The sequence below is a fragment of the Esox lucius genome, chromosome 23, assembly GCF_011004845.1.
Source record: "Esox lucius isolate fEsoLuc1 chromosome 23, fEsoLuc1.pri, whole genome shotgun sequence".
In the NCBI taxonomy this organism is placed as follows: domain Eukaryota; kingdom Metazoa; phylum Chordata; class Actinopteri; order Esociformes; family Esocidae; genus Esox; species Esox lucius.
In genome coordinates, this window is record NC_047591.1 from 16,229,286 (window position 1) to 16,351,088 (window position 121,803).

General features: G+C 41.4%; 1 protein-coding gene across 2 annotated transcripts; it reads right to left on the minus strand.

Moving 5' to 3' along the window:
• Window positions 1-6,447: 6,447 nt before the first annotated feature.
• LOC105020378 (voltage-dependent calcium channel subunit alpha-2/delta-1) lies at window positions 6,448-108,433 on the minus strand. Of its 2 annotated transcripts, XM_010887361.4 has the most exons (39): window positions 107,945-108,433; window positions 83,952-84,033; window positions 81,889-82,005; window positions 64,869-64,928; window positions 61,166-61,201; window positions 59,105-59,237; window positions 44,955-45,086; window positions 43,989-44,058; window positions 43,640-43,690; window positions 42,249-42,348; window positions 40,588-40,749; window positions 39,771-39,881; window positions 38,877-38,955; window positions 38,128-38,177; window positions 37,819-37,908; window positions 35,999-36,079; window positions 35,132-35,215; window positions 34,971-35,045; window positions 33,867-33,938; window positions 33,680-33,751; window positions 33,532-33,593; window positions 32,437-32,513; window positions 31,478-31,486; window positions 26,145-26,205; window positions 25,960-26,057; window positions 22,751-22,832; window positions 22,395-22,457; window positions 22,007-22,122; window positions 21,835-21,906; window positions 21,561-21,628; window positions 21,446-21,484; window positions 21,225-21,296; window positions 19,370-19,525; window positions 18,280-18,332; window positions 16,588-16,643; window positions 16,253-16,370; window positions 13,927-14,039; window positions 12,311-12,393; window positions 6,448-10,984 (listed from the first exon to the last, which is right to left on the minus strand). In XM_010887361.4, the coding sequence occupies exons 1-39, from the start codon at window positions 108,031-108,033 to the stop codon at window positions 10,862-10,864; spliced, it is 3,267 nt and encodes a 1,088-aa protein (XP_010885663.1). In that variant the 5' UTR covers window positions 108,034-108,433; the 3' UTR covers window positions 6,448-10,861. The 2 variants fall into 2 exon arrangements, with proteins under 2 accessions (XP_010885663.1, XP_010885664.1); XM_010887362.3 differs by lacking the exon at window positions 31,478-31,486 and having other exon boundaries at window positions 107,945-108,432.
• Between the last annotated feature and the right edge of the window lie 13,370 nt (window positions 108,434-121,803).

Genomic DNA, 121,803 nt, shown 5'->3' on the forward strand with positions numbered 1-121,803 from the left:
AAGAGTTCCTGGAAAGCATTCAGATAATTAAGCAATAAGGTAGTGGGGGGGGGGGGGTGTGATGTCATACCTGTGGTATACAGTGTCTTTAATACCAAGAGAGTTGAACGTCATGGTATATGACAGCGTATGGCATGACATCACTTTTCACTGCTCTAATTGCACTGGTAAGCAGTTTATAAGAGAAAAAAGCCATCAAGGGGGTTTGTGATATATTGCCAATTTATCACTTACTATATCACCTACTATAGCCTTACTATATACGCCATAACTATCAGCCAATCAGCCTTCAGGATTCGAAACACCCCAGTTTATAAAATGCTTTTTTACATTGAATAAGCATGTTTGTACCTGTATTATTATACATGCTGCATTGTTGCATAGATATACACACACCCGAGGCAGGATGGCCAGAGACGCCATTACATTTTCACTTGCCTCAAACTAAGATCAAAAAGGATCAAATAAACCAATTCACAGGTCCCAAGTAAAGAGTAAAAATAAGAGTGGGAAAGAACAGGTATCCAACTTGTCAGTCAACGAAGAGAAAGACGTATCAATCTGCAACACAACAGACATTTCAGGTTAAAAGGAAATACTGAGAATGCAGTCTAGTTAGAAATATATAAGCCAAGGGATTGGATTGTCACTGGTCAGAATGTCAGCCAAAATGTGAAGGGATATCAGACGTTTGCCTGCCAACAAACATTATGGGACACCAAATACCATTTGCTGCTGAAAGCTATGGCATTTCACTGCAGTTTGACCTTCACTGCGCACACATTGTATTCATTTGGTTTCTTACCAAGAGATAGTAAGGGAATGGCTGAGCTGATCCATAACACTTTGGTCGTAATTGTTATGGTCAATTTCCTGCCGGGTGTCTGTAAAATATGTAATTTTATATTATTGCCCTCGCTTAGTCGTTTCCACAGCTGTGCTACCAATAATAAAGACTGTTTTTATTAAACATAAATACTAAAGACGTTGTAATTGAAATCATAAAAAATTTACTTTAGCACCAGATTGACTGAAGTATTCCTTCAAGGGACTTGCATTATAGCATACAGTACAAGGGACGCTTTTTATGCACATCATAAAGTGTAAAATGAGCCCGTAGTCCGTCTTCAGGGGGGCTGTGAGGGCGTTGAGACTAGGATGTGGACCTGACGCCAGCTGGTTTCAGGTTGAAGACAGAGAATGACCTCTGCTACCGACTAAGTCAATTTTACATTGGATAAACACAGTTTCAGAGACAGAGGATTATACTGTACATGAAGAAGCTGGAGTCCTCACGGGCCATTTTTCAGAACGTGTCTACTAGACAAATTCAATGTCATAACAATTAGAGAAAGATATAGATACTCCTCTTGTTTTTCACTTCCTGGATTTAGTTGATGTTGGCCCCTTTTCAATTCTCTTCACTGATTAGCCGGTGGCAGGCAAGGAGGCACACTGGGATAGCAGCCTGCAGCTTCCTATAAGTCCTCACACATATTTTGGCAGGAAAAGTTGGAATTGTATTCTGGTATTTGTGACAAAGTATCTTGGATGATCCTTCACACTGGATGACCCTTCACATTGAACCTGGGATGACCCTTCACATTGGATGACCCTTCACATTGAAACTGGGATGATCCTTCACATTGGATGACCCTTCACATTGAACCTGGGATGACCCTTCACATTGCATGACCCTTTACAGTGGATGACCCTTCACATTGAAACTGGGATGACCCTTCACATTGGATGACCCTTCACATTGAAACTGGGATGATCCTTCACATTGGATGACCTTTCACATTGGATGACCCTTCACACTGAAACTGGGATGACCCTTCACATTGAAACTGGGATGACCCTTCACATTGGATGACCCTTCACATTGAATGTTCTACAGTAATTCTATATGGAGTGGAGAGAATAATAACTTTTAGAAGATATAAGGTCCCCATCTGTAAAAAGGACACTTTGCAACTGATAATAATGATTTTATCCTGAATATACTGTATTTGCACAATAAAAAACACATTTTCCATGATTATGAACATTACTGTTTATTTCTTTCCGTCCAAGAATAGCAACAGTGATGTATACACTTATACATGACTGATTTGGGGCGAGTCAAGTTTTACAAGTGTAACATGTCAAAGAACAATCAAAGGAGATTGACAGAGGCCCACCCATAGCCTGCCAAAAGGGTGTATGAATCAACCAATGGCCTGACATTAAACTGTGGTCAGAAAGATACTGATGGGTGGGCCAAAAAGTCTGCAATAGATCGGCAGGAATTGAACACTTAACAACACACACTGAGCATTCTCAATAAAGTAGTATAGAAAAGCATGAACCCCACACAATCCACACAGAATACAGACAGCATCCAAAACACTTCAAATCACTTTGCTAACATGTTATTCCTGAGGTGACAGCATCTGATTTTAGCACTGAAAAAGTGGCATGGAATAACCCAACATTTTCTAAAGATCCAGTCTGGTCTTGAATGTAATAACCTGTTACAGAGAGGGGCACTGCAGTTTTCTTTTTACTGTTTTGATAACAACATGATACACAGCTACTGTAACATTGAATTGGCTAAAAGAAGATGATGGATTGACAAAAGGTTTAATTCAATCGGATGCCTTAGCGCTGCATTTTAGACACTCCAACTGCCAGGTCAGACCTGGGCGGTAACAAATGCTGTCTCCCCAAGAGAAAGGCAGTAAAAGCTGTATGGTTATCATATCATTAACAAATGCCACAGACCCAGGGAACTAAGCTTCCCAACGTTAAACAAAGAAGCAGGAGCACACAAGATATTTTGTCTCACTGACCCTACTGATATCCGGGCATCATCATGCAGCACAGGTAAAATAGATACTTGATTAGCATTTATTCAAATCTAGGTTGCATAAACGTTAATAGGTTTCCCTGCAAACAGAGAAGAAGAGTCCTATGGCACTTGATATTCTTGAGTGTTAGTAGATATTACAATTATTAAAATCTGGAACTTAACATCTCCCCACAACCTTATTGTCCCCCACAGATATCCAGACAGTATCGTGCAGCACTTGGAAAATAGACAGGAGACAAGCAGTTATTTAATTTTCTAAGTTGCATAAACGTTAGTAATAGGTTTCCCTGCAAACAGAGAAAGATAGTCCTATGGCACTTGATATTCTTGAGTGTAGATATTACAAATCTTTAAAACCAGTATGTAACATAGTTTGACCACATTAGTATTTTTTTTGCCAGAGTAAAAAACTACATTAAAGCAACCAACACAGGAGGGACCCAAAATGGCAGACAGTTCAACCATATAACAACCTATTGGCAAATAATCATAGCTTAAGACTGGGGTCAGATGTGTTGGGTGGGATGTGAAAACGCTTTTTAATTATAATATATGCAGTTATAATGATCACTACAGAGGCAGAAGAGTGAAATTCGGTGACAGTGAAGACCACACAGCATAATCATGAGGTTTCCACACTGAATTGACTATGTGGTCATATACCTCTCTGTTTAAAGGGCCAGTGAATCAAATTTCGCAATTCTCTTAAAAATCTGTTTCAGGACTTTGATGGGTCAATTATGGCTACAAAGTATCTTGGATGATCCTGCACACTGAAGCTGCGGGGGACCCTTCAGGTTTCAAGGAAAATGCCCAAAAGTATTTCAGGGAACTCCTTTTAATAGTTCCTCATCAACTCAAAAACGTTGTTCAAAAAGTTATTTGAGGAACCATTAAAAATAATATTTAAAACCTTTGTATATTTGTATGGATTCACTTGGATTTTACTTGTATTTACTTTTGAAACAACAAGACATCTATTAATTTTATCTAGTTAATTTTTTGTTGAAATTTCAGGGCAAAGAAAAAGAGCTGATATTGACTCTGCTCATCTTTAGATGAATCATTGAATTTAGACACGAATACAGCAATAAAATGCAACAACAGTGATATGTTCATAGTTGTTGTGAAGGATGAATTGGACATAAAAAAAACTTTGAGAAATCCCGTCAGAACTAGTAACTGAAGAAAATGACTGAGTTGTTAAATGTACTTCACTTGAATGAGTGTTCTAAAGTCTTCAAGGACATTACCCGCACCCAGGAAGCTTTAGAAACAATTTTGACCGGACAACACGACTGTATCAGGATGGGCTGTTCAATGCTGCAAACAGAGGACCCCCCCCAATGTTGGCGGTGACACAGAGCACTTTCCGCATTTTGTGCCTCTGGTGTCTCAGGTTTATTCAGCTTTACTCGCAACATCAGCTATGGATGTTGCGGCCCTGCGTCGTAGGGGAAGTGCTATAAAGTTATCATAAATTTACAAAGAGGGAGTCGGATTATTGTTCCTTCTCAATAGCAGCTAAAGCTTACCGACGGGTTTGCACCTATCTCGCCGTCGTCGTCACCAAAACACGTGCCACGTTCCAGAACTTCAGGGGAGGGAAGGCCTTGCTCAAACCTAGATGAGGAAATGTGGAGTCAAGTCCATCTCCGGCCATTTTTTATGCAGTAGCATTGTTAGAAAAATCTCTGTGCACTGTGCTAAAAAAGGAAATTATTGCATTGATCCCTGACGTTCTACACAAACACTCACAAACTGATTCTACTGCCATCCACGTGGAATCAAAAAACATCATGAAAGGCAACTCAGAACTGGTTAAAGCATAATTCTATGGAACTGACTCAGTCGCAAATTTCCTTTTATATGGTATCCACCCAAATCACCTGGGTGCCTGGATTTGATCTAAACACTAAGAGGCAGCCTTAAGGAAGTGCCTGGTCTAAGCAACCTCTGCTAAGGTTGCCAATGACTTCAACTTGCAGTCCCATTGCTCTACCTCTGCCTTGAGAGGGATTATGTAAATGAAGTAATCTTATTTTGTACAAATAATTATGTTAGCTTATACTATCAGTAGTATTATATCTGACTATCGTGTTAATACATGCTAGCATAAACAGAGGTTTTGAAAGCAATAATCTAGTCCCCATACAGTTGAGTCACACAAGTTGCATAATAAATATAAACTCTATTAGCAATCTTGCTTATGATGACAGTTCACATACTTTCAAAAACTCCAAGGGTTTTGGGTTTTTACACCTAAATGTAAAGAGTTTGTAGTTGAAGATGGACTTCATTAATATTTTAATATCTCAATCTAATCCAGAATAATTGATCTGAAACTGTTATTTAAGAATACAAACGTTGCAGATATTGCACTAGATGGGTAAAATGTATTTATAGGTTGGGAAAAGGTGGAAAAAAATTATATCCCCTTAAGTCTGTCTGTATTCATAAGGAAGATGAATTTCTAGCTTTAACTACTTTATTAGGAAACAATTGTAATATTACAAGTATATCGCCCACCATATGCTAAGAAAGGAATGCTAAATCACCTAAGGGACCAATTGGCTATATTTTTATCAAATGAAGTGATTATCTTTGGTGATTTTAAACAAGACTGGGAATCGCAGGAAGCACAATGTATTTAGGAGTTGTTTTTACCCTAAACTTAACCCAGCTTATCTCCCAGGTACTGCCAAATTTAAAGGAGTTATGATGTCTACATTGACTGATTATATATTGACAAATGTTCCAGAAACATGAAATATGGCAAGCAGTGTATTTCCCCAAGATATCAGCGAACATTGCTGATTGTATGCATTAGAGAATTCCGAAGGAAAAACCATGTTTAATTACTAAACAAAATTCTAGACATTTGAGTAACTTCTCCCAAAGTGATCTTGACTGAATTTCAGCCATTCCAGAGGCATAAGTAGCTCTACAGTTACTGACTAGTGTTTTTACCTCTATAGCAGAAAATAATGCCTCTAGATCCAATCTCTGGTTTAATTCTGAAATATCTGATGCTATTCGTAAAATAAAGGTGCGGAGGGCAACTGCTAGATAAATAAAATATGCTAGCTTGGACTGGCAACATTTTGAAACATTGAGAAACCTGTATATACACAACTTACTAGAGAAGCAAAAGCAGACTACCCTGTAAATACGCTATCTGTCTGTAATGGATGTCCTTCCAAATTCTGGAAAACAGTAAAAACCCTGAACAGTGCCACAACAGATTTTATTGGACTCTACCAATTACTGATCAAAATGCAATTGCTGATGCATATAATGACCACTTTACTGCAGCAGGTGAACTACAGAAAAGAAAAAAAAACTATACCTACCCCAAATAACAGAAGAAAAAAAATTATAGGGTACTATATAGGGAATTATTGATTTTTAGGGTCAAGGGTTTTCACTGGGTCTTTTCACTGAAAAAGAAGTCCTCGATTCCTTGCTAGTTATAAACACTAAGAAAACCATAGGAGCTAACAAGCTAGATACAGGGTTATTGGTTATAGCTGATCAAATTATCTCTGGAGCTTTAATGCATATATCTAATCTTACATGAATTTGTGAATTTGAACCCACTGGATAAGGTTGAGGACACTAGAAGCCTTGACTATCGTCCTAACTTTAAATGGTCATCCCTTGTTAAAATCCAGGAGGCACTGGTAAATTAAAAGTTACATACCTTTTTAGCAGAAAATTGCATTTTGAACAGGTTTCACTCTGGTTTTAGACCAGGACCCACTACTATCAAAACAACTACACTGACTCTCAAAGGCAGAATAAGAAATTAAGACGTGCTGTTCTGTTTGTTGACATGCCGAAAGGCCATTCTTATTGAAAAAGCAGTCTTCATTGGGGTTGACCAAGGGCACCGGCCTCTGGATGCTAAATGACCTTGATAGAACACAGGCTATTGTAGCTAATGGAATTAAATCTACATTTCTTGTAGTCAACAAAAGTGTTTCACAGGGTTCAAATAAAGGTAAATAAATATTGATTTTCGTCACTGAATTTTCCACCCAAAATCTAAATGCAAATGACCTCTTTCTGCATCATGCCGCACTTTCCGTTGACATCTTCCATACCGTCGTAGTCAGATTTGTCCCAAAGCTTATTACAATATACTTTATCATTAATACATTTCCTCAAAAACGTAACGGAAATCCTAACGGATTACATTTGCAGAGAGCCATGGCAAGCATGCAAAAAAACATTTAAATGAGGAGCCGGGTGCACAGCGACCATTTCTCCCCAGACAGTTATATAAATATACCGCCAGACTGTGTTCCAAGCTGTTTGACAGGTAGCTCTGTCTGTTAAACTAACTCTGCAACAGGACCCGCCAGTCATTAGAGCCGCATTATACATTTAAGCAGTTTGTGCAAATCTCAAAGCAAGTTCAGTTTCTTTTTTTGTCTTTTTGCATAGCTGACTAACTAGTATTGTACACTGAAGTTGCTAAGTGCTAGCTAAAGTTGTTGCTATTACCTGCTACATAAGAAGGTAACGCTAGCTTGCATTAGCTACAAATGTAGGTACTTATACAATTAGCACTACATTGGCTGGATGAAAATAAATTTGCTGGTACAGCTCTAATCTGGGGAAAAGGCTACTTAAGGCTTACCCATGTTTTGCCCTGTTCATGGATTCACTGCTGTTGGTAAGATCAGTGGCAACATGTTTTAGTGTTTTACAGTTTCTGTGTGTCATGTTTGTGTGTGACATCTAAGTTTAATGCATATTAATGAGGATAAAGTGCAGTTACCTAGCATCAGCTGAACTACATGAAATGTTAATAAAGCTATCTTGATGGGGGATTAAGATGATAATTGACCAACATATATGAACATAATACAATTTGTCACGTTTACTGGCACTTTAAAGGAACTTATGCATGCATTTCTCTGACATCACCTCATGGCTCCATTAAAATACTGGTTTGGCAGTTGTTTGCGTCTTCATATATAATATTTGTCTTGGTTAGTGATTGTCAATATTAATATGGATCCTCTTTGTAAAATGGTCATTCAGGTAAATTTCATGGCCAAAATACTTCTGTATTCACATTATGAAATAAGACAACACAAGACCATTAAATGAGATCAAGATCCTGATGAACATGCTCAACTGTATGACACACATAATTCAAAATTCAAATGACACAGCATATCCTCCTGTAATAAAAAATAACAAATACAATCACTTTAGAAAGGAATTGTCTATGTTCTTGCATCGCAATAACAAAAGTTTGTCACAATGTTCAATTATTAAACTTTTCCTTTTACTTCAAGTTATTCCACTATTCAATGATTCGATGTGGACTGATGTGGACTAGCTACCGTATAAAATGGTTGACTACATGATGAAACTCACTTGTCGCAATCAATGGCAGAAGATTTTGAATAGATAAAATGACATTGTATACATAATTGTAACAAAAATTATTGAACTTTAGAAGATAATTATTCGGTGAAGCAAGAATGAAGTATTCTCAAATACAGTTCAGTTGAAGAATCATTGCCGTCGTCCTTTACAAGGGTCAACTATTAATGGGGGACTATTTAATATTGCACCTGGAGCGCCAAAACATTTCTGTTTTGTGACATCGAACATCAGTTCAGACCAAATTTGACTCTTCTGGACTGGAGTTGAAGAGCCCTGCTTTATAGTGCAATAGAACATCACATGATTTAGTTTCCTTCTGTAGTTATGGCATTAATTTTATTGGCGGGGGAGGGATCCACAAAATAGGAATCTATTTGGTAATGTCACTTGAAAGAAAAATGTGTAATCAATGTAGATGGACCTAATGTGATTCTATTGGCTTGGATTGGTTTGAGCATATTCTAACAGGTTATTACAGTTTTGTACAAAAAAAGTGTGAAAATAAGGCCACATGCAAAAATGGGTTAACTTTAAGTAGGAACGGAGGATGGTTAGTTGCCACAGAGGAGGCCAATCGAATGCAAGCTTTCCAAATTTTTTAATTACTAGTCCGTGTATTTATCGTTACAGTGTTGACTTGATTATACTTTACCCACTCCGTTTTCCAACATAAAACACCAGAACATTTTGTAAAAAACTGTAGAACCAGCTTAACTGCTTTTACAAAATGATTTGTCAATAACATGGTTTCACCATAATAAAACCAGAATAACAGTATATGTTACACTGTAATAAGGGACAGTTCTTTAAGCTTAAAATGAAAAACTGATAAAATCAAATAAACAACATTTAGGAACTACTTTCGCAATGCAATACAATATGACGGTGTTGAGAACTTAAGCAGATTTTATTCATATATAGAAAAGGTATATATTGTATATAGGGCTATAAGTTAAAGGGCACTTAATTTAATTCCACACAATTTTAAAAATGAACCTTGGGGCACAATCTCTACTTAAAATATCAAAAAGGACTAATTTCATGATTTAACCCAGCTGTTGTTATAGAGGAATGAGTTAGCAGATGTAGATCATAGTGTAATGCTCTCAGACAGACAATATTCCGGATTCAGTCTCTGGATGATGAAAAACGACTAGACACTACATATTGTATATATGTCTGAACAATTCTGGTTCATGTAGTTATTTAGAAACAACCCCAAGGCACACCAAAATGAATAACTAACAACAGGACTGATATCCAAATAGATATGAATGAATTAAGAGTGGAGAGATTTCTTTAGATTTCTCACTAAATCTTGATGTGATTTCTATTTCAAGGGGAAATTCCCTGAAGAATGAGTATTGTATGCAAAAGCCTTCAAATAAATAACAGACACAGTAGCACAAATATACTATCATGTATCACAGCCTACATTTTCTACGTCCCTCCTAGTTCATTTTATTGTATATCCAATGCTATGATCCATTGAAATCAATAAACAAAACAAAAAAAAACAAAAAAAACAACGGGCAATAAAAGAAAGATCACACAGAGCGTGAGTGATGCCCTTGTCAGTTGCCACACAGTAAAGCACATAGCGCAAAAGGGGTTGTCCGGCTCAAATAACATGGCACTAAAGATTTGACCAGTGAGCGCCCACTAGAGGCCAGGGCACTGATTGTCAGCTGAAAATTTTGGCAACAACAGTAAGATCAGATAGGCAGGACAACAAGACGGTAGGACCTGACGTGAAATGTTGTTTTCAGGGTTAGGGGAGAGCAGTTCACCGCAAACAGAATTGAATATATCCATCATGAGTGGAGATTAAAATGGTTAATTTGTTCACATAACATTGATGAATGACAGCAGTGAGAAAATATAGGCGTTGCATAACTATCAATCCTTCAGTCACCTTTCACTGAGGACTGTTGAATAATGCTACTTTTTTAAAGGAGGTTGAAACAAGCAGAGTAATTCCAACAACACACCTGTAAAAAAACTGTTCTTCCTTACAAAAATTTCAGTTTTTTAATACAACCTCAACTAAAATAAACACATTTCAAAAACTAAGTAACAAGCCACCGCAAAACACTTTGAAAATAATAATTTGTGAAGAACACAACAGTATGGTTGTGGAGGGCAGCACTGTATCTTACAGTGTTAAATATAAATCGATGGCGTTCTCTTTCAAAGTGCAAATCACAAATCCCGAAAATAACCTAAAGCAAAAAGCAGTCCATCCACTTTCTCCCTGGCACTGTAAGGTAGTCCAACCTGTAGCCTTCAGAGGGTTGTTGTCATCGAGCCAAACAAAGGTCGAAGTTCACCAATGAATAATTACTGCAATCCCCCTCAGCTCAGATGGTTGGCAGGGAGAAGTCAAGGGTCAGGGGTGAGTTCTCGCTCATCGTTCTTTAAACATCTGGCTGAGGTTCACCTTCTTCAATTTCACCTTCCCCCAGGTAAAGACATTTAACAAAATTCCTTGAAAAAGGCAATTATCAAAAAAGATGAACCGTCAGGATTTCTTTTGGCGATGGGCGTCTTGAATTGCCATTGCATGCTAGTCACTGGGGGGGCAAGTGGAATCATCAGAGGTCACGAGGGGATGGTGTGATGCGTCGAACCGGTCAGGAGCCAGAGTAGGGCTAGTTGGAGCAGCACCAAGGCCAAAACGGAGGGCCTCAGAGCGGACGCCCCGCCACAGTCATATTCATCCTCCTGTTTCCCCGGCAACAAAGTGGGAGGAGAAAGATACGTGACATATGTGTATGGGGTGGGGACAAGTGACAGACACAGCCAAGTTTATGACCACCTAATCCTGATGTAATGACAACTTAAAGGTAATAAGCTAAATAGAGGTGGAACAGCTCCGTCTGTCTTACATGCCCACGGAACGATACAGAACAAAAATAGAAACGCAACGCATGAAAAGTTGATTCCATGTTCCTTAAGGTTGAAATAAAAGCGTACAATTCCAAATTCACAAAAATGTATCTTCTCCAAAATAACCCATCTACCTGACAACATATTTAAAATTCTTGAATGTAATTGGGAACTTCCAAATCTTTATGTATTTCTACCCTTTTAAGTACACACTGATACTTCCATTTTTGAGTGGGTGTAAGCAAGAGTAACGGACTGTGTTACCTAGCATCTAGATTAATAAACAGATCTCTGTAGACCAACATGACAGATAAAGGGAGATGAACAGATAGAAAGAGTACGTCACAAAATAAGAGCATTACAGTCAGAAATGGTATGAGAGATAGATGGGTATAATGAAACAGAAAGAGAAAGTGAGAGAGAAGAGCAAGAGCGAGAGACAGAAAGCAAGACTGCAAGTGCTTGATGGGACTGACCCGAGACAGCACATGAATAGTGGCAGCAGTAACATGAGCGGAGAGGAAGCCAATGGAGAGCCTGCGCTCGTCCGGCACATGTGCTCATCCTAACCATCAACAGCCAATAAAAGAGCAGGAAACAAACAGAGAGAAAACAAGAGAAAGAGAAATTCATGCAGCCAACATTCCACAGTTAGCAGTTAGAAAGTCAATGTGCAAATTGCATGGGCACAATAACGGCGAAAACTCAGAACCTTTTAAGGATTAACTGATAGAAACCGAGAAGAATACAGATAGGATGAAATGTTTGTGTGTGTTTGTGTTTGCGTATTAGAAAGAGAGTATGAGTAAGAAGTTAACATCATTATAAAACTAAGCATGTGTGTTTGTGTGTATGAAGTTAACATCACAGTGAAACAGTAATCCCCAAAAGATTTGTCTCTGTATACAGTTACTGTTGATCCATACAGTGTAGTTTGTCATAGGCAGTACCAGCCAATTGCAATTTATTTTGTTGTACATAAAGTAGTATCCCAAAGACTGGGGGAAGAGAGATGACAGGCAGCCATTTAATGGAATAAAATCAGGCACAAGAGAAAAGCACATGCATTGCAGAAAACTTTTAGTGTTTTTTGTTTGTGTTTGTGAAGTTATATTTGATTAGGTAACATAGAAGATAAGATATAAAACAATGCTGACTTACCCCAGTGTTGTTGTCGAAACACAGTTTTGGACCTTTCCGGTACCTTGGTTTTTTAGCCAACTCACATGGGTCTGGTCCTGAAGCTACATCAACCCATTCAGGAAATTGTTGTGGTAGCTCATCTGGTCAGAATATAGTTCTTGCATCACCACTGTTACGCCTGTGGGTTTCCCACATGAGAGCCTTACACACAGAACCAATGTCACAGTGCGTAGGCTTGGATAAACGTGGATAAAAGCAACTGCTAAATTGCCAATTGCAAATTCAATATTAAGCCATAACATTCATCTCTGAAAGAACAATTGGGAACAGACACTTTCAGAAAACATAGGAATAAAAAAAGTATTTTTGGGAGCAAATCAAAAAGCGTCTTTTCAAGCACATTCAGGGTTGCTTTGTTGGATTGAGGCGGAAATTTAATTAAGCTTCTTCCATAACGTGCCACAGCATTGATTGGTTAAAGGGGATATTCAGGATTTGTATGTAAGCCTTTCAGAGTGCATAAGCCCTTTGCGATCATCTGTCAAACAACAAGCCAGTAGAGGCTGAGGCTGGGTACAAATGTCTACTGTAAGACTTAATTTTGCCAAAGATCAATTTCTCATCCTGCTGGGGATTATGAAAAATACACTATACTCTGACTGTACAGTAGGAATTAAGAACATGGAGAATAACTGTCATTGAAATAGAAAAACCCTGTACAACATACATTTCCAACTTTACAGCTTTGAACAATTGAATGTTAAAATGATAGAGTTATGCGTTATTTTAAGAGTGCACTGGATAAATAGGCAGATAATTGGGAACTTCCACAAGTAGCAATAAAGACCACTAGTCCAGGATTAATATTATCTGCTATCTATATGGTTGCAGGGGTTGTCAAAATGTCAATCTGGACCGTGCTTCCTGCGTAAAATTAAGTATCACACAGGTTTCCCCTTGCTGGATCGTAGCACGCATGTGGGTGATGCTTTGACAGCCATAAGGTATGTGCAGTGCCTGAAAAGACCACCACACATCAGTAGCAGGCAGCAGTCAAACCACAAGACGAGCTGTATCCTCAGACACCCTCGGCCCAATATCACACCGCAGTCCACATTGCAGAAACCCAGGCAGGTGGAACGGAAAGGCTGGTTTGGATACTTCACAGTGCTGTGTGGTTCACTGACCCATCGTCCATGTGATTGCGTGTGGGCTAGCTATCTGGCAAAGCCAAACACACTAACTCCCCACTGAGTGGGTTAAGTCTACAAGATATTTTTTATCTGTCCTAAGCAAAACACCTATTACACCCAACCAAATATTACATACAGCTCTGGAAAAAACACCACTGCACCTTTTACATTCCTTTCCAAAAAAGTTGAAAAGAAAGGTTTTGAGTGAAGAACAGAAGCGTTCAATTTGCAGTGGTCTCTTAATTTCCCCCCTTCTGTTTCTCACTCAAAACCTTCCTTTCTGATTTTTTTGTAAAGGCAAGAAAAAGGTGCAGTGGTCTCTTAATTCTTTCCGGAGCTGTGTGTACAGGAGCCGCCTGCATGGGATTCTTCATGGTGCCTTAGTGACCACATATTACATCAGGCTTTAGTGAGATATTTGACCACGTTCTTAAAGGATACATTCCTGCTCAGCCTGTGTCAGGGGCTCGTCATCACAAGACAAGCAGGAGAGCTTGTTATCGACAATGATGAACACCAGGTTGGTCTTCCCCAGTTTCTCAGCATGAAAAAGCCTGGAGTCAGAAACGAGACACAGAAGAGACAACGTGAGGCACTGCCTCGCAGGTACAGTGCCGTTTGTTGTAGTGAATTATGGCGCTTCCGCACTACGTCGTGTGAGTTGTTGGCTTGATTAGTTAAGGTTCGATTCAATCACATTCAAATGAACTTCTCACAACACCCGTCGGAAACACCCATGTCCAAACAGTTTGAATCACAGCCGGACCAGACTGATACCTGTTTAACGATAAAGTAAGCTTGCGGGATCAGTCGGCTGTGTGAGGCTAGTACATGGCTGCTCACTTTACAAAAGACCTCACCTGAGTCTACTCTAAGCCAAAATTGCACAGACCGGAAAACGTTCAGTTGTGCCTGAAAGGAAGTTAGTGATAACAGAGGCAATAGCACTTGTGTCTGTCTGACTCGCGAGCTGAACAGAATCTGACTGTCCTATAGTGATTCCAGGAGAAAATGTGAAGCATTTGGTCAATGCCAATTATTAGGTTTTTGGCTCGGTACCGACTGAAATATCAGTGCATCCCTAATTTTAGGTAAAACAGTGCCTGAATCAATTAAGAACTGAGTGAGTTGAGTCTATTGACCGAACAGAAGCCGCATTCAACCATGAAGGTTAAGTGTGCAGACAGCATTGTCTGCTTTATATAAGGTTCAAGCTTTAGTCCTAAATTACAACGGCCTGAGACCACAGAAGAACATAGCTGAAACACGTGCCGTCTGTTTAGAGTTTAGACAAAAATGGGCATTGGTTTTTATGGCGGTTGTTAAACGGCGACGTGTGTGAGGCTAACGCGCAGCAACACAGTGCGGCAGGCACCCCATTAGACAGCACGAGGGGGCCTTAAAACAGCAAACACGCACCACCACGACAGCACGAGGGGGCCTTAAAACAGCAAACACGCACCACCAAGATGGTGGTCTGCCTTTCAGCATGGTGACTCTACCTCACCTTAATGGTATGTGCAGTTTTACTACCATTCTCGGTCCCCGGGGAGGCCATTTTGTCCTTTGAGTGCCATTTTTCCCCCTAGTTGAGTGCAATAGTACCAGCAGCATACACCAACACAATGTAGCAAAAGCTCTTAAGAGTTAAACAGCCAATGTGAAGACGCTATCTGGAGTGATTTGTCTATGATGGGGTAGAGAGAATGAAGGAGCCTGTATTGATTTCAGGGATTCCTATACATTTGTTTGCTAACAACTTTCAACCCACTGTGCCTGGCAGCCTGGTCAGAAGTGCACTGCATACAGTCAAGTCCAAATCACCGACAGTGTTGTTAAAGCAAAAATATAATCGGTATAAACACAGCTAATGATCTGTAACAACCAAAATTACACATTTGTCAAATTATACCTTCACCTTCCACAAAAATGTATTAAATAGGGTGCCATTTCACCCAATCCTTAAATAAGCCCTATAAGTGGAAGAAAACTGGCAGAGGTAATGCTGGTCAGGAATTCCATCTGTGGGTCAAGCATTCCACTGCCTTGAATCTGCACAGCTGCTTTGGTGCAGGCTTGCTAGCAATCAGTTAGTTATTCAGCCTTTTACCTTTGAGTCACAAATATTATTTTAGGTATAGTTGTACTTCGCTCTTGGTTTTATCAGGGTCGGTGTCATACATTTTGCTATGACTGATGCTATGTTAACACGATATCTTAGTGTGAAAAACTAACAAAAACCACAGGGGGCCCACTGGAAGTCAGGGACTGCCTGGCTGTAATTATACATTACTACTAATACGAAGTTTAGATATCAGGCTAAATCCACAATATGTACATAAGCCAGTAAGCAAGTGACGGACATAACCTGCGTGAACTGTACAACCATATTTCAACTGGTATATTAAAATGTTCTTACTCTCAGTAGAAAACTGCGACCATAACGGAGTTCGCATTTATTTTAAATTTTTATAATAACAAAAGATTTATTGGGTTTCAGGGGCCCCTTGTGGCCAGCGGTCCTGAGCTGTTGCTAATGTCTTACGGTGACCCGGACAAGAGTTCAGTTCTGGGAAGCTTTTTAGACTACAGGTGTGAAGAGACTTGGAAATATAGACATGCAAGACTAGGTTTAGGAAAGCCATAACAAAATATTATGCAATCTACAATGGGATGTTATGTTCTTCAGGTAGCGCCTACCAAAAAAACCTTTTGTTCCACTAAAGAGGGACGTAAAGTTTTTAAAGGAGTTTGCAGTTACACTCACCTGGAGCAGTTTTCACACTCGAGCGTTCCACTGAAGGACTTGTTGTCGTTGTCAAAAAAGTATTGAGTCTGCTCTGTAATACAGCTCTCCTTGTCGGGTATCTCAACTTCAATGTCGGCTGTTGAACACACATTATGAATGCATTCATGCAAAACACAGAAATTGATCTACTTTGAAAACATATTTGAAAACAATGTAATTTCTCAGTAAATTCCTTAGTAAATTCCTAAGTAAATGTCTAAACACTTGTTTAATGAATAACCTCCCAAACTATAAGAATACCATAATTGTATCAGATTTAGATTTGGGTGTATTGGAAGAGTTCAGAATCTCACCTGCGTGCAGGACATTTGGGAACGTAAAGCTAACCAACAACTGCTGCAGTAACGACCTAAGGAATTAAGGATAAAAAAATGACACAATACCACATTTGACAGAATATCAAACAACTCTTCCATCCCTGACAAAAAAAATACTTACAATATCACTAGCCAAATACATTACAGATTTCCATTCAGATGGCAAGTTCATTGGCCTTTAATTAAGGGAACCGCAAACTTCATAATAAAGTCTTCACTGCCTCAATGTCAACAAAGTAAAGGATAATTCCATTGGACACCCAGCTAATGAAATCAAGACAGAAGGCAAGCCAGCACAAACAAAGTGTGGGTAGAATTTACAATAATCCCAAATAATAAATCATGTATAATTCATGACTATTAATTCTTAATTTATTTTTCCCAAATTGTAAATGGTAGTAGCTTAATTACCTCATGGAGCAGGTGTAAAAAAAGAACCTAATCCCCTAAAAATAGGATGCTTTCAATTTCCAACAATGGTTCCAAGTGTGGGAACCTAATTATTCACACATTCATAAACATAAACTTCTAAATTAATTTGGAATGGTTTCTAAGGTCAAAAACATAAACTTCAAATGGTGCAGCAGTAGAGTTGGAGCCTGGCCGTACATTTAACGCCATGTGTCTGGGTGTCCCATAGGACGGTGCATATTGGCCAGAGTGGGTGTGGACATTCTTAGTAGGGATTCCCCTGACTCATCGTGGTCTAGTAACTCCCTCAAGCCGGTCAAGCTCAGGTACCTGCAAGCTAAACTGAGGTCATTAGCTGAAGGCTAATGGCCTCCCGAGTAAGCAATGTGAAAAGAGTGTCTGCGTGCCACCAGCTCCAGTCATGTCCAGCCCGGTGTGTTTTGCAAGCTGACATTAACACAGCGGAGATGGGGTGAAAGAGACGCGCACGACGCATGGAGAAGGGCATTTTATTCAAGTCAAGGGGTTCAGTCAGCAATCACACCGCTCCTCCAGACAGCCCGATTGTTTTGACAGTTTGCACACGTCCCTGCTAGACAGGTTGACAAAATTAGCAAAACACTCAGGTCCTGGCAACAGTTGTTTCTTGTGAATAGAATGTTTATGATGAACTGGGTAGTTTGAATCCTGAATACTTTTTTGTTGCTATTTTAGTACCTTAAGTAGCATCACATGCTGCTGGTATGCCTAGCGGATCCATGTCAAAACATTTGTTATTTATACAGACCACACTAAAAAAGACTTAACAGAAGCTAAGTGGGGTCTATCCTATTTGGTCTCTGGAAAGGAGACCAGATGCTGCTGGAAGTGGTGTTGGAAGGACCAATAGTGGGCATTCTTCCCTTTAGTCTGAAGATCAAATCCCAGTATACAAGGGGTTATGGTTAGGTGATGTCTTTTACAAGGTGATGTCTTTTGGATGGGACGAAGAAGAAACGCTGTACTGATTCCCTGTGGAATGTCAACAAATGTATTAAATGACTAAATTCTAATGTAAACTACTGCTGAGTTAATGATTCATAAGGACCTGCACTAAGCATCTTTAAAAAGTACTTACAACATAAATGCTTTATTACACATAGTCATTATAAAGTGCTTCCAAAGCGGGATTGCAACAGCTCTGGGACCTGTGGAATGCCTACACAGATGTTTTTCTGAACCGGGAACAGTGTCAGAGAACTAACAGTACGGACTCACCAGGCTGCTGCTGATGCCAACCATCCAACATTCAAAATGTCTGCAATAGTGGGCTGCAAGTGACAAAAAAGTAGTTTTAGAATACGAACTATAAAACAAATGTCCACCAGGCTGAAGACCAAGCGTTTTGGTAACTGAAACACAACCAATAACTAAACATCGCAGTTGAAACAGCCCATTTCAAACCTGATTTTCTAAACATCCTGATTGCGTTGGCAAAGTGAGACTCGAGCCGAGGCATTTGCCAAGCACGCGGATGAAGACCGGCATGATGTGGGAGGAATATAGCGCACATCCCACCACAACAGATGCTAGTGAAAATCTACAAACAAAAAACGCCAAACCAAAAAGGAACAACAAGTGGGTTCTGGCCTGAATTAAAGAAGCCATGTTGTTTTGATTATGATTAGCATGCAATGCTCTGCTGTAATGACTCAGGCCTGCGTCCCTCCTCTCCATGTTGATACACAGTTTAGTCATCAAGAGAGCCTAAATATCCGTGCTAAAAGTCAAATCAAAAGCTGTGATCCGCTTTGATCTAGATATGTCATACAGCTTTGATCTGTTTTGGTGAGTAACAATGAAAAGGCAGGTAGGAGTACAAAAAAATTCTGTATTTTAATTCATAGAAATATCTAAGGACAATCTTGCATCTACATTAACTACATTCATTCTGATTAGGGTTTAAAATCGAAGGGATGGCTCTCTCCAAAACTGAGTTTACATTCTAATATGATGATGTTTTTTCATGAGATGTAGTACTGGCGATGTCCCTTAAACTTCATTATGCTCTTCTTTCTCATTTGCGTAAGTACAATAAGCCAAATATATATATATATATATATATAAAAAAGACTCTGAAATTGACTTTCAACTAGCTAACAAATGTGTTACCCAGAGCGATGACTCTGATTAACACAATATTTTCCAGGAGGATTTAAGTGCTCAAGCTGCTTTAACTCTTCCCTTCGTTAGCCCGCATTTACCCTGCTGTCTGGCTAATCTGGATTTATGGTTATTTATCCTTCTCTGGTAACAGTGAGTGTGTGTGTGTGCATGTGTGTGTGCGTCTCTGGCTTATGTAACTCACCACATAGACTGAGCGTAGACCTGCCGCGGACTCCTTGTTCTTGCTTTTGGGATCGCAGACTGACTGGTAGTCGTATGTCTTCTTGAGCGTGAACAGAGACATGTCGACCAGTTTCTTCATAAGGCTGGGGTCAATCACCCCAAAAAAGCGGCCGATCTGGAGGGGGGTGTGAGTGAGGGCAGGGAGATGTGCAAGTATGAGGCACATGAGAGGGCACACGGATGCAGAACAGACACACAGACGTGTCCGGTGAACAGACAGAAAACCCAAGACACTTTGGATACACACCCTAAACAAACGAAGCAGACCAGGAAATACACACAAATGACTGAGTTGATTTCAAGGTGAACCCAAAATATATAACTCCATTTATTTTCCTAACTCTTAACCACTAACCCTACATTTACTCTAATCTAACCCTTACCTTAACTTCAATATCCAAATGTTTATGCCTACACTTAAACGAACCACTAAACCTTAATGCCTACTTTTAACACTAACCATAATTCATAATGCCCTAATTTGAATAGTGTAAAACTCGAACCGGCCCTCACTTTGATAGCAATAAGAGGACAAAAAGACCAAGTGACAGTAAATCACTACTGTCTCAACCAAGCCAACCAGCTGATTTAATCTGATTAAAACAGTTGACCAGACAGCAGTAAGTGTACATGAAGAAAGTGGTCACGGCATGTCTAGACATCTCAGGTGTGATAACACCATATGGCTATGTGACTGTGCAAGAGAGAGACTTTTGTGTTTGTCTGACGGTGATTACAACTATGTGTATGCATGCATGTATATGAGAACCCAAGAATGCCCTCCATTTCCCCATGCAAAATCATGGTGAACCCCAAAATCACATAGCTCCCCTCATTTTGGACCCAGAAACCCCCAAAATTCAGGGAAACAGTCAGGTTCTGGCTCACCTTGTCTTTCCAAAGGAAATATAAATCAGTGCTTCTATAAAGCGCCGTCTCTCCCCCCCCCCCCCGGTGCAATAACACAAATAATGAATTAACAGTCACAGCACTGTCGGCAGGGCCATGCGGGACCCCCTGGAGAGGCAGAGCCGTACCCCTTGAAGGAAATATGATTTAGGACCGAGCGGCCTTCTCCAAACAAGGCCCCGGGAACCCTCGTTTTTTAGTGCTCCTGCCAAACATCTAAGGGGTCCTGATTTATCCGGCGCACACCCAGCCCGGATTGGGCCCTGAGTCTGGGCAGCATGAAAAGCATTTATTCAAGTGGTAGGTGAGGGGCCCACATTAGGTGTAGAGTGCATCTGTGTGTGTGTGTGTGTGTGTGTGGGGGGGGGGGGGGGGTCAGGTGGGGTTTTATTTGGTCAAGGTGCACATTGGGTTATAACTGTAATTTAGATAGGATCTGGTTGAGTCATGTTGGGTCAACTAAAAATGAGTTTGGGTGCTGGTTCGTTGAATTTACATAGAGTAAGGGTGGGTCTTGATTAGGTCAGGAAATGTAAACTCAGGGTCAGGTTGGGTCTAGTAAAGTTAGGTCATTTAAGATCAGGTTGGGTTTTGGTTCGGTCAAGTTAGGTCATCTTAGATAGTCAGGTTGGGTTATGTTGGGTCAACTTAGGGTCAGGTTGGGTCTTGACTGGGTCAGGAAATGTAAACTCAGGGTCAGGTTGGGTCTAGGTTGAGTAAAGTTAGGTCATTTAAGATCAGGTTGGGTTTTGGTTCGGTCAAGTTAGGTCATCTTAGATAGTCAGGTTGGGTTATGTTGGGTCAACTTAGGGTCAGGTTGGGTCTTGGTTGGGACAGTGTTGGCTATTGAATTGTTTAGGACTGAAACTGATGATTGGGATGAGAGTGGGACCAGAGTGACTCACCTGACTGATGTATTCGTCCTGATTGGCCATGACCAGGAACCCCCCGTCATCCAGGAGAACACAGTTCACATACTAAACACACACAGAATTAGACAACATTACCATATGGCTTATGTAGCTGTAACATTAGTCAATCTTGTTTTAGACGAACAATATATAAATGTAGTCAGAGAATGCTATTTCAAATAATTGTATTGGTCACAGAAGTGTAAGATTTCTACCTTATCGTTTTTCCGACAGCCACAAATCTCGTCTTTGCACTGTAGGGGACCGAAAACAAGTCAATCCTCAGATACACAGACATGAGAAGTAATACATTCATTGCAATATACTCACGTTCATCTTCAACGTGGCATTGATGAAGCTGTTCATCCAGGCATCGATGTCCAGTTTCACGCCCACAACTACAACCAACCACACAACCAGTTCCATAGTGCGATAACATCATTGAATTATTAGCCTGACTGAAAGTCATAGACAGTCATTGACAAAAAAAAGGCTCGGTTGTGTTCATTCGGCAACACCCGCCCCCCCAATCCCCCCCCCCCGAAAGGAGTACTAGATTGACATTGACACACACTCTCAGTTCCTGTTGCAAATGAGTCTGTACCTGCAGGTTTGAGTGTGACTCCCTCTATTTCCAGGTTCACTGCTCTGCTAACCAGGACCGATTGCTCAGTACCTGAGACAAGGGAGGGCAGAGAGCTCATTGGAAAGATTCTTAGTGTGCGCCTGTGTATATAAATGAATGCATTAGCACATGCAGTCATCACGCAACCTACTGTTGTTGTCCTCCTGGTAGGACGTTGGTGTGAAGATGTAGAGGTCATTGTCCAAGCTTCTCTTATAGAAGCCTGACTCATATGTCTCTGGGTCCTCGGTCCAGTCGAGTCCAGCACTAAAAAACACAGCCACACACAGCAACACTAATGCTATGGATTTACTCGTAAAGCAAACGTTCCCCTAGAGCAGATTATACTGGTCATAAAGGTAAAAACAAGGCTTTAACTGTAAGCCTAAAACAGCCGGTGCTAAATTGGAAATCGGAAATGACTGATAGAACAAGATTAGAACAAGTGATTAACTTAAGAAAGTTATAAAGCTACTGGTCACAGAGAGAAAGTGTAGAAGTGTTTTTCCACTAAATACAATCCTAAACTTAAGGAATACCTTTCAGGATAAATGCGAGTGATTCCTCCATCAGTAGCTACAAACCCAGCCAGGACTCCATTTCTGAAAAGGAAAGATTCTAATAATAGTGTGTGTACTAAAGTAGAGCGCAGTTTCCTAGAACACAACCCAGCATTCAATCATACTCCTGCAACAACAATTCATGTGAACATCATGCGTAACAGTGTGTCCTTAGGGTGTGTTTGTGTTGATAACTATCCACGTGAAATACAATTTCAAAAGCCAAAGAAACGTTACGTTTGTGTTTACTGTGGGCTTGGCACTGGCTTTGTGAAATGTATACTAATCAGATATAAGATCTATATGTTTCTTTGTGCATAGTTCCGTCCACTCACGGCATAGGATCTTTACTCTTCTTGACGAGTTCTGCCGTGATCCCAGCATCTAGCAACAATCTGTTCACCAGGTCCACATTACCTAAAAGTAAAGTGGCCAATGTTACTTGATTTACTGGTCTGGTGAACAAATCCATAATTGGATAAATCCATCAGAGGATTGAGAATTCAGACTCAGCCTCAGTTGGGGGACCGGTCATGACATAAGTGCGATAACATATTGTTCGGTTTCTTTTTTGATCTTGAAGCATTATAGACTTTAAAAACATTATGATTAAGAAGGATTAGTGGCCTTCCTAATTCCATTTAACTTTCTAGACTGCTCCAGGGTCAATTATTTGGCATTCAGAGAGTGGCTATGAGTAACGTTAATAAGAAAAGTGTCTTTGAGACGCTGACCCATAGTCCTACTGTGAATCAGACACACACAATCAGACACACGCACCTAACACAAGCTATGAGTCAATCTTTATCACAGCAGCAATCAATGAAACAGAGTGGAAAAAGGAGGAAGGGGAGGTAGATGGAGTGTGGGAGTTGGCAGAGAGAAAGGGGGAGACCAAGAAGAAGGGGGAGGAATGTGTAGAGATTAGAGGAGGAGACAGAGAGTATAATCAAGGTAGAGGTATAGAGATGATGGAAGGATAAATCCTGAATCCAGTGAGAGAGATTATACTGGAGGGGCAAAAACATTCCCATGACGTTTTTTTTTTCCCCAAGTTGTGTGTCCTTTAGCGTAACCCACCATATATATGAGGTAAAGTAATCACCTAGTACTTAATAACGAAGTGTGCCTGGAGTGTGTGGAGCTTGTTTGTGGCAATGTAGCGGTAATTTCCAGAGACATACGACACGACTGACACGACGACGACATGCCAAACTACCTGGCAGCGCGCGACCCGATCAAAGCCGGACTGCTTCGTCCCCCTTTTCGCGTCGCACTTTGAACCCTTGGTCGCAAGCCGCTCCAGTCCATTAACATTGAGACTCGGTACCCTCGCCCTTTACGACAAGCCACACACACATCACAGAAAACAGCTGGTGTAACACTTTATTCTGTCCCCCCAACCCCCCCCGTTCCCCCACCCCCAATTGGTCCCCTCCACCCGCCTCAGTGGTTTTCATTAGGGGCCCCTTATTGAAGGCAGCCTAGGAATCCTAATGTACTTCATAGCCACAGCAGTGGCTTGAACAAGCAGAGCGCGTTAGGCTCCGGTCCGGTCCGCGCTGCCAAACAACACGCACCCCCAGTACACACACACAGCAGCTCACCGTCCTGTGGAGAACACTCATCAATCTCCCAAGCGGAGACGGTGAAACCAAGGCAACTAATACCCCAAAAGGGGCCTTTGTTTTATAAAAAAAAATTATTGGAGAGATCTTTCCAGCTGAGATTTTTTGACGTGACATTTTCGTGTCTAATAATATCACTAGACTACACAGTGGGCCTGTGAATCTGAGTTTTGAGAGAAGCCGCTACATTTCCAGGACAAACGCGAAACGTGAAACGCCATCAACTGAGACCGTTGAGGTATCACTTTTCAAACGAACACATCAGACCAATAAACATTACATTGATAGACACTGCTACGTTTATGAGCGAGGGAATAGAGAAGAACAGGTGGAGTAATTAACATCAACCACTTTCCTGTCCACCCAGAGTGATGCCTCACTAATGCACTGGTCAGATGTCAGAGACTGACTCTCCACTGGTCAGATGTCAGAGACTGACTCTCCACTGGTCAGATGTCAGAGACTGACTCTCCACTGGTCAGATGTCAGAGACTGACTCTCCACTGGTCAGATGTCAGAGACTGACTCTCCATTGGTCAGATGTCAGAGACTGACTCTCCATTGGTCAGATGTCAGACACTGACTCTCCATTGGCCTGACTGCTCCGACGTGTCCAATTTGGCCCTATTTTATTGCTCGGCTCGCGCTTTTGTCTTGACGGGGACCTGGTCTTTCTCACAAACACACGGTAATTGGACAAGTAGGTGGGGTGTTAAGGTATATTGTTAGCTGGAGTGTTTGTGTGTGTCTGTGTGTGTGTGTGCGTGCGCGCGCGCGCGCGCGCGTGTGTGTGCAGCAGTAAAGCCGACGCCTCTAACACATGTGCACTCAGGCATGTGATGGTCAGACTTTCAGAGGATCAAATAGGTGAACACAAGGGAGTGAGGGGCTTAACAAAGTGAGAGACCTAACGTCCTTTCCGCCGTTTACAGTGCGACGCATTGCACTTTGATGTCCCTGCAGACATCCAAACCAAGCGTACAGTTCACTGCAGAGACACCCAAAGGGGCAGGTTTTGTTAGCCCCTCTTCTAATTAAGCCATCAGCATTCAAGACCTATGTGGCTGTATAGCAGAGCCGGCTGAACAATAGTCTAACCGCCAACATGTTTAGTGTCATGCTGATCCTTATTTATGATGTTTAGGGATAATGAAGGATCATCGTAAAAACGGTTTAAATCTCTTTTAGAGGGATTTAATTGGGATGTTAACCGATGTCTCAATCCATTCGCCAGCTGTTCTGAGCAACAGTGTCAGTGGATGTTATAGGGAACACAGGAAAGGACCTGGTTTAAACCTAGTTTTTGTTTGAACGGGAAAACCCGGAGGTTTTTGGTTGTCCATGGGTGTTTTTCTGTGGTGGCTAAAACCCAAATGGACCCCTGCACACCACCCTAAGCCCTCCATTAGCATTAGCACATTCACGAACACCTCTAACCATTTTTCCAAGTGTACCAAAGCTAAATGATCAAGGGTGTAGGGGCTAGTTAAACCCTCCAGTGGTCCCTTCCAGTGAATGTGCAGTGATGCAGCCTCCATGAGCCGAGTGGAATCCAATAAGGCTGTAATGAATAAATAAATATATATATATATATATATAATGTTATTTTTTAGCTTGTACAATTTCACGCATGGATGGGCATGCCTAATTATATGACATGAAAATGCATTTGTTTGTTTGATTTTGAGATGTCACACAAAACAAAATACCTCAATACATTGTTTGATAGTTAAGGAGGTTTATTCCTTCTAAAACTATAGGCCTTTTGCTACTGGCCTTAGCTAATCTTAACGGCCAAGTCTGGAAAAAAAACCCAAGCTAGAGGTCCATCCCCTCTGACCTTCTCCAGCTATGGATTTTCAGAAGGAGGCGACTGAGACATGGTTGGAAATCCAGGGAAGGCGTTAACTACTCACACAGGGGGTCGTTGGGAGTCTTCCTGTCAATGTACTTGTTGAAATCCATCAGGAACTCTGTGTTGTTTTTCGATGGCTTCAAGTCCTTACAGTACTCCCTATAGAGAGAAGAACCACCAAATCAAACCCTATACATATATGCAAATACAAAATAAATATTGTTAATAACAGTAAAATCATCTGACCTTGGTGCAATTAGAGTGTATCCATACTCCTTAAACATGTCTGCCTGCAGGCTTTCAGAGACTGTTGAAGATCAAAAAGCCGTTAGTACTACAAACAACTATGTGTCATTTATATAACCTAAACCTTGGAAGTAAAACAACAATGTCACAAATCAGATTAACAGTTGAGTGGCAAGATGACTGTTGATTAACACAAATGATATTGCTGGTGAGATTAATTAATTTGCTCGATTGTCACAATAGAACCCCTCCCACGACCCATCCCCACCTAAAATGGAGACACCGTTTTGAATTTGTGGCTGAGGCGAACAGCCAATGTAGGAATCGTAGTCAACCGTTGTCTCCAGTCTCCACAATATGTGTAGGGGAGTTTTTATTAAAATGAAACATATCGCCCTTCACCTATATTCCACATACAAATCCTATGTGTAACACCTCTTAGTGTCTCATTGTAATGCATAGGCAGTAGGCTAGTAGGGGAATGCAATGCTCTGTCAGTCATCACACAGTGTCAATACTACTCCGATACAGCCCCCTTCCACTACATCCTAATGCTGCATGACATAAGTATTTGATCACCTACCAACCAGTAAGAATTCCGGCTCTCACAGACCTGTTAGTTTTTCTTTAAGAAGCCCTCCTGTTCTCCACTCATTACCTGTATTAACTGCACCTGTTTGAACTCGTTAACTGTATAAAAGACACCTGTACACACAATCAATCAAACAGACTCCAACCTCTCCACAATGGCCAAGACCAGAGAGCTGTGTAAGGACATCAGGGATAAAATTGTAGACCTGCACAAGGCTGGGATGGGCTATAGGACAATAGGCAAGCAGCTTGGTGAGAAGGCAACAACTGTTGGCACAATTATTAGAAAATGGAAGAAGTTCAAGATGATGGTCAATCTCCCTCGGCCTGTGGCTCCATGCAAGATCTCACCCCGTGGGGCATCAATGATCATGAGGAAGGTGAGGGATCAGCCCAGAACTACACGGCAGGACCTGGTCAATGACCTGAAGTGAGCTGGGACCACAGTCTCAAACAAAACCATTAGTAACACACTACGCCGTCATGGATTAAAATCCTGCAGTGCATGCAAGGTCCCCCTGCTCAAGCCAGTGAATGTCCAGGCCCGTCTGAAGTTTGCCAATTACCATCTGGATGATCCATAGGAGGAATGGGAGAAGGTCATGTGGTCTGATGAGACAAAAATAGAGCTTTTTGGTCTAAACTCCACTTGCCGTGTTTGGAGGAAGAAGAAGGATGAGTACAACCCCAAGAACACCATCCCAACGTGAAGCATGGAGGTGGAAACATCATTCTTTGGAGATGCTTTTCTGCAAAGGGGACAGGACGACTGCACAGTATTGAGGGGAGGATGGATGGGGCCATGTATCGCCAGATCTTGGCCAACAACCTCCTTACCTCAGTAAGAGCATTGAAGATGGGTTGTGGCTGGGTCTTCCAGCATGACAACGACCCAAAACACACAGCCAGGGCAACAAAGGAGTAGCTCCGTAAGAAGCATCTCAAGGTCCTGGAGTGGCCTAGCCAGTCTCCAGACCTGAACCCAATAGAAAATCTTTGGAGGGAGCTGAAAGTCAGTATTGCCCAGCGACAGCCCCGAAACCTGAAGGATCTGGAGAAGGTCTTTATGGAGTAGTGGGCCAAAATCCCTGCTGCAGTGTGTGCAAACCTGGTCAAGAACTACAGGAAACTTATGATCCCTGTAATTGCAAACAAAGCTTTCTGTACCAAATATTAAGTTCTGCTTTTCTGAAGTATCAAATACTTGTCATGCAATAAAATGCAAATTAATTACTTAAAAATCCTGTGATTTTCTGGATTTTTGTAAGTGTAAGTAGGAGAACCTGCAAAATCGGCAGTGTATCAAACAACTTGTTCTCCCCACTGTACATGGGTCTGGGTACTACTCGGCCTACAACAACTACAGACAGTATCAAAGTGTACAGAAGAGAAAAGAAATAGACAATCAGTAATGAACAAATGCAAATCAGGCCCTGCAGGTGACACTGAACCTTGGCATCGACTTCCCTATGCATGCTGGGAAGAATGGTAGACAAGCACAACAGGAGAAGTGAGAAGTGAGACAAAAGGACAGGAGAAGTGAGACAAAAGGAGGGGGGGGGGGACAAAAAAAATGCCCTCTTTCCCTGGAGTGGAAAAAATCCAGTAAGAGTGTGAGAAAGATGAATCCCCATGGGTGAAGGCGGGAAGGAAAGGAGTAAAAAAAACAGGGTAAAACCACAAGGGTCAAAGGGTAACAATATATTTTATTCACAGAGCGAGGTCTTGAATAAAAATATTGTTGAAATACTACCATCAAAAGATTTCTCTTGAGAATGTAAATGGAGACATATCAATCTACAACGAGGAACGCAACGAGGGCTTCAATAAAGCTGGGAATTAGCATTTTCACGTTAGCATTGCATTGCCGTCAGTGTGGTTGAAACTGAGGATGTGTGTGTGTGTTAGCATCCCATTAAAGTCTATGCATTGCATTCAATTGACTTCATCACCACATTGTCAGCACTGCAAAACAGTGGGAACATCCATGGGGTTAGCACTTATAAGTAATGTATTCATATGAAAAAACAACAGAATGGATGAGAAGAGACATAGTCAGGCTACAGTAAATGGAACATAAGCCTGCTATAAGCCTTTATAGTGCTTTGATATTCTCTCAAATACGGCACTCACAAGCACAGTCTCTTATTATCATTTTGTGGTGTGGTCTCTGTCATGAACTCATAGATTTCACTGCAGACTAGTACGTGATTTCTCTGGTATTAATGTTTGGAATATAATTATATTGTGTAGACTTCTGGTACATTGTCATTACTTTCATTACATTGAAGTCTAACTGATTAGACATTTGACAGCCCCTTTTTGGCTAATTTTGTAAAAAAAAAGGGAAAAACTAGGCAAGCATAGTTCGGCCAGGCCGCAAGTAGAAGTGATTGTGGTGAACAAGGGAGAGGGTTTGAACAGCAGCTATTTTTGGGCCAGTGCCATCTTTGTTGTGAGAATTCCTGTGATAATCCGAAACCTAGTGTATGGAACACCAATTGGCTAGCTAATTGCTATACAGTACCTATAATGAAAACAATGACTGTCAACTAGATATTTTCAATTTTCATAATGATTTGGTTTTAGGTAACTATATTCACTTGTTCTACTTTTAAGTTCAAACAGTTAAACACTTAAAAATAAAAAGAAGTGGAACAGGAATGAAAAGACTAATTGTCTGTATACAACTCTAACAACATCAGTGGTGGGAGAAATACGCATGGCAATCAACATTATATACTTTTGTTTTTCGTTTTTTACATAGTTAATGTATTTCTTCACAAAGTTCTATTAAGCACATTAGTTGGGAGAGAGCAATATGTTTCGCTGCCCTCACTCTAACCTGCTCAAATTCCTGAGTGAGAGAACAGCGTTTCAAGACAGTCCAAAACTTCAAGCGATTTATGATGCTAGACATGCCGGTTGCAGTTCGTCCATTGCAACATAACCAAGAAATGTTTTATTTTCAGCTTACTATATTTAGTTACTGATGCGTGTAGCCAGTGAAGTTTCAGTTTGCTTGCTGGCCGGATTCGATACCTGGTGTGCTATTTGGCAGACTGTGTCTCTAACCACTACATGATTTAACTATGGGTAGTCAGTCAGTCAGTCACATTCGTTGTTCTTAGCCTGCTCTGCTTATGCGGTCTGGCAAAAATAAGTGACCATGTTATTGGATTGCCTCCATGTACAGTGTCTTTAAGAACAGCGCAATTTGTACAATAAGGAATGAAAGATGAAAAGTTAAAGTGTCCAGGTTGAGGACAAGCAAATATAATTCATCTAATCCAATGTTGTAAATTATAATGTATTTAGAATTTTATTTATACAGATTTCAGTATAAATAAAAATGTTTATATCACTACCAGACTTGACTGCATTTAAACGGAACTAACCTCAACCAAATGTGTTTTGGATAAAACAACAATGACCAAACTCTTTCCATAGAAGTAGATTATTATTGTGATATGTGACTTTGTGACCACAGGAGACACCCACCCAGACAGCAGAGAATAGCAAAAGGATACTAGAACACACAGACGGACAGACAGACTGCGAGTGAAAGAGAAAGAGTGTGTGTGTGTGTGCGCATGTGTGATAGACAAAAAGAAAGAGAGGTGATGTTCTGTCAGGATCAGGTGGTTTCTGTCTTTCATTAAGACTCTTTTACGAGGCTTTAAACCTAAGAAAGATTGAAACGATTGTGACCCAAGAAAAGAGAAACTGCCCACTCAAGTCATTCAGGCCAAACACTGGTCGCTTTCTATTTTATGGGTTCACCTTAACATAAAGCACATATCTGCCCGGTCGTTCCTGCTAGCTAGACTCTGGGGTGGTGCCAAAACCACATCTGACTGTCACTGAGGCAGGTGGGGTAAACAACACGCATACAGCGGCATGTGTACATACTCACACAAACACACACACACACACACACACAAACACACATACACACACAAACACAAACTATGAGACCGCAGCATCGCATGCAAGGCTCTCCTTGTCTGTGGGCAGACTGAGAGTTGAATCAGTGCTATCAAACAGTACCTAATTATCCATGGTGATGGCGTGGACACTGGAACTGGCTCACTTGTCTTCAGTGCTTATTTAACTGCAGCGTAAAGAGCAAATCTGGTCTGCTAATGTACAGGTAAATATATCCAAATGCCTCCAAATGGGATTCTATTAAATCCAACAGAACCTGCCAATAATTTGCTGTGGACGAGACTACAAACAATTCCTCAAAACAAACAGCAACTGAGCCTTTTCAGTGTTAGGTGCCTGGCAGAGCATCACCACAGAAGACCAGAGTCTGGTTGGGTCAACTGGTCACAGACTTCAGACAGTATTTTCACACATAGATAATAAGATCAAACACTATATTAGTAAAATTAAAATGTGTATTCTATACTTGAGCCTCACAGAAATCGTTTGATACCAAACCCGAATTAAGGCCAGGTTTACTGTTAAAACAGATTTGACATTTTGTAGAAGAGAAAAAACAGAAAAGGGCAGGGTTAATAGGTTTGCGGCTGCGCTAACTCGCGAAGGGCCAGGAGTGATGGAAACCATTGTATCACCTTTAGGGATCCGCTTCCTCAGATAAAACAGAGCATTACAGGTCCTACAGCACACGTATGCTTAATGAGATGCGGGTTACTATCAGTACTGTAGCTGGTCTTGCTACAGGTGTGAGAGCAGGAGGAAAGGGAGGGTGTGAGGCACAGGAGAATACTTGCCCATGTCCACTGATGGAGTTCCGACACACGGTGAAGACAGGGGTGAGGAGGTCGGCAGGAGAGGAAAGAAGGAGGTGGAGCAGGAAAGAGAAGGGGAAAGGAAAGAAGCAAACAGGGTTACACAATATTTTATTCAATCCTCCGTTGAATAAGAATATTGAAGCTTGATCAGGAGGCGGGAGAGTTGAGTTCCTTGTTATAATGCAGAAAGCAGATGATCGTCTCTGGAGCCATTCCCATCAGTTAAGGGATTGGGTCTGTCTGACAGGAATGTAACACAGGGTCTGTTGTGTCTGCTCGTGTGTGTGTGTGTGTGTGTGTGTCCGTCCACATTTGGGGGACAAAACAGACCCACAGGAGGTACCCAGACAAACTGACATTCTGATGGAAGACCAGTGGTGTGTGTGGATTGTGTGTGTGGGACTGTGTGTGGATTGGGGGAAACCCCATTGGTAAGGGACAGTCGAGTGTCAAACAGGGAATAGAACAGACCCGCAGAAGGTTAGCAGACGGTGAAACCAGACAAACCTTGTAGGAAGATGGAGCCGTCATCCTAATAACCCACAGGGACTCATTCCACTGGTGGGAAACCCATTGCTTAAAGGGGACATGACGGGGAATTCATAGGATTCAAAAGGGGAGTGGAGCTGTTGGAAAGCCCCACACACACAACCAGAGGTGTATTAATGGATTGATTTAGTCTGTGTGAAAGGAAGGGGACCCCCGGTCTGATCCAGTGCTCGTCGTTTTGTCTGCCAAAAAAACTCTAAAGAGGACCACAACTGAGGAGCTGTGTTGCTGTAGAGACACTGTGTACGGCCACAGACAGAAACCACAAGCTGCATTGTGAGGCTTCCCATAACCTTTAAATGTTTCAGCGTAAGGCTTATTTTCCAGTGCGTTTTAGCCAAAGCGTTTTTTCGGTCAGGCTGTAGACAGTAATTTAGGATGCTACTTACATTTGGCCTGAGTGATGGTGTCTCCGATGGTTGCATGGATGTAATGTAGACTGTAGTGTGGAAGGACCAAGGCTAGGCTGGAAACAGACAGATAAGCACACACATATACACACACATATATGCAAAAGCACTAACATTAGCATAAGTGCCGACGAAAACAGGCACATTCACAAACACACGCCCTCGGACACATCAGTTTCGCATTTTTCTAACAAGGAACACACTTGCAAGAATAACAGCCTCTCCACACCACATACTTAAAAGTCGACCAAAACAAACATTTCAGAAACGTGTCACGGCAGACACAAAAAGGTCACAGGCACATCCTGCTGAGTATTTCTATGTAAAGTATATCAACTTATTCAATATGCACTTTCAAAAAATTCTAATTGACCTAATTAGAAGGGGCATGATATGTAGCTCAGTAGTTGAACCAGGTGTGCTAGCTCATGAATGCCCATTTAAGGTGGACCCAGAGCAAGAGGTTTGAGAAGCCTGTGGGGTTGGATCAATTCACTAGTTGTCCTATGAAAACCGTGACCCATTTTGTTCTAATAGATAGGGCCCTGGGTTTTTAAGGAATCTAGCAACATGACATGACCAAATAAAACTTAACGCCCACACATTCACAAATGCTTTACTATACTTGTTTTCAGGGACAAAAAAGCATTTAAAAAAAATTCATCCTGACGTCCAACCTTAAAACAAACCCTAACCCATAATCCCAAAATCCTAATCTTAACCCTAAATCTGAACCATAATGTAATGTTAACCCAAAAGTGCAATATAACCCTAACAAATACCTCCACCCAAACCCTAAAATAGCCCTTTTCGCAAGTCAGGAACTGCAAAATGTCCTCACATTGTCTGATTTGCCATGGGTCACTATAAAGATGAGGATTTCTGTCTCTCAAGTATAGTAGGACAAGTAAACGCACTCGCAGCCACAAACACACACTACCAGGAAAACGCTGAGTAGCCCTGAGCTTTAGTTTTCTTGGTCACGTTCCCAAAAAAAACCTCAGGGCCCAAAAACTGAATCCTGTACATGGTATACTCAGGTAGGGGTACAAATACGGAACATGGAACTGTTACCTGTAGTCTGTACCCACAACAGGTGTATATGTGTACAACCGTTGGCCTCTGTCTATGTAACGCTGTGGAGCAGAGCACATATCCAGGTCTTTGTCATTAACGGGACCCAGTCATTGGATAACTTGTTTTCCATCATTTCTCGGTTTACCTCATCCTGGGACTTCACTAGTGTGTGTACTGTGCGGTTGCTGGTTTCTCCATTAATCATGTTTGTTCTTATCTGATGACAAAAAAAATGTAGCTCTTAGGGGCAAGTTTCGCTCACAACAGGATGGAGTGTGGATACAGGGCGAGATCGAAGCATTGTAGGCGAATGTTAATTGTCACTGTCTTACCTCTACTTTAACATCATTTTCCAGCTCAGCATCCAAGAAGTCCAAAGTAACTGGCTCCTGGATATTAGGATTCTATAGTAGGAGGAAGTAATATGAAACAAACCACTGACTGTTGTATCGACACATTTAACACAGGAAACAATTAAGCACAGTGACATGCCAAAAATAGAAGAAAAAAAGAAGCTTGACAATCGATTTCGTATTGCTATTTTCTTACTGCACACTGCCTATTAGTTGGTCAAAATGTCTCCACATAACTTTTTTTATTCAGGTTTTTGCTCAATCTTTGTCTATGTACCCTTCACCATGAGTCTAAACAGATACAGCACCAGAACTCCAAAACAAACATGACTGAAAGATCTTATCCATGGTTAAATGGACAGCAGATAGCCTAGCGGGCAACAGCAAAATCCCTGAGTCTAAAAGCCAAGACAATGTTTTGAGGGGTCCTTGATTAAGGCACCTAACCCAATTTATCCTGTAAATTGCTCTGAATAAAAACATCTACTAAATAACAAAAACTGTAATATTTTAATATTTGTAGAAACACAAAAATACCAACTAGCCATGTGCTACGGTTGTGGTCAGTTCTTTTGAGTTACCATTTTACCATCTAATGTTTTGACATGGGAACAGTAGAGACATATATGAAACCAGACATTGACAGGTTTGTATTTTGGTCAGACATGATTTGTCTTGATTGTAGCCTTTACATCAACAAAAGATGCATTCTCATTAGGAATGTGTTGACACTGAAATGTGCATGGCTCATCTTAAATGAAGAATTGCTGTCTACCCACTCAATATATTTGTTGCAAAACTTCCCTCGACAAACCCATATGTGACCTTTTCCAAGGTTGCACTAGGGGATTGTAGCCAAATATAGCAAGGACTGGCTAGGGAAACGCATGGTTCTGCTATATAAGGTCAATGCTAAGCTATGCTAATGCCATGCTAATGTTAGACTGCTAAATCTCGCTTGCTGACAGTTATATTGGGGCTTTCCTTAACGAGGGCATGCAGCATGCTGCGATTAAAGGTCTAGATGAGTCTTATTGCTGTGTGTGTGTGTGTGTGTGTGTGCGTGCGAGCGAGTGTGTGCACCTTTGGGCAGAGGTTGGGATGCAGCAAGACATAACCGTTGGGGTCGATGGCAAAGTAGTAGCCGTTTGGTCCAAACTACGGAGACAGAAAGAGACAGGAGACACTTAGCATCTGTGTGTGTCTGTTTGCATGTGTGTGTGTGTTCTTGTGTGTACACTTACTGTAAACCGCGGCGTGAGTCTTTTGATGTCATCCAGAGACACATCTATAGCCATCACCCCCAGGATTTGCTGGTTTTGGGGCTTCTGAGAGGACGAAAAGAGGTAGAAGACCAATATTTATTTCAATCAAGTATTTCAATCATACATCATTAAAGATCAATGCTTATTGCTTAATACAAACAGACGAAGGCTTTTCTCAAACACTACTCCGCTCAGATGAGACAAGACACTTTGTGCCTTCAAAACATTTCCAAAGAAAGCAGCAAGGTGAACATCTGGAAGTGGTTTAGAAAACTTTGTTGACTTATTGATGAGGCATTCTCAGCCTGGCTTTGGTTAACTCCAGATCCATCTTCCAATCCAGTCTTGACTAAAGCAGTTAGCTACTGTTATCAGATCTGCTTTAATGTTTAGTTTGATTTAGCTGTGCAACATACTTGTTCATCTTACTCCTTACTGGAGTGCTTCCTCTGATAGAGAATGGCAGGTTTGAAGTGGAAAAACCTGCCCGTTGACACAAAATTGTCAACAATTAACACAAAACACAAAATGACAGAGAAATGAAGGAGCCATATTGTAATGGACAGAGTTTTATAAAAAGTCCTTGGATATGGACGGGAGGCACATCCCACACTGTATCAAAAGAGAAAACTGTTTTGAAAAATGCCAGTGTAATAACTTGGTGGGACTTGCATCTGGGACACTCAGCTATGGGAATCAAAACATCTTGGCATAGCACACTGCAGGAATGAAGTCTGTATGCAATCAGTCAGTCAGTCAAACAGCTTGCTAGTAATTAATGTAATCCATTCAGTCCACTTGCTATCCAACAAGTCAGTCGACAACTACCCAGCCAGTCAGTTATACCTGGGCTCCCCTCTCTTTGTCGGCCTTGGTGTTGGTTTTGTTGAAGACTGGAAGTGTTCCCGTGATCACCAGACCCAGCTCCTATTGATCAAACACAATCTCATTTGGAACAACATAATCAGCATAATACAGTGTAAATAGACTGACAACAGCCACTACACTATGCACAATAAATGTACCTGTGTAAACGGATGTATTGTGTAGAAAGGTAAATAACAGTTCTTGTAATGTAAATGTACTGGAGTTGTTGAGCTTGACTGGACAGTTGATTATCCCCAGTGTCCATAACACAAACTTTTCACCAGGGTCAGAAAGTGCAACAAATGACGCAGATGCACTTTTCAATGCAAGTATTAGATATCGAGTTCAAACAGCAAAAGCAATGTTAGGCTGAATCGGGATAGTATTTGTTGACATAGAAGACACTGACAATGAATGTACAACAGCTTGCATTATAAACTAGCCAAGGGTGACAAAAAGTGCAGCTAGTGACGCAAATACGCTGTCCAGTACTAAACAACAAGCTATCTAGTTCTAAAAATATCACATATCAAGTTCATGTTTTACATGAACGTACACATTTCAGTTCTTAAAACAACTCATATCAAGTTCAAATTGTGTTTCAACATAAACACTGGATAAAGAGTCTCGGTAGGGAAAAGTAGTAGTTTCAGTGCTCCTGACAGTGAACCTGTCTGAGAGGTCAATATTTCATTGTTTACTAGGAAAGTATAAAAATTCATTTTTCCCCAGAAATACGTTTAAAAATAGTCTAATAGACTCACAATGACACATCCTGCAGATACCCAGACACATGGGGCGGGGGGTTGCTGCGCCTTGTTGTTTATGTGTGTATGAGTACAGATTTGCAGCTATTGTGACGCGTGGCGCGAGAAGCATCTGGTTTCAGTAATAAGGGTCTTTAAAGAGCACAGGCCAGAGGTGGACCGCTTCCATGACCTCAACAGGGAAGAGCCCATCTTACCAGTTGGACTCGTCTTCCTTCGACATTAAATTAGGTCTAACGTGACACTTATCTGACAGATGCAACAACAGGACAAGACTGTTTGTAATATACGTGATGATGTATCCTGTGCTTACTGGAAAAAGCACACTGTGCCCTGACCTCTGAATCTGTAATGGGAGCCTGTGTAACCCACAGAAACAAAACCCACAGATACAAAACCCACAGATACAAAGCAGGTCAAATTGCCTTATTGCCATGCGACTGTGCGCTGATGTGAGTTTTCACAATGTACATACAACTTCATTGATTAATTCCTTACCAAACCTCCCACTGTTTGCGCATCATGTTTTCACTGTTGTGTTTCAGTAGTGATTCAATAGGGTGGACCTTTTTGGTACTCCGCTTACATTTTGACCGCTTTTTGGAGTGCAGTCGGTTCCCTCATTATCCACTGTTTAGGTTCAGACATGACTTGAACTTGATACGAGTTGTTTTTAGAACCAGTAAGTGTATGGTCATTTGAATTGTGAACTTGATATGGGCTATTTTTAGACAGAAGATAGCTGATGTTATTAATGGACAGGGTATTTGCGTCACTAGCTGCACTCTCTGACACCCTCTGACAAGCTTGTATTACAGTATTTACACTTACTGTAGCCAACAGTGCCTGAATTAGGGGCAAAGAGGGCATAATTATGCACTGAAATGAATAGAATTCCCCCATCTACCCTGTAATTAATCAGTACAAAACAACCCTGTCCTGCTGCTGTGCTACGACTGCGTGTCCCATCTGTGTGTCCGCGTGATGACGTCGTCATACCCTGGAGGTTTCGCTCAGACAGGCATCACATACCAGTGCGTCCAGGTAGACGTTGGTCCATTGAACAACCTTGGCCTTCTTGTCTGCTTTCACCATAGGCCTGCCCAGCACATCCAGGTACTCCTGTTGGTATGAGTCAGACCAAACTGTTCGTGCACTGAATAGTATACATTTATTGTGTAGTGCATCATAAGGCCACAAGGGGGCCTGAGCAGGACATGAAATCGTAGTGTCGCTGCATGGCATTATTACTTTGAGTAGAAAACATAATGTGGCCAGATTCACTGAGAGTGGGGTTCACACTTTGGTGTACTTAAGAGCCAATATTTAGTGAAAAGGTACCTGAGTGTTGATCCTGATAGCACCAATGGATGGAATTTCATAGTAGTATCCTGAAACACAAGTATTCAGCCTTCACACACCAATAATTCCAGTGTAACGTAACAGGAGACAGGAAGTTACCATGGCTTGGAACAGGTATGATTGAGTATTTTTTTCTTCTTATTTTAATTCACATCATTGGGATCTGAGGTAATCCTGAACTAATAAAGACTGAAAAATAACACTGTAGTTTATCAGCTTGAACTTACATTCAGAAATGAATATGAATTGTTCACTGACCGTAGGATCAAGCATTTGCAATGGCTATCAAAGTACCCTGACCACTCAAAACCTGGGGGTGAGCTGATGACAAGGGTTCACAAGCGAGGAATGAGGACTTCGAAGGATTTGGAGAGTTTCTGCATAGAGGAACGGTTTCGAACCCCTACCTATGCATTAGTCTAAACCTGTTGCTAACGAAGTATGTGACAAATACCTCAAGATTTTAATTGCAATGACAGGCTCTCTTTAAATGTCTGCATTTGAGCGTTGCCCTAATCTGTTCCTGGAAGTTATTACTGACCTATGGGGTTCACACTGTAAAAACACCAGGAAGGACGGCAGATTGCTCTTCCTAATTTAATCATATCAGATGTGATGTGAGGTAAGGATAGAATATCTGTTCAGGACACTACAGTCTGTGTTGGTGCGTGTGTGTGTGTGTGTGTGTGTGCGCACACGTCTGGTGTGAGTCTAGTTCTTTCCAGTACCTTTGTTGGTGCAGGCCATCCACTGTATTGGTTCTTTGTCATAGTTGTGTTGGCCCACTGAGAATGTGAATATCCGTACCTGAGGGGTCAACATAGGGTCAAGGGTCAAATATATATGTTCCATGTATTTGCACAATACGGGTGTAGTACACGTTCATCGTATATCTCTGTACTGTAAATGTTGCCCTGGGATCTAAACAAGGTAAGTATTTCTAGAAAGCGTTATGGAGTCAGTTTACATACACCTGTATCATTTAATCAATTCATTATTGAATTATACCCCCAAAACGTGGTTTTCCAGTGTGATCCTACATTCCACTATGTCTTAAGACAACTTTCCTAAAATGGTCTCCCAATGTATTCCTACAGCCTATCATGTCTGTAGACTATCCCGGCAACGCGGTCTCCCAATGTATTCCTACAGCCTATCATGTCTGTAGACTATCCCGGCAACGCGGTCTCCCAATGTATTCCTACAGCCTATCATGTCTGTAGATTATCCCGGCAACGCGGTCTCCCAATGTATTCCTACAGCCTATCATGTCTGTAGACTATCCCGGCAACGCGGTCTCCCAATGTATTCCTACAGCCTATCATGTCTGTAGACTATCCCGGCAACGCGGTCTCCCAATGTATTCCTACAGCCTATCATGTCTGTAGACTATCCCGGCAACGCGGTCTCCCAATGTATTCCTACAGCCTATCATGTCTGTAGATTATCCCGGCAACGCGGTCTCCCAATGTATTCCTACAGCCTATCATGTCTGTAGACTATCCCGGCAACGCGGTCTCCCAATGTATTCCTACAGCCTATCATGTCTGTAGACTATTCCGGCAAAGCGGTCTTCCTGACTGTTCCTGCCCTCCACTTTGCGGCTGGGTCTGCAAACCAACCTCCTTCTTGGAGTTATATTTCTGGAAGATTTCCTGTGCTCGCTCCTCTCCTCCATCCGTGAACAGCATAATGATCTTGTTACAGAACGCCCTGCCCTCGGTCACGTTGACCTAGGGAGATGGAGACGCGCGCACACACACACAGCGGGTGAGAGAGTTTCTACTAATTAAAGTTGCATTCCGGCCACTGTTCGTGATAGTGAACCAAATCAATTCCTGGAAGATGGTGTACATTGTCATGAGCGTACCAAAATGTGCCACACGTCATCAAAACCACTCAATTTCAAACTTGGAATTTCATGGCTAACTGGAGAATCATAGTGACTCCATTTTAGGATTATGCACACAGAATACACTTTACACATCCAGGCCAATGTTATAAAAATAGCCACAACAACCAGCAGAGGGCGATACAGGACAACAGTAAAACGATCTCATGACCTATGTTCCATTAACATTCTTAGTGCTTAGCCGATCAATAAACATGTCTCAGTTTCATTTAGTTACTTCAACCATGTAGCTGATCGAGGCTAGGAAAACAAATTATGAATGGAAAAGCACAACGTTTTTTAATGTACACTAGCCATATACCTCTGGCCTTTTCCCTTATCTTCACACACACACACACACACACACACACGCACACACTTATTCTTGTTGGTACCCAGAAATTACTCCCAAAAATGATCCTGTTTTCCATAACCCCTAACGTTAACCTAACCCCAAACACCTAACCCCAACCATACCTCATAACCCTAACCCCTACACCTAAACTCTAGCATTATAAAACGAGGACAAACACAAACCCACTCCCTACCGTTGACAGTTGCTTGAAGGCCAACTCGAAGCCTTCCTTGTAGTTTGTAGTGCTCTGGGCAAAAATATTATGGTCCACAGCTTCCTTTAGGTACTTCTTGTTCCTTACATTGGCCTGGACCAGGTTTTCAAAGCAGGCCACATTACCCGCCGTCTTATTGAACTGTACCAGATCAATTTAGGTAGGTAACAGATAAAGAGAAAAGGAGAAAGATTGATGCTGGTTAGAAACACTAATATTAGCACAGTGGTGTTGAAAAGGCCTCCACACAACAAACTCGGACAGAAGAAGGGATGGCACCTTTACACACCTCTGACACCAGTCACTTCATACGCCTCAGCTGCATGCGTTTCAACTGTCTGTCCGTGTGTGTCTGAGCTACCCTTCATTTCCTATGACAGTGGAAACCACCTACACATACAAAGTCTGGTGGCAGCTGTTTGATGAGGAAAGCGTTGTGGTTAATTGGCGTGAGCAATTAGTCATTCTCTTGTAGTGAACATCTGTGAAGGGAGCAGCGTGTGTGACAGACTCTTGGGGGGCTATGGTATCAACCTCGCCATCTGTACAAGCAGTCACACCCATGCGTGTCACAAAACTTGCGAAAACCTTTCAGAAACCTACATTATTTCCCATTAAATAATATTTCCACTAACCCCTCACCCTAAAACACACACTAGGATAAACCCTAATCCCAACCTTAATCCCAACAATTTCAAAGACTAACTCTTAATGCCTAAACCTATTTCTAACTCCCATTCTAACTTAATTTTCAATAGACAGTATAGCCTTAACTTAACCTTAACTCCTTAACCTACTGTTATTAAAAACTCTCGTCACTAGAGACTGATCCTCCCGTTGAGAGACCGATCCTCTCATTTAGGGACCCATCCTCTCGTCACTAAAGACTGATCCTCTCGTCACTGGAGACCGATCCTCTTGTCAGTAAAGACTGATCCTCTTGTCACTAAAGACTGAAACAGTTTGTACTAAAGCTAGTCATTAAAGACCTCTTATAATTAAGGAAAAGTTACATTAAGTTATTAAAAACTCAAATCCACGTCAATAGCAAATACAGTAGAGTTATATTATCAGGCAAGAGAGAACGAACAGAACAAAACACTCATAAAAACACACACACTTCAGAAATCGTTGCCTTTCCATTACCTAATGAATTGGAAGGATACTGAGTAAATCTAGAGATGCAAAGTCTTCATTTATCAGAGCAATGGGGAGTTGTGTTTTTTCTGAGCCAAAAAAGACAAACAGGCCAGGCAGAGGCAGACAAAATAGTAGTTTTCAAATAATGCTTTTCCACATGACATCCCTCTAAATGCCAAGGAAATAGTTTCCCACTGAATTCCCATTAGGTCCAAGAGGGACTTTTCTATTAATCTCCCTCCTTTCAAGTAAGACTAAATAGCCACATCCCTATTTGTATACATTTAATCTGTGATAGACCATATATAGTGGATATCAAAAGTCTACACACAGTTATTGAACATGCAGCTTTTCTTCATGTCAATAATGAAATTCATAGGTTGTCTCCAAAATAACATTAGTCAAACATGCTAAGAACTGGCACAAAGTCACAGCATTCCACCTAAAGTAGGAGTAGCTTTTGGTCCCAGATCACCCCGTAATTTGCCATCAATACTCACAAAGACCACATTGACATAGTCATCGTCCGACAAGGTCTCCAGCATTTCGTTGACAGAGTTGCGGATGAGGTTGTGGGTGAGCCCAGAGACACTGCCACTCCTATGAACACATGTTGTAACCAGTTACTACATATCCGCCCAATTAAGTCGTTGATACTCAGGAGAAAATGGAAAAGCAAGTGGCAGATAATCTGATATTACAAACGTAAAAAGCCAATAGCTAAAACCCAATAGCTAAAATAACATGCTGTCATTCTTCTCCAGTTTATGTGGACAAATTGGAATGATAAAGAAACTACTATACCAGTGACTACACAACTAACTCCACAACTAACTAAACTACTAACTACATTACTACTGTGGTATTAAAGGTGTACTTGGCACCATATTTCTTACACAGTGCACCATTTCAGGCTGGTCAAAAGTAGTGACCTACTGGGAGCAGGGTGCCATTACAGTCAATGCCATAACAGTAACACAAGAACAGACCTCATTACTGTAGGCTTTTAGCTAATCGCTAATAGGTTCTCTAGATATATCAGGAAAACCATGCGGTGGCAAAAAGGCTACAGTGTCATTAGGCTAACCCTACAGGGAGCTTACCAGAGGCACTTAAAGAACCATATAAACATGCCTTATCTAGCCAATTCTAGTCTACGTGAAAGGCTAACATTAGTCAGCCACTTTAAGTCAGACATTTCATGTTGTTGTAAAGGCGCCGAAGATAGAATTTTTTATGATTTGGGCCTACATCTGAAATTGGCGCCCCTCAAGCTAAACCTGGTTGTGAGAGCATGAGAGCATTTTTTCTCATTCCCATTTGGATACTGACACAGCAACTAAATTGGACAAATCTTTTTAACACTGGGCAGACAAACAAATCTCCCTACAGGCTATTTCCCCCTTGAACATAATAATAAGATACCCCATGCACATAATGGATTCTGAAAGGAGTTGCATGACAAACATACAATATATGAAATTTATACCAAAGTCACATTTAATTTAAATAAAAATGTACCCCATAACCACACCTCTAAGTCTTTGCTATTTTCAACAGATAACTGAAATGCGTCTTGTTACTCCGAAAAAAGTTTACTCCCTAGCCTGTTGCCGGCCATCTTGCTAACTGACAGCCCCATGTCATTTTCAGTCAGGTGGGGAACGGGTTTAAAATGTTTGTAGGTGTACAATAGTGTAAACAGGAAAACAAACGAGGTCTGAGGTTCATGACACTACATTTCCTTGGTATCACAGGAGTGCTGCTCCGACCCTGAGCCCGACAAAACAAGGGGGGGGGGGGGGGGGTTGGGTTGTCGACCTTGGGTTCATCAGTGGTTATGAAATGGATTGTGATTGTAAAGGTGAATCATAAAAAGCTAGTCACTCACGCATCCACTAGGATCAGCATGTCCTTAGGCGACGCGGCCCCCTGGATGTACCTGGCAGTCAAACAGATATATAAACACCTAAGCGCACACAGAAAATGTAGTGACTCTGACAAATAAACCAGTACACAAGTGCGGCCTGCCTTTTAAATGTCAATGGGATTGCTTACGCATCGATGTGTGTGTATGTCAGACGTGCGGGAATAACAGCATCTCATGGTGGTTAATATGCAGACCACACAGCTAGGTTTAAGCTGAGCAGAGGGTGCACGTTCCGAGGAACACTTAGAGAGATTGAGGAAGAGGACACGCGGAGCAATCAGACAAATGGCCACTCAGTTTCATGACTCACCACGGTCGCCGGCGAACATCGTAGAGGTCGAGCTTTTTGGGAACTTTTTGGGAGTCCATCCAAGGGGAGGCTGGGAACAAAGCCAATTTACAATCAAATCATTCTTTATTGAAAGTGCATTTAATATGGCATTCCACTTAACAGTCAAAAAGAAACACCTAGTGACCACACAGATAACGGTGTCCTAACAATAACACACTGCATTTAACTCAAACTCACCTGAATCGCAGTTTATTATTATAAAGAGTAAATGAATCACAATAGCTCTCCACTGAAAATGTATTAAATTCACACAGATTCTGTGCATTGGTTTTGTGTTCTGTCCAGGGTCGCTATATCACGTGAGGGCTGTAAAGTAGGTGGGGGCAGAAGGAGGCTATTGATGGCTGTCCCTTTCCCTGTGTGTGTCAACAATCCCACAGCAACACACACCCTGGTGACAAACACAGCGGCCGCCCTGACACACTTTGTCTGAGAGAGAGAGAGGGAGCAGTGTGAGGGAGAAAAAGAGAAAGGAGCGTGTCTGTACGTGTGTCGCGGGGCCGTTGGCAGGAATCCTGGGCCCCCTGAAAAAGATAAATGCCTGGGCCCCCTCACTTAGAAAAGACATTGACATTATTAAGATCAGCGGGGGCCCCCCACCACGCCATGGGCCCTGTGTATCATCCCCACCTTTCCCCGTGCCAGCTACGACCCTGTGTGTGTGTGTGTGTGTGTGAGTGAGAGAGAGAGAGTTATAGTGTGTATGCACGCATGCGAGAGACAAAAGACCCTTTCTAAATGTGTTTATGTGTCTGGCAGACAGCGAGCTCTCACCCCTCATCGTGTGTGTTATTAGTCTGTGGGTGAGCCCTGAGTCAATACGACATGACTAAGAGGCCCTTCGGTGGCATTATGTCCCCATCAACAACCCCTGGAAGGTCAGAGGCTCAGGGTTGCAAGCTGACTGGCTGGCTCTCGGCTCACCTGGGAAGTAGCGGGCCAATCCCGTGGCGCTGCCGAACACCTGCCAGAGGAGACTGGGATCCTCTTCCTTGTTCTTCCTGAACACATCCTCTAAAGCGTCCGTCCAGTTGAGCTCATTCAGCATGATGGTGGCTGCAGCCAAACATAAACAGAGGCATTAGTAACAACACTCTGATTTACACCCAAGATCTAGACTCCCTTGTGTTGTATCATCTGAATTAGTGATTGAATAAAAATTACTTTCATTTCCTGAAAGGAAGAGAACATAAACCGTAAATGACAAGGCATCGGGAACGGAGATCAGCCACGTAAGCTGACTTCTGGAGCTCATTTCCTGACAAGACACATAACAGAAAATGGAAGGAAGACTATATAAAACGTAAATGACAAGACATTGGTAACGGAGATCAGCAGTATGTACGGGGCCAACTGCTTTAGGGAAAACTGTTCGTGTGAGTATGTGTGTAATCCAGGTCTAACAACACAGATCAGGGTCAAACGTGCCCACTAAAACAGTAAAAACAAGGTCTGTTTGGCGGCCCCTATTGGGAGAAGGGCTATTTCCCTCATAGGGGTTAGATTTCTGGCAGGACTATTCAACTCCGGGCCAGCAAGTAAGGGATGAATCCAGACCTGGGAGTGAATAGGGATGAATCCATACCTGTGAGTGAGTAAAGGATGAATCCAGACCTGGGAGTGAGTGCAATTAACTAGGAGAAGCAAAAAACTAATGTTTCTTGGCCCTCCAGGACAGGAATAACCCTTGTCATGAGTTAAACCTACGATTACGATTAGTGCTCGAAGTCAGGTTCATTTTTAGGTTTAGGCATTTAGGTTCCTTTAGGGTTAGAAATTAGGCCCAGGTTAAGTTTATGTACAAAGGTCAGGTTATTGAGGTTTAGGTTCGGGTTAGGGTAGTATTACTTTTGTTTGCTGATTCTTTCTACATCACATGCACTTTAATTTGATTTAATTAGAAGTCTGTGACAGGAGCTACTGTACATACTGCTTCAGAAAACCCCAGAGGTCCAGTTACATCCTCTACAGCTAGTGTGAAGTCAGGTTGCAGTAATGTTGTTTATTTCACAGAGGGTTATGTTATGCACCTTTGGCCCAAGCGAAGCATTTTGATCGGGTTGATGTGTTTAAATGTAAGAATGACAGGCCCGGGTTAGCATGGTCTGGTCCAAGAGCGTAGGGTTAGGGATAGGGAACACATTTTCTGCTTTGCTCATCCCTGCAAAGACAGACAAACAAATGTGTGTGTGTCGCAACTGTACCTAACAGAAAGGACAGATATTACCCTGTGCAGGAGAGAATTCATATTATGGAATATGTTGAAGGTTACAGGGTAAAAATACCTTTATACCTGAACTATGTTTGGAGGATTAACAAGAGACTTCTGGAGCAGTAATGGAGGAGTAGCCAGATGTCTGTGCCTAGTGCACAAAAAACAGACCACAAGACGATCCAGGAGTGACTGCAGACAGCTATCCAAACACCGTATAGAGCTCAGCAAGAGAAATGTTCAGAGATTAATATCAGGAAGTGCGCATGTCTTCGTCGCTCCATTGCACGCCACAGAAAGGATTCAAGTCATTGATCAATGAGGTGATTAAGCGGAAGCAGAATTAAAGACACAGAGAAGGCGGGATGAAGCTGAAGAGACAACATGCTGAACAGGAGAAGCACTGAGCTAGTCCTGCTCTCACACACTGAGGACCACCTGTAGAGATCCAATCCCTGTGCACGTCCAAACTCACCAGAGACTGGTCTGAGATCATTTTTCTGCGTGTGGGGAACGGGAGGAGAGCTCTTTCTCAGCTAGAGGAGACACTTATGATTGAGATGAAGAGGTTGTGTGAGGCGGAGCTGAAGAGCAGGGCAAACTCAAGCCTTTTGGGAGCCCTGAGCAAAATTTTCCCACCACAGAAAAGGCAACTCGTGACGGCAGAGAACTGCTTACAATTCAACACATTTGGCTGTGGCCATTGGATTAAATGTTGCATTTTTAAAGCAATGTCTCTGCAGTTATACTCATTTTACAATCAGATGCAGAAAATGTTTTACAGCTAATTTCTTGTATTTTTACGTTCTTTTCCATGAGAGCAGTTGGGTGTAATATTAGTATTATTGTTACTAATATTACTTCTACTATTATTACGATCACAACTTTACACAACATCTTGGGGTTGTGTAGCCTTTACTCAGAATCGGTTCACAGGCTAAGAAACACTGGGACCCCCTATTGTAACTTTACCACTTTCCTCCCAGACACTGAAACCATCACTAAATATGTTGTTAAACTGTTAAAATTCTTATGAATTTTCATAGCAGCAATGAAACATAGTAGACTGAATAAAGCTAACTCATAACAAGGTATCACTAAGTGAAATTACTGAGGGTACTCTGATTATAGTTAACCAGACAATATCAGAAGTACTTGTTATTGCTTGCCTTGACGTTATACAGCAGGTCTTGGTTGAACCTGACTAGCTGTAATTTTTTACACAGCCCAGTAAAAATCCAGTTCAAAATAAATTCATATTTGGTCTAGTATTCTTATTTACATAACAATTTAGTCGTTTCACAGTCTTCATAATGAATAACAGAAGAAAGGAGCATTAAGTGCTTTACTGCATGTAGTGGTAGATGTAGTTGCCTAACTGTATGGAATATCAGTGGGTTCCAAGCAATTCTGGTTAGGAGTAGAAAGAATACCTTTAAAATACTATCAAATATACTTTCAAACCACATGATATTTGGCTCAGTGAAATGCTTACTTAAATGCTTAATTAAATTGAAAAACAAAACAGGAAACAGGAAAAAAAGGAATACACAGTGATTTTAAATAACAATAATGGATAACAAGGAACAAATCCACAATGATACAATTACAAACAGCAATACAGAAGGAGTTCAAGAACAGAGTACACATGGGTAGTGGTAGTACGGACAGGTTATTAACGTCAGCAGCATATAATAAAAGTGAAAGTGTGTGTTGGAGTGCAAGTGCTATATGTGTATGTAAGTCGAGGTTTTGTGTGCGTGCGTGTGTGTGTGTGTGTGTGTGTGCATACATAGTCAGTAAACAAACAAGGGTGGATAGATGTGGATAGCCAGGTACCCATTTCATAATCATTCTTGATGCCTTGGGGGTAGAAGCTGTGCAAAACTTTCCTCTAGCATCTGTAGGTGAAGACGTCCTGGACAGTTCAGTAGGCGTGTTTCGAAATGCAGAATAGCATTTCACTGCTCAGAAGTCTTACTCTCATCAGCTGTAGGGAGCCTGATAACATACTGATCTGTAACAGCAAGAGCCTCAACTACGGTTCTGTTCTGCTGGCCTGGAAGGGATCACTGGAGGGAATCACTGGAGGTATTTAGATCTCCTGGAAAGTTTGCATCGCTGCTAAGTTCACTGCTGGACATCCCTTTGTAGTCCGTTTGGAGGCCCTGTCACATCTGACCAATGTCACAGCTGGCGTAGTGGGATTCAAACATAGTGCGGTATTGACATTTCCCGGTTGGACGCCTCGCTGGACATCATAGGAGTTCCTGTAAGTGACTGAATCCGTGATCCACTTCTTGAAAGCAGCAGCTTTGCCTTTTAGCTCAGCGTGGACATTGTCTTTAATGTAAGGCTTCTGATTGGGAAACGCATGGATGGTCATGGGGTAGACAATATCATCAATGCACATTTTAATTAAGCCAGTGACCAGTGTGTTGAACTAAATGTCATGGTCATTTTTAGTGGAGTAATACTGATGAATCCTTAAACAACAAACAGCTCCTTCAGTGATGTTTTAATGCCAACAAAAAACAAGTTGAGAACTTTCTTGATAAATAACATGGTCTGCAATGTAATCTAACACATTATCGTCTGTGACCAAATTTGAGGAGACACTTAATTTTCAGGAGCAATCAGAGCGCAACAACAGATTACAAAAACGTTTGTTTACAGGCCCATTAATCTTAACCATAAAGCTATCCACTTGGACTTTTCACATTAGTTCCCGATCCTAGTAATTAATGTTTCTGTGACAACAACGTTACCCATAATACCTATGTAACTAATATGTCGGCCTTCTTAGGGAGTTTTTCCTAGCCACTGAAATTCAACACTACTGGGCTCCTTGGGGATTAAGGCCGGGTGTTTTGTAAAAGCACTTTGTGACAACTGCTGATGTAAAAAGGCTTTATAAATACATTTGATTGATTTAATTTGATTGCTGTTATTACTAGAGTTACTAGGGTTTGTTGCCTGACACCTTAAACACCAATCCAGACACATTCAGATATCGTGTGTATGTACAGTGTATACACTTAGTGTATTCCACTTAGTGTGGAAGAGCATTTCAAAATACATTTCTCGTTTTTTTTCTGCCGGCCTCACCCCTCGGCTTTACAGCGAACCAATCTCTCCAGTCGGACTGGCTATCTCTCCAGTTGATAAAGACACTTAGAAAAGGCCCAACCCTTATTAAGACGCCACCGATGGGATTACATGTAGTGACATAAAGAGCAAGTCCGAAAACGGATGTTGCGATCTCTAATATAACTCTGGTGGAAGAGTTGTCACATCAGATAAATACTGCAACACTGATTTTACACCAAAAAACAGTTAGTTGTGACAGACACATACACTGACACACACACACCAAAATAACACCCAGTGAGATGTGCCACCGTTCACAGAGCCACACACTTGTGCAGACCCATGCATTAGGTTGGTGACATTGATGGGGGAGGATACCGCCTCCTATGTGACATTAATCTGCTCTGATGAGACCTCCTGGTCTCTTTTTACAGCCTCACTGTCCACACACACAAACACACATACACGCACGCGCTTGCACGCATGCACACATGTCAAACATCGATTTTTTGGGTCAGGGATGGCTCTGTGGTGGCAGGCATGGTGTAATTATCATTACCTGATAGCTACTGTAAATGGAAAACGCAAGAACAGAACTCAAACAAACAGCCAAACTACTGAATGATGACTGATAATGTATTCAATAGCATCAGGCTATTGTTTTTACTGGCTGACAAATAAGTTCAAAGAGATTAAATATTTTTTTAAACTAGAGATCATAAAGCTTGCTGTTTTACTGGAGTCACAGAGAACACTGACATTAAAAATATACACAGATATTTGTAGAGGGGCATAACAACAAATGAATGAAGGGACAATGAAGAGAATGACCGAAAATCGGAAAACAAGGAAAGAGAATAAATGCGATTTGTCTGAAATTGGCAATGTTCCCCTTGGAGAGTGGGGCATTGGATGGCGTCATGTCAAACTGATGTTACCCAAGATTCATAGCTCAACGCCGCAGTACCCATTTAACAACACTACAATCATACAGAAGAGGAGAGAAGGGAGACTGGGGGGAAGAGGTGCTAGTGGGAGGAGAGAGAAGAGAAAGAACATGAAGAGGCAGGAGGACAGATAGAAAGAGAGGGGTGACTGACTCATGGCAGAAGTGAGATAGAGCGAGAGACAGACAGAGTGACAACGAGGATTAAGGGGGACAAGTGGAGAAATACTTAAATAATGACCCACTGCATGGCCCCCACAAATGTCAGATCCCATGCAGTCAACCCTACCAGTGCTGTGAGAAAAAACATGCACTGATGCATCTGATCTGTCATGCAGGCCAACCATACGATCACCGCTTCTAACAACTTAGCGTTTTGAACATGATAGCAAAAGAAAAACGGCAAAAGATCAAGCAGAAAACAGGTGGCTATAGAATGAGATACAGGAGAAGGGAAACAGACAGGGACAACTTTGGATTTAATTCGGATACCAACTAGTAACTGCCCAAAACCGCAGAAACTCTTCCTGGGTCCAAAGGAAACTTTAAACATTATCTTCAAGCACAGTACAAGGACATTCTAAAATTAAAATGGGAGTACAAGATAAAAAAAAAAAAACTGATAGCAGAACTGTTCATAACATTCAAGTCTATTGGGAGGTTGAGATGGGCTACAGAGATAGCTCATAATGTATTATAAAGCTTATAAAGCTCGCTGCTATCAATAGGGACTCACTGCTGTCACCAACAGGGTACCAGGAAAGAGAGATGCCTGGACTGGGCCGACTGGAAGTTCTCCGCCCATAGAGGTGGGAAGGCCAGTAGACTGTAGGTGGCAGAACCAAGAACATGGGTACGGATGGAGCGTTTGAGCATAGCCTGGCATGTAGGAATAGTACCCATGCTCCTCTACAGGAAAGCGCCATAGTCTTGTAGTGGCTGCGTACTTCAACCACAAGCCCATAGTGTACAGAGTAGCAGGGTGACAAGGGAAAACTAGGGAAGAGTGAAGATCCGGCAACTTGTGTTGATATTAGTGAGGTAGCTGGCAAGAAGACGCGCCGTGTTCGGATGCCAAAATGGAAAATCAGTACACCCCCTCTCTTTTATCAGTGTCACTAAGACACGCAATAATCTCTCCTCAAACGAGCAATGGCAGACGCAAGCAGAATCCCTCTGTCACTTCCTGGTTGATAAGAATCTACACAGCTCACTCAATTTCTGTTTAGTAGAGTACAGACCTACAGTGCTAAATTGCTTTTTAAAATGTTTCAATATCCCAAAAAACTATTTTGACGGCTAATGGATGCTGGTCATCCAAAAGGGAAAGAACCGTGAGTGAAGGGGAGCGTTGGTTTGGATGTGTGGTTGGTGTAATACAGCAAACCTCCACAAGGTGGGAGCAAATTAGGGCTTTATAAAGCTTTACAATGCCCCGAAGCTATTACAGGGGTCTTATAGGGGCATTGTCTGTGAAGTCATTACATCTTACATTAATGTTAAACAGAATATTGAGTTTTATAAACTCTTACAATTTATCTGTAAGTGTGTTATAGAGCATTACCAAGGGTTTTATAAAGTATGGTACAATGTCCTTCATAGAATGGGTCACCTATCGAGTCAAAAACATTCAGTCTGTGCTTTCTGTGCATGTCCTGAACAGGTATGTATGCCCATAAAGGCCATCTTACAACATCAACATAATTTTCCGCCTTCCTCTCTGTCTTATTGTCTGATTGTAAGAAATGGAAAGCAGGCGGCAGTGGTTTCCTTTAGCTATTAGATGTGTAATAGATGTTGGTTCTCTGTTGGACACAAATATACTTAATCGTTCACACACAGACACTTACTGAAAGACAGTGTTCCACTGACCAGGGCCCACTGACCAGGATTCCACTGACCAGGATCCACTGACCTTTCAAAAAAAGATTTTAATCCTATCGCATTTATCGTAGTGGTTTGGTTGTTTGGTCTCCACACTGATACATAGGACATAAATGTAGCCGTAACCTGTATGTAAACAGGACTATGGTCTGGACAGTTTGGTACTTATGCTCCTTTACTGTACAGAACACAGAGAATGTAGGTTTTCATATACTTATACATATACTTAACAGAGCAACCGCAAGAAAAATATCAATTTACTGTTTGGCCACAGGGAAAAAGACTTTGCCACACACAGATCACAGGCACAAAGCACGCTTTTCTTTTCATATATCTACATATTTATCCATAATAAACACACACACACTCCCTAAAAGGGTCTTCTAGTCTGGGCCAGTGTTCGTACAGAGTTGACAGATGACACAGACAGGGTTGATGTAAACAGGCATCTGGAGAGTCACATATCCCCAACAAGGCTCCAATGCTCCAACCCTCGTCTCCACTCATACTCAACGTGCCAATGATGCAAACGCACATACTTACACACACACACTATCTGTAAATAGACACACAACGAGTCCCTATTCTACACAGCAAATCAGCAGGGAGAAAAGCTCCAATCTGCAGACCCCACTCCGGAGAAGTGACACACGACACCCACCTAATAATAAAATGAACTGGAGAGAATGGAGACGGAGGCAGGGTGGGAGGAACGGAAGAAAAAGCGGAAGTATGGGGACAGAGAACATAGATGGATAAGAAGAGAGACAGAAGGGAGGGAGTCATTGAAGAGTAACCAAAAAAAAGCAGACATGAGTGAGAGGAGGGAGAGAGGGAGAGACAGGTAAAAATAGAAATGAGAAAAACAGAAAACGTTAGAAAGGGAGAGCCAGATTTAAAGAGGAGAGACACCCCACTTTCATTAAACCATGAAGGAAGAATTCCTCACCTGGTCTATAGACAATGTCCCGTAATCAACTTACCGCCCCTTCTAACCACATGACAATCCAACGCCCAGCCCGCTCTGGCGCCCACACCCACACACCCACACACGTCACCATGACAACACTGACAGCGCCCGGCCAGCCTAAGTGGCATTGATGTGGCAGCTCGTCCCCAGAGAGAGGCAGGGACGGAGGGATGACTAATGCCGAAGCTGGCCACCATAAACAATCGGACGAGAAGAGGAAGGGACAGATGGGCTGCGACTCCAGGGTGTGTCACTACATCACCCCATTAGCCTATCTGGAGTGAGAGAACTAGAAAATGGAGGGGGAAATGGAGAGGGAGAGAGAAAGTAGGAAAGTGTAAACACACGGAGAAAGAGTGAGAAAGAGAGAATGACGAGAACTAGGCGAAAGAGAGGGATGAATCATCCCCCCTCCGTGCACGTCCCACACCCTCCTCCCCATCCAGCCCTCTTCATCATTGCTCATTCTTGTTCATAAAAACATCAAGCGGCACTTGTCTATCCTCTGTGCTGTGCATGATAACGTCCGACATTTCTGTACAGACAGACGACAGAGCTATATGCTCATCGTTACTGCCACAATATCCAGGATTCTATACTGGACCACAGACCAAAAAAGTCGAAAAGGAAAGTTCTGAGTGAGGAACAGAAGTGTTCAATTTGCAGCGGTTTCTTAATTTGAACCCTTCTGTTCCCCACTCAAAACCTTCCTTTTCGACTTTTTTGGAAAGGAAAGAAAAAGGTGCGGTGGTCTTTTTTCCGGCGCTGTGTATGAATATATATTTTGGTAGAGCATGGTGCTTGCAACATCAGAGGGTTGTTGGTTCGATTCCCACAGGGGGGCCTGTTGGGAAATGTATGCACTTACTACCATAAGATGCTCTGGATAAGGGCATCAGCAACATGACTAAAACGTGTACATGCAGGGAGATGAGAGGATACTCTATTTAGGTTAAATAGCGGTGACTCGTGTTGAGTCTAGTTAGTCTCTGTTGGACAGGTAGCCGGTTGCCGAGGGCTACAGGGTACACAGGTTAACGTGACCTCTGCCTGCCCCCTGACCTCCGCCTGCCCCCTGACCTCCGCCTGCCGTAGTACAAGGTTTGGAACCTGGATGGTGGGGTGGGTTGGCTCAGCCAGGCTCTTCACATCACACATACTCCACTAGAGGAGGGTAGGTGGCAACCAACAAACCTCTCCAGAGCATACAATGATGAGGAGGTAATCTACAATTGATTACTAAAGCCAGGTCAAGAATTATTATTTTGTTGTGGCCTCAAGTGGGTGAACTACTGATGTGCCTTCTTGATCACAGAGATTCTGTCCTTTCACTTGGGTGGTGGTTGTGGGACATAATCAGCCCTAGGAATTTCAAAGATTCTGCCAAACTCACAGCTGATCACTCTGTCAGATGGATCCACACGCATTCAGCTGGGAGGGTTAGTACTGTGGTAACCCTGGATGATGGTGTTGAACAAAGAGATGAAGTCCACAAACGATATCCTTGCATGTGTCTTTGGGTCTTACATGTGTTGGAGGACGTAGTTGAGGCCCATTTTGACAATTTAGGCAAACTGCATTGGGTCAAGGGAGGAATCCAGGATAGTTTAGAGATGGGAGCGGACTAGATGCTGACATTTTTTCACATTGACCAAGGTGAGTGTCACAGGTCTGTAGTCATTCAGGCAGAACATCTGTTTTGTCCAATATATAGTACAATGCTTTCCAGTCATACTTCACCCCAGTAAAACACTCAAATGTTCAATCCTGTCGTTTTGGGAAATACTGTTGGCACTAATTAATAAAATGTTCTTTGGGGTGAGTAGAAATTTCCACCGGCCACATTTACACTCTTCCTAAATGTTCCTACTTCGCAACCAATGGCCGTTTCTCTCGGTGTGTCTCCGTGCGTAGCCGTGCGTACAGTAAGTTTGTATACATGCAAGTATTCTTGCGTGTATGCATAGAGAGTGCGTGTGTGTACACGTGCACAGTATCCTGTGTTGACTGGTCAGTCCATGCTAAGAGGCCCAGGGCCCTGCGGATGTGTACTGTATAGGGACATTGAGAGCCTCTCTATCTGGCCAATTCCTTGCAGGATCACCCAGCCATACAGTACATTCCCTATTTAATTCATTCACAGCAGCACAATAGAAAACAGCTGCTGTGCCTTGACAAAGCAGATAACCACACGCCATACACCCACACACACACACACACACATTACTGAGGGCATAGAACCACATCAACAAACTGGGCCTTACAAACACGTCACTAACCACAACGCACCAAAGATTACTGTGTGAACTGAACCAAGTCATGTCTTGTCTGAATGACATGCAGATTGTTCATCCATAAATCTTTCGTTAGTGTTGGTTTGTAATGGTTGTAAGATGAAGGCTGAAGAGGCTGTTAGCTGAAGTTTGAAATGATGGTAAGATAAAGGTTGAAGTGGTTGTTAGCTGAGGCTTGAAATAACTGTAAGATGAAGGTTGAAGTTGTTGTTAGATGAAGTTTGAAATGGTTGTAAGATAAAGGTTGAAGTGGCTGTTAGCTGAAGTTTGTTGTTAGCTGAAGTTTGAAATTACTGTAAGATAAAGGTTGAAGTGGTTGTTAGCTGAGGTTTGAAATAACTGTAAGATGAAGGTTGAAGTGGTTGTTAGCTGAAGTTTGAAATGGTTGTAAGATCAAGGTTGAAGTGGTTGTTCGCTGAAGTTTGAAAATGTTGTACAAACCCGATTACCCAAGTAAAAAAGGAATGGAATAATTTACAAATCTCATAAACTTATATTTAATTCACAATAAAATATAGATAACATATTGAATGTTGAAAGTGAGACATTTTGTAATGTCATGCCAAATATTGGCTCATTTTGGATTTCATGAGAGCTACACATTCCAAAAAAGTTGGGACAGGTAGCAATAAGAAAAAGTTAAATGTACAGATAAGGAACAGCTGGAGGACCAATTTGCAACTTATTATGTCAATTGGCAACATGATTGAGTATAAAAAGAGCCTCTCAGAGTGGCAGTATCTCTCAGAAGTCAAGACGGGCAGAGGATCACCAATTCCCCCAATGCTGCGGCGAAAAATAGTGGAGCAATATCAGAAAGGAGTTTCTCAGAGAAAAATTGCAAAGAGATTGAAGTTATCATCATCTACAGTGCATAATATCATCCAAAGATTCAGAGAATCTGGAACGATCTCTGTGCGTAAGGATCAAGGCCGGAAAACCATACTGGATGCCCGTGATCTTCGGGCCCTCAGACGGGACTGCATCACATACAGGAATGATACTGTAATGGAAATCACAACATGGGCTCAGGAATACTTCCAGAAAACATTGTCAGTGAAAACAATCCATCGTGCCATTCGCCGTTGCCAGCTAAAACTCTATAGGTCAAAAAAGAAGCCGTATCTAAACAGGATCCAGAAGCGCAGGCGTTTTCTCTGGGCCAAGGATCATTTAAAATGGACTGTGGCAAAGTGGAAAAGTGTTCTGTGGTCAGACAAATCAAAATTTGAAGTTCATTTTGGAAAACTGGGACACCATGTCATCCGGACTAAAGAGGACAAGGACAACCCAAGTTGTTATCAGTACTCAGTTCAGAAGCCTGTATCTCTGATGGTATGGGGTTGCATTAGTGCGTGTGGCATGGGCAGCCTACCCATCTGGAAAGGCACCATCAATGCTGACAGTTATATCCAAGTTCTAGAACAACATATGCTCCCATCCAGACGTCGTCTCTTTTGGGGAAGACCTTGCATTTTCCTACATGACAATGCCAGACCACATACAGCATCAATTACAATGTCATGGCTGCATAGAAGAAGGATCCGGGTACTGAAATGGCCGTCCAGATCTTTCACCCATAGAAAACATTTGGCGCATCATAAAGAGGAAGGTGCGACAAAGAAGACCTAAGTTGAGCAACTAGAAGCCTGTATTAGACAAGAATGGGACAACATTCCTATTCATAAACTTGAGCCCCAGACGTTTGCAGTCTGTTATAAAAAGAAGAGGGGTTGCCACACAGTTGCAAACATGGCCTTGTCCCAAATTTTTTGAGATGTTGATGCCATGATATTTAAAAACAACTTATACATTTTCTCAGTTTAAACATTTGATATGTCATCTATGTTGTATTCTGAATAAAATATTAAAATTTGAAACATCCACATCATTGCATTCTGTTTTTATTCACAATTGTACAGTGTCCCAACTTTTTTGGAATTGGGTTTGTAAGATAAAGTCTGAAGTGGTTGTTAGCTGAGGTTTGAAATAACTGTAAGATGAAGGTTGAAGTGGTTGTTAGCTGAGGTTGGAAATGACTAAGATGAAGGTTGAAGTGGTTGTTAGCTGAAGTTTGAAATGGTTGTAAGATAAAGGCTGAAGTGGTTGTTTCGCTGAGGTTTTAAATGGCTGATAGTAAAGCCTTGGCTTTCTCATGCTCCTGCTTGGGCCCCTTAGATGACAACATAATTCATAGATGTTTTACAGGGGGGATATAAACACCTGACAACTAAGTTAATTTGTGATGCATTGTTGGAAACCCAGAGCAGGTGATGTTTAATTAGCTGTCACAACTAATCCACACAAAGAGAAACAAACACACAAACAACCGATCCCACCTCCTCGACATACCCGCTCACCACCTACCATGGCCGTCACAATCACCAGTCGTCATTGGTGCAATTGCACCTCCTCTTCATTTTCACACCATGACCCAAAAACCCTGTTGGAAGCAAAACTGTGTCTTGATCAATGAGTGTTCTCACATCCACTCTGCTCTAAATAAAGCCTCCACAAATAGCCTTGGCTTGGGAACTGTTTCTGACAGATCACACTGTTCCCTGTTCGTGTACGTGTGTGGTGTGCGTGCGTGTGTACGTTTGTGAACAGTATGTGTGTGTCTGTGTATTTAATTATGTGTGTGTGTGTGTGTGTCTGTGTGTGTGTGTGTGTGTGTTTGTGTGTGTGTCAGTGTTTTGGGAATGCTATAATGTAAATGCTGTGTAAATGCGTAATGTAAATGTAAATTCCTACCAATAATATGAGACAGAAAACAACAGCTGAAAACAATACAGAAGCAACCTAATGCTAGCTCACATCCAAATGCTCTACATATTCTACAACATAATACAGCTAGCTAACTGAAAGCTCAAAACCAACACCAAATGTTGGCCAAACTTTCACACGGCTACTGTATCTTAGAACCAATAGACCTACTAATGCACATGTAATCAACACCTTTCTGAATAGGTATGTTGCTCACCAACAAACCATTGGAAACCATAGAGACCGATACCAATGTCTTTGTCTTGCTGAGGCCAGAAACAAGCTGTAAAACGCATACAAAAACCATTAACTTAGCATTTGAAGTGGTCAGGCCAGGGCCGACAAACATAAAAAAATTACGGCAGAACAAGATTCAGACTAGAAGAAGACAAGGGAAACGGGAAGTAGCTAGACGAGCTTGTCACCCCAGCCGCTTCATTGACATTCAGTGTGATTTGCCCATGGGTTCAAGAGCATTAGCTGGTGTGGGTGGAAGAACCAGAAGCAGCTGGTGAGTGGTGTGATTATCATGCTAGGTCTGATGCCCATTGGTTGGGCTGGGAGGGTTACATAGACTGCATACTACTAAAATTCAGAGAAACCTCATTGAATATACTATTGGAGCATGTTTAGGCCCATTGAGCCTAAACCTATACAAGTTATACCTATACAAGTTATCAGGATAAATGATACACTCTTGTTTCGATCACAGCTGACATTTTGGCCTAGTCACCGTGACATTAAAAAAGGAATTGCAACACTTTTGGGTGTAACGCATTTTTAATAAACCATAACTAGTAATGTAACTACAAAGATGCTACGGAAGCAAGCAAAAAATAGCCCCAGGCCATCACATCGTGCAACTATCTTTCTTGGGTATATTTTCTTTAAATCTTTCACACGTGTACTCACAGCCCTCATATATGTCCGTAGGTATGTGCACTGCCGTGGTGTTGTAGGAGATGAGTCGTCTAAATTGTTCGTCTTCCTTAAACTCCGGATAGAGACGGTTTGCTTTCCTCTTGTCTGTATAATTTAGGTCCAGCTACAGGAGAAAATCACAAAGGGAATAAGAAACTAGTCACACAAATTAGAGGGCTTAGTAAGGTCGAGTGGGGGTGGGGGGTGGGGGTCTGGATTGGGCCACAGTGTTTTTTTCTTTGTAGGAGTTAAATCAGGCATGATCAAACAGACATCAGCTATCTGTAAAACATCTATATTAGCCAGCATTATCTATCTGTAAATCCTCTATATTAGCAGACATTATTTCTCTGTAAACCATCTACTGTACATTACCAGACATTATCTGTCCGTAAACCATCTATATTAGCAGATATTATCTATCTGTAAACCATCTATATTAGCAGACATTACCTATCTGTAAGCCATCTACTGTATATTAGCTGACATTATGTGTCTGTAAACCATCTACGTTAGCATCCTTTCAATGCCGTTTTTCTGTGCGTGCACATCTACACACCTGCAATCAAACCCAAAACTATCATGGACAGCACTGACCGCAGCACCATGATCCGCAGGTGGGACTGGGACCTACAACCTGGGACAAAATATTAGCCTATGAATCGGTGGTAAGCCAGACTCAGATGTGCAAGGCCATGAAATGCTTTGAAGTACTTTAATAATCAATAAAGCAACGTAATAATAATTTGTTAAACTAACAGGTAGCCAATGCAGGTACAGCTAAATAGGGGTTATGGATTCTCTACTTTGGGTCTTAGCTAGAACTGCTGCTGCATTGTGAATAGATGGCAGTTTGCCAATGTTTATTTGACAAGAGGGAAATGCAATAGCGAAGCCATCTAGTGATAAAAGCATGCACTAGTCTTTCAGTGTTGGCTTGTCCTTTGGGGTTTCAGGCTGGGTATCTGTATAAGCACTTTGTGAGAAATACTGAATTTAAAAGCTTCATCAAATACATTCAACACGTAACCACACAAAGAGATACTGACCAAGGCGTGTCTGGCGCCTTGCAGACTAAAATGCCATTTAACTGACAGTTGGATTGTTTTTGTATGTGCCCTGTATATTAAGAAACTCCCATGGACATGTCCCTAATTTCTCTCCAACGCTGGGCCCAAACTATAGTAGAGGTCAGGGGAAGCTTGCAGGACCCTCCCTTTAGTTCATCAAACAGCAGGGTCAGCCATGCAGTTCTCCAGCATGTGCAGAACCACAGCTTCTAGTCCTGTGTGGACACCTGATGTATCCAAACTTGGATTATTGTCCTCTACAAATGTCAATAAAACAGATCGGCAGTATCAAATGTGACATGAGGCGAAGGAGTATTTGTTTAGTAATGTGCGTCGGAATAAAACCCGCACTTATTTATTTACTGAAACATGTCTGTGGCGGTAGTCCCAGTCACAGTACCACCTGTCTGAATCCTGACTGTGGCACACTGACTGTGCCAAGGGCCCCGGCATGGGTGGTCCCAGCGGAGGATGAACAGGGCTGCCTTGTCTCATTGTGTCCTGGCACGTGAGCTCAATCACGGCTGCTGCCCAGAGGGAACGTGATCTCCTCCGGAACGTTTAAGTGCCAACAATACTTCCAACTTGAGTGGGTCACAGGCCATAATCAAACCTTAACCATGATACATTTACATGTATGCCTAAACTTTAAAGTCACCTCAAATCTAACCCCTAAACCAGAAATAGCCTTGTTTCTTGTTGGGGCCCAAGTGTCAGTGCTCATAATCTTTGTGGGGGAAAATGTGGAAAAACACACACACAGAAACATACATACACAAGCTAATCTGATTCCAACATATGTTTGGTGCTCTAAAGCCAGGAGCTCTGTGGGGAATCTTTCATATTTATATATGTTTTACAAATAGCTGAGTAACCATGGCTATGATTCAGGTAGGATTTTAACACACATTTTGCTGTTACTGAGATGAAGACTCTTCAAAAACCGTAAGATATGGAGGAAGAACATCAGACATATACTCACGTTTTCTTTGGCATAGTAATAATGAATGTCTTCCGGCTTTGGAGAAAGAGCAGCAGGGAAGAAAAGAGGAGAGAGAAAGAGACTGACATGAACACAAGTGTATTCCACCTAAAAACATTGTAATGTCTTGGTTTGGGTTGAAATCAATTGACATTTTAAAGCTTTTAAGAAAGTGTTATAGCTGTGTTGAAACGGTTTGAATAATTTAAAAATATTTATATGTTGATATGTATAGGACTAAAAGTATTTTTTCACTCATGCATGTGTTTGTCTCGTATGTGTAAATGTATTTCCCTAATATGTGCACATTACTAATTGATGAAAAATACTTCAGCAGTATTGTAGCCAACCCTCAATCAACCCCTAGCCACAATTCTAATATCTGAGTACGAGGCAGCAGGATGCTAACGAGCTAGTACAGCCAGCTCAGCCACTGACATATGGACGCTTTGGGGGACATGGATCCAGTTCACTGATTAGCTCCCCCTGCCTGTCATACGTGGCACTGCAAAACAGGGCTAAAACTGTAAAACACATGCCAGCCCTCAACCTATGATAGCTGTTGGTGGTGTGAGGCTTGATAATTAGCGCCATGCCATTAGCAATTAAATAAGTGTGAATGATGACATAGACACATCTGACTGCGGCCCACACACACACACACACACACCATCTTTCGATCAACTCGATCTCTCACACGTACATGTACGGCTGGTACATACGGCAACCCAACTGCGAGACCGCACAAGGTGCATCACTAAAAAAAGACGACCTGACAAAGAGTCATGAGGAAGTCTGTTCATATTACCCTTAAAACCGCAGTGCTTTCCTCACCTCCTACGGACAGCTAGCAAAAGCTGTAAAAACATATTTGTTTGATATTTAAAATAATAAAAAAATGGATTAGGCGACACAATGACCCCCTACACTATTCAATGCTTGGTTTCTCAATTGAATGTACCAATATTAGCAACCAGAAAAAGACTGGGATTTCACCCGCCCACGTCTGCCATTATTCATCTCTAGGCTTGAGAAGTCTATTAATGGTGCTGATGGAGGTGAAAGAGCCACTCTGGAATCGGTTGACCTATAGCAATTCTGCATTTAATGATGTGCTTTTTTATGCATCAAAAATCCTTCCTGGAGAATAAATGTTGTGAAACACTGTCATTCCACCATTAATGCATATACAGTTTACTGCTGACATTTTCTTATATTACAATGCAAAAACTCTACATACAGAATAGTCATATGTTCCTTGAAGCTTTAATGGCAAAAACAACTATTGGTGACGTATACTATAGACTCTGTGCACCAGCGTAGTGAGGAACTTCCGCTTTTGTCTAGAAGTCGGTATTGCAGTTTCCGGTTTACTTACTAATACTCATCCGCATTAGTAAACACCTAAACTCACAACAAGATGAGTGATGCTGTGGTACGGGAAAAAAAGAAAAATAATGTACGTGACTTATTTAAGTTTCAAGGTACAAGTGGGGCATCATTTTAATCAGGAGAATGTCCTCTTTTTAATAAAATATGGCTTGCGCCATTCAATGACTTCAAACGCTAGACTAGAAATAGTCAGAAAAGGCGATTTTTTATATACTTCCACGTAACGCAGGTTTAAGCGCAATTAATACCATATAGGACCAGATGTTTACTTCCTAAGTTGTTATTTTTCAGTTTGGTTGTGAAATGAGGTTACAGCAGTAAAATAAGAAGACCTGTTTTGGTGCTTTTTTGAAGCTATGGAATTTTAAGCTTCATTCAGGTTGAAGAGGCTGAACGAAGGTTAATTTCAATTCAATTGCTCAGCCAGCGTTTTTTTGCCGTTTTTGAGGCTAGGGGGAATTTTTATGCGTTCTATTGTCCTGCCTATTACTACACTAAAAAGGAACACGTCGCTAACTAGCTTAGCCGATAGCCGGCCGGCACACCACAGTAAACTACTTACCCTCATAGTTGTGCAGATAGCTCAATACGTAGAGTTTGAATCCCTTGTTCCGCTTGCTTGTTGGAGCAGGGGACCAGGCATCAACAATTCGATGGACATCACTAATGCTTATTTTAGGCAGGTCTTGGAGACATCTAATAAAAACTGAAATTTTGGGCGACGCTGCTTATCGCCTTAAGTAAACCGGAAAATGATATGCCGACCTCTGGCTAAAGCGGAAGTTCATCCATACGCTTGTGCACAGAGCCTATTGGAGCATGTTTAGGCCCATTGGAGAGGAATATCTTTTTTGTCATCTTAAATACAAAATCATCAATTGGTGTGTTTTACAAAAATTACAAGTATTGTCTAAGTACTGACTTATTTACTAGGTGACAGAGTCCAACAAACAATTTCCATTCACTTTTCCATAGCAACGCTTTAGCAATTGTTTTCAGTTCAAATCTAGACTGAACCTGATTCCAGATTTAAGTAAATTATGTTTTACAGTGAGGGAGATTAAAAATGTCAGAATACAGAAAACCATGGACCATTTCTTCTAATTTTGAATTGACTTCATCCAAACAACAATGAAGCCTAGAAGAAAAATACTAATGAAAGGCAATAGAGAGCCCAGAAGTGGGTAAACTTATACAAGTTAGAAGGATAAAATATACACTCTTGTTTCGATCACAGCTGACATTTTGGCCTAGTCACCTTCCTAATAGAGGAATTGCAACACTTTTGGGTGTAATGCATTGTTAACAAACTGTAACTAGTAATGTAATTCACTACAATTCTTTGGCAGTAATAAGTAATTCGTTATATTAACAGTGGGAGCTCTGAAAAGAAGATCAGTGTTGTTTTCCAAAAATCTTTTAAAGAATGTGTTCAGCTTGTCTGAGTGTTGGAATACAGTATGTGAAATGGCTGACTTAATACTTCATTATGTGAAATAGCTCCCACATCCTTTTCCTGTCTGCATTTCAATCCGTAATCATCCAATATGCACAAAGATATAATCAACAATACACTACGTAATGACAGTAACATCACTAATGCCCCTGAGGCATTCATGAAAAAATGCACAAAAATGCACAAAATGAAGTATTTTATTGTTTTGTCCCTTAATTGGTTAAAGCTAACACGTGTGCTAATATTGCTTGTGACCACCCAAAAACACTGTACCCCTTTCACATGAATGACTCTTTGCCAAGGGATAATTATGAAAGCTAGCCATGCATCTCCATGTAATCACACATCACAAGCCTCAAAGAAGTGGCAAGGCTGAATAAAGTGGATAAACACACTACACATTCACAGTTAATCCCACACACATAGGTAACCACACACACACACACACACACACACACACACACAGCATTTCCATGTCCTGGGATCAAGGCCACATGCAAGAATCAGAGAATTGTATGTGTATCATAAATTCCATATATGATTAATTTTAAAAATCATTGTAGGCAGTTAAGAGCATTGTGGCTAATATTAGAAGGCATGTAGAGGCAGTAAGGATATTATATATATATATATATATTAATCATATTTAATTAGGCTACAGAGTGACTTTCACTATTCAGAGTAGGAAATAAACAATGTGGCTTGGGCAAAGAATGTTTGCTAGATTTAAACAATTGTCTCAATCACAATTCCTGATGAGGCTTAATAATAAATTTCAGAGACAGACGGCTCAGTACAAAATAATTATCCAATGAAAGGATTGGTTTAGATACAGAATAAATACAAAATACTCACTTCAAGGTCATTCTTCCAATGATGCTGCATCTGAAATTCCTCTGCAGCCGATGCCAGTTTCTGGAAATACAAATAAAATTATAGGGTGAATTTTAAAAGATCTTTGATTTCAACGGACTATCCATTGTTTCCATATTGCAAAAAAATATACCTATACCTAATCAGCTTCCATCAAAAAATTATCATCAAGTACATTTCTTCTTCGATTTATGGTTTGGCCATAAATTGAACAACTTTATTTTGGGGTTGAGTTTGCAGAATTTTCACTTAAAAAGGGAGTACAGTGCTTATGGCATACATAACATTAAAGGGGTAGTACATAGAATAGAATGTTTGAAAAGTAATATCAATAAAATGTATGGAGTAACAATGGGAAGACCGCAGTTTACAGAATTGATTTACAAGAAATTATTTTGGATACCATAAAAAACAATTTCTATTGGTCAAAAGAAGTCACACACGGCTTCTGTTACGAAATAGAAAAACTGCACCCTCTTCTCAATCCACATCAGTAAAGTTATCCGGCTAGCTAATTATGTCAATATTAACAGAAATCCTAATTTGACCCCCTATGTACACCAAAGTGTCTACAATACACAGCGGGCGACATTGCATTCACATTGCAGTGAATCACCATTGGTATCTGTGGTGAAAGTGTCCTAAATTACTTTGTAAGTGCATTTTTACCTGTTTACATTATTACAAAAATGTATAGGTGACACAATTCTTGGTCATCTAAATTAAACCCTCATATTGTAAATATTAGTTCTAGAATATAGGTTGACTATGTACCCCTACACGGGACGTATCGGCTGTAGTGCGCAGACCAGGCTCTCTGGAGGCGACATACTATGTTATATGCACACTGCCCACAAAATGAGTTGGAAAATGAACTGTGCTTCCTAACCTATGACAGGTGCAGTAACACATCTGAAACACATATTACCCACAGATCATAGAGAGACACTAAGAACAATCAAACACTGCTAATCTCATTGATAATTTCCCAGAACTGTCGGTGGAAATAAAAACCTAGACTCATGCAATCACAGCGGCAAGATTTGCTTCCCCTGGCCATGAGAAAATGGAACACTTGGAGTGCAAACAACATTGCAAAGATAATACTCAGCTGTATTAATTTCATACTTCAACTATTTGCACAATGTTACAGCAAGTAACTTAACTAACAGCCTAATATTTTAAGTGCCTTTATCCTTTTCAAAGGATTGAATATGTAAAGTTACTAATTCTGTTATTTAACATTATTCTTGTTATTTATTGATTTGGCAATGTTTCCCATAACAATAAAGCCCTTTATAGACATTTGAAATTGAATTGAGAAAGCCATCGGTATGAATGTTAGGTAAACACAAAAAAACGACTCCTTCACCATACTGCATCTACAGCACATGAACACAAACAAACCCTCACCTTGTCAAGACTAATTCAATCAACCAGCTCTACATCCACAACCACCAGTAAGACTGTCAACATAGGAAGTGCTTTTAGACTGAAAATCAGACCAAACACATTTTAAGTCAACACCCCTGAGGTGTGAAAAGATGATGAGGGTGTCACAGCACACAAACACACACACTCACTACTTTGGCTTGGAGGTGTCCCTAATGACTGGCTTAATGGGTTTGTAATGGGGATATCTTTTAATCTCAACCTGGTCTAGAAACCTGCTGCAACCGTAATTTCTCCTGGGAAATATGGAATCAAATTCCTGCCACTAGCTACTACTAAACTAAAGGAGTTATTGGAGTCCATAAGATGAAGAAAAAAAAAAGATGGATAAACAGGCTATTTTCACTAAACAAAGGTAAAATCGGGGACAAAAAGAATGATCGTTTATTAAATCAGATAAACGGGAGAGAAACATTAACTATACTGTATGCACTTTGTAAACCCTTTTAGGTTACATTAGAGTGCTCTTATGAACTTAAAACATTTAAAATAGCCATGTGTTTGAGTGCTGCACAGCAGATTTAGGATCCACAAGCCAAGCGTCCCCTATTCTTTGGCTCAACAAACCACATGGCCTGGAGCCTCCCCATGCTAAACTAACTGAGCTCATCCTCTTTTTCTGTGCCCCAATGTTACTGCAGGCTGAGGCAACGGCGCACGACAACACTTGCATTCTGTTAACAATGGAAGCGCCAGATATCCGCTCCTCTTAACGCGTAATGCGAGCACGGTCACCAGGCCGTATAAAAGCCTCAACGCTCCCCGACAAAAAAGGTTGCAGTGTGGCACACAGTGCAGTTACAGTGCAATAAAGATGCAGCGTGTCGTAACTGTACTGTCCAAAACAGCACAGTCTCTGCAGTGTCAAATCCAGTATCAAATGTAAGACTAATTGGTCGCGCAAAAAGGCATACTGAGAAAGACATCACTGTGTTTGAATCGTCAAAGCACTACAAAGCTAACGGCAACTTTGCTGGAGGAAAATGCTGCAAGTACATCAGGTTTTTGACAACCTTTTTTTAATCATTACTGGTGTAACTAAGCCGGTCAGTAATACGCCACAGGAAGACACAGAGCCGACCCACCACTCACACACATCCTGAGGCATTTGCCGTTTCAAGTCTCCGTGCAGCATCCTGTAACATTCCCATGCGAAATTCCTGCTTTGCGGGGTGTGGGGGAGGGGGGGGGGTCTCAGTGACAGCTGTCAGGGTCACAGGAGGCCAAGGGGTCAAAGGTGAGGTATGTATTTAGGTGGTGTACTCTATGCATCGAGACAAAGGACTAGATTGTACACAACGTAGGCTGCGAGAACACAAGACGACGCATGCTCTAGGTGTGAGCCTCAGGCGGTCAATGGTGGAACGCCAAACACAAAATCTGTTCCTGACTGTGTCACTTAATGTGTGAACTGACCAAATAAATCCCATGGGATATACATTTCTGCGTCCCCACGTGTCCCTCTCTTCTGCTCATACAATTTTTCAAGTCTACAGCTACCTCCTTTAAAACCCATATCCAGCCCTTCAGTCATGATTTAGACAGAAGGACATGAACATGGAGAGGAGGATGATTCTGAGGAGGTCTTAACCACAGATGAAGACTCGAGGGATCCTAATTTAAGGGAAGGAGAGAGGGCAAGGGCGAGAGATATGTGCATGTGCATTGAGATGAGAACTGATGAGAACCGTCTAGCACATGATCCCACAGAGAAGAAACCAGATCGCTCAGTCTGTGTGTCACAAAGCGTTAGAACGATGATACCGTGCCTTAAAAGAATCAACCAATTTCCTGATGACTTAAATGTCTTTAGCCAAACTTATTACCACAGACACATCATACCTTTCATCTTTAATGCATCGAAAATGCAAATATCGACAGTTCTAAACTGAACACAGGAACTGTTCAACGTAACTACCTTGAAGCACTGTAACCAGTCAAAGCCAAACAAACGCACTGGCCTTCCCACCAAGTCCGAAAGCCTGCCCTGTTTTCCTTTCCTACAAATGTGGAAATCTGTATTGGTAGGTCCATGGAGAATCAGTCGGTATATGGTGTGACCATCATTTCCCACATGAAGGACGACATCTACTTCACATAGAGTTCATCAGCCTATTGACTGTAGCCTGTAGAATGTTCTCCCATTCTTCCTAAATGGCTGCGTGAAGTTAGTGGATATTGTCGGAGACTGGAACATGTTGATCCAGGACATCTTAACATGAAGATGCTCAATGGGTGATGTCAGGTGAGTACAATGGCCATGGAAGATATTTTCAGTGTCCAGACCCTTGTGACATGGGTCGTGTATTAACATGCTGAAACATGAGGTAATGGTGGTAGATGAATGACACAACAATGGGCCTCTGGAGCTCATCATGGAATCTGTGCATTCAAACTGCCATGGATTAAATGCTATTGTTTTTGCTGTCTGTAGCTTATACCTGCCCATACCATAACCACCAAAGAGCACTCTGTTCATAATTTTGACATCAACAAACTGCTTACCCTAATTTTAGTTTAGGTGGAATTAAAATGCAAATCAAATTATTAAATTTTTGACATGCGTCTGACATGCGTCTTCCTGGATTTTTTTTTTTGTTGTTATTCTGTCTCTCACTGTTCAAATAAACCTACCATTAAAATTATAGACTGATCATTTCTTTGTCAGTGGCCAAACGAAGGAAATCAGCAGGGGATGAAATACTGTATATGTTTTGAATTTCACCTAATATGAATCCCAGTTTCTGTTTTAATTCCACCTATACTGAACCCAAATATCTACATTCCTAACTGAACCCCAGAATCTCCTTTCCTAGTTCCTAACTGAACCCCAGAATCTCAATCCACCGACATTCAAAGGAGCATGGTCACTCAGCTTGAATTCACTGCATTTTGGGCAATTATATTAGAATTCCTTATTTTTTATCCATATTTTGTAGCCATAGTCTGCCTCCTGTCCTTGGGGAGAAATTATGAACCAAGTTATTCATCACAAGAGCATCAGTCTAATCTTCCCAACCATTCATCACAGAGCGTTGAGAGAGAGAAAGAGACAGAGAGAGAGAGAGGTGCAAAGAGAGTTTCAAAGAGAGATGGAAAGAGACACAGGAGGGAGACGGAAGAGAGACAGAGAGAAAGAAATGGAAAGACAGAGATAGACATACAAATTCATTGAGATTATATTTTTGAATGAAAAATGAGAGCACAACCTTCTGTTCCTCCTGTTCTTACTACATACGGTCCTCTCTCCTCTCTCTGTTCCAAAACCACAGCCGCCTCCTATAACGCTGCTACCTGGCCTCCCGATTAGAAGCATAGAGGATCGGTCCCACCTAGATAGGGAACATACCTCTCCCCTTGTCGTCTCCCGATGCAGCAGGCGGGGAAACGGAGAAAACATGAGCATCTGCTGTTGTGACTGGCAACACCGCCTCCCCCCACCACCTCCTCCTGCTGCTTTGCTCGCCTGCCAAGCTAGTGGTCCTCACCGACACATCACCACGGAGATGACAGTAACACATGGGAAGTTTGGATGCAGCAACACTTGTTCGGCCTGTTCCTACAACTTACTCCAGCCACCAGGCAGCCTGCCGTTCTTATATTGGTAATATTGATGATTGCCAGGAATCAAATCAAATTTCAGAAGTAAATGACCCAATTTAATGGGCGGAAACTAAGCATCAGAAGACCCACTTGTGATCTTTCACAGAGGGGCTTGAGAAGTTAGCCCAAACGTATTATACGGTATATTATTGTGTATTCCTTATGGGCTTCGATCCAATTATGTTTCATTTTCTTGCCAGTGGACATGGGTCGGAAAATACAATGACTGAAGGGCTGTTTGAACTACAGCATCCAAACAAAATCCGAAGTACTTATGCTAATGTTGTTAGCATTCTGATAATGGCGCATGTTGCTTTTTAGGCTTGCAACACTGAAAACCTCAGTAAGGGAGAAGGAATATAAAATAATTGACTGTTTATCTTCACCCAGCACAGTCAAAAGAACACTTTTCAGAGCCTGGAGTTTTTCCTAGCCACTGTGTTTCAACAACTTACTGTTAGAGTTTTATGATTTAAGATTGGGTGTCAGTATAAGCACTTTGTGAAAACTGTAGACATACAAAGGGCTTCATGAAATATGTTTGTAAATATGAAGTGGATTTCAGGTGATATATTTAGTTTTACTAGCTGTGGTTAAAGTTAACTGAAGTTTACAATGGCTGTTTAAAGACAAATGACTAAAGGAGTACATCTGACATCAAGTTGTAAAATAGAGAAACTCTTACTTAACCTCCTTTTTTTGCTCTCCTGCTAAATTAATCCCATAATAGCTCAACTTTATCTCCTCAGACAGATAACAGTAATTTACAGTTGTGTACAATTTGCTTAGGTTTAAACTACAATTTCTTACTCCAGAAAGTTTTATGAACAACCATCATGACACACAGTACACATTTGCACAGTAATAAAAAACAATTTTAAAATGTGCAAAACAGTCATCACATAATTTCACAAAAACAGAACAGATGTTGGTGCAGTGTGAAACAGAACATAGAATGAATCAGAAAAAAGAGTAACAAAGTAAGAGATGGAGTTAGAGAAAGATAATTATTAAAGAGAAAGAAAGAGCAAGATAGAGAGAAAACAAAAAGATTGAGAAGGAGAAAGAGGGAGAGAGAACAACAGCTTCTCTGACAAAGGGACCAAGAAGTGGCAAATGAGAGCTGGTAAATGAGTCCCTGTCGGGTTGAGACAAAACACATACACACACAAACACACACATGCGCGCACACACAAACACACCCACATATACACAGATAGCGTACATACATACACACAAATTGATCAATCAAACTCATATTTAACAGTTTCCGCAATGTTGTAGTAGTTAAGTATTTACTGTCTCTCCCACTGAAAGAAACCATAATTCGCTCTCTTTAATTTGTTTGCAAGACATTGCACCATGTTCCATATTAGGGAAAACAGAGTGGGACATGGATTGACTCAAATTTAATAGGCAGTCAAACCTTCCTTCTGGTTAACCCAGGCAAGACAGTGGATTGTCAAATGTGTTGAATATAAAAGAGGTCCCAATTAAATGCACTAGCAAAACCAATAGGGTGATGCTGTAAGAGACAGCCACGGTCAACATGATCCTAACAACCTGTGACGCATTTACATTATTCAATCTCTGTTTGACATTTCCAACAATTGTCTGCTCTCATTTCAATCCTCTCTATATATCCCACTCACTCTCTCTGTACCGTTCTCATTCTCTGTCTCTATCTCATCTTGGTGTCATTCTCGGTGTCTCTATATATCATCAAAAAATGCCAGTAGCATACTGTGTCATTTTGGAAATACAGATCTATCTGGATATTTTGGAATGAACCAACAACTGAACTACGCCTCAGTGAACTGGCAAACACAGTCTCACCATTTGACAGAATTTGATCCAGCTGAGTGACAATCTAATCAAATTTGATGAGATCTGCCAGCCTTTCCTTTCCAGTTTGGAACATTCGGCAGTAATATCTCATATTTAAGATTGTGCTTTCGATGAATTGTGTGTGTAGTTTGGAGCTTTGTGCAGGCCCCCTTAGTCCAACTGAAAATAGATATTTGTGTAGGTTGCGCAATAGACAAAAAATTATCTTATTACGACAATACAGAGAATACATAACATATCTAGCTTGTGCTAACACATTGAACATGTGTTTTTTATTATGTATTTTATGTACAGTCATTATAAAAAAAAAAAAATGATGGTAAATACTGCTGGTTGAAGTCAAAGTATCTTGTGTGTAATGGAGTTGACAGGTGACTACATTATGACATTAATTAATATACTGTATATTATTAATAACATCTGGACAAGAGCTGTAAGTGTCACTAATGCGTGAAATCTGTTTAGGTTGCATTGCTTTTATGAGGAAAGTTTTCTTCAGAACCAGTCCCAAGCCTGAGTTCAGTTAAAAACATACCTTGGCCATGAGAACCGACTAACAGAGCCATTTTGTCACCAGGATGCACATAGCATAACATAAAGCGTCTATCTCCCACCTCAAGATAACCAGGTCCCCCAGCCCCAAAGCACTGTTATACACAGCCAGAGGGAGTTCACATTAATAGCTGACACTGAGCCAAGGGGCTGAATGTCTGAAGCAATTGGGTTCCAGGTGTGTGTGTGTGTGTGTATTTGTGAATGTTTGTCTTCATGAAAGGTGTCCGTGCCCGAGATATCGACGAGAGATGGCGGCTGGGAAGACATCACTCGAAAGACACAAAAAGAAGAGAGAAGAAAAAGTAACAAGTTGTTGGGAATAACCGTGTGTGCGAGCGTGTGTGGCTCATCTGTCTTTCTAGGATCCATCCATAGTTGAAAAGGCTGAAGTGCCGTAGTAACAGTGAAACACAGCTCCTTATTCCCTTTTCTTCAGCATGCATGTTTAGGCAGGAGAATGTAATAAATGTAATAAATGATCCACTCCAGGCCACTCTCTAGCTGGCGCAGTATGGATCATACCCTCAGCAGGGAGCTTATTTTTACGAGGTCGTCATTCTGAAGTGCACCAGTAATACACTCACAAATGCCATAAATATAATTCACCCCATAATTATCCAGATTTCCCATTCTGCATACATCAATCAGGGGAGAAATCAGCGCAGTTTTCGGATAGACGTGTCGGCGATTCCAGCGTCATTTATCAGAGCTTGGCGTAGGCTCCAAAACGCCTTTTTATTTTGTATATTTAAACACAAACGGGCAAGGCCACCCAACCCAGATGGTTTACATTGAACACAGTTTTTAATGTAAGCCAGTGGGATCAGGAAGCCGTGTCATGCTAACCCAGCCATGCATACCCACCGTTCGCACAGTGTTGTGTGAGCGCACGCACAAGCTTAAGTGGGTGCGTCTGTGCACATGTCAAGACCGTGTGTGATTAAGATGGCGAAACAGCAGTGTTTAAAGGGTGTCACTTTCTCCAATAACCCAGGCAGGATTAGAGCCACATCCGCTGTGAATAGATCTCTGTGATTAACCAACACTAGACTACATCACAACTAGGCTTGCTAAGCTAAATCTTTAGTTATGTTGGCAATTAACAGAACTAATGGTATTCATACTTACCTTCAGCAATTAACTTAGGTAATCTGTTAAATAACTAATATATATCCATAAGCTGCATAGTTACTTTTATGTACGTGTAAATGTTAGGATTTTACATAATATTTACCCAATAATATTTACCTTACATTGCAACTCAAGCACATCGTTAAATTAAAATGGTTTCCAATAAAACAACATCCCTTTGCAAACCTTTGCAGCTATTTCAGGGGCTAGTGGAACAGGAAGTTCTTAAATTGAACTTTTGTATGTGTTTCTTAAGTGCTGGGAAAGTTAAGTTTAGCACGTTGGGAAATCAATGCAGCGCCTGTTAATGAAAAGACAAGCAAGCATTGCCTAGCAACCAAATGTCGTTTTATCATCAACGGCAACATGAGCTCCAACACACATTAAATATCTCTGTCCTTGCTGTGTTACAAGTCTCTGGATTTTTCCGACCAATACAGTAATATCTCCTGGAATCGAGCCATTATATTCTATATCAGGGAACTACTGTTTATCTGCAGATGAAGTTGGTAAATCAAATACTCCACACAAAGATGTAAATCAATATAATGTATAAAACTGTATTTCTTTCACTCCAAAATGGCGGCAAACACATCGGCTGAGCCAAACTAAAACATTGAGCCAAAGGGCTCATACAATCCCACAGGCTGAAATAACATCACCCTCAATCAATATTTAAATGCTCTATCACTAGCCTACATTTTCTTTCTGATCTTCACTTAGTCTTTCCCTCTAGATTTTGCTCCTTTCAATTTTCTTTCTCTCTATCCATTAATCAGTGCATCTCCTTCTCTCATTTCTCTCCTTTCTTACTCTCCCTGTCTGAATTTGATTTGTATCACTCAGGGTCAATATGGTTAGCTGTCTTCTAGTCTATTTTTGAGGCAACCCCATGTGTTCCCTGAACAAGTATTCACTCATTGCTAGATTACATGTCCTAAAAGAGGCAAGTTGAATGCTTTGAGATGTAATCACCTTCTCTGGTTCCAGCTTTTGTTTGCTCCCATTAACTTTTAAACGTTCTCAAAATATTTTCTATATTCAAGAATGCATTACTCAGTGACAGTTGGAAACTGTGTTTGAAACTGATTCTAGGTGGATTGTTTAACCAGTATAAATTGATCTTATTTTAATTGTACCAAATGATAACTAAAAGAATGTCTCCATGTGTGCCGAGTCCAGAAACCGGGTAGACCATTGCATGGTTGACTGTAATATGATTGATGGGGAATGGAATGTCATTGTGGGAAGAAATTTAATGCAAGTCACAAATATATTAATCTACTAAATATTTCTAGCCAGTCTGTTTTTGAATAACCAGGTTGACGTAGTGTGCTCCACCACAAAACATTTCCAAAAATGTATTTTGCATTTACACTACAGTATGATTAGGCTCTAGGATGTTCAATAGTTAAAAAAAAAAAATGATGAAAGAGTTTTTTAAATATTATGTTGTTTCACTGAATAGAAGTTCAGTTCACATAAAAGGGTTGAAGTGAAAATTTGGAACAAACCAAAATGTTAATACATAAATAAATAGAAATGCTATAAAATGTTGTTAAAATTATGGTGAAACTAGAACATACATTTATAATGATGTGTCTTTTAATCTTGAAATATTACAGACACATGGATGTGATGATTGCAGACTAATGACACTTAGCAAGCTCATTCAAAATAACATTTGCAAAGCCTGAATACTCGGTGCTTAAAACCTGTCTGACGGCCAGTGCATTTTTCTGGATAGATCACAGTTATAGTGTTGACTTGTCAATCCATAGCCTTATTAATGTCAAGCCTAACAGCTATCAAAATAAAATAACATCCTACCCAGCTCTGAGGTCACCCCTACAGGGTGTGGGTTTGAATCCTTCCTATATATACAGCATATGGTTAACCACAGAGCCAGCCTAAGGGGGAAGTAAAATGGGGGTATAAATAATGAATGATGAATGAGAGACAATGGTGGGCAGGGTAACACAGTCAGCAATGGTCTGGAGCAATAGCAGTCAAACACAGGGTCAGATCAATGAAGCAGAGCACACCAACACAGTAGGCAAACAGGTGCGTTAAGTAAATTCAGGGGGATTTAATAACAATAGATTACAACTGACCTAACCTCTTGTGGAAAGATTCACGTTGACTGATTATAAGAAGCAGTAATTCCAGAATTTTGGTTTTCATCATTTTGGATGTTCAGGCCTGGGCATTGAAGGCACAGCTAAACTGCAGTGATTCCCAATATATAGGTCCCTGACAAAAGGTTTCAGTTAGATTCCACAGCCAAAAAGTTGACTATTCCATAAACATTTACAAAAAGAAAAATCTGCTTTTTGGTTATGAAATACGCTCTGAGTTCTTTTGGGGGATTTTTGCTCTGAGTTTCCATTTCGTGAGGGTTGGAGACTCTACAGTACTTTCTTCTTTAGGACAAAGGTAATCACAGCAGTTAACAGCATTGTCTCCAGAAGAAAAACAGTAAACTACACACCTTTGTGATAGAGTATTACTTAGGGTTTAAAAAGACCAATAAAATGTTTGGGGAACATTTCTGTAATATTTTTTGATTTTATAGTTCGACAGTGACCACACTCTTTGGGAACTAGGCCTTAAGATGAGATGCAACCCAAATATAGTCTGAACCCTTGATGGACAGTCTAGGAATGTAAACTGATACACAAGTCATTGGCTCTTACCGCTAAGTTAAGAGCTAAGCTAAGCAACCATGGAAACTGCAGGCTTTGATGAACTGCAATCTCAGGGCAGAAAGAAGTGAGACATAAGAAGTGTGAAAGCAATAGAGACAGACTGACACAGACAAAGACTCAAGGTAGACCAAGGTATGTAATGCCTAATAGTGTGTGGACAGATAAGGTAAGCATAAATGTTACCATTTTCCTGCAGTGATACAACGGCATACATTTAATATGTGTTTTGTAGGAGAGCATGCAGTGATGAAGACTGTGATTTGATTTCTGCTCCATAAGTCCACCTCCTGGAAAAGGCTGTGATGGAACTATGAAGGTGAAGAAAAGACTACTGTTTTAATATTATTACTACTTTAAGTTGGCAGCTGTGCTTTTAATATTCTATTGTCTTTCAAATTCATTTATATCCAGGTATTTTTAGCATGCTGTGAAATGTATACAAGTCCCAATGAAGGAATAAGGGGTGGGTCTTAAGTGGCAGAGGAATGTATGTTTTGCCCTTATAAGGTAATGAGTATGGAGTTGCAAAGCAGAGGACACTATAAAGTGTACCAGGACTGGGGAACTTTGATTTCTGCTCAATTTCCCACCACGTTTATGTCGTTTTATTTTGATGATAATCCCATGCATGTAAAATTAAAAAACCCACGACAGAACTTGCGACTCAAGACCAGTATTTTCCATTTACAGGTGTTATTATTTGTAGATTTTTTTACATATTTGATCATATGGATGTGCAATCACCACTTTGATACTATTGACAGATAAATGTAACTTCATTTAACAAAGGAGTCTGAAAGATTATACTTTGCAATCCTTCGTTTGCGATGCAGTTTCATGGCGTGGACAAAATCAGTACAGTCCTAGCCTGTGGCACCCTTTGGCTGAAATAATTTCTTTCAACATGTAGTCATTTCTTTGAGTGATGTACGCGTCACATACATTGACTGGGAGACACTTTCCCCATTCATATTTACAGGGTGGCTTCATCAGTGTTCCAGTGCTTTCTTGCAAGCTCTGCCCGCTTCAAGTCCCGTCACAGCATTATGATAGGAATGAGATCTGGGCTTGGACTCGGCTAATCCATTACCCTCCTATTCTCTTTCAGACACTGTCGTGGTTTTGCATGTTTAAAAAAAAACATCTGATCCAAGATCCATGTTTGGTTTAGCCTGAGCTTTTTGGCAGATGGTCTCACGTTCTACTCAAGAATTTGACTGTAGGGTTGGTATGAGGTTTTTCTGTTCACAGAGAGTGTTTTGTTTTTATGAAATATGGCATCTGGCATTGCAGCCAAACAACTCCACCTTTAACCCATCTGTCCAAAACGTAATCAGTAGTTTTTCCCATGTTTTCTGGCAAACATCAGTCGTGTCTTGATATTTTATTTTGAGAGCAGTGGCTCTTGCCTGACCTGCCATGTAGCCCCTATCTGTGCAGTCTTTTTCTGATAGTTGACTCGTACTTCAACACTGATTGTGGCAAGAGAGGCCTTTTAGATCCCTGGATGTTATCCTGGGGTTCATGGGGACTTTGAGCCTCATTAGGTCAGGGCTCAAGGTAGTTGGACGACCTGTCCTACTGTATGTAGATTGGGATTGGTCTGGAATTGATGATCCAGTGGAATGGTGTAAATCAAATTGCTTGGAAATGGCTTTGTAGCCCCTCCCAGACTCATGGACATGAATTGACTTTCTTCTGAAGGCCTTGAATAAGTCTTTTGATCTTGGCATAAGACGTGGTTAAAACCAAACCTAGTTTGAAATCTTTATGAACGGCTGGACTGTTACATTCTACTCCCTAATGACTTTCTAATCTGCACCTGTTTTGATTTGGATTGTCATTTTTGCCATTTTATGTGATGGCATTGGTAAGGGTGTACAGATTTTATCCATGTAAGGAAATTGCATTTCTGTTTATATTAATTTTGTTACCCGATTATTTTAATGTTACTACTGCATCTATACAGCTGGAGTGAAGAAAGAGAGATCACTGGACATGCCCACAGGATGACCATATCCTCTGCCCGTTCAGTCATAGCCTGGCACATCATCTGATACCCTGCTAATGTAAAAGGTGATGGGGAGAAAGAGGGAGAGAGGAAATGAGAGGTAGGGAGAGACAGGGAGAAAAATGGAGAGAGGGAAAGGGAGGTAGGGAGAGAGAGGGAAAGGGAGGTAGGGAGAGAGAGGGAAAGGGAGGTAGGGAGAGAGAGGGAAAGGGAGGTAGGGAGAGAGAGGGAAAGGGAGAGGGAGGTAGGGAGAGAGAGGGAAAGGGAGGTAGGGAGAGAGCGAGGGAGTGAATGATAGACGGAGGTACATCACAATAGAAGGGTGAAGGGCTCAGAGAGGAGATGGAGGAAGAATACCCAGACCCTCTTCACCACACCCCACCATCTCCAGACCCTCTTCACCACACCCCACCATCTCCAGACCCTCTTCACCACACCCCACCATCTCCAGACCCTCTTCACCACACCCCACCCTCCCCAGACCCTCTTCACCACACCCCACCCTCCCCAGACCCTCTTCACCACACCCCACCCCCCAGACCCTCTTCACCCCACCCTCCCCAGACCCTCTTCACCACACCCCACCCTCCCCAGACTCTCTTCACCACCCCACCCTCCCCAGACCCTCTTCACCACACCCCACCCTCCCCAGACCCTCTTCACCACACCCCACGACCCTCTTCACCACACCCTCCCCATGATATGGCTCTATGTAAGGACCAGGGATCTAATCTCATTGTCCCTCTGCTGGACCTCAAGGTCTATGTAGTGTGTGTGTGTGTGTGTGTGTGTGCATGTCTAATTGTTTCTAAGTACATTGAAGCTTGTGAACCTGACTATACAAATAGCACAAAGACATTTGTAATCTTTTAGTGATTTAGCAATTTTATCCAACATTTAAGTAATTTGTGTTAGTTGTTCAATCATTAATTATTAATAATTACTAGAACAAAGGTCCAGTGGGAGCAGAATTACAGAAACGCTAAACGGTTTACAAACTACTCTCACCACAACATACAGACTTCCTGTGTGTCTCAAAGTTGTGTCGGTGTGTTTCCATGGTATGTGTGTGTATGTCTAAAACAGTAGCATATGGGTGTGCTACACTGTAGGAAACCCTGCCTATCTGCGACCCTGCCATCTACACCAACCTCCTCTGTATCTCATGACAACGGAGCGCAAGCATCAAGAGGTGCCATGGAATCAGACTGACAGGACAGACAGGCATCAGATCAACACGCACTAAATCCAAGATGGCTGCTGATTAAGTTAATGACAGCAGCCGTCATTGTAGCTGAATTGCACCCGCTTGACAATTCACATTGGCCCCTTATGCCACCAGAGACAACTACTATAGTAAGAGAAGGGAAAAGGGAAGTGCCTAAAGGGTTTACATGGCTCTGTCCGTTTCTCTGACCCCTGGGAAAGGAATGCTCTGTAGCAGGGTTGCAAAGAGGGATTTTCCACCAGTAGACTTCTGAGACAAATGTGATTGTGCTACTGTGTATGAAAGCATGGGGATTATTTAGGGGGGTAATACTTAAAGAAGATAAATATGTAATGGTTAGATATTGTGATCTTTCTTTATTGTTTTGTGTAGAATGTTTCTCTATCTTTCCTCCCTATCCAATTTTGTGACAGACCCTATCTCATTGTTACAACTCTCAACTGGCTTTGGAGGGTTGAAGATCAGGGCATGTCATACTCCTAGGCATCTCCTCCAAGCCAATCTGCTATTTTCCACACTGTACCCCCAACCAGCAAGTAGGTCAGAACAGTGTGTGTGAAGATATACTTTATGACAATATAGGTGGTTCTGTTCTACACACGTTTGCTCATCCCAATGACCATCTGAATAAATGATCTGAAGTGCAAGTAAGTGTGTTTAAAGCATTATGAAATGTGAAATGCATTATGGCCATAAAATATTGTTTTCAGATTTAACAGACAGACTAGTTAGAAGTAAAATCATTGTTTTACCAACTAATAAAACATAAGTCTTTCACCGAAAGGATAAGATTATCATTATGTATTAAAAAAAGATACACCCTGCTGAAATATTCCCAGGTTAACAGTGAAAATAATTAAATATGGTCAACATTGACCCTGAATTTCAGCTATGTGATATGAAAGGATACTGTTTTTAACAAAATTAGTTGTCCCTTATTTTCTTATTATACAATATTTAATCCAATATGTCTAGCTAACCTTGTTTCCAAGGTAGCATTGCACAACACTGCCTTTAAAAAGAGACCTAAAGGCATTAGACAAATCAGAAAATGCTAAAAAGAATTAGCCATAAAATGCCCTTTCCATTCCAGGTCCTGTATTGTGTCGTGTTAGATGTTGAAGTGTGTAGAGCATGTCAGTAATCTGCAAGTGAAAAGGATTGGTTACTTGTTTCTCTGCTCTTTCAATTAGTCTTTAGAGATCTAGCATTCAAGTAGGCAGAAGAAGCATAGTGTTGTATTGATACGGCCAGATAGACAGCTAGAATGAGAGTGTGGTAGAGGATGCAAGCAGATGAGTGCGAAAGCAAGAAAGTACGTTAAAGAAAGAGAGAGAGAGAGAGAGACAGATAGAGGGCATGCCAAAAAAAGAAAGGGATGGAAAGCGAGAAAAAGCTGTGAATGGGTTGTAGTAAGACCTGGTGATATGAGAGGGGTGCTACTGGTTGAATGGGGTAGGAGCCTGTGTTCCTGTCTTACCAATGCCTTAATGGATGGAGATTGAATGGCTTAATGGATGGAGGTAGAATGGCTTAATGGATGGCGATAGAATGGGTCGGTCCACTACTGCCCGGCACAGCGTCAGGATTTTTTCTCTCTTTGTGTTAACGGGGAGATTGACCAACACATGGGGGGGAGGGGCTGGTTATTAACTTTTGCATATTTCTTTATTTAAAAATGCTAAAATGCTTGACTGAGCTTGTCTGGGGCTACGCAGATTCGTGACGTGGCTACAGCCCCCCACCACAGCCCCAGTGTACTGCCATGCCTGACTACTGCCTTCCCTGAAGGAGCGTGTGGTCATGGGACGCACTTCCATCCCTCTCTCTCTGTGAGTCATTATCACAACCACTCAATGTCCTCCCTCTGCCTCGTGGTCAGCTAAAACCGTTGACCAGGTGTTGTATATTCATCATAAGGTTGCATATGTTGCCGTATGTGCGCCTCTCTATTATATCTAGAACTACATCTCTGTTTAAGTCTATTGTATGAAAGTATTCACTACATATACATCTATATCTACAGCCGGGTCTACTGTATATACCCATCCTTATCTGCAGTGAGGTTGAATATATGTTCATCATTTAGTGTGTGTGTGTGTGTGTGTGAACATTGTAACATTTGAAACGGTAAGAATCAAAGAAAACATCTCTTGTTCAAACCTGACAGCAATAATTGTGATGACAGTTAAACAAAGGAGTTGATTCTTTGAAAGGGTAATTAACACCCAGTTCCACGGCAACACAATGACTTAATTGGATTCTGTCCCAAGACGGATTGATCCCGACTGATCCTGGTTGATCCTGACTGATCCTGGTTGATCCTGACTAATCCTGATTGATCCTGACTGATCCTGATTGATCCTGACTGATCAATACTCAAACAGACTTTGATTCACTTCAGGTGTTGGTTATTGTTTTGTGTTGTATGTGTGTTAGTGTGTGTGTACTGATGCCGGTGTTTACCTTGAGAGCCTCAGAGCGTTTTTCTAGGAGCTTCTCTATGTTTTTTGCTGCGTTAGCTACCAGGCCATTTGCATCGTTGTACTCCACACGGTAGTAGTTCCTGTAATTCTGGAAGATCTAGACCAATCAGGAGAGAAAAACAAGGGTCATAGGTAACAGTGGACCAATCAATAGAGGAAAACATTGATTCAAACTGCAACGCCATTGTTACTGTTCTAAAATTGGAGAGGGAGGACTTGTATGTATTCTATCGTAATTCACAAAATCTAAATGTGTTTCAGATTTAGGATTAAGTATCACTGTCCATGGTGACATTGTCTAATGTAAAGAATTCTGCAATACATACAATGGGGGTAGTATACGTTTTCACCCTTTTTGGACTTACCTATTTTTGAATTCAAATTTGGGATTACACTATATTTAATTTGGATTATCTACTAAAAATAAGATGTGTTGTCAAAGTGAAAATGAATTTAAAAGTGAAAATATATTCAAGTTACAGTTAAATAATGAATATGGGCTTAATGTGCAGTCTCTCAGCTTTAATTTCAGGGTGTCCACATGCAAGTTGGAGGAAGGGTTTAGGAATTACAGCTCATTAATATGTTGCCCCCTCTTTTTCAAGGGACTAAAGTAATTGGACAATGGACTCAAAAGCTGTTTCATGGACAGGTGTGGACAATTCCTTTGTTATTTCTTCATCGGTTAAGGTGAATTTAAGCTGAAAGTCTGCACTTCAGTTGTATCTCAGTTGTTTAATTTCAAATCAATTGTGGTGGCATTCAGAGCTAAAATAATGAAAATTGTGTCAGTGTCCAAATATTTCTGGACCTGTACATACAACTCCATTTACCATTTAAATATTTAAAAACAACAGGCCATGCTGTCAATCAAATTAGTCCTCACTGCAATTGACTGAAATAATGTACATTTCACAGACGAGTAGGCTTTGATTGTAAATATTACTATTTATTTTTCTATTACAAGAGCATTTGTGGAGATAATCGACAAAAAGAAATCCCACATTTCTAAGTGGGTTAAAAACAGATCCAATCCACTGTATGGCCGACCTTTACTAACATTTAATGACTTCGATGCTGTGTGTCAGAAAAATAAAAAAGGCACAGTGTGATATAAAAGTCTGGCATTTTACACACAGGGGTGTGTAGACTTTTTATATCCACTGTATACAATGTCTGTATGAATAAAGCCCCATTATACAGCAATCAGAGCAGAGCTAAAAACAACATTTACTATGTAGAATATGCTTCAGTAAGAGAAATAAAATAATGGAAAACAACAAATGCCAAACAGCCAATTATTTAGCAGCCGGAGGGGCATTCTTAGTCCTACATTAAAACCACTGGCCTGTTGTGGCCAGTGTGTGTGTGTGTGTGTGTGTGTCCAAATATGTGTTTTTCTCCAAGTGTGTCTCTCTATGTGTGTATTTACTTAGCTAAGCTCTGCGGGCTGCGTTATGGGTTTCTGCTAGCCTGTGCCATGAGTAATAACACTGATGGATGTTCTCCACATGCTCTTTCTGCTTACAAGCAAATACAATACCCTTGCTCCCCTGTGTACTAAACAAACCAGACATGCAGCCAGAGGCCTTGATGAAAGGAAATGTACATTTATCCTGCTGCAACAGGAAAAGGGAAGGAAGAGCTGAGCATTTATATTACATCACTTTAAATCTACAACTTTACATACAGATTATTATTTAAGGTCTAAATATAGTTTTATAGTTGATAGCTTCTATTTTACCACACTTAGCTAGGCAAGGAAAGAGGCAAAATGGTTACACGATATCAATCAAGACAAAGGACGTGTCCCAAAAGGCACCCTGCTGGTCCCCATGGGTCCTGGTCAGTCATAACTACTTGTCAGTGGACAACACAGGGGCTATGGTGCCATTTGGGATGTAGATAATTGATGGTTGTTAGAGATTAGTGTTTGGAGTGAGCCTGGACAGTCTTTAAACACTAAGCGGGTAGATCATACATTACCAACAAGATACATGGAAGTGCAAGCTGTTTGTATGTGTTTGTCTTTTTGTGTCCCACCTGTATGAGGTCCTGTACTCCACTGGCCATGTCCGTCAGTGTGATCAGATCCTTCTGCATCTCCTCCACCCATTCCTGTATCCTTAGAAAACAAAGAAATACCATTTAAAATCATTCAAAATCATTATTTAACTAATCCTCAATCCACCAACCCTTGATCTTTCTTGAAAGTAAACCTACCATTTTAAGCAAATCCACCCAACATCTTATTTAAACCACAAAAACGTAACTTTACCCTGATAGCACACTACCTCAAAGGAGCATTGATTATGTAAATCATTAAATAGGTAAACCCAGGTAAATCACTGATTAGATAAATTCAGGTAAATCATTGATTAGGTAAATCCAGGTAAATCATTAATAAGGTGAATCCAGGTAAATCATTAATAAGGTAATCTCTGGTAAATCATTGATTAAATACTGTCTGTGTGTTGAGGATAAAATATACATAGGCAACAGTAACACCCAGAGGTGATAGAAAAACTATGGACTGATGGACCAAGAAGGCTACTATGTTCTCAACTAAACACATCCTCAAATACTGTGTGCTTGTTTGAAGTTGGGACTGCATTGATTCATTTATTACAGACATAAAGAAAAGTCTAAAAGGTGTTATATGGCCGGGACAACAACACACTAGGAAAACACACTGACTGTATGTATTCATTATCAAACAGCAGGCAGTAGTTTTAACTATATACAACACAGCTGGGATGCATTCCAAATGGCGCCCAATACTCTATATTGCACTCTATTTTTGGGCAGAGTCCAATGGGAACGACCTGTGTAGTTCAGTTTAGGAGCAAGACGATTCCCATTCCAGGATTGTTGTTTTTATTCCCACGGGCGGGGTGGGGAAGGGTTGTACTGAGGACGTATACAGAAATGTTCACTCACTACTCACTAGAACCCACTCTGGATAAGACCTTCAGTAGGATTTTGGACGAATCCTCACATACACCAACAACATGCTTATAGGAGGTGTGAAACTGGCTCTATACACCCCTCAAACATCACTTCAAACACATGTGATGCAGTTACACACACCCAGCCTGCTGCATGCTACCCACTATCCTGTTCACACACACACACACACACACACACACACACACTATGTCCCCTAACATATAATATGAACCCTTTCAATGTTGACATTAGATATGTGCTATGTTATCACATTAAAAACACACACCGTAAAGTGAGCATGGCCAGCCTGCTCTGTAAAAGGCATATATATAGCTCCCAAAAAGCAGCTGCCGGGGGGAGGGGGGGGGGTCTTGAAGGCAAGGTTGGGGTCCTGTCAGCACATTCCTGTTAACACATGCACGAAAGCTCGCACAACAGAATGGCTTTTCCCCAACGGCAGGAAACGGACCTTTCATCATATCCCCGCCACGACGCTATCAGTGCCACCGACACACACTCACAGACCAGACAGGGCTGCTCAAAACCCTCGGCTCATACCAGGCCATGCTGCAGGGTACCAGGGGTCACACCAAGTTCTCTTGCCAGTGAGACTCTATTCAACAGGCTAGGCAGACCCAACAGGTGTCCTTGCCAATGACGTCTAAAATGTAGTTGTGCTCCCTCTCCCAACAGGGGAACGTGTTACTCAGAATAGGTGCAATGTAGTATGGCTTTTTCAGGCTCTTGTGAATTCCATTTAGGGTATGAAAAAGGTTTCAGTAGTACATAGTGGAGCATGTGTCATTATTAATAATGTGAACGTCATTGAGGTCAGTGGACCTCACTTGACAGGCCTTCCTCTGTTCCATCATTGGTATCCTCCTTGTCAGATGACCAAAGAGTGTTATCAGTGACCCTAGAGGTGACTTAGGTGAAGACCAGCCTCTCATTCCTGAGTGGTCACAAAAGAAAAAACTGGTGTGGTTATTTCGTTTAAATATTCATTCAAACAACTGTACAGAAAGCAGTCCTCCACCCACCGGACATATGATTAATTTTGATACAGGATTATTTTTCCACAAATAAGGCCTCTTATTGTTTTCAACCAATAAGGCCTCTTAATGCTTTTCTCACAAACATGATCTAAAAATGGGTCTTCACTGCTTAAAGAGCTCAACAAAGCCAAGATGGAAACTTGGAGCCGCTGATGGAAAATGAGATATCACATATCCAGTCCTCTCCCCCTCTCCACTCCCTCCATCTAATGCTCTCCGAAGGAAAAGGGAAACAGAAGGAGGGGGGCCACTGAGGCGGGAAAACCCAAAATGTCTAGTGAGCCGGACAGAGGGATAGCTGAGCGCTACAGGCTTTATACACACCAGGGGTGGGATTGAAAAGAGCCTTGGAAAACTCAGCCAAGTGTACAGAGAGACACCCACAATCGCCTCAGAGGCTTTTCTATCAATGTCTTGCTGCTTGTGTTCTAAACACCCCCCACTTACACAACAGACTGCACAATTGTCTTTTAAACGGTGGATGATTCTCTTGATCCTCCTTTTACACAATGTCATTTGTTTTGTTTTTAAAGGCTGAGACAGAGCAGACTAAATATCAGTGCTAAAACCCTGACAAAGGTGAGCCGGACGGGAGCGTGCATGTCGTTTTAAGGGAAAGATATAACGCGATAGAGGGAAATCCTACATTATTAAATGGAGCATTTAAATGTGTCTATGAATTCACAACATTAAGGCAGAAATGAATACAGACAGAATGGAAGATGGTTATTAAAAGATTGTGCCCTATTTCACAAGTAATACGGTAGACTGTCAAAGGCATAAAATTATTATCAGAGACTTCAAGTCAACAACAGTTATATGAAGCCCTCATCGTAACAGCTGGTGATCAGGCAAAGCTATTCATAAAATGAATTTTGAATGTTCCTCACAACTGTGTGTTATAATATCGGTTCATCTTCTCATTCAATATGTCATTTGCATCCAAGCCTTACAGAATTATCCTCTTTTATATTTGACCTATCAACCACGTACAGTAGTTGGTAATTAGACAGATATTTCTCCCTCCCTTGCTCTGTTTGTAACAGAAACCGCATCCCTACACCAGCTGTCACATGGGAGTGTTTGAAACCACTGAAACATAGCACAGGGGTTTTTAGAAAACATGTGGGGTTCACAGGAGGTAAATGGGGGTGAAAGGTCACAGGGACAGGTGCAGCCCTTGAGAAGCACCTATAAGCCTAGTTTGTGTGTGTGTGTGGTGGGAGTGGAACGTTTAAGTGTTGTGTAACCCATCAACTGGTGAAGAATAGGGCAACTGTTCCCTGGATGTGGCCTGGTTACATGCAAGACTTCAACCCAAGTGCCATAGAAGCTTAGCATATCTTCAAAGGTGGACGGTTTCCCCTAAACCATAGAATTGGATGATCCCCCCCCCCACCCCCCCATGGCCTTGTCACACAGATGTCTTTTTCACATTACCCCCCCCCCCCGTACCCGAAGTCCCTCCCCACCTTCCCGGGAAATATCCTTTCCCTGGTCAGCACGTTTGCCTTAAACACAGCAAGTTGGTGCAGCGGAATAGCTTTCTGAATGAGTTACAGCGTCAATCTCGCATTAAATGACACAAATCCAAACTCAGACTAAGACATGTATATGGAAGGGGACACAGTGGGTGTTGGCACACACTACATTTTGCAGTTCTGGAGACAAACAGGAACATTTTTGTAGAAAATACAGATTGGCTCGGCAAACACGGTTTGTGTCATTACACCTCTAAACAGAGTGACCGCGCCTAACAGGCTGCAAATGGGGTCATTATGCCCTGGTGGCCTTCCCGAGGACCACAATGGAAACACGTCCTAGACTTCATCGTGTTTATAGCCTCGAGGTGTGCGTACCTGTTGCTCGGTGTAACATCTCATGTATACTCCACTGTCAAATGAAATCAAACGAAAGTGTTCGCACTCACCACGGAAAGTCAGTCTGGATAGGAGTGTCTGATAAGTTACTTATATATAAAAAGGGTGAATGAGTCGCCCCACAATAGAAAAGCAGCACACAGAGGGGTGTCCAATATCACAGCAGGGAACAGAAGAACCAGGAGCCCAGAATTGCGAGTCTGAGTCAGAGTGAGGGCAGCACCCTCTAACCCTTGGCTGGATCAGCCCCCCAGACACTGTCACTACTGACGCCATTTCTGCTCTCATTTCACCCAGCTTGTTTTTTTCCCTAAATGATGCAGCCATTTCAGGCAAGTTTATGTTGCTACTAACAAAAGCTGTGGCTAAGGTCCAATATTCAGATGACCAATTAGATGCTTACATGCTTCAATTAGTGTTACAATGCACTCATTTATCAATGTGCTCATGCTCTTAATGTGCATTTTGTGTGTGTGTGCGCCAAGCATTCTGAATCTGCTAGCCTAAATAAATGTTTTTGTGCAGATTTTTTTTTATTAAAAGGCTAAAATAACATACAATGCATTATATTGTCAAGGCAGTGTACTAGCAGCCAAGACGTTTTCTGCCACTGGCTGGAAATGATATTCCTGTCATCACATAAATACTCCTGGACAAATCTGAGGTGACACTTTTGGATTTCCACTTCAATGTCAAATACTATATATATATATACATAGATCTCTTGACTAAAACAACAATGCTTCACAGCAAGCTTTGACACTGACTTCTAACACAACTGCCATCATGCATGTCGCTTGAAAGATATACCCAAAAAAGGGAAACGGCAACAACGAAATCCTTGATTATCTTGTCTAGTGTGAGTCCAGAGTTACAGTCAGCGACGCGCTTCATGGTCCTCCCTTGTGGTCTCCTTTCTAATGCTTCTCTCTGCTGCCAACACAGGACTGTTTCGACGCTCGCACGCTGTCAGCGGAGGCACACCAGATCTCTAAATACTGTCAGACTGTCAGGGAAAAGGACCATGGCAGCAGACGCCAGCCGCTGACAGGCGCGTGCCGGAATGGTTTGGAACGTGGGATTCTCACACAACACTGTCTCTTTATCTGTCTGACGCATTGTGCCAGTCTCTGTCCTCGAAACCTCCCATTAGTTGTGTGGATCCGGCCTTCTAATTTACTGTTGGAGGGATTTACGTGTGACTTAACTGAGCCGCCTGGGGATACCTAATAAGAGCTGGTACTGTGAAGTAGTATGCTTTAATGACCAAGCTGTCAACCCTGGAGAAGGCGGTCGCAAACTTTCTTTTCCTGTGCCTGTTTAACTTATGTTCCCTCTCTTTTCCTCGTTGACTTTTATTTACCTTTCCTTTGCTCTAGCTGGCCGTCTCCTCTGTTTCACTTCCATCCTATAATAATAATTTGCTCTCTCACTTTCTCTGTCACTGCATCCAGGGGAGGCAAATCAGGCAAAGAGCAATATCCCCTTTATTTATCGAGGTCAATCACACTGTAATTGCAGGCTTTGTAGCCATCGCCCATCTTCATTATCCTTAGTGGGAAGAGTTTATGGATGTCCTTCCCTGTCTTCTCAAACCCATCATTTTCCTGTTAAGAAGGCAGAGGACAGAAACACAGATTTGCTGCTTATATTTCGCAATGGCTGGTGTGGAAACCAATGGCAACCGTGTCTATTGAACTCCAAAGGGTACTTATGGTCTAACATCAGAGTGTGTTATGAGGAGAGGGTATTTGCGCCGAGTGGAGAATGTCCACTGATGTCCAGACATGTTCATGTTCCCTGTGCGGGAATCACCATGACATCTCAAATGTGTTAGTGACTTCACCACAGTGAAGCCTAACCTTCTACAGTCTGTTCAGTGTTTTCGTTACACTAACAAATATATTGTATACACCATGGTACCACACTACAATAAAGCATTACATCCATAACACAGGCAAAAAACTTGCCTTTGTTTTTCAATCCTTGTGGGGAAAACTACAACTTCCTGTTCCCTATTCCCAAACCATAATCTTAACCTTAAACAAACCTTAGACCAACCAATAACGACTTAACCTTGAGTAACCTTAAGTAACTCCAATTCTAAGACGATGTGTTAAACCGCCACGTTTAGGGTTAGGGTGATGTGGTTTGGCTTTTCATCCACACGTGTTTTAGATAACTGCTAATGTTGACGTGTAGACAGGGAGAAACTGAGTGTTTGGCCAGTAATGTCAGCGTGTGCAGTTATCTCCTTTTGTCTGACGTCGGAGTGTGTGCAGTTATCTGCGTTTTCAGCAGTAGTCCACAACAATTCTGAGCCTCGAAACGAAAGCCTACAAACATGGGCATACTTCATCCGTATTATTCGTAAAGGTTGTTCTACTTCCTTGTCCTCCGTTGCCTGTCGTTTGTTCAGTTTCGGAACAGGGAATTGTATTATGGATGGGAGAAGCATCTCCTCAACTACATTCCAGCTACAAGCTCGATCGGCTCTCCCCTGTGTTACAGCCTGTCCTCCTGGATGACATACACCCATCCTTCATGGTTGCTTGGATGAGGTCAGGTCACCATCATCAGCAGTGGTCAGTGTTTCACACGGTTCACTGGAAATCAGTTTTACTGCATGCGTGCATAAACAGGAACTTGGCGAGAAGTCAGATGAAGGACACAGACCATTTTAATACTTAACAGAGACAGAGCACCCATCATCACAAATATGTATGTGGCTCAAATGCTGTATCAAGAAGGAATTGGGAACAAAGATTAATTCATGACCACTTGTCTTTGATCAGTTACTCTAATAATATGACAAAAAACTGGAACCTTACAGTAACTTGTGACACTGTAATACATTACCTTTAGACACAGCAAAAATAAACTCGGACAATTTCCCGTCCGAGTACATTTCAGGTTCCAGATATTTTGATTCAATAAGCCTAGCACTGAGACACCACAGTTACAATAAGACATGCAGTCAAATTTCAATTATTCACAGATGATCAGATTGGTCAAAAGAGGTACTTGTTGAAAAGATACTCATGCCAGAGTTCATAGGTGAATTAAAGCCAACGGGGGAGGCAGAGTGTGGAGGTGAATCCCAACACAACTCACTGTGTCACATTGAAGTTTTGCGTGTGTCTGTGTTCATTCCAGTCTCTATATGTACAAATCCATTTCTCTCGGTTTTTTAAAGTGTTCCTCTTGGTCAAAACACCTGACAAACCGAAGTGTCTCCAACGGAGTTTCCATTCAACCAACTCATCAGTAGGGCAGCAAAACACTCACCCTACCAGACCCTTCACTTCCATCCAGCCCGTCTCGCCACATACACCACAAACTATTCCGCGTGGTGGTATCAAAATAAAAGGTTTACCCTTTAGGCCAAAATGTCCTATTCACACCACCCACATACAGTAAGGGTAATTGTCGTGGTGGATCTCAAAGGCGTCCATTTGGACCTGCCTTGTGGTGAAAACACCTGGTGTCCCATTGGGTCCCTCATTCATAATGTGCGGACTGACAGACTAATGCACCACAGTCATCGTATGCACAACCGCAGTGCTCAACTCGGGCCGGAATGGTGTAACAGTACTTTTAGGCAAATTTTAGGCAAACAGCGTTCCGGTTCTAATTTTAGGGAATCGACATTCGTCTGGGATAGGCTGCTTTAACAGAACACGCCTTACTAACACATACATTTTGATTAACATAGTTTACTGTGCGACTCGTCAGTTCCTGCACTTATTTTATCCCAAGTCAAGCGCTGGTTTATGAGTGGAAGGTAAGTGCAGCACATGCCCAAACCTTCCCTATTTCTTAAAAAACTTTAAATCTTGCGTAAGTGATGTGCTACAAATACAAAATTGCAGTTAGATAATTTCCATGGTAAAAAAAAATGAATACAATTAAAAACCTTCTGACAGATTACAGCAGATTGTTCCAAAACTTATGGAGCTAGAAGGTTCTCTTTTCGGTATTCTACAAGAAAAAGAATGTTATTGAGATATATATATAAAATGCAATATCTAAGTCTGTTCTAGCCCCAGAGACCTGGAAGTATTCTGTGGGAAATCTATTTATTGCTATATCCTTATTTATCCTTATTATTCTGCAAATCTGTTTTAGACTAGGCCTGATTTTTCTTTAGACTGTTCATGGATGCCACAGATACGAGAAGACCTAGGCCAGCATGCCCTGTTCTTAGGAGTTATTACGGCCACAACCAGAGGTCCCAGGCCTCAAACCTATCTTATCTATGACCCAGCTACAGATGGCTCCAGGGTGAAGTTGCCTGTGTCTCCTCTGTTTCTTCCATCCGGGTAGGACAGAGACCTGGGCCAGCACAGATCAGGAGGTCTGTTAACTCTGACCTAGAACTATGGTTGCCATGACAGTGTAAGGTCCTATCTTGTTTTTCCTATTAGTGTGACGACTTGTTTTTGTATGTATCTTATAGGATGAGAGATAATATTTTGGGGGCTGAGAAGGAGAGGTATAAAGAGGTGAAAGCAATAATGTATGATCAGAACAATTGTTATGATACTACTCTATACTTGTACTCGGTCTCGGTTTTGACTAAATTATCCATTGTTATAAGAACGACTGTTAGAGTCCCTTTTCATAATACTTTGCGAACATTTTTCCATCTTCCACAATACCCTGGGTTTATAGACAGCATATGTACATGTGTGCTTCCTGTGGTGGACAAGGCATCAGTCCAACCAGCTGTTAACAATTCCCTTCTCCAACGTCTCCTGGGCAACGTCTTACAACGCAATGGAAAATTCTGGATAGTACCAAGTGGCATAGATTGCAGGGGCCGACATAATATAGGTTAAGGTAGTTTAAGCATAGCTCTGGGTAGTTACTGTGGTACACACACAACCAAGCAAAGTAAATCTTTCAGTTTTCACAGAGATCCAATCCAAAAGAAGGGGGAAGGTTCCAAAATCAGACACTAAATCAACAAACCGGGTAATCCCACGCCTTCAATGGTGGACTGTCGGGGAGGTGGGGGGGGGGGGTTATGTGGCATGGGGAAACCTAGTTAAAGATACAAAGATATCCCAGACCATTGCTACTCTAGGTCTGTGTCAGGACACTCAGTCCCACACCTAGATGCTAGACAGATCACCAAAATATAGAAACAAAAAAAATGCAGTGTGTAATGTTTACTTTTTCTTTTGCATTATGTACTTAAACTGTTTTTCCCATGCCCCTAAAGCCCAATAAATGTAACTGACTAAAGAGAGACAGAGCAGGAGAGAGAACGAGAGAGCGGGAGAGATGAGAGAGAGAAACAGGGATGGGTGAACAATTAGAGAAGATTACAGCTTAAAATATAAAATGCGTGTGTGCACGTAAGAGTCAAATATGAATAGCAAGAAAGAGAGAAGATAGAGACAGAGATGGAAACTGAGAAATTGGTTGAGAATAAGTAGGATAGAGACAGAAAGAAATGGACACTCTGCTCTTGCCCTCTCTGAAAATGAGAGGGCAAGAGCAGAAAAGAGAGAGCAACAGAGTATCACTGGGCCCAGAGAAAACTACACAGCATTTAGCTGCTTATGTAGATAGTTAGGAGGGCCTCCTGAACCTCAACTCTATTAAGAGAAGAGGTGTTGGAAACACACACAACCAGAATTGGCTTGTAAAGCATGATAGCATTAAATCTAGTCTCTGCTAATCCTGACTCCAAACTCTGCAGTTATAGTACATAACCTCCATAAGTATTTAGACAGTGACACAGGTTTTGTTGTTTTCAGCACATTGTATTTAAAAAAAACAATGGGAAATTAAAGTGCAGTCTTAGTCAGCTTTAATAGCTACAACCATAAAGAATGAACAGTGTAGGAACACCAGGCCATTTACAGCCCACCCCCACCAATTATAGGGGACCAAAAGAATTTAGACAAATGACCAATAAGTCTAATCATTTCATTACATTTTTTAACACCATCTTGTTTTCTAGGGTAACTAATATTTTTGCACCTTCATTCCAGCGGTAGTTTGGCTGGAGGTGTTCTGTGATTGAGAGATTTGCTGATCCAGTATTCCTGGAGAGTTTTCCTGATCTTCCACAGAGTTCTTTGTTGTTTTATTCTTCATTAGGGTGAGCAGTCTTTGGTCATCCAGTGGAGAGGTCTTTCTTGGTACAGCTTACAAGGTCATTTGTTATTGCTGAGTTAACCAGTACTCTCTTCCTTCTTCTAAATGCACCAAACAGCTTATATATTGGCACGCCTACTATAATACTTTGGCTATGCCACTGATCAATTTATTGGGAATCCTCTGCATTATAAAGGCCATCTTGACTACCATTGACACTTCTTTGGTCCTAGTGTTGTCAGATATGAGTGATCAACTCTAAAGGCAAATTCTTCAATGAAGACTTGACAATGACCTCTCAAATCATGCAAACAAACACACCTGCCTAATAGGAGCCAGCTGTGAAGCCAATTGTCTAAATAATTTAAGTCCCCTCAAACTATGTACGAAACCTGCTGTTGTTTCTGAATGGTTCAACCGATACGAATGAAAATACCCGCTGACAGGCTGTACCTGAAAGCCAGCGCCACTATCACTTCAAATTCAAAGTGCTGTAGTACAGACCCAAAGCGAAACCTGTGTCACAGTCCAAATACTAACGTACCCATGAACGCAGAAATGTTACTGAACGCACCACCCACTGACCCACTGAGCCTCTGCAACAATATTCACATTTGACCTCAGATCCCTATAAAAAAATAACCACTCCACAAATAACGTTCTAGTTCCAGTACCACAGCATCTTTAGCCCTTTTTGGAAGCGGTCATCAGATTATGCTATCAGATCTGTGGAGACAGGGCTCCTAACAAAAAAGGCATATGTATTTATCTAGTTGAGCGTGAAATCATATTAGGCTTTAATCCACAGAGTCGGAGAACCACGGTGAGGAGGATGACGGGAACCATGGAAATTAAGGGGAAAGGAGGGAGAAGGGAGAGGTGAGTCAAAGATGGCCAGTATGGGGTGAGATCGATGCCCAGTGGTGCATGGCGCCCAGTACGGGGTGAGATCGATGCCCAGTGTTGCATGGTGCCCAGTACGAGGTGAGATCGATGCCCAGTGTTGCATGGTGCCCAGTATGGCTCATGTGAGCAAGATTATACATGCAATCAGAACAGAGAATTTGACTACCAAACAGAAAAATTACTAGAGAGAAGAAATGCAATGCCTCGCGCACAAACTAAATTGTCCATGCAAAGCCAATGTTTAACTTAGTTCTAACAATATCCCATGAGTCTTTATGTCAACATTTAACAAATCAAAGGAGACAGGTAAGCACTCAGGAATTGTATTCAATGTATTATTTTCAGTACCATGCTAGGTTTAGGTAAATCCATCACTAGGTTTAGCATTTCCCCATATCTTTGTTTGTACAATTTTCACAGGTTTAACATGTCAGTTCCATGTTACATCGTTCCATGTACAGTACTTTCAGGTCTAGATTGCATGCCACTAGAGATACTCAGTTTCATTTTTCAATGTACAGGCGTTGCGTAATTCACCCACATGCTGCTGTACTGTACATCAAGAGAATGGTTAGTTTGTGTAAGCAGTGTACAGTTCTTTGGCGATCGGTCTGGATGTGGTGTGGCGTGACGGAAACCACTTGGTGCAGCTATCCACTGACTCCATGATCTGTTGCATTGAATCATCTGACTTTATCATCTGACTATGTTTTTCCTTGCACATGGCTGTATAAGGAAAGCTAACACAACCCTCAGCGTAGTCAGCCATGCTGGGGGGGGGGTCTCAGAGTTAGCAGGCATCGTTGCGTTGATCATGGATAACAGTAAGTAAAACAGACCGTGAGTATGTGAGATGTTCTTCAGCTGGTTCTGATTCCCTTTCATTTCCAGGACCATAACCTCCACTCAATCAGCGTTGGCTCTGCTGTTCTGACAGCTGCATATTGGCAGACTGCAGTTGGCATTGAAATGCCTGTGCGAGAGGGTGGGTAGCTGAGAGTGCAGGTTCCCGTTGGCGTTGGAGACACCGCCTGTGAGGAAGTATCCTAACAGGGACCACGGGATGTTGAACTGCGTTATCTAGTGGGCGTCAGCTGGGGGGAACGAAGCGGCGGCCGCATGCATTTTCCATGGGCGTTTCATGTTCAACGGGGCATTTCATGCTTGACGGGCATCTCATGTTGGAGCCTTTCCAAGACAAGCAGGATGGAAGTATCCATCCTCACCCCTTAGTCCAAGGGCTCCCCATGCCTTCAGAGAACAGAAAAATACTTCCATCCACACAATCTGAAAAATCCAGAAGTCTCTGGGGCTTCCACTTGCCAAACCCCTTGATGAACAATACCCACCATAAAGAATGTATACTGCCACAATAGTTCAAACCAGTCGTTAACCAGCTCTTCAAGCAGGCTGTTGTTTCTACCCCTCAGGTCAGTAGGAAGTGGTTTTAATTTGGAGAATAGTTTACATGCAGGAAAGGCCTACTGTGGGCAGGAAAGATAACATGAATTTAACAATCCCTGGCTGCACCTAAACTTTCTCCAAAGGAAGCATTTCTGAGCAATCTAATCTACTCACGGTTTTAAACTGTTTTCCTTGGAAAAGACACACCTTCTGTTTTTGTCCCCAATTCACACTGTAGGCCGTTTAATTGCCATTTAACCCATAATTGAGATTAAGAAATAAATCATTTTAATCAAAAAATCTATTGTGTCATTAATTTCCTAGAAATCATATTCATGTTTTTTAATGTTATTAATGTATAAAGTCTGCATACTAATGTTGACACACATTTAGGAAGACATGGCTGGCAACATATTGTATGTCCTGTTTAATTACCCAAATATGATATGAAAATGTGCACATTAATCCCCTTTGTACTGATGCTCTGGCAATACGACTCAACTCATTGTCGTTGGTCCGCAGTTAAATAGTAACGCAAAACAAGTTACACCCGCGGTGTGCGCTCAATGTCATGTCCGTCCCGCACTGGATTTCTTCCGTTAAGACGATTAGCTGCTAGTGAAACAAATTCTCTGCTCTCTTGTGCATAAACCGTCTCGCGCTAGCTATTCTGCACACATATAACAGGAATCGGCTCTTTCGGTTTGTATAATCTGTTTGATCGAGTCATACTGCATACGTGCAGTAGCTTCTCTGTTCATAAATCATGATCTCTTCTCTCTCAGTGATGTATAACCTTGCTCTCTTAAGCCATGCTGTGCACTAGCAACATTTTTGAATCAACCAGACACCATTGGCCTGGGCTAAGGATCACATCAACTGGATCATAGGCAACCGTTAAAAAACTGCTTATAAATCAACACTGAATTGCTGGTTAACCATGAATTACCTATTTGTAAATAATAAATTAAAGACAAATACCAACGAATGCCTAAGATCACACAAGTGTACTTTGTTCACTGTGCTTAAGGCAAGTACAGAGCAAACAGTAACACGGCAAGAAATTAGTGTTTAAATTTACAGTTAAAACTACAGCAGACATTGGTAGTTGGCTGTCAATGCTAGTTTTGCCAAACCTCCACAATGTATCGTTTGCTTTTCTAAATGCTAAAATATTTTGGCTCTTCCTTGCGTCCTCCTCATTCATAGGCAAGCTTCAGCGTGTGTGGGTTTTGATGCATGCCGGAGTTCTCCGGTGGTTAATAACTTTGAGGAAGAGCTTGGTGAATAAATGGGAATTCTTCTGGGGCTGGAAACTGCGGGTGGGGGTGGGGGAATTTTCTCCTGCTAGGCCACGCTAAGTGCCCTGCATGGGTTCTGAAAGATGGCATAGTGGCAGGATCCCCCATGTCGTTAGCTATCCATCAGCAGTAGCCTTGCTAACTGGGTGCACTAATCTTTGAAGGCTCCCTGCCAACCCATTTATTGGTAGGCTAATTTTCCCCCCAAAGCAGTCAGCCCCTCTAATTCCATCTCTAGCCGGCTTCCTGACTGAGTACTCCATCATTAGATTTGGCTGTGGTGATACACTGGCCCCAGGTGACTTCAAACCATGGGGGTTGGTGGTCTTTAAGAGACCCCTTAAAAGACCATACTGCTCATATGTATGGCTTTGTGATCACTACGCGTTATCAATGCATTCTCCCCATTTGGAACAACACAGCAGTGTGAGTAATACGGCTTATGGCCTAAGATAATGTCATACCAGGCTCTGACATTAGACTTGGTGCCCTTTCATCCAGGGGTTTGGCTTGCATGGCCAGCTTTGTCTGTCCTTCCAATCTGGCAGCATCTCCACAGAACGAGTTAGCGTAGGTGACACTTAGCGGATTCCAGATGTCACGGCTTCCAGCTGGCAATCCCGGCCGGAAAGCTGACAATGTTTTTAGATGGCACAGGGGATGAACACCACCCAGGGATCCCAGTGAAATATTCTGGTACTTGGTTCTGCTACAGTAAGCCGTTTGGTCTAACGTCTGCCCCGGCCAGCTTCGGGAGTGATTGGTGAATACAAACAGCCCTATCCCTCTTCTCTCTTCCCTGCTGTTCTGTGAACTGGCTGAGTGACTTACTGACAGACTAACTGGCTGGCTGCATAGCTGACTGGCTGGCCGGGCCTTTCTTGGGGCACAATTGGTGACGTCAGACTTTGCATTTCAGATTCGATGATGTTAATCATCGGCCTCACAGCCAAAGAGCAGTCTAGAATATGTGTTCCATCTCAGAGAGCGAGAGAGAGAGATGAGAGAAAAGAGGACGACGGAGAACGAGATAGGGAGAAGAGCGGCTACATAACATTTGAAGCAGACCGACAGTGGCATGTGAAGTTAGCACTGGAGCACGGCGTGCAGTCACGCACAGTGACAGAGAGAGAGAGAGAGATGGGGTGAGGGGGCAAGAGATTTGAGAAATACAAAAAGAGAGCAAAAGAGAAAAAATGCAATAAGTAGGGAACGCAGGAAAGAGAGCCAGTAAGGTAAAGAACAAGACAGACAGAAGAAAACACTCAAGGCAAGAGGTTCATCCTGCCTGTCTTACAACTGCCTATCACAGTGAGAAGCAACACAAGCACTTCAGTCAAGGTCCAATGCCATGCTCAACAGCCTGTGATTGTGTATCTGCATGTTTGTGCTGTATGTGCGCTAACGCCACATTCACTGTAATATTCAACGCCATCCGTACCAGTAGAAAGGGAATATTTTTGTCATACCAATTAAGTAATTTCAGTAAGCATAGTAAACTAGCAAGTTAGCTTCTGCTGCTAACGTATTGACAGCTAACATTAGCAGCATAAGCCATCTAGCTAGCTAACTACCGTAGGTAAACCAATACAACCATTGGCTAGTTAACAGGCTCAGCTAAATAAAAATACTTCAAGTGCTCTCATACTCAGATATCAGAGAGGAAGGAACCATCAGTCCACAAGTAGACACCATTAAACCTTGATGTATGTCTTTTAACAAACTTTATAGTGAGCACAGTCATATTATACAAATACAGAATCATATAATACTATATGGCATACAGGTCTTAATGTCATAAAGTACAGCATCATAGAACACAAGGCTTTTATGTACACAACTTGAACAACCACAGGTGTCTCAATTCAAAGTACTACAGAAGTCAGGACACTACAGAAATAATCAATAAATAAGTTACCAACATTCTGCTGATTTATGACAGTTCATTACCATAGGGTGTTAACGGTATTTAGATTGGTTTATGGTCCAGCAAAGAGTGTTAGAAACAAGACGATTTGGAGTAGTCGTACCGGTGACAACATCCATGTCCATTATTCCTCTTCTGTTCCAATATTGTAGACCTGAGCTTGATTACAACCATTAAAATTTTTTTGTGGATGAACTTTCATAGACCTGGCTGGGCCTAGCTCTAAACGGTATGGCGTGTCAATAATGTTTTGTTCGTGTTAAGTGTACTGAGAAACTTTTTCAATTTGTCATCTTGGTTGTATGGTATTTACATGACGTCACTTCAGAGGATGCACAACGCAGCAGTACAACATGTCACCATTTACAATGCTATGATAATATCATTAGCAACATAGAGAATTATGCCAAATTTGACATTCGTATTTTACATGGTTGTGGCCCTTTTCTACGAACCATTGATAAAGCATGACATCTACAGTAGTTGAAGATGCTTTCTAACAAGGACTCTGTGGAAAAACAATATGAATAATTGTGCTGACAATGGTAAATAACATTTATTTATACAGCTAGTTTTATGAGAGTCTGTTATACTGTGTTTAGCCAGCCTTTATGTCAAATGAAATCTGTCAGACACATGGAATGCACCTTAGTGGACAATCTATTTAATATTGAATCCTAAGACAAACTAAATGTGTTAGTAATTATTAATTTCTTTCAAATGTATTAGAAGGGGCAAGCAGCGCATGCCCTTGTCTGTGTATTTGTTTGCCTACCAATCTGGTTATCCATTAATGAAAAACATTTGACTGGCAGGTAATAAGCCTTTCCCAAAACCTTAATTAAATGATTGTTAACCACAAACAACCAATGTTTATCTGTCTGAATGATACACTGCTGTGAACTGACAACATCCAATTAGTAGTATTTTTGTATAAAAGAATTGCGGTTTGGAGAGTGAATGACAACAAATGAGAGATAATGGTTTTAGGAGATTCTTTACAGCGTGTTATAAAATGATTCAGAACACTCCAAAACAACTCTTGAATTGCCCTAGAATTTCCTGGAAGGCAAGTATGTCGTCATTATTAGAGAATCCAAATTTATTTGGAATATACTGTAAAGTAAATGTTTCAAAAGAGGGTTGGCAATATGTTCACAACACTTATGAAGACGCCGCAAAGGCTTTGGTGGGAAAAACATTTAAAGAGCATTTATAAAAGTCTGGATACCGCCCAACCCTATTTTATATGACCTCCGTCTTCCTTGCTTTTCCCTTTGAAGAGCCAATGCGACGGCTGTCATTCAAAATGAATGTCAATGTAGTGAAACCAGGAGCACGGATAGCCTGCCAAGCTAAGGACAGCCAAATGCTGCAGCACTGACTGTGTCAATGGGGCGAAAAACAGTCATTGAGTCAGCTTTGTGGGGTAGTGAGGTTTTAGAGCTGGCCGGCTTGCCAGACAGATGTAGCAGCCGACAGACACTTCTTTACATAAGTACATTTATAGGATCAGAGAGGCCATGGTAGTCAGTAGTAAGAATTGTTCAGTGTGCTATTGAAATACATTGGCTTTATTGAGATCTCTCACATGATGCGAATCCTTACATGAGACCTGAAAACATGTGCCAGATCAATTGAAATTGAATACTTGATGCAAGTACGCAATGTTTTGGGGGGGGGGGGGGGCTGAAATATTTTCCTGTCACGCAGCTTTAACAAACCCACACTGCCTTTTCGTAGTAAACAAGGCATAGGTCAGTTTGCATCTCCAAGTCTGCCAAAGACCGTTTGTAACATCAACTACACAGTGGTTCTGAAATCGATGTCCATGGCATTGCTAGTCTGACATCATACCCCTTAGGATGTGTGCCAGTTGGCCATCTACATCACTAAACCAGACCGAGAGCTCAGGCCGCGACACCCCCTCCCTCCTCGGGACGAGGTGGAGTGAAACGTTCAGGATGTTAAAGATCCAAAATGTTACACAATGGAGCCAACAGGTTGTCCAAAGCTAAGGCAATCTGTTAGTCGTGACGCATTACTGCAAACAGTCCATAACACTGCACCCTAACGAACAGCACCCTGAAGTCGGGTGTCACTAGATCACCCCAGTGAGCTGAGAGGGGTAACGGCCGACGACGAGCTAATGGAATGGCGTGCGGACATGTTGGCCCAGGGTGACTGTGCACACGGCTAGAACAGTGTTTTTCAACCCTGCTCCTCGAGGCACGCCGCCCTGCATGTTTTAGATCGCTCCCTGCTCTATCACACCGGATTCAAATGATCAGCTCATTATCGTGTCCTTGATGAGCTACATCAGGTGTGTTCGGGCAGAGAGAGATCTAAAACATGCTGGGCAGGGGGCCTCCGGGAGCAGGGTGGAAAAACACTGGGCTAGAATGTCTTCTGGGTACGATCGACAGACATTTAAATCTGTTCTTCTGTTCTATATCTACAGTATTATATTTCTGCGAACCGCATATTTACTCTTTTCTTTAATGCTGGTGTCAGCCATCACACCATGTTTGTCTAATGTATGCAAGGTCTATAAGGAAAAGGGTAGGGCTTGGTATGAGAGCTACTGCCAAGCTCGTTTTAGATAATAAAGTAATTAAGTATGAAGTGTCCTAAAGATCTGACTGCCAGTCATTCCTAAAATAATGAATACAATCTTTTTAAAGTTTTGATTAGCTAAGGGAAAATGCACTGACACCGAACCAAACCTCGTTGTAAACGTGATGAAATAGTCTGCAATCTTTGGAAATATCTGAAAGGTAGAATACTGGAGAGAAACATTAACAAATAAGACAGCCCACATTTTGGTAAAAACCTGTGGGATCAGTCTAGACCTTTTTAATTCTAGACAGCAAGACGATGGATAACATCTACATTCATTCTTAACATGTGTATAGGTCAACATTTGAATAAAACAAGGTTATATTTCTGATGTGGTATGACAGTTTATAAATCCTAAAGCATCAATGGTTGTATATAATTTATTTACAGTCACGTGGAAACTAAAGCACATCCCCTGGAAAGTTATAGATATCTGAGCTAAATTCCAACCACATTCATTGATAAAGGTAACCCAATTAAAAAAAAAATCACAAAAAAGGTTTATGAAATTAATACAAGCAAAACCCCAATTTCCCTACTGTACCTTAACCATCACCAAAACAGGTGCAAATGGTTAGGAAAATCATTAGAGAGTAACTTGGAAGGGTTCAGCCTTCCATAAAGATCAAAAACTCGGTCTGGTTTGGTCTTACCATATGGGTGTGTGGTAACACATCATGCAAAGATCAAAAGACCTGTCTGAGGCACTCAAAAGAAAGAACATTGATGCGCCTGAGTCTGTGCCAATTCCAAGAACATGATACAGCTGAAGCAGCACTGTAAAGAAATGTGTGCAAATATACCCCTCAGTTGATATAAGAAACTGATAGACGGTGACAAGAAATGAATACGTTATTTCAGCCAAACACCGGCTATTAAAGTTGTGTACTTTTTCTGCACTACAAAATTGCATTTCTATTGACCTTCCATTGTCAGTGTTTAAATTAGGTTAAATTTTTCCTCAAATTTTAAATAAAAACAACTGTCAAGGGGGGTTTACTTACTTTTTCACAAGACTGTATCCAAGCAAAGCACCACAAATGAGCCCGTCTAACTTGGAAGATAAGGTCCAAGGGCATTAAGATGTCATAGCCTACACTAAAAATGCACCTTCTTGGGCTGTATGAATGCTTGCCCATTCATGTACTGTGTCTATTTACAACAGTATGTACTTATACGGGGGAGTTTTGCTAAGTCCCATACCTCGTCTAAATGCTTGCACAGTCATTTTGGACAGTTTCCGGCCAACGTCACACGGACATCAGGCAGGGGTCTCTTATTTGCAAATAATTAATAAACTGTTAATTGTGCCAAGAGTATTTAGTCTCTGTACTTCCTTCTTAAAGAGTTCTGATCGATAAAATTGCCATCACAGAAGTTAAAGAAAACAGGAACCAATGCAACTAGCCTGTAAAAAAAATTACACAACTAATTAGGTCAATTGGCAACAGGTCAGTAACATGATTGGGAATTAAAAGATAGACCCATCCTCTCTGGAATTATCAGAAGTGAGGATGGGGAGGGGTTCACCACTCTGTGAAAGACAGCACGGGCAAACAGTGCAACAATTTAAGAATAATGTTTCTCAACGTAAAATTGCAAAGAGTTTGGGGATCTCATCAACTATGGTACATAAATTTCATTAAAACATTCAGAGAATCCAGAGAAATCTCTGTATGTAAGGAACAAGGCTGAAAACCAGTACTGGATAGCCGTGATCTTCGGGCCCAAAGGCGGCACAGCATTAAAAACAGACACGATTCTGTAGTGGACATCACTGCATGGGCTCAGGAACACTTCTGAAAAACATTGTCTGTCAACACAGTACGTCGCTGCATCCACAAATGCAAGTTAAAACTCTACCATGCAAAGAAGAAGCCATATATAAATAAGATCCAGAAATGCCACTGCCTTCTCTGGGCCCAAACTTATTTAAGATGGATTGAGGCGAAGTGCAAAACTGTCCGGCGATCTGACTAATCAAAATGTAAAATTTATTTTGGGAATCATGAACGCAGCGTCCTCTGGACTGAAATGGAGAGGGACCATCCGGCTTCTTATCAGCACACAGTTCAAAAGCCAGCATGCATGATGGTATGGTGGTGCATTAGTGCACATGGAATGGGTGATTTGCCTCTGTGAAGGCAGCATTAATGCTGAACAATATATAAAGGTTTTGGATGCTGCCATCCAGACAATGTCTTTTCCAGGGAAGGTTTTGATCATTTCAGCAGGACAATGCCAGAACCCATTCTGCATGTATTACAACAGCATGACTCCATAATAAAAGAGGCTGGATGCTAAACTGGCCTGCCTCCAATCCAGACCTGTCACCCATTGAAAACATTTGGCACATTATAAAACGAAAAATACGACAAAGGAGACCCCGAACTGTTGAGCAGCTGAAATTCTATATCAGGCAAGAATGGGAAACATTTCAATTTCAAAACTACAGCAATTTGTCTCCTCAGTTCAAACGCTGACAGAACATTGTTAAAAGAAGTGGTAACGCATGACCAAAGCAGTACTTGACCAAACCTTTTTGAAACGTGTTGCTAGCAACACATTCAAAATGGGCATGTATTTTTCCAAAAACATTTCTCACTTTCAACATTTTATATGTTGACTTTCTACTATTTTCAATTTCATACAGGGATAAATGATTTGCACATCATTGCATTCTGATTTTATTTGCTTTTTATGCAGTGTCCCAACTTTTCTGGCAACAGGGTTTTAAATAATGATCTGAAACCTGACAGAATATTTTCTAAATTCTTAGTACTGATTTAGTTCACCATGCTCTAATTGCTAGTTAAATAAAGCCAGCCAACAACCAGGCTCCACTGACACAAAAGCTAAACATAATGTAGCAGGTAGTCTTGAACGGACCGCATCCAAACATAACCATAATCCTCCATGAAATCCGACTTGTGAATAATTAAGAGTTTTGTTGAGATTATATAACTTGCTATTTATGTTACTGAAACATATGTTGTTGTTTTGATTTGTTTTCAGGGAGAGGTTGTAAAAGTGATGGTCTGCTGCATAGCATTCAGTGAATCACAGTGATATATCCATTTCAATTGTCACCACTACATACAGTGGGGAGAACAAGTATTTGATACACTGCCAATTTTGCAGGTTTTCCTACTTACAAAGCATGTAGAGGTCTGTAATTTTTTATCATAGGTACACTTCAACTGTGAGAGACGGAATCTAAAACCAAAATCCAGAAAATCACATTGTATGTTTTTCAATAATTAATTTGCATTTTATTGCCTGACATATGTATTTGATCACCTACCAACCAGTAAGAATTCCGTCTCTCACAGACCTGTGAGTTTTTCTCCTGTTCTCCACTCATTACCTGTATTAACTGCACCTGTTTGAACTCGTTACCTGTATAAAAGACACCTGTCCACACACTCAATCAAACAGACTCCAACCTCTCCACAATGGCCAAGACCAGAGAGCTGTGTAAGGACATCAAGGCTGGGATGGGCTACAGGACAATAGGCAAGCAGCTTGGTGAGAAATTATTATATATATTAGAAAATGGAAGAAGTTGAAGATGACGGTCAATCTCCCTCGGTCTGGGGCTCCATACAAGATCTCACCCCGTGGAGCATCAATGATCATGGAGGAAGGTGAGGGATCAGCCCAGAACTACACAGCAGGATCTGGTCAATGACCTGAAGAGAGCTGGGACCACAGTCTCAAAGAAAACCATTAGTAACACACTACGCCGTCATGGATTAAAATCTGGCAGCGCACGCAAGGTCCCCCAGCTCAAGCCAGTGAATGTCCAGGCCCGTCTGAAGTTTGCCAATGACCATCTGGCTGATCCAGAGGAGGAATAGGAGACGGTCATGTGGTCTGATGAGACAAAAATAGAGCTTTTTGGTCTAAACTCCACTCGCCGTGTTTGGAGGAAGAAGGAGGATGAAAACAACCCCAAGAACACCATCCCAACCGTGAAGCATGGAAGTGGAAACATCATTCTTTGGAGATGCTTTTCTGCAAAAGGGACAGGACGACTGCATCGTATTGAGGGGAGGATGGATGGGGACATGCATCGGGAGATCTTGGCCAACAACCTCCTTCCCTCAGTAAGAGCATTGAAGATGGGTTGTGGCTGGGTCTTCCAGCATGACAACGACCCGAAACACACAGCCAGGGCAACTAAGGAGTGGCTCCGTAAGAAGCATCTCAAGGTCCTGGAGTGACCTAGCCAGTCTCAAGACCTGAACCCAATAGAAAATCATTGAAGGATCTTGAGAAGGTCTGTATGGAGGAGTGGGCCAAAATCCCTGCTGCAGTGTGTGCAAACCTGGTCAAGAACTACAGGAAACGTATGATCTCTGTAATTGCAAACAAAGCTTTCTGTACCAAATATTAAGTTCTGCTTTTCTGATGTATCAAATACTTGTCATGCAATAACATGCAAATTAATTACTTAAAAATCATACAATGTGATTTTCTGGATTTTTGTTTTAGATTCCGTCACTCACATTTGAAGAGTACCTATGATAAAAATTACAGACTGGAAAACCTGCAAAATCAGCAGTGTATCAAATACTTGTTTTCCCCCCTGTAACAAATAATGAACATGTTAAATTAATAACTGACATTAAACACATTCAAGTGCTGAGGTCAATAAGCTTATATTTATTAAGATGCAAAGACTCAAACTGCGTTCCATTATTTCCGTTTGGTCGTCCATCCATTAACAGGGTGCCAGTTTATGTGTGTCTGTCAAATGTTTACTGGAGTAGCAGTCCTGATAATGTCAGACCTGATCATTTACAGTAATATTTACAAAACAAGGAAAAACTAAAACACATTTTCTCAAGACTCCCTCAGTAGCTCCCATCAGATTTAACATTAGTATATATATTAACATTAGGTCAATACACACCTGCTTAAAGCAGTTCATAGGTACAACATATCGATTAGCATACGCACCCCCCCTCATGTCTATACTATTTCATATAATATTGCTATTATAGTTGAACTGGCAGTATACCACACCCCTTCGTGCCTTATGGCTGATATAAGTGTATTAATATACCATACCCCTTCATGCCTTATGGCTATTATAAGTGTATTAATATACCACGCCCCCTCATGCCTTATGGCTATTGTAAGTATATTAATATACCACACCCCCTCATGCCTTATGGCTATTATAAGTGTATTAATATACCACACCCCCTCATGCCTTATGGCTATTGTAAGTGTATTAATAGACCACACCCCCTCATGCCTTATTGCTAATTTGAACTATAAAAAGTAATGTGATATCAAACCAGTGGTATGCAGTTTCATATACCATGGCTTTCACCCAATCCACATTAAGGATCTAAACCACCCAGTTTACAATGACATTAATAAATAAATTGCTCAACAGTGCCCTGAGTTTAGTTATAGGAAGCAAATGAAGCCAAATTCTAAAATCCACATGCATTCTACTGGCTAGTGGGCTGTTACTTGTCCTCATTGCTTTTAACTGCTGATAGGTATGGCAATAAATAACATTGAAATGTACATTATGTTTAGTCGGGTAGGCTACAGGCACAGTTTATACATAGGCCTTGTCACTTGTCAGCATTCTCAAAGATGTCAGTTTGAACACGTGGCTATCGATATAGTTGGCTTATTCATAAAACACTAGTTTGCAGGGTATTTCGGAATATTTCTATAGCCTATTATTAGTGTTTGAATAATAATATAATTATATGCGAATATAGATTTTGCAGGCCTCATCATATTATGGCAACATATTACACATTCGTAATAGTATTTATTAGTTTTGTAATTCGCCTTAGGCTTAGAAAACCAAGCGTGCTGTCATCGCAAGTCAGAACTCTTGTAGGCTACTCACTGAGGTGGTGACGGGAACGGCCCTGCAGAGACACTATTTAACGAAGCCAGAAGTAAAAGTAGAGTGGTAAAAGAGCTGTAGGTATCCATGACTGAGCCGAACTCCCAACGCGACAATTAACACCGATTCCAGACAGGGAGAGACGCGTGAAACAGTCCAAATCCAGGAACCGTGTGCCTCCCCTTGCGCGTATAGCAGACCTGTCACGCCGCCATCGGTGGAGAGTTTGAAAACAAATCTCAGCTGATTCGTCTCTCTCCGGGTGAGTTTGTGTTGGATGTCTTTGTCAATAGTTTGTCAGATCTCCAGTGGTAGTCCTACAAGCGCGCAACGTTGGTTTTGGATATGAGTGAAGAGCATCGGCGCCGTTCTCGTACCTACTCTGCTCGCCCGCACGGAACGGAACAGTGTGTGTAGGCAGTATGATATAAGAGAGCTCCGGAGCGGATCGGTTTCCAAGCCCCCCAGTTCACTCAACCCCACCCCCGCCTGAGAACGATCATCATCGGGCGTCGCTCTCCATACAAGGCACTCCTCACCGGGACTTGGCAAAGCAGCCACCGCCTTTTAGCGAGGACCCAACAAACTAGCTCAAAATATGTAGCTCCTGTACCTAAATATAAACACTATCTGCACCCGATATAAGGAACGGAACCCATTTCAGTCCAAGTCAGGCACTGTTTAATAAGTGAATAAACTCCAGCAAACGGGTTGAATTTGCTCATGTCAATCAGAAATGTAAAAAACAGAAAAGAACACATTTACCGTGGACTAATGTCTTTTGAACCGCTTTTTAAGGCGTTCTGTACAGGCTTTGATTTTAACCCAGATCAAATTTGAGCTAGGTCTAAACCAGTCTTGGGCCAGCCACAGGTGTCTTATATGTGACTCAAAACTGAACCAATAATAGACGTGTCATACCGGATTGACAGCATTGTGCAGTGCAGTCAAAATACTGTAGTTCAGTAATGAAAATCCCTATGCAGTGCAATCAAAATACTGTAGTTCAGTAATGAAAAGCCCTATGCAGTGCAATCAAAATACTGTAGATCAGTAATAAAAAGCACAATGCAATGCAATCAAAATACTGTAGTTCAGTAATGAAAAGCACTATGAAGTGCAGCAGAACAGACCATATTGGCCAGCGTTGGTTATTTGGTCTAACATTTCTAATGTTCATTCAAATGCTAAATTCACCTGTAAGATTGAAATGAACACACATGGCTATAAAATAACTTCCAGTGTTAGTAACCTACAGTATATTAACATCTTGTGGATGTCTTCAACATAACCCTGCTTGCTGGGATATCTGAAAAGAGTTTCATCCCAGAGTCTTTCTGTGAGTAATATAAGACCTGACAAGCCAGTTAATCTATAAATAAATAGCTCATAAGTCAATGGGTATTATTAGCACTCATCAAAGCTATTATTCCACTACCATCTGTAGGCCTAGACATGTGATGTTTGCCAAACATTAGGCCTATGGGGCTGTGGTTGGGAAGAGGGGAGCGAGCCGAGCGCTCTGCAGCCTTTATTATACTAATGATATAGATATTTGCCGTGCAAATATGCGGCCTGCACTTATCAGGTCTCACTGGCAGCCATATTAGACATGGTGGTTATCCCAGGGCTAGGGTTGGTTATATGAGTGTACTCACCGAGCGTCGTCACCACCAAATTGGCTGATCACAGGCCATTTCTTTCAAAAGTTCTGTCCTTCCTAACCACTTCTTCAACTAACCTTAATCATGAACATAACTACTAAAACCCCATTACAACCACAGCCTTAATCTTAACCCCAAGCTTAAAAAAACCTACATAGTTAAGGACCGGCAAAAGTTGTGATATGCCATCGTTTATTGTACTAGTGAGGACATCTGGACATCAGGTACAAGTATAGCAGTACCCACACACACACACACACACACACCCACACACTTGAGAAACCCACTGTAAGAAATGTAGTATGCACACAAAGACTCCAAACACAAACAGACTTACAACAGATTAACTTACAATGGAAATCACTTCCAAGCTTGCTTTTAAGCTCTCCCCATTCTCCACTTTCATGGCTGTTATACGATAAAACATCCTTATAGTCACTAACTAATTACATCATAGAATGTCACTGTATCACAAAAATGTACTGTTATCCAAAAAGCAAAATGACTGGAAATGAGCATATCACATGCACACATCCACGCACGCACGCAAATACACACACCCGATTCCTCCTCTGTTTAGTCTGTTTCAGGCAGGAAAACAAACAGAGGATTTACTTTAACAGGATTACACTGGATTAAGTCAGGAACATGTGGCATAACGGAAGCCTAGCTTAACCGCTGCCAACCAGGGGAGTAAAGAAATACATCTTATTGGGAACATGTGCAGCTGATGGATATGCTTGTCTTCAATATGTCGGAATGATGATGTGTCACTAATGATGTACAACCTTTTTAACAGTATTAGCCAGTGACAGCAGAAAACCAACACCTAACATTTTACTACTCTATATAAAAGTATATACAGCTCCAGAAGAAATTAAGAGACCACTGCACCTTTTTCTTTCCTTTCCGAAAAGGTTGAAAAGGAAGGTTTTGAGTGAAGGGTTAAAATTATGAGACCACTGCAAATTGAACACTTCTGTTCCTCACTCAAAACTTTCCTTTTCAACTTTTTTGGAAAGGAATGAAAAAGGTGCAGTGGTCTATTCATTTTTTCCGGAGCTGTATATACTACAGTATATTACCATTATACACAGAAGTTTAACAACATAATTGTCAATGAAAATGGAAATCCCTAAAATGCTTACTTTTACATAATCGCGTTGTACAAATGAGGCACATTAGAAAAACTGAAATTAAATTAAATGGACAATGCTAACTATTTTTTCTGCTTCCTAAGCTAACATATTTAGATTTCTTTGTTTATTATGGGATGTGTTCTTTATAATTCTTAAGAGATTCTAGAAAACAAACTGTTCTCGCAATGGGTATCTTGGAAATGATATGCAGGAATTCCTTTTTCAGACATGGCAGTACTATCTTCAGATAGAAAGATGAGAGGAGTGTTAAATAACAATATGAGACTAGTCCTGTAGTGTTTATTTTTATCAAAGCCTCCAAAACATACATACTTCTTCCAAGCTCCATAAAAATGGATGAGTATGTAGTCTGGGCAGATAGTGTTCCTTTCAAATATTTAGTTATTATATTAATATATTAGGGTATGACTTTACTTTTCAACAATAGATAAGTGGAGGAAGTTGTCATTCTCTGAACGTTTTTGTTGAACTCATTGTGACCATGCTCAATACAGCAGTAGATTCAATAAGTTTGGAGGAGAAGCAGTTCATCAAACAACTGCGAGATTGGTCAAATCTATTTTTGTCATAAGTTCTTATCAGACTGCTTGCTCAATGGGAAATACCACCAACTGAATGCATTCACTTGCCAACAAACCGACTGAGCTAACAGGCACCCAACCCAGTCAGTACGCTGTGTTTAGAATTGAACATCTTCCCCAAAGCAGTGACTTAGAACTAACATTTTATTTCCATTTTGGATGTCCAGTCTGTGAAACGGTGAAGTCGTGGTTTTGTGTGAAAATGCAATTTCCATAATCTTGGTATCTCCCTATCGTCTCGCTATTGATAGTCTGTGCTGAAAGTAAACAGCTGTCATTCTTTTTAAAAGTACGGCTCTCAAATTGCCAGAGCCATATATATATATATATAGAACAAGCGACCAAGAATGCAAAATTTGACCTTGTTGCTAATATAACAGAAAGCCCACTGAATTCAACCACACGTCTTACTTGTCCCCGGAGGGCAGGAGAGAGCGAGAGAGGGCGGGGAAAGAGGGTGAGGTAGAGGGAGAGTGCGGTGTCATGAAGAGATGAGGGTGAGGGTTAGAAAAAGGAGACACTAAAAGGGTGAGATCATAGGGACTAGTAAGAGACCAGGGACATTACTGCCAACATATAAATGGGAGACTGACCCATCTAAAATGCACCTTAAATTGCAACTCCTTATTCACAATGTACCTATGATACATCTCTGTTTTAATATACTCAAACTTGGCCGACGTGAAATAGACATTGGGAGTGCGGTTCCTAAATGAATTAGGAACTGCTAGTTGCAGAGAGCCACTCATGACCCAACCTGCCGCAATGGGATTCAACCCTAGCAGCCGACGCCTAGCAACGCCACATCTCCTCACAACCGTGCTAGTAAGCAGCTTCTTCCCTGTGAGTGAACGCACCTTGGAGACCAACATTGGGACTAGCAGATAGGAAGCAACAGGAGAATTATGAGCCAGTAAAATCATCAGCGACAGTAAAATACATTTTGCAGCACAAAGCTCGCAAACAGACATCCATACTGTAGCTTGTCATCCTTTTCCACAACCTATTCAGGGCAGTGTTATTTAATTTTTTTATTCCATTTTTTTTATTTTAATCAGTGGCAAAAACTCCTAATTAAATCCATTGTGATTGTAGTTATTGTTGAATGTTGTAACAAAATACAATGGAAAAGTGGAAAATTCCAAGGAAGATGAAAAATATACTGAGAGCCATTGTATGAAATATTATGCAGTATTACATCGTGCAGATTCTTTCTCTTTCAATTAAACATTTATTTGATCATTAATCCAGTATAGTCTAAATATTAATCAACATGAATACTTCTTAGCGAAATAATGGCTTCCCATCCTTTTACATACAAATGTATAGGTAATAAGCCTAATAGGAGTGCTGGCCTTTAATGTGCAGGACCGAACAGTGATAAAAGAATCAGTCTATCTTTTTATATACCTTTTCACTGTTTGGGACATGTTCTGGAGTGAGGAGAGTAGCGTGCCTGGGTTTTGAGTGGCACCAGTACAGGCCAAATATTTGTATAGTGTTCCAGAAAATAATGCCCAAAATCAATTCCAATATATTAAAAAGCAACTTTTCTCTGCCTGGCCTTAAGAAACCGACAACATGCTCTGGGCGAATACCAAACATTTGGATTTGCTAGCTCAACCAACATAACGGCTTAACTATACAGGTGCTGGTCATGAAATTAGAATATCATCCAAAAGTTGATTTATTTCAGTAATTCCACTCAAAAAGTGAAACTTGTATATTATATTCATTCACTGCACACAGACTGATATATTTCAAATGTTTATTTCTTTTAATTGTGATGATTATAACTGACAACTAATGAAAATCACAAATTCAGTATCACCGAAAGTTTTAATATTACTTAAGACCAATACAAAATTTTTTTTTTTATAAATGTTGGCCAACTGAAAAGTATGAACATGAAAAGTATGAGCATGTACAGCACTCAATACTTAGTTGGGGCTCCTTTTGCCTGAATTACTGCAGCAATGCGGCGTGGCATGGAGTCAATCAGTCTGTGGCACTGCTCAGGTGTTATGAGAGTCCAGGTTGCTCTGATAGTGGCCTTCAGCTCTTCTGCATTGTTGGGTCTGGCGTATCGCATCTTCCTCTTCACAATACCCCATAGATTTTCTATAGGGTTAAGGTCAGGCTCATTGCTGACCAATTAAGAACAGGGATACCATGGTCCTTAAACCAGGTACTGGTAGCTTTGGCACTGTGTGCAGGTGCCAAGTCCTGTTGGAAAATGAAATCTGCATCTCCATAAAGTTGGTCAGCAGCAGGAAGCATGATGTGCTTCCGGGTAGACGGCTGCGTTGACCTTGGACTTCAGAAAACACAGTGGCTCAACACCAGCAGATGACATGGCACCCTAAACCATCACTGACTGTGGAAACTTTACACTGGACTTCAAGCAATGTGGATTCTGTGCCTCTCCTCTCTTCCTCCAGACTCTGGGACCTTGATTTCCAAAGGAAATGCTAAACTTTGGACCACTCAGCAGCAGTCCAGTCCTTTTTGTCTTTAGCCCAGGCAAGACGCTTCTGACGCTGTGTCTTGTTCAAGAGTGGCTTGACACAAGGAATGCAACAGTTGAAACCCATGTCTTGCATATATCTGTGCGGGGTGGTTCTTGAAGCACTGACTCCAGCTGCAGTCCACTCTTTGTGAATCTCCCCCACATTTTTGAATGGGTTTCGTTTCACAATCCTCTCCAGGGTGCGGTTATACCTATTGCTTGTACACTTTTTTCTACCACATCTTTTCCTTCCCTTCACCTGTCTATTAATGTGCTTGGACACAGAGCTCTGTGAACAGGCAGCCTCTGTAGCTATGACCTTTTGTGTCTTGCCCTCCTTGTGCAAGGTGTCAATGGTCGTCTTTTGGACAGCTGTCAAGTCAGCAGTCTTCCCCATCATTGTGTAGCCTACAGAACTAGACTGAGAGACCATTTAAAGGCCTTTGCAGGTGTTTTGAGTTAATTAGCTGATTAGAGTGTGGCGCCAGGTGTCTTCAATATTGAACCTTTTCACAATATTCAAATTTTCTGAGATACTGAATTTGGGGTTTTCATTAGTTGTCAGTTATAATCATCAAAATAAACGAAAAAACACTGGAAATATATCAGTCTGTGTGGAATTAATGTATACATTATACAAGTTTCACTTTCTGAATGGAATTACTGAAATAAATAAACTTTTTGATGATATTCACATTTTATGAACAGCACCTGTATACAGGTGCATCTCAAAAAATTATAATAAATTAAAATATAGCGGAAAAAAAGTATATTTTGCATTTCATTTGGAATCTAAGGCCCCAGAGTCTGGAGGAAGAGAGGAGAGGCACAGAATCCACGTTGCTTGAAGTCTAGTGTGAAGTTTCCACAGTCAGTGATGATTTGGGGTGACATGTCATCTGCTGGTCCACTGTGTTTTTATCAAACCCAGATGTGAGGTGGGAGTGCAAAGGAGAGGGAAAAAAATGAAAGAAACAAACTAACTACGTTAGGAGATGGAGAGAGCACCGCAGCGCCACGCGAAGCAGCCGTCACTCCAGAGTCAATGCAGCCGTCTACCAAGAGATTTTAGAGTACTTTATGCTTCTGCTAACAAGCTTAATGGAAATGCTGATTTGCTTTTCCTGCAGGACTTGGCACCTGCCCACAGTGCCAAAACGACTGGTAACTAGTTTGCTGCCCGTGGTATTACTGTGCTTGATTGGCCAGCCAACTCGCCTGACCTGAATCCCATAGAGAATCTATGGGGTATCTTCAAGAGGAAAATGAGATATACCAGACCCTACAACACAGACGAGCTGAAGGCTCTATCTAAGCAACCTGGGCTTCCATAACACCTCAGCAGTGCCACAGGCTGATTGCCTCCATGCCACGCCCCACTGATGCAGTAATTCATGCAAAAGGAACCATGACCAAGTATTGAGTGCATAAATGAACATACTGCCTCACAGTGCATGGCTGCCTCACAGGCTGATGTTTAAGCAACTCCGCCCAGGTTAAACAGACTTTGCATATTCTTCTGCATCAGCCAATCAAATTCAAATACCAATTATTACATTAAGTTACATAACTCTAAGCTTCCATGCCGGTCAGTTATTATTGGTTTAGTGCAATTTGGTTTGGAAATCCAAGTATTTTTCTGGGTTCAGACAAAAGAGAGTAATTCTTTTAGATACATTTTACACAGAAAACTAGACTTCTTGCAATGCTTCTCCACTACAGTTTAAACACTGATCGGTTTTAATAGTTGACAATCCCCTCTGTTGCAATCACTACACGATAAGCTGGTTATCATAACGTAAGGACAGCCACAACCTTTATAGAGAAAAATGACCGAAGTTGCATCTCGGTCTCGCTAGTTACTCGTGATGGTCAATTATTATATCCTCTGGGAAATATTACACTCCACTAATGGCTTGCAGACATTAGGCACTGTTACCACTAGCTACTAGTCCTTGACCCAGAATAAAGTTTACAGGTGTTGCCGTTCTCACCAGTGATCCTGAACATCACTGAACCCTTACCCAAGCTCACCCCAAACTGAGTGTTTGTCAATCCATGACGCATCGCGAGGATGGTTGCAACATTAGTGATTATTAATGTCTGCCAGTGACTCACCCAAATGCCTGTTAGGTTTTTGGTCAGTATGCACATTTGTTTGCTTCCTCTTCCCAGCTTACATGCATAAACCTGATACCTATGAATGAAAACAGTCAATAATAACAAAAGTTTGTCAGGTGTGTGTGTGTGTGTGCGCGCGTGTGTTTGAGTGTTTGTGGTGGAGGGAAATATATATTTGCTATTTAACCAAGATTCTAATCCACAGTTTGTGGTGGGAGGCTATTGTGGAGTGTCCTGACCTCCAACTTCTTATAGCAGTTCCTTTATTTTCATGCACAACATGGCTGAATCCCAAATGGTACACTATTTCTTATATAGTGCACCACTTTCTAGTAGGGCCAAAAGTAGTGCACGAGCTGTGTAGTGAATATCCCCATTTGAGATGCAGACTGTCAGATCAACTCCGTCTCCTCAGTGCTCTTAGATAATCAAGCAAACCAATCCCTTCTCTGAGTCACCATAACAGTGGCATCAGTCCAAACGGGGTATCAAATCAGCAGTCTTTTCTCAACCAATATTGAGACTTATTGAGTATTGAATAACGCATTTTACTCTAACACCATGCTTCAGTGAGACTGCCAGTCAGATAGCATAGCAGTTGTAGTATTAGAGTAGAAACCAAATGTTACCAGATTGAATCCCTGAAATGGCATAGTTAATTTTGTCCCTGAGCAAGGCAGTTAACCCTAATTCATCATCATGGCAGCTCTTTGTTACTCTCCAAATCCGAGTGGCCGGGCAAAGCCAAATCTCTTTTGGACAGAATGGACAAGTTCGCAGGTAACCAGGATCTAATCTATGCGTTTGTGGTAGGAGACTGTGTCTTTGAATTTAACCACAATCACAATACCTTCTATAACTGTTATGCATTAACTCTAGAAGTGACACAAAAGGAAAAGAACCGTGACAACCATAATATGGCGCTGTGTTGAAAAGCTGAATTGAACATCTGTGGCAGCAGATGCGGAGCTGTTCAGCATCTGATCAGTAGATGCCTGGGGCGGAGCTTGGAGGAGATCCTCTATACCTGACAATCATATGTCGGGAGACATTGCCTGCGAGCTGCTGAGGTAACAAACGCCTCGTACCCTGTGGATGTTCAGTACATTGATGCCTTTATGGCCCTGTCCACATCTTAGAACTGCATTATAACAGTTAGAATTAATAGAACGTGCTTGTGTTCCGGAGTGGTCTAATGCTGGTTGTTATTTCCTGTTTTTTGGAGTCACAATGCACATTAAGGTTGCACGACATTGGAAATAACAGACATTGCGATATTTTGGTTTTCAGCGATATATATTGCGATATGAAAAAAATACAGGATGTCTTCAGAAAGAGCTTTGGCTATCAACCTGACAGTATGTATCCTTTATTCTACCCCAGCACCATCCTCTACAATTAAAATGTATGAAACTCATGAACATTTTTATATTTCAGAACAGGTTGCTAGGTAATAATATGTAACAGTAATAGTATAGCAATAGCAACCAAAGCACTGCAATCTGGTCCACTTGTTCAGGGCGTCAGCCTTCAACATGTTCGCGGCATTGTCTGTTGTAATACAGACTAGACGACTCTCATCTAGGCCCCAATCAGCTAAAGCTTCTCTCATCCCTGCTGCGATGTTCTCACTTGTATGATCCTCTGGGAAAATGCAGTTTGCAAACAGCGACTTTTCAGGTCGTCATTAATAAAGTGTACAGTCAAACTTATGTGTGTCCCAAACTTAAGTCCGTTGTTGCTGAATAATATTCCACTTGTGACAGCTCTGTTTCAACTTGTGCCTTACATTTCTCATACTGCTCTGGGATAGCAACTTGAGAAAAATAGTTGCTTGATGGCATTACATACCGCTTGTCAAGCGACCGGATAATGTTTTTAAAACCCTCTTTGGTAACCGTGTTAATTGGTACCATGTCTTTGGCGACGTGAAATGTTATTGAATCTGTGATTTCTCTCTGGCGTTTGGAACCTCTCTCGTATGGTGTAATACTGGCAAATGCATCGGAAATAGATTTTTGCTTTGGACGGCATTGAGATGCTTTGCACTCGTCATATGAAGATTTGTGGTGTCGCCTTAAATGATCGAACAAATTGTGTTGTTGGAACAATTGCAAGGCACTCTCGACAAAGTGCCTGTTTTTGGTCAACATCATCCTGTCTGTAGATGAAATATTTCCATGTAATTGACGATGCATTTCTTTTTTGCCTGTTCCTCGCTCATCATTTAGTCACGCGCAAGCAGACCCTGCATGTCAACCACGTGCAGCAACGAACCGTGTTTAAAATAATAATAATAAAGTGTATCCAATGTCGATACTGAAACTATATATCGTGCAGCCCTAATGCACATCAAGCCCGTCCTTCTTGAGGCAGATGAATCAGAATAAATCAGAGACATTGGCCAAGTCAACTGTTAGGTATGCTAAAAAGAAAGCACAAATGACTGGCGAACAGATTAACCTGTACCAGATTCAACGAAAGAGGGCATCCTGTGATCCAAAACAACCATAGTTGTTTGAGGTAGTGCTATGGCTTAAGCATGTACTGTACCAGTCAAAAGATTGGGCTCACTTATCTTATATTTAAGTGAATGGGTATGTGTGTCCCAATGTTTGACTGGCACACTATGCCTGGAACTGGCTTCTCTTTATTGCTGATGTGACATCTGACAGTAGCAGCAGTTGAAGTCTGCTGTGTACTGGAAACAACTAGTCTACTCAGATACCACTAAATGCCTCTGAACCCATTGGGCAGAGCATTATCATGCAGTAGGACAATGACCTCAAACAAACAGAGCTACAGAAGGGTTTTTCATGGCCAAAACATAAAACGATCTTGACCGTGGACAAAGGAATACGTCTGCTTTTCAGGACTGGCAACACCATGAGGGTTAATTTGAGTAAGAGTTATTTCTGAATGTGTGTTTGTGTGGGATGTAAGTACGTGTGAGCGTAGAGTCTAGAGTGTATATATATATATATTTAGTACTTAAGGGATAGCGCACAAAGAGACATTTGATAATCATTGACATTTGATCTTTAATTTGGCCGCGTGGTTGAAACGTCTTATGGCCTTGAGGGTAAAAGCTATGCAGGTTCCTGATGGTTACAAGCGTGAGGCTTTGGTACCACACACCACGGTGGTCATGCAGTGGTAGAGGGACTAGTCTACGGACCAAGTCCTTCTGACTAACTCAAGTTCTAATACAGACACCACTCCGGCCTAAGACTAGGAAAGAATTAGCAGCGCAGGATATGGTTAACAGCTCTCTTGCTAGAACATTCATGTTATGAATCAGTTATTGCTTACTTTCTACAAAACATCTTATTTCACGAGGACGGCACTGCGGATTGGACAAGTAATACAATTTCCCCTTGGAGTTAGCTGTAGAAACAGGTTTTACTGGCTGAAATTAGTACTGTCCAGCTACGTCAAAATAACTGACATGGCAGATTTACATGACCCACTGCAGTAAAACAAATCAAACCTCCAGGAAACCATGACTCAACTTTCAGACTTTCATAAAATGGTCCTGACCTGGTCCTCTGTGATATCCTTGGAACTTAAAGGGAACCGGACAAGGTGTCTGAGAAAACGTTCACTTTGGCTCATCATGCCAATGTCCGAAACACTAAGTACAATCCGGGACCTGACAACGAGCCAGTGGAGTCACAGAGCAGCCACGACAGCACTTCACTCAACACTTGTCCTGCTCATGTTTGCAACTGCCTACAGTCTCAACAGCCAAATAATGAGGTTTTTCCATCTAAAATGTATTTGGATTTTCGGCATCATCAGAGTAAGCGAGCGCTGAGCAGCAGCCAAAAAGAGGGGCAAGGGGTGGCAGATCCTGCACAGCCACAAACATAAACCCAGTTAATCTCAGACCATCACATCATGAAGTCATTTTCAGAGCTGTGGACTGAATGTATCTGACATCAGCGTTGTTATGTCTGGGATGACACTCCCTCTAGGGACAGCGGTTTCCTGGCAACATGACAGCCGGATCAGTGAATAGATGTGGTGACACAGGAAAAAAAAAACTATGTTATTGAATTAAAATCCAGATGGACCCTGCCTCTTTGTCCAACTACCCGATCGGTCTCCTGCGTAATTGTGTTACCCTGTCTAATGGCTTCTTTTATGCTGCTTATCTCAGGTCTGTAAGAGGGAGAGCAAGAGTGACCAAGAGAATAAGAAAAGAGTGGATGGTGGAGGGAGTAAGGACCAAAAGGAGTTGTACCAAGAGTAAACACTATTTGTGGAGGTCCATGTTACAGTCCAATTACTAGAGACATTTGAGTCCCCCCCCCCCCCCCCACTTACCAGGAGTCTCATCCAGAGCGACCTACAGTTATCTTAGGACAGCCAGGTTAGACAACTACTTAGTCCTGTAATAGTAAGTACAGTGTACGTTATAATTAATGAATTAGTTATGACCAAAGTCTGTAGTAGTAGAAATATGATGTATATTAAGGGCAAGCATCAGCTCATTCCTTGCTGCTCTGTAGGCAAACACCATGGATGTGTAGTGGATACAAGCTGCTACTGAAGAGCAATGGGTGGCATGGTAGAAATTCGGAAAGTTGAAAAGAATACGGTGGAGCTGTCACCACACAACATCCTTCTCAGATTGCCTCAAGTATTTAGGGCGTGGTGGGTAATGAGTAGGGGTTGTCTCTGCACCGGCTGTGGGTATTATGGTAGTTCGCTCTGTCTAAATTAATAGCTGTCAAATGGTTGCTTCCTCTGTCCTTGGGAGAATCTCAAGTGCATTTCTTTGATTTGTCGCACCAGAGGTCCCTTACTGGGTTTTAAGAAAGAGGACGAGAAGGGAGGAGGTAAGGTGAGCAATAAAGGAAATGCTATTGAGACTTTGCATTTTCCACTCCTCACATCCTCTCCCCTTCAGCTCCCAATGCACTTTAATGACACAAGGTGTGAAGGAAACAAGGATAGAGGAAGCAGAGGCATTCGATGACTTGAAGACCTAAAGGATTATATTATTTAACATATTTATTGTAATTACTGTCAATTTCTGTTAGTGAGTTAAATACTACTAAGGAGATTTTTTTCAAGCAGGTGTAACAGAGTTAAGAACGTACCGTAAGCTCACTCCACGGTTAGCTGGAAATGTCTTCAATGGGTCCATCCAAATGGTACCTTTCGTACAGCTCAAAACATTGGAACGTTGTCAATCGGGACGGTCACGTGTGTTGTGAAGCAGAGGGCGGCAACATGGCACCCAGACTGGGGTCAGACGAACTGTCAGTGGAGGAAGCTAAACGGTTAGCAACAGCACGTCGACATTGGTCTCACAGACAATCTGACAATTCTTATTCTACGGTATACTGCTACCCACCTACCCATACGCAGAGCTTTATGGAATAAGATACCATTTTGTTTTGTCTTTTGATATAAATACTGGGATCTCATGTTGGCCCCTTTTATATGGTTTACACAGCACCCAAATAAGTCATACCAAGTGACCGATTGAAGGCTGGAAGAAACTTCTCCAGATTGAGACTCAGTTCAGTAGGCAGCAGCTCAGGTCCCTCCAAGGATCACGAGTACAAACTATATCAAAGTTCCTGCATGTGCTCCCTTTCAGTTTTATTACTAATTTATAAAAAAAAAAAGCTTAATTGGTTTTAATGCACTGCATGGCCTTGCACCTAAATGTATGTCGACCTATTTTAAGATACAGAACTTGCCCAGTCGCTCCCTCAGATCCTCTGCATTACCAGTCTACAAATTGTTTGATTTTAAAGGCTATTATTGATCTCAGTGTATAATGCTTGAGATGAGCACATAGTTCGCA

Coding starts and splice junctions, on each gene's coding strand:
- LOC105020378 (XM_010887361.4), bottom strand. CDS start 108,033: ATGGATACCTACAGCTCTTTTACCACTCTACTTTTACTTCTGGCTTCG. Junction 84,034..107,944: donor CCGTTCCCGTCACCACCTCA/GTGAGTAGCCTA, acceptor TTGTTTTCTAAG/GATACAGGAATGGGTGGAGG. Junction 12,394..13,926: donor GACACAGGCTGAGCAGGAAT/GTATCCTTTAAG, acceptor GGGTTGATGTAG/CTTCAGGACCAGACCCATGT.